The sequence below is a fragment of the Musca autumnalis genome, unplaced genomic scaffold (assembly GCF_047663935.1).
Source record: "Musca autumnalis isolate F117 unplaced genomic scaffold, ASM4766393v1 scaffold_5, whole genome shotgun sequence".
Classification (NCBI taxonomy): Eukaryota; Metazoa; Arthropoda; class Insecta; order Diptera; family Muscidae; genus Musca; species Musca autumnalis.
In genome coordinates, this window is record NW_027412088.1 from 24,486,198 (window position 1) to 24,616,637 (window position 130,440).

At 36.8% G+C, this 130,440-nt stretch overlaps 4 protein-coding genes and 1 long non-coding RNA gene across 11 annotated transcripts; 2 read left to right on the plus strand and 3 right to left on the minus strand.

The window, feature by feature from the left end:
- Nucleotides 1–12,561: 12,561 nt before the first annotated feature.
- vlc (disks large-associated protein 2) lies at nucleotides 12,562–73,704 on the minus strand. Of its 7 annotated transcripts, none has more exons than XM_073992577.1 (7): nucleotides 73,581–73,704; nucleotides 72,529–72,881; nucleotides 40,895–41,214; nucleotides 22,333–24,002; nucleotides 19,724–19,820; nucleotides 19,504–19,658; nucleotides 12,562–13,200 (listed from the first exon to the last, which is right to left on the minus strand). In XM_073992577.1, the coding sequence occupies exons 3-7, from the start codon at nucleotides 40,962–40,964 to the stop codon at nucleotides 12,844–12,846; spliced, it is 2,349 nt and encodes a 782-aa protein (XP_073848678.1). In that variant the 5' UTR covers nucleotides 40,965–41,214; nucleotides 72,529–72,881; nucleotides 73,581–73,704; the 3' UTR covers nucleotides 12,562–12,843. The 7 variants fall into 7 exon arrangements, with proteins under 7 accessions (XP_073848678.1, XP_073848679.1, XP_073848680.1 ...); XM_073992578.1 differs by having other exon boundaries at nucleotides 72,529–72,877; nucleotides 73,581–73,681; XM_073992579.1 differs by lacking the exon at nucleotides 72,529–72,881 and having other exon boundaries at nucleotides 73,581–73,675.
- Nucleotides 66,083–70,600, plus strand: LOC141406687 (uncharacterized). The gene is made up of 3 exons (XR_012413473.1): nucleotides 66,083–66,421; nucleotides 66,482–66,823; nucleotides 66,907–70,600. It is a non-coding gene; the product is annotated as an uncharacterized lncRNA (long non-coding RNA).
- An 18,753-nt stretch (nucleotides 73,705–92,457) lies between the features above and the next one.
- Cndp2 (Cytosolic non-specific dipeptidase 2) lies at nucleotides 92,458–116,590 on the plus strand. The gene is made up of 5 exons (XM_073991543.1): nucleotides 92,458–92,768; nucleotides 112,883–113,651; nucleotides 113,734–113,801; nucleotides 115,766–116,282; nucleotides 116,350–116,590. Exons 1-5 carry the CDS (start codon nucleotides 92,731–92,733, stop codon nucleotides 116,392–116,394), a joined length of 1,437 nt encoding a protein of 478 aa, XP_073847644.1. The 5' UTR covers nucleotides 92,458–92,730; the 3' UTR covers nucleotides 116,395–116,590.
- On the minus strand, nucleotides 116,465–118,490 carry LOC141406292 (OCIA domain-containing protein 1-like). The gene is made up of 4 exons (XM_073991544.1): nucleotides 118,333–118,490; nucleotides 117,662–117,799; nucleotides 116,930–117,293; nucleotides 116,465–116,867 (listed from the first exon to the last, which is right to left on the minus strand). Exons 1-4 carry the CDS (start codon nucleotides 118,387–118,389, stop codon nucleotides 116,617–116,619), a joined length of 810 nt encoding a protein of 269 aa, XP_073847645.1. The 5' UTR covers nucleotides 118,390–118,490; the 3' UTR covers nucleotides 116,465–116,616.
- A 6,511-nt stretch (nucleotides 118,491–125,001) lies between these two features.
- On the minus strand, nucleotides 125,002–126,227 carry LOC141406557 (OCIA domain-containing protein 1-like). Its single transcript, XM_073992217.1, has 3 exons — nucleotides 126,004–126,227; nucleotides 125,549–125,686; nucleotides 125,002–125,489 (listed from the first exon to the last, which is right to left on the minus strand). The coding sequence occupies exons 1-3, from the start codon at nucleotides 126,097–126,099 to the stop codon at nucleotides 125,214–125,216; spliced, it is 510 nt and encodes a 169-aa protein (XP_073848318.1). The 5' UTR covers nucleotides 126,100–126,227; the 3' UTR covers nucleotides 125,002–125,213.
- Nucleotides 126,228–130,440: the final 4,213 nt, after the last annotated feature.

Here is a 130,440-nt window from a genome sequence, read left to right on the forward strand (position 1 = left end):
TACTAACAAGTATCAACAATATTAGGCATATAATATCCCTACTAGGAGGGTTACCATATGGACCAAGGGAGTACCAGGTCATATTACATGTAAACAGGGTCCTATAGGTCTTATACCTGGAATATCTGAAATCTAAGGCGTTTTATGAGTTTTTTAGTTCACCAGGATGGACTGCCATCAATTACAATAAATATTACCTACAGAATAATTAGATCAGAGGGGTTGCCAGATCTACTAAAAGGTGTGAGGTTATAAAAAAGTAAACGAGGCCACCTGGATCCATAACCAGTGCTTAAAATTTGTTTATTTAACTCAAATTGAATTAAGGGATAAGGGAATTCTCCAACATAAACCAAAATATGACATAATAGTACAAAAATCGCTTAGAATTGCGTATATAAGATATTGTCAGGCTATGATGATTTTTAATAGACCTCCGATTTCAACTGTTTATATCCAGTTCAGAGGAATTCTCTAGGTTTTTTTGCTTCCATGCTAACATAACTTCCATGTTAACATAAATTTCCCCTTAAAAATATACTACAGTAGTACTGCAGAGTACGCGAAATGTGTCCAATAGGTCGAAGTACGCATTTCTGAAAATTGTCGAAACCTTTACCCTATGCATTTCTAAGCAATATTGTTCCCCTACTGCGGTATTTCCGATTGTTTAGTGAAATGCCATTATCTCTTAATTAATTTTAAGTAAAAAAAAACAAACTTCGGTGCCCTGTTTTGGGGCCCAGGTGGCCTCGTTAACTGTTTATATAGCCTGGTACCTTTTTAGTCGGTCTGGCAACCCTTCTAATCTAATTATGCTGTAGGTAATATTGATTGAATTTGACGGCAGTCCATCCTCGTGAACTAAAAAACTCATAAAATTCTTAGTTTTCAGATATTCCCGGTTTAAGACCTATAGGACCCTGTTTACATGTACTTTGACCTGGTACTCCTTTGGTTCATATGGTAACCCTCCTAGTAGGGATATTCTATGCCTTATATTGTTGATACTTATTAGTAGTTAACCCTTTTTAAGAATAACATTCATAAAATGTCATGATTTTTAAGAATTTACCAAAAATATGGGATATTTCGGAGCTTCACTACATTTCGAAAACATTTACTTGACAACTTGCATTACATGTAGTTATTGGTTTTCGTCACTTTTTGTTGGACTGCGTGGGTTAATTTTTTATTTATTCATCCTATCTTGTCTTAAATAAGTCGACCAACTATTTTTTGCAAAAAACCCGACATTTTTATCACAATTATCAGTCATTTTTCATAAATTAATACAGAAAAATGTTAGTTTTCTTGTTTCGAAAACAATTACTTGACAAACTGTATTTATTGTGAAATTCTGAGGGATCTTTTGTTTTAAAATCGCTATATTTGAGAAAATTTTCTTGATTGTGCCGTGGTGCACGTAATTTCAAAGAAGGCATGGTACCTCCCGTATTAAGAAAGACGACGGGCCAGCAAAGAGGACCCGGTTCTGCTAGTTACAAATAAATATCAAAGATTTCTTCTCTCTCAAAAATATACATGTACAACCTTTCATCTGTTGGCTGACTCTTGTGCCAGACACTGAAAATAACACATGAAAATATTTTTGCTTTTAGGAGAGAGCGGAGGTGAAGGAGCTCCCTTTCTCCCTTCTTACCCATAAGCTCAAAACATTTTCATGAAAATTTTCATAGTCTGGCATAAGACTAAGCTATAGATGCCTAAATTATTACGAATATAGACGAACGAACAAAAATAAGTTACAAAAACAGGGAGTTAAAGTCGCCTAATGCTCATGACTTCATGGCTGCTGTAGGCACTAAAAAGGTCAACATAATAAAAAAGCTGATTTTAGCAGGAAAATACATTGACAACACTTTTGCTCGTTACCATGTTTGAATTTGCACGCACATCTGAATTTTATTTTGTTGTCAGCTATTGTTATATTTTTTATTAATAATAAATATCAATAATACTCACCTTTATTCATGTTTCTTCATATTCTCAAATGCTTGATGTATTCGCAACTGCTTCAAGTTTGTAGCCCCAAATAATGTTCTCACTTCTTATTTCGCAAAACCGCACAACTATTGTCCTTCACATTATCTCTTAGGGGTAGTTTACACTATATGTAAATGTCATCTGACACGAAATAAAAATATTCCATATCTACCCACGGAGGCAATGTGGAGACGTAGTTTTTTTACATTTCTGCTGGTGTGGACGCACAGAGTAAATCGCGTAAGGAAAATCTCCAATATTGCACATATTGGCGAATATATAACGATGGTAAATTTCATGTCATATGACATTTACATATAGTGTAAACTACCCCTTAAAGGGTATCAAGAAATTCATTAATTTTCTTTCTGTTAACTCTTGCGCCACGCTCCCGAACAATTTTCTTTCACACATTTACGTACGTATTTCGAAACGTTTTATCGCGTAAAAACGAATTAAAACTTCAATAAATGTATAAAGAAATGCAATTTATTCATTTGACTTGTCGTTTGTTTACCTTTTAGTTTGCCACACAAAGGCATTGCCAGATGTTAAGTTTAGGAATGTGTATGAATAGTGTTGCCATAAAAAATTTATAAGTGAAGAGGAACAGTTGGAATGTAACGGATGTTGTGTGTTGAAATGATTGCACTAACGAATCGAAATGAAACGAATAAAGAATTATTGAAATGCTAAATAAAAGAAAGAGTGTTGTCAATAGAATGGAATTTTTTGAATTACAAAATGAAGCGTAATAGAAATTTATTTGCGATTGAAATTATAAAGACTAATAGCCTGTTTATATATAGCTTTTTTGCCGGGTTAACCTTCTTTATGAGGATTTATTTGACATATACACAATGGAATTGACATTTGAAACCCAATCGGTTTATTAAATTCGGTTATATGTAAACGTACTATTATAGAAGAATCGTTTTCTATCTTGTATGAGAATGCACATTTTTGTTGTTTTATAAAACGATTCGTTATGAAGGAGTTCAACTGTATTAATACACTGTGCAACATTGAAAATGCAAACAAATTCTAGTGGGCATTTTCTGAAAGTACATATTGAGACTACGAAACTCCAAGTTGGGTTTCGTGTTTTAGATCGGGTTTGGATTTTATGGCCTCATCTATACCGGGCTAAAACGGCCCTTTTTCATTGATCCGGGATTTATCTCAGAAACTATTGTAGTCCAAAAATAATTGAACTTAAGTGTCAAATAGACGAACTAGGAAAAATCACACCTAGCGCATCAAAATTGATAAAATATAGGAAAGTTTATATAATTTCTGGAATTACGGTCAGTAACAGCAGAAGTTTGTGACAGATAGCTGCGACATGCACGGACGAAGTGAACGTGCTGTCGAATGTTACTCCTAGAATTTTGGGGCAGTTTATGGTCGGAATTCTGATACCATCGACCACGTCATTCAACTCTCTTCTCACCTGCGCAGTCCATGTGGTGAACAGAGTGGCCGTAGATTTAGTGTGCGAATATTTGCACATTCCTCTTGTGGAAAAAGGTGGTATGATCAGTCAAATATGAGTTCAGCCTTTCACAAATGATGTCAGGGAAGGCATCTGACGCCAAGATCGTACTATCATCCGCATACGTTGCGATCTCAATGCCGTCAGTAGGGGGTGTAGTAAAGGAGAGGTAGAGGTTAAACAGTTCCAAAGATATCACTTTTTCACTCTACGGCGCTCGGACTTCTTATTGTTCCTGAATTCCACGTACGACTGAGTCCACACTTATAATTGATTATCGTTTATCGCAACGTTTCAAACTTTGCCGAAGGGTTGTCTACTCGATGTGGACGGCGTGGAATGCTTGACCGTATCAAAGGATTTTGATAAGTCAAGCGCTATCATCACTGTTTCAGCATTACCATGGAGATTGCATCGGGGCCCAATGCTTTGGATGATTTAGCGTTATTCCTGATGACATTCGCAACATCATCTGTTGTAAATTGTGGTGGTTTATCCTCGGCAGGAAGAAGTCCGATGCGACTATTACTACGTCTCTTCGCCCTTTGAGATCGACTTTACGGTTGCCCACAATTCACTTATACCGGCACCAATGTTGCATCTCTTCAGATGATTTAAGCACTTGTTCCGCTTATGCTCCTCGACCAACATGTTAACTTCCAGTGTCAGCTCCCTGACTCTGGGGTCACTGGGGTTGGCTAGACAAAGCTCATCATGCTCTTCTGCTCATCCCGTCGCCTCTGCCGGGAAGTTTGGTCCCACTTCGGGTATTCGACCAGCTGGTATATGGAGAGCGGCTGCAGCAGTGATTTCTCGGAACTTCCATTCTGCTACCCGAACATCAGAAGGATTAGGTAGATCTCTGAAGCGGTGATTAGTGAACTCTCTGAAACTAGGCCAATCAGTTTTTCCATAATTAACGAATGTGCGGCGTTCGAGGTGATGAAATCGGGCGGTCTGCTAATGGAGACAATTAAGGGTAGATGGTCTGATCCAAAAGAAATGACGGGTTGCCAGGTAATGGCGAACTGTGACACTCTCCTATAGTTCTGGTAGGGGCGTCCTTATTGACCTTGCAAAACGTAGAGCTATCAATCTGCTCAGCTAGCACTGTACACCTATGGTCGTTTCCTTGGACCGAATACCACAACTCATGATGCACATTAAAGTCCCCCGAGACCAGGCGGTTATGACCTACCAATACAGCTATTTACCGTTACCATTGTTCCCCTATAAATTTGAAAAGTTTTACAATTTTTTTGTACGAAAATACACACACTATGAAGAGGAGATAAAATAAAAACAAATTTTGTTGTTGATAATGAATAAAAAATAACTTTATTAAATATTAGTTTTTTGTGGATTTGTTGTTTTTATTCCTTCAATTGGTTTTTTGTTCAACTTAAAGCTATATTTAGTATTCTTTTGTTGTTGTTTGTTTCTGTTTGCAAATCAAATTTAATGTAAATAAACTGGTAGATGATTTCTTTTTTAAATTTTAATAAGAAAATTATTTTTTGAATCAAATTCTATAAATGCAACAAGGTTTTTTTTTGTTTTTTTTCTATAATAAGAACAATAAAGAGGGAAGAGGGAGGGTTAAGAGAAGGCCATTATTCAAAGGCGGTTATTAAAGAGTTTGGAGGGAGAGAAAAACAAGACACAAAATGGTAAAAAGTTTTGCTTAGAGGATTTGTCAAATTGTAAACAACAAAAGAAATAAAATTTTGGTAAGTGTAAAAAAGGGGGACGGGAATCAAGATCAAGTGTAATGAAAAAAAAAATAATTTAAAATTTAAGGTTAGGGGGTTTTTGTTGTTATTATTGTATGGTAATATTATTAAATTATTAATTGTATAAAAAATATTTTATGGTAGTTCGTGTTGATATCTCAAACAAAATAACATTTTCTAAATATGTATGCATGTATAAATATGTATGTATGTAAAGGTTATTACGAAAAAAATGTCTTTTGTTTCGCGCAAAAACTATATCGAAAATAAACACATATAAATTACAAAAAAGGTATATTGTTTTAAAATTCTAATTCAAAAAATTAAACAAAATTGTCGATTTTGTTGTTTGCTTTTTTAATTATTTCCTTTAAATGGGATTTATTTTGTTAGAACAGACAATAAACACAAGGACAAAACTGAATCGAGCTATAATTATAAGAAATATAGGTATAGTGGAAATGGAAATGTGTTTTAGAGGTTATGTTTGGAGGAATTGTGGTGGGTGTTAGTAAAAGGAGGAGTTTTGAAAAAATAAAACTAAATACTTTTGTAATGCTTGTACTAGAGTGTAAATAATGAGATAAAGACACTGTGCAACCACAAATTACCCAATAAAATGTTTTAAAAATACAAAAGTAGAAAATTAGATATGGGAATATTTTTGAGCACATTGAAAATTTGAAAATAACAGTTCTGATGAAGTAGTTGTTGTTATTTGCAGTTACTGGTGGTTTGTTAATTGACAGATGTAAGGGATTACTTTCTACGCTAAACGGAAGGAAATCACAAACGGAGCCCTATGTCATAATCTTTCTTCCAAAAGATGTAATTTCATCAAACATTGTGAAAAATCGGAAGATTCAAGTTTTCCAAAATAAACATCTTTTATAAAGGATACTGCAACTTAAATGGCCAAGCAGGGAATCTTGGGGGTTCCTCGAAGAGGACCACGTATAATTTGGAGTGCTGGGTGGAGAGACAAAATGCAATTGGCCCATCGGGCTTTTGTGTTCTCTGCATTTTTTTTCCAATATTCCACCTAGGCCTAGGGAACCAAGGCGGCCAGTAAGTTTCCTGAGCAATGCCATGCTCGAGTCTATCAGGTATGTGATGAATTCCGAATCGATTTGGGATAAAAACGATTTGCACAAAACGAGTGAATCGTATTTAGATGTGACGGAAACCGCATCGAATTTCAATTCCACGTTGTTTCAATTTCATTGAATTCCCCCAAACAAAAAACAGACTAGTGACCCCAAATCCTCAGATGAAAGCGGCATACAATTTTTTTGTTGTGGCGAAAGCAAAAACCGAAATAAATTTACTGAAAAATAAGATAACTGTGTGTTCTTATTTAAATGGGCCTATATGGAAGCTTAGTGAGGGAATTCTTGTGCTATTACATGATGAGAACTACAAACAGTGCATAACAACATATTAAGCGGGTGCCTTCACCAATTTGGAGAAAACACAGATGTTAAAAGTACATTTTTTGTTCTATGCTTTTTTTATCAAAATATCAAAAATTTTCTCAACAAAATATGCCAAGAGTAGGGAAAATAAATAGAAATTTATCTATTCTCTAAACGAGCTTACATTTCAATCCTTTTCTCCTAAAAATCTCTCAAAATTTATTACATCGTTTATAAATCGACCACAAAAATATGACCGTTTTCAAAACGAGAAAAACAAACGATTATCGGATTGCATCACACCCTTTTTTGATCAAATTTCCATAGAACACAATGGAATATGAAACCGATATCGAAAACAATTCGAGATCGAAAAATGTACATGCATCACACCTACAATCGTTTTCGACTCGTTTTGAAATCGAAGTCGATTTTCATCACATACCTGTATATCTTGCTCATAGAACTTAGAATGGAGAGACTATCGATGGTGGGAGCCTTTGACACCTATCGCAATTGAAAGGAAAATAAGGGGAATGCAATATCCCAAAAGGGACATTTTTATTTGTTGACTTTAATCGTATTGAACATTCTTGAAAATTCGAAAATAAAATTTAAAGAATTAAAAAAAAAAACAATTAAAAAACTCGGAAACGAATTTAAAAAATTTAAAAAAGAATTTAAAATATTCCGACAAAAATAAAAAAATTGGACTCTCTTGAAAATTCGAAAATAAAATAAAATTTAAAGAATTAAAAAAAAAAATAAAAAAAATCCGAAAAGAATCTAAAAATTTTCAAAAAGAATTTAAAAAATTCCGACAAAAAAACATTTATAGAAAAACTTTAAAAAATCCTTATTTTTAGAAAAATTCAAAAATAAAAGCATTTTTTTTTATTTTTGCCTTATTAAGGCATTTTTTAATTTGTAAAAACTCATTTTTTTTCTTAATGGGGAATTTTTTCAGAGTTGGAAATTTCGTTTAGATTGATAATTCGATGAAAAATAAAACTATCCTCGAAAATAGGGGTTTTTGTTGTTCTAATGGTTTGGGGTTTCCTGTAGATTTATTTAAAAAATCAAATATACAAATTTCCAAAAAATACAAAAAAAAGTACTTCCTAAAATTGTTCAAAATCCTATATCCTAATTTTCCTTTATGGGGAAATATAGTCAGAAATCAGTCAGATTTCGAAAATTTACAAAGAGTTTATTGGCTTAAATCGTTTTAAAAAATCGAAAAATAAATTTTCAAAATTTTAGAAAATTTCAAAAATAAAAGCATTTTTTGAAAGTGTCCAAAAAATCAAGTTATTTCTTTGTGAGAAATTTTAAACCCGAGTTTGAAAATTGGTTCGTTCGACTGAATTCAAGAAATATAAAAAATATCGAAAATGGGAATTTTTTGTTGTTTCTTGTAGATTTGAAGAAAAATGTAAAAAAATTTCAAAAAAGTGAAACATTCCAAAAATGGGTATTTGCGGAAATTGTTCAAAATCAGACAGATTTTTTTACATTTAGATTGAATTTGATGAAAACTTTTTAAAAAATATGGCTTAAATTTTCAAAAATTTACAAAGAGATTTTTTTTTAAAAATCGAAACAGAAATTTTCAATATTTTATAAAATTTCAAAAATAAAAGCATTTCTTAAAATTGTCCAAAAATCAATATTTTTCCTTATGGGAAATTCTTTTTAGCTCGAGTTTGAAAATTCGTTCGGTTGATTTGGTTTCGATTGAATTCAATGAAAAATAAATATAAGTTTTTAGTTTTTTTGTAGATTTAAAAAAAAATATATAAAACTAAAAAAACTAAAAATTCCAAAAAAGTGTATTTTCTGAAATTGTTCAAAATCCTAAATTTCCTTTAAGGGGAAATATAGTCAGAAATCAGTCAGATTTCGAAAATTTACAAAGGGTTTATTGGCTTAAATCGTTTTAAAAAATCGAAAAAGAAATTTTCAAAATTTTAGAAAATTTCAAAAATAAAAGCATTTCTTGAAAGTGCCCAAAATCAATTTATTTCTTTATACAAAATTTTATTTAAACTCGAATTTGAAAATTCGTTCGTTCGATTGAATTCAATGAAATATAAAAAAACATCCTTGAAAATTTCGAAAACGGGAATGTTTTTGTTGTTTTTAATGGTTTTTAGAAAAATGTAAAAAAATTTCAAAAGAAAAAAATTAAAAAATTCCAAAAAAAGAGTATTTCCTGAAATTGTTCAAAATCCTAAACTTCCTTTATGGGAAATATTGTCAGAAACCAGTCAGATTTTTTTACATTTAGATTGAATTCGTTGAAAACTATTGAAAAAATTTGAAAACTTACAAGGGATTTTTGGCTTAAATCGTTTTAAAAAATCGAAAGAGACATCTTTAAATACTCCCTTATATAAATTCAAAAAATCCTTATTTTTAGAAAATTTCAAAAATAAAAGCATTTCATAAAATTTTTCAAAAATCTGTTTTCTTTATGGCAAATTTTATTTAAGCTCGAGTTTGAAAATTCGGTCGTTTGATTGATTTTGTTTAGGTTGAATTCGATGAAAAATAAAAGTATCATAAAAAAATTTTGAAAATGGGAAATTTTTGTTGTTTTTAATAGTTTTGGGTTTTCTTTTGGATTGGAAAAATTAAATGTAAAAAATTAAAAATTTAAGAAAAGTATTTCCTGAAACTGTTTTCTTTTAAGATTTTTTTTACATTTAGAAATTTTCGAAAATTTTTCCAAAAGTGATTTTTTGGGTTCAAAAAAAAAACGAAAGAAAAATTTTTAAATATTCCCTTATAAAATGTTAAAAAAATCCTCATTTTTAGAAAATTCCAAAAATCAAAGATTTAATAAAATTTTTCAAAAAAAAAAAATATGCGAAATTTTATTTCTGGCCTGTTTCTCCAAGACGATTCTGATTAAAATTCGTTCGAATTACTACCAAACTTGTGTTGTTGTTGGAAATGTTTGTTTGATTGAAAATAAAAACAAGTCAAATATTTTTCAAAAAAACTGAATTTTGGTAGTAATTCGAACGAATTTGTTTGTATTCGAATCGTTTTTCTGAAACAGGCCATTAAGCTTGGAAAAAAAATCATTGAAAATTTTTAAAATTGCAAAATTTTGTTGTTTTAAATGGTTTTTGGTTTTTTTGTAGATTTGAAAAATTAAATGTAAAAAAATTCAAAATTGTATTTCCCGAAACAGTTCAAACCCAAAATTTCCTTTAAGATTTTTTTTTACATTTAGATTTAATTTTAAAAATATGCCATCAAATTTCGAAAATGTTTCTAAGAGGAATTTTTTGGGTTCAATCGTTTTAAAAATCGATAGAAACATTTTTAAATATTCCCTCAAAATCCTTATTTTTAGAAAATTTTGTATTTTTTTATTTATGGCCTGTTTCTCTATGACGATTCGGATTAAAATTCGTTCGAATTACTCCTGTTGTTGTTGTTTGATGTTTGTTTGATTGAAAATAAAAACAATTCAAATATTTAAAAACAGAACTTTTGGTAGTATTTCGAACGAATTTGTATTCGAATCGTTTTAGTAAAACAGTAGAAAAAAAAACGTTCGTTTGGTTGATTTCGTTTCGATTGAATTTGATGAAAATTAAAAAGATCCTGGAAATTTTCGAAAATGGGAATTTTGTTGTTATTTTTAATGATATTAGGATTTTTTGTAGATTTAAAAATCCAAAAAATAAAAAAAAAATATAAAAAAACAATTCCAAAAAAGTATTTCCTGAAATTGTTTAAAAGATGAGGAAATTTTGTCAGAAATATGTCAGAATTTTTCTACATTTAGGGCCTGTTTATGTATGTCGATAAGAAAATGAATGCGTAAGAAAAACTACTAAATTTGAGTGTGTTTTTCAAATTTGTTTTTCCGTTTTGAAGCAAAAGCAATATTTTGAAAACTAAAGTTTGGGTGTGTTTCATGCGCTCACATTTTCGTTTTGAAATACATAAACAGGGAATTAGATCGAATTCAATGAAAATGAAATTTCGAAAATTTCCCAAAAGGGATTTTTTGGCTTAAATCGTTTTAGAAAATCGAAAGAGAAACTTTTAAAAATTCCCAATTTTTACTGCTGGGAAAAATTGGATATTTAATTTTGAATGGCGAAACACCAAAATCCCTAAATAGAATTTCATGAAAATGTTCGAAAACCAAAACTTCCCTTAAGGGTTAAATTTTATTTATGCACGGAGTTGGAAATTTCTTACATGTTTATATTGAATTCTACGAAAATTATTGAAAAACAAAAATATTCATCAAAATTTCGCAAAAGGGGATTTTTAGGCATTAAAATTTTTGTGGAGATTTTAAAAAGAAATTTTTCAAAATTCTCAAATTTTTTTTTCACTGCTGGGTAATTTTGGCTATCTTTAAATTAAACAAAAATCAAAAGGAAAATCTTAAATTTGAAATTCGAAAATCTTTAGGGATGTCTTCCAATTTTAATTTCTATTTATTTATTTATTTTTTTTTTTTTTGGAAATTTAAAATGTTTTTTGGCAATTTCAAAAACCTTTATAAAAAGTTAAGGCTTATATGGCGTTAAGGGGCACCTCTCGGATCTCGGGAAGTATGGACTTCCCCGCGGAAAATTATATATCGTTGCATTCAGGATGCCAAGGACTATCTACTGTAAAAATTTCAGCCCGATCCGAGAGGTGCCCCTAAACAACCTAAAGGTGTGAAAGTGAAATTTCCGAAATGTCAAGACCCATATGTCGGGAAGTATGGACTTCCCCCGGAAAATTATATATCGTTGTATTCAGGATGCCAAGGGCTATCTACTGTAAAAATTTCGGACCGATCCGAGAGGTGACCCTAAACGACAATTGTTCCAAAGTTAATTGTAAAAGGGAATATTTGTTTGATTTTTTTTTTAATGATTTAGATTCTGGCATGAAGTTCTAACATTTAAGCGAAGTAATAACCTACTATCAATTTCCATTTGCAGTATCCTCTACGGAAGTCAATTTCTTCTGTTGCACAGTGTCTTAATAAAATAAAAAATTTGTTGTTTTAAATTCTAAATAAATTGTTTTGTTACTCTTGTTTTTTGTTGGTTTTTAAAAAAGGCATTTCAATATAAGTTCGTTTATGGTTGTTTTTGTTTGTATCGTTCATATTTTCATGTTATTTTCTTGATTATTAATTTGTCATACAACATAATGCTCTTAATTTTTATATTTATGCGTGTGTGTATAATATTTTCTAAATTACAATTGTAACAATTGCTTTTTTGATTTGTTTTCTTCGAAATATTCGTAACAATTTATTTATTTTTTCTAATATTATTTGATCATAGATTTCGTTAGAAGCCTCGATTTTTAAATGTAATTCCAAGAAATAATTAAGGCTTTAAGGTTAATGGTCAACATAACCTCAAACTATTTTATTTGCGAGTATAATAAGTAAGTCAATTCTTATTATACCTACAAAAGAAACATCTAAATTTGTATGAGCTTTTTTAAGCCACTTGGATGTTTTTAAAGACGTTTTCTTTTATAACCTCACTTTCTGAAATTCTCTGAATTACATTTAAAAACAAAGCCATGATAGATAGTGGTATGGTGATAAGTGAATATTAGAATACTATGTGATAATGATAAGGTTTGATAGTTTAGGGGTCATATGCATAAGTTTATGGGGGGCAGGGGGGGTTTGATTGCTTTCTAAGCAGCACGACTCTGTTTTGAACCTGTTGTTCGTTTTATAAATTTTTGTTTCGCCTTGCATTCTTCTAAATTTTGTATTCGTTTTTTAGGGGATTTTTCGCTTTTTAATCCATCTTCCTTTGTTTTAGCCAGCTATATATGTATACTTAAAATTTACTCACAATTAACATAATTTTTAATTTTATTAAACATTTCTTTTTTGCTTTTTTCAATAATTTAGTTTCTTTTTTTGTATAATTTTCTTATTTCCATCCTAGACTAGTTGTAGTAGTAATAGTTGTGTATTAATAATATATTTTAGCAAGATAGAGTATATTTGTTTTTTTGGGTTTAAGGTTTTGAAAAGTTAGTAAACTCTTTTGAAGATTTAGTAATTGTTTTTCCATGAAAATTGTTTAGAGAGTATTTAACTAATCAATTTTGTTTTGCAGCTGCTTTATATCTGTTGAAAGAATAAAGCTTTGCTTACTTAGTTCTTCTTCACCTCTTCATTAAAGCAAAATTAGCTGTCCTGTTTTAGTTCTTGTGGTGCTGGTGGTTGTTCTTGTGTTTGTTGTTTATTGCTATTATTTGCTTCAAGTATCTCAATGCCATCTATTAAAGCTACTCCATCATCATTTGTGGTGGCGACAGGCGATGCGGCAGCTGCAGCCATAGCTTCACGATTACGTCGCTTCATTTCCTGTAGCTTCTTGCGTTGAGCCTCACGTTTTAATGCTGCAGCTGATGGTGTTGCACCACTGCCGGCACCACCACCATTTGCCATTGGCGTATTTGTACGCGATTTAAGAAGAGTCTTGTTGGGTTTGGGTGTCTTTAAGACATTACTACTATTGCTGCTTTGCAGATTTGCTGGTTTCTGAAATAAAAAAAGGTTAAGGATTTTATTAGGAATCTAAATTTTTTGAATTCGAAACTGAAAAAAGACAAGAAAAAAAACAATAACAAAAATTTATAAAAATATCAACGATAATTGCACTCTTTGATTACTGCCAAAAATCTATAAAAATCATAAATTTCTCAGAAAATGTAATGGGCGCCTGCAGTATACAGATGGGCGACCCTGGTATGTAGAAGCACCCTTTCTTTCAGAAAGGGACTATAGAAGCACCCTTTCTTTCAGAAAGGGACTATAGAAGCACCCTTTCTTTCAGAAAGGGACTATAGAAGCACCCTTTCTTTCAGAAAGGGACTATAGAAGCACCCTTTCTTTCAGAAAGGGACTATAGAAGCAACCTTTCTTTCAGAAAGGGAATATAGAAGCAACCTTTCTTTCAGAAAGGGACTATAGAAGCACCCTTTCTTTCAGAAAGGGACTGTAGAAGCACCCTTTCTTTCAGAAAGGGACTATAGAAGCACCCTTTCTTTCAGAAAGGGACTATAGAAGCACCCTTTCTTTCAGAAAGGGACTATAAAAGCACCCTTTCTTTCAGAAAGGGACTATAGAAGCACCCTTTCTTTCAGAAAGGGACTATAAAAGCACCCTTTCTTTCAGAAAGGGACTATAGAAGCACCCTTTCTTTCAGAAAGGGACTATAGAAGCACCATTTCTTTCACAAAGGGACTATAAAAGCACCCTTTCTTTCAGAAAGGGACTATAGAAGCACCCTTTCTTTCAGAAAGGGACTATAAAAGCACCCTTTCTTTCAGAAAGGGACTATAGAAGCACCCTTTCTTTCAGAAAGGGAATCTAGAAGCACCCTTTCTTTCAGAAAGGGACTATAAAAGCACCCTTTCTTTCAGAAAGGGACTATAGAAGCACCCTTTCTTTCAGAAAGGGACTATAGAAGCACCCTTTCTTTCAGAAAGGGACTATAGAAGCACCCTTTCTTTCAGAAAGGGACTATAAAAGCACCCTTTCTTTCAGAAAGGGACTATAAAAGCACCCTTTCTTTCAGAAAGGGACTATAGAAGCACCCTTTCTTTCAGAAAGGGACTATAAAAGCACCCTTTCTTTCAGAAAGGGACTATAGAAGCACCCTTTCTTTCAGAAAGGGACTATAGAAGCACCCTTTCTTTCAGAAAGGGACTATAGAAGCACCCTTTCTTTCAGAAAGGGACTATAGAAGCACCCATTCTTTCAGAAAGGGACTATGGAAACACACTTTCTTTCAGAAAGGGACTATAAAAGCACCCTTTCTTTCAGAAAGGGACTATAAAAGCACCCTTTCTTTCAGAAAGGGACTATAGAAGCACCCTTTCTTTCAGAAAGGGACTATAGAAGCACCCTTTCTTTCAGAAAGGGACTATAGAAGCACCCATTCTTTCAGAAAGGGACTATGGAAACACCCTTTCTTTCAGAAAGGGACTATAGAAGCACCCTTTCTTTCACAAAGGGACTATAAAAGCACCCTTTCTTTCAGAAAGGGACTATAGAAGCACCCTTTCTTTCAGAAAGGGACTATAAAAGCACCCTTTCTTTCAGAAAGGGACTATAGAAGCACCCTTTCTTTCAGAAAGGGAATCTAGAAGCACCCTTTCTTTCAGAAAGGGACTATAAAAGCACCCTTTCTTTCAGAAAGGGACTATAGAAGCACCCTTTCTTTCAGAAAGGGACTATAGAAGCACCCTTTCTTTCAGAAAGGGACTATAGAAGCACCCTTTCTTTCAGAAAGGGACTATAGAAGCACCCTTTCTTTCAGAAAGGGACTATAAAAGCACCCTTTCTTTCAGAAAGGGACTATAAAAGCACCCTTTCTTTCAGAAAGGGACTATAAAAGCACCCTTTCTTTCAGAAAGGGACTATAGAAGCACCCTTTCTTTCAGAAAGGGACTATAAAAGCACCCTTTCTTTCAGAAAGGGACTATAGAAGCACCCTTTCTTTCAGAAAGGGACTATAGAAGCACCCTTTCTTTCAGAAAGGGACTATAGAAGCACCCATTCTTTCAGAAAGGGACTATGGAAACACCCTTTCTTTCAGAAAGGGACTATAGAAGCACCCTTTCTTTCAGAAAGGGACTATAGAAGCACCCTTTCTTTAAGAAAGGGACTATAGAAGCAACCTTTCTTTCAGAAAGGGACTATAGAAGTACTCTTTCTTTCAGAAAGGGACTATAGAAGCACCCTTTCTTTCAGAAAGGGACTATAGAAGCACCCTTTCTTTCAGAAACGGACTATAGAAGCACCCTTTCTTTCAGAAAGGGACTATAGAAGCACCCTTTCTTTCAGAAAGGGACTATAGAAGCACCCTTTCTTTCAGAAAGGGACTATAGAAGCACCCTTTCTTTAAGAAAGGGACTATAGAAGCAACCTTTCTTTCAGAAAGGGACTATAGAGGTACTCTTTCTTTCAGAAAGGGACTATAGAAGCACCCTTTCTTTCAGAAAGGGACTATAGAAGCACCCTTTCTTTCAGAAAGGGACTATAAAAGCACCCTTTCTTTCAGAAAGGGACTATAGAAGCACCCTTTCTTTCAGAAAGGGACTATAGAAGCACCCTTTCTTTCAGAAAGGGACTATAAAAGCACCCTTTCTTTCAGAAAGGGACTATAGAAGCATCCTTTCTTTCAGAAAGGGACTATAGAAGCACCCTTTCTTTCAGAAAGGGGCTATAGAAGCACCCTTTCTTTCAGAAAGGGACTATAAAAGCACCCTTTCTTTCAGAAAGGGACTATAGAAGCACCCTTTCTTTCAGAAAGGGACTATAGAAGCACCCTTTCTTTCAGAAAGGGACTATAGAAGCACCCTTTCTTTCAGAAAGGGACTATAGAAGCACCCTTTCTTTCAGAAAGGGACTATAAAAGCACCCTTTCTTTCAGAAAGGGACTATAAAAGCACCCTTTCTTTCAGAAAGGGACTATAGAAGCACCCTTTCTTTCAGAAAGGGACTATAGAAGCACCATTTCTTTCACAAAGGGACTATAAAAGCACCCTTTCTTTCAGAAAGGGACTATAGAAGCACCCTTTCTTTCAGAAAGGGACTATAAAAGCACCCTTTCTTTCAGAAAGGGACTATAGAAGCACCCTTTCTTTCAGAAAGAGAATCTAGAAGCACCCTTTCTTTCAGAAAGGGACTATAAAAGCACCCTTTCTTTCAGAAAGGGACTATAAAAGCACCCTTTCTTTCAGAAAGGGACTATAAAAGCACCCTTTCTTTCAGAAAGGGACTATAGAAGCACCCTTTCTTTCAGAAAGGGACTATAAAAGCACCCTTTCTTTCAGAAAGGGACTATAGAAGCACCCTTTCTTTCAGAAAGGGACTATAGAAGCACCCTTTCTTTCAGAAAGGGACTATAGAAGCACCCATTCTTTCAGAAAGGGACTATGGAAACACCCTTTCTTTCAGAAAGGGACTATAGAAGCACCCTTTCTTTCAGAAAGGGACTATAGAAGCACCCTTTCTTTAAGAAAGGGACTATAGAAGCAACCTTTCTTTCAGAAAGGGACTATAGAAGTACTCTTTCTTTCAGAAAGGGACTATAGAAGCACCCTTTCTTTCAGAAAGGGACTATAGAAGCACCCTTTCTTTCAGAAACGGACTATAGAAGCACCCTTTCTTTCAGAAAGGGACTATAGAAGCACCCTTTCTTTCAGAAAGGGACTATAGAAGCACCCTTTCTTTCAGAAAGGGACTATAGAAGCACCCTTTCTTTAAGAAAGGGACTATAGAAGCAACCTTTCTTTCAGAAAGGGACTATAGAGGTACTCTTTCTTTCAGAAAGGGACTATAGAAGCACCCTTTCTTTCAGAAAGGGACTATAGAAGCACCCTTTCTTTCAGAAACGGACTATAGAAGCACCCTTTCTTTCAGAAACGGACTATAGAAGCACCCTTTCTTTCAGAAAGGGACTATAGAAGCACATTTTCTTTCAGAAAGGGACTATAGAAGCACCCTTTCTTTCAGAAAGGGACTATAGAAAGGGACTATAGAAAGGGACTATAGAAGCACCCTTTCTTTCAGAAAGGGACTATAGAAAGGGACTATAGAAGCACCCTTTCTTTCAGAAAGGGACTATAGAAGAACCCTTTCTTTCAGAAACGGACTATAGAAGCACCCTTTCTTTCAGAAAGGGACTATAGAAGCACCTTTTCTTTCAGAAAGGGACTATAGAAGCACCCTTTCTTTCAGAAAGGGTCTACAGAAGCACTTTTTCTTTCAGAAAGATTCTATAGAAGCACCCCTTCTTTCAGAAAGGGTCTATAGAAGCGCCTATTGTTTCAGAAAGGGTCTATAGAAGCACCTTTTTTCAGAAAGGGTCTATAGAAGCACCCTTTCCTTAAGTAAGGGTATATAGAAGCACCTTCTTTCAGTACGGTGCTTCTATAAGGGTATATAGAAGCAACTTCTTTCAGAACGGGTATATAGAAGCACCCCTTCTTTCAGAACGGGTATATAGAAGCACCCCTTCTTTCAGAACGGGTATATAGAAGCACCCCATCTTTCAGAACGGGTATATAGAAGCACCCCTTCTTTCAGAACGGGTATATAGAAGCACCCCTTCTTTCAGAAAGGGTCTATAGAACACCATTTCTTTCAGAAAGGGTCGATAGAACACCCTTTCTTTCAGTAAGGGTCTATAGAAGCAATCTTTCTTTCAGTAAGGGTCTATAGAAGCAGCTTTTTTAAGAAAGGTCTATAGAAGCATCCTTTCTTTCAGAAAGTGTCTATAGAAGCACCCTTTCTTTCAGGAAGGGTCTATAGAAGCACCCTTTCCTTCAGAAAGGGTCTATAGAAGCACCCTTTCTTTCAGAAAGGGTATATAAAAAACACCCTTTCTTTCAGTAAGGGTCAATAGAAGGACCCTTTCTTTCAGAAAGGTCAATGGAAGCACCCTTTCTTTCAAAAAGGTCAATAGAAGCACCCTTTTTTCAGAAAGGAATGCCTGCCTTCTTTTGGTCGCTGCCGAGACGGAGGAAAACCCAAGACCAATATTTTGTGCTCGGTTTGTCACATCCGCATCTTCACTCAAACCCAAACTTCGGTGAGGTACAATAGATGTCGGGAGTAGTTTCATCTAAGGGGTTGTTCTGGACTTGTACATGCGAGGGACTACGACAGGGACTATGTTGCTGCATTCTGTGTGAACACAGCTCCCAATGAGTCGTCGTCAGATTACGATTTGCAATTTAAATGCAATGGTCTCCGAGGTAAGATCGAAGAAATAGTGGATTTTATCAGTCGGAAGAATATCAATGATCACGGCGGTGCAGGAAAACAAGCTCAACATTAACTGCAGCTTACAGCGTTGTGATGTTTACAATGTACTGAAGGAGGATCGCACCAGAAGTCGAGGTGGAGGATTAGCTTTCCTATTGCACCAGTCTGTTCAAAACAGACCTATCTCGCTTGAGCCTGGCTCTAATGGATTGTACATGGAATGTATGGGGGTAACAGTCTGGAGTGGAACCGCGGTAGAGTTGCTTAAAATATACATCCCGCGGATAAATAGCTGAACTCGAGGTTATGGACCCAACATTAGCACGCTTTTGGAAGGTCATAACCGTCTGGTCTTGGGAGACTTTAATGCTCATCATGAGCTGTGGCATTCGGTCCTCCGAAACGACCAGAGGGGTATAGTGCTGGCTGAGCAGATTGATAGTTCTATGTTTTGCACGGTCAATGCAGCCGCTCGCCATATACCTACTGGTCGAATACCCGAAGTGAGATCAAACATCCCAACAGAGGCGACGGGATCAGCAAATGAGCGTGATAAGCTTCGACGTGCCAACCCCAGTGACCCCAGAGTCAGGCAGCTGACACTGAAAGTTAACAGGTTGGTCGGTGAGCATAAGAGAACATTGGAGCTGGAATAAGTGAATTGTGGGCAGGGGTTAGTTAAGTCATTTTCGAATCACGTTTGGCGACGTTACGCTGACTAATTCCAAGGTTTGCAAGGGCAATATCAACATCATCCAAGGTAAACTGTGGTGGCACTTCCTTAGCTGGAAGAGTTTTTTAATGTAAAGTGGTAATCGGTAAAATCACTGGAATTAGATTAGGGAATTTTCCATATGTCTCTACTAACATCTAATCCTGAACTTCCAATATGTTTAAGCACCAGTACCGCGCAGCGACCAAGATATTCTTTCACATATAAAGTCGACAATTTCGTTAAGAATGGATTACTCTAAACGATGTCAAACTTGCTTTCATTGATATAAATCATAAGCGATCGATGGTTGGTTTCACTTAGGATTTGTTTCTTTTATCTCTCCAACTTACCTTCCAATCATTGGCTTTTAAGATTTCAACTTCCTTAAATATCGCATCGATATGATCCACTTGTAAATACACCATATCCCAAAAGCCTTGCAAATCATCGACTGTCGTGGGAAATTGGTCTTCTGGTGAGCTATTCAAATTGTTGTGACACAAACCTGGAAAAGAAGAAGAAGAAAGTATAAAAGAGTGCTTTGGTTTTATTATTTCATTTCAAACTCACCTTCAAATTGTTTCATTTTTTGGGATACTAATAAGCGTGCTTTACCAGAAGCTGAACGCAACAGTCCCATTGTATCTTCGGTAATATCGGGATTACTCTGGAAGGTATAGAAAGAACACAAAAATTAGTAAATAAAAGGAAAAGGGCAAGATAGTGTTGCAATAATGCCCACAAGGGTTTTTAAGAGCCTCCATAAAATCGGTCAATGTCCACTTTATTGACCTCTTTGAATAGGAAGTTTCAAAAACTGCAAGTTTATACACCTTCTTAAATAATCTCAAAAGCCTCTTTAAAATCCCACTTTAACAAGCCTCCAAAAAACCTTTGGAATCTGCACGATATGAAGATTTTCTCAAATGTCATTAAAACTCCACGTTTATAAGCCTCTTTAGATCTTTCTGAATGTCTATATCTAAACTGTTATAATAAGTCTTCTTAGATCCGCTTAGAAGTCTTCTAAATATCTACATTCATAAGCATCTTAACATCATCACAGAAGTCTTTAGAAAGGCTCCTAACATTGGTCTCTGAGGACACATTTTTGTATACGAAACAATTCCTCAGGTCCCTGAGGACACTTTTTTCTATAGAAAAAAAATTCCTCAGATCCCTGAGGACACTTTTTTCTATAGAAAAAAATTCCTCAGATCCCTGAGGACACTTTTTTCTATAGAAAAAAATTATAGAAAAAAAATCCTCAGATCTCTGAGGACACTTTTTTCTATAGAAAAAATTCCTCAGTTCCCTGAGGACACTTTTTTCTATAGAAAAAAATTCCTCAGTTCCCTGAGGACACTTTTTTCTATAGAAAAAAATTCCTCAGATCCCAGAGGACACTTTTTTCTATAGAAAAAATTCCTCAGGTCCCTGACGACACTTTTTTCTATAGAAAAAAATTCGTCAGGTCCGTGTGGAAACTTTTTTCTATAGAAAAAAATTCCTCAGGTCCCTGAGGACACTTTTTTCTATAGAAAAAAATTCCTCAGGTCCATGAGGACACTTTTTTCTATAGAAAAAAATTCCTCAGGTCCATGAGGACACTTTTTTCTATAGAAAAAAATTCCTCAGGTCCCTGAGGACACTTTTTTCTATAGAAAAAAATTCCTCAGGTCCCTGAGGACACTTTTTTCTATAGAAAAAAATTCCTCAGGTCCCTGAGGACACTTTTTTCTATAGAAAAAAATTCCTCAGGTCCCTGAGGACACTTTTTTCTATAGAAAAAAATTCCTCAGGTCCCTGAGGACACTTTTTTCTATAGAAAAAAATTCCTCAGGTCCCTGAGGACACTTTTTTCTATAGAAAAAAATTCCTCAGGTCCCTGAGGACACTTTTTTCTATAGAAAAAAATTCCTCAGGTCCCTGAGGACACTTTTTTCTATAGAAAAAAATTCCTCAGGTCCCTGAGGACACTTTTTTCTATAGAAAAAAATTCCTCAGGTCCCTGAGGACACTTTTTTCTATAGAAAAAAATTCCTCAGGTCCCTGAGGACACTTTTTTCTATAGAAAAAAATTCCTCAGGTCCCTGAGGACACTTTTTTCTATAGAAAAAAATTCCTCAGGTCCCTGAGGACACTTTTTTCTATAGAAAAAAATTCCTCAGGTCCCTGAGGACACTTTTTTCTATAGAAAAAAATTCCTCAGGTCCCTGAGGACACTTTTTTCTATAGAAAAAAATTCCTCAGGTCCCTGAGGACACTTTTTTCTATAGAAAAAAATTCCTCAGGTCCCTGAGGACACTTTTTTCTATAGAAAAAAATTCCTCAGGTCCCTGAGGACACTTTTTTCTATAGAAAAAAATTCCTCAGGTACCTGAGGACACTTTTTTCTATAGAAAAAAATTCCTCAGGTCCCTGAGGACACTTTTTTCTATAGAAAAAAATTCCTCAGGTCCCTGAGAACACTTTTTTCTATAGAAAAAAATTCCTCAGGTCCCTGGGGACACTTTTTTCTATAGAAAAAAATTCCTCAGGTCCCTGAGGACACTTTTTTCTATAGAAAAAAGTCCCTCGGTTCCCTGTATGTTATGTCCGAGTTCATAGCCGCGCATAAATCCCAAAATCATTTTGTGATTTATTTCCGGCCACTCTATATTTATTCTATCAGGCCTACGTAGGTCCTCCAAAGAGTCTTTAAAAATTACAAATTATTACGTGTCCTTAGATCCTGTCAGAAGTCTTAAATCTCCACCTTTATAAGCTTCCTTTTAAACTAAGAGAAGTATTTTTAGCTTCTACGGCTAAGAACAACCTCGTTAGTAAGCCTCCATAGATCCTTTAGAAAATCGTTATGAAATTTACGTTCTTCTCCTTTATAAGCCTCATTGGATATTTTATATCGTCCTCTTCCTAAAACTTTTAAACAGTTTTTGGTTTGAATAGACTTGGGACCTCCTAAAATAAAAATCTTCCCATAAAATCTATATGTTTATTGTCCTCTTTGGCTCTTCCAGAACGCCCTTTTAAATCAAAATTAAATGACTGCCCTCTTTAGATCTTGAAAAATCCCCATTTAACTATTTTTTGACCATGTAAAAGCTCTTGTACTGGAAATACAACAAAACAGGAATGATAAAGACTCTTTAAAACAAAAAAAAAAAACTCCTACTTACCGCCAATGCATCCATGTACTTTTCAGCCACTGCTGCCAATTCCAATAGACGATTCTGTTCGCTTTTCAATTGTCTTAGGAAGAAGTGGGCATCTTTGACCGATGAGCCATTACTTGTTGGGGCTTCGACAGATGATGCAGCAGTCTCAATATTGGAAATGTGAGCATTTGGAGTGATTACCAACAACTCTTCTGAAGATTTGACAAACTTTGATGAGGACAAGGGTGGTGGAGTTTGTAACAAATCTGTTGAACTTTCATCCAATTGCACTTTACGATCAACTTCATCACTACCACCCATTGGACCTGCAGCGGTGGATGAGGAATTTAAAATTTGTGACTTTAGAACATCTGGACTACTGTGTAGATGATGATGATTATTGGTGGTGGTGTTGTTGGTGATGATATCAGAATTGCTGGTTGTTGTGGTGCCATTGCTTGTGCTGTAATTTTGTTGTGTTTTTTGATTTGCTTCGGTCATGGTCGATGATGATGTGGAGTTGGAGTTATTGGTGCTGTTCTGGCTGATGAGGGTTTTATTGTTGGCAGATGCTGTTGTTGTTGTTGTCAAATCCCTAGCTGGGGAAGCCCTAGAGAAATTCCGTTTGGGCGATACAATGGGTAATTGGGCCCTAAACTCCTGCGATAAATGTCTCAAACACGGTAAATCGATGTTGTTGTTTTCGGAATTTAAACTGTCTGCAGCTGAGGATGACAAACTGGCAGGTATGGCTGGTTTACCATTCGAGGATAATTTCTCACGAAATTTATTGTAGTCTTTACTGGGTGATAACTCCTGAAATTTGCGTACCAATTCTGAGGTGGCTCCGCCACCGTTTTCACTGTTCAGCGAACGATTAAGGCGTTGTGGTGACTCGCGTATCTTTTTGGGACTATAAAAGCCTTGAGCTAGAGCACCTGGCCCATAGAGTCTTTCCACACGTTGCTGTATAAAACTGCGGGTAACTGTGCTACCACCACCACCAATATCATCTCCAACACTGAGGTTGTGAAGACTGCTATCTGTGCCACCATTCTGTGAATGGTTGTTGTTCTCAATGATGGTGTATTTCGAGCCAATGGTAGTCATAATGGCACCACCACCACCATTTGTGGCCATGTGCGGCAGATGATGGTGGTGGGGTGAAGTTACATTAACATTAGGCATTGCGAACAATACGGGTGGTGCCAGCGAATTGCTCTTCTTGCAATACTGTAAACTAGTCGACGAGGGTCGTATGGGCGAGACTTCGCGTGATTTGTTTATGTCTTGTCGTATTTTCGAATCGTATGTGGTTATATTCGAATAGCCATTAACACAACAGGCCAAATTCAAGTAACTCGGTTTTTTGTCGTATGTATCGGCGGCTATGGGGGTTTGTGACGATGATAAGTGATGATTTGCTGATGCTGCTGCTGTGTTTCTTTTGTTGTGCGTCTCCGCCACCACGGTGTTAATATTATTATTCACTGTGGCTGTCGGTTGTTGTGTCGTGGTCGTCGTATTATTACTGAGGGCAATACACACTTGTCCTGTAACAGGGTCCACATAGGCTGTTGTATTGTTTTTGACAGTTTGTACCGAGCAACGTTCTCGTATGTTGGCGGTAAATTCACGCGTTATATCCTTTATGGAAATGGGTGTGGGAAAATTTAAACTGCCACTGGTATCTGTGGGTGTGGGAAAAAAAGAGTCAAGAGGGGAGAGAAATTAAATGATTAGTATTGATTGGTCTTGTGTTGTTGAAATTGGAAAATTACAAATAAATTGTAGTAATAATAACCGCCGTAGTGTTGTCCCAAAATATTCTAGAAACCAAGAAAAGGAAACCGAAACCATAGAATTTATAAAGTTTGAAAGAAAAGTGTTTTGGCAGAGTGGAATAATGTATCTGTTTTAACCTGATCTAATATAAAATTATAGTTAATAAGACGAATAATTTAAAACCTATGTCTGGTTTAGGGCTCCATTCCAATTTAGTTCGAAATTTCGATTCAACAAAAGCAGACATTGGTAGCAACATATAAAACCATAAGTTGTTGTTGTAACAGATCGGTTGTATTCTAAAGTTATTGGCTGACTGACAGCATCCTGATATCCTCGTAAAGATGAACCACATTTATCTCGGAAAGAACCCGTAGCATTTTCGGCTTTATCTGGCTCTGAATAGTTGAGTAGGTTTCGCAGGGCAATGGAAATGGTGCAAAGAGTAGTGCGGGCCTTTGTAGCCTTATAGCAATTTAGACTGTTGAACCATTCCGAGCGTAGTTCTGTCAAAACTACCATGTTTTGTTGTTGTAGCGTTATAGGATTGAAGCAGGGTCGGCGGCTTCGGGTAAGTCCAGTACCGTGGAATTGACTGGATTTACGTGGAAACTGACGCCCCTCATCTGCGATAGATGGTGAATTTTCTACCAGGGCCGCATTCACATAATACATAGTTATTTATGGCAGCTGCGGCTGCATCCGTGTGGATGCTATTCCATCCTGCTTGATAGGCTTGTTGATATAGGGGTTCCCTCTTGTAACGCTGAACCTCTCTTTCTAGACATCTCTGAACCTCCTTGCTGACATGCCTGGGTGGAGGGGTCTTATTCACCATATGATAACTAGGATGGCTCTCGCGGTAACACCCAAGCTGTACTGGAAGAATCTTTATCACCCCGTGTAGAAGGTACTCTGAAGATATGAGGAAACACCCTGTCGCAATTCTCAGGGCGGCATTTTGACAGGTCTGAATATTTTCCATGGTGTTGAAATTACATTCGCGGACCACAGTGGCGACGCATAGCTTACCACAGGCCGACCTATCGCGTTATATGTAGTCAACAAGGTTTCATTATCTTCACCACAATTGCCTCCCTGCTACAGAAGCCATCTACGGAGATCTTCTATTCTATAGAAGCCTCCTACGGAGGTCTTCTATTCTATAGAAGCCTCCTACGGAGGTCTTCTATTCTATAGAAGCCTCCTACGGAGGTCTTCTATTCTATAGAAGCCTCCTACGGAGGTCTTCTATTCTATAGAAGCCTCCTACGGAGGTCTTCTATTCTATAGAAGCCTCCTACGGAGGTCTTCTATTCTATAGAAGCCTCCTACGGAGGTCTTCTATTCTATAGAAGCCTCCTACGGAGGTCTTCTATTCTATAGAAGCCTCCTACGGAGGTCTTCTATTCTATAGAAGCCTCCTACGGAGGTCTTCTATTCTATAGAAGCCTCCTACGGAGGTCTTCTATTCTATAGAAGCCTCCTACGGAGGTCTTCTATTCTATAGAAGCCTCCTACGGAGGTCTTCTATTCTATAGAAGCCTCCTACGGAGATCTTCTATTCTATAGAAGCCTCCTACGGAGATCTTCTATTCTATAGAAGCCTCCTACGGAGGTCTTCTATTCTATAGAAGCCTCCTACGGAGATCTTCTATTCTATAGAAGCCTCCTACGGAGATCTTCTATTCTATAGAAGCCTCCTACGGAGATCTTCTATTCTATAGAAGCCTCCTACGGAGATCTTCTATTCTATAGAAGCCTCCTACGGAGATCTTCTATTCTATAGAAGCCTCCTACGGAGATCTTCTATTCTATAGAAGCCTCCTACGGAGATCTTCTATTCTATAGAAGCCTCCTACGGAGATCTTCTATTCTATAGAAGCCTCCTACGGAGATCTTCTATTCTATAGAAGCCTCCTACGGAGATCTTCTATTCTATAGAAGCCTCCTACGGAGATCTTCTATTCTATAGAAGCCTCCTACGGAGATCTTCTATTCTATAGAAGCCTCCTACGGAGATCTTCTATTCTATAGAAGCCTCCTACGGAGATCTTCTATTCTATAGAAGCCTCCTACGGAGATCTTCTATTCTATAGAAGCCTCCTACGGAGATCTTCTATTCTATAGTAGCCTCCTACGGAGATCTTCTATTCTATAGAAGCCTCCTACGGAGATCTTCTATTCTATAGAAGCCTCCTACGGAGATCTTCTATTCTATAGAAGCCTCCTACGGAGATCTTCTATTCTATAGAAGCCTCCTACGGAGATCTTCTATTCTATAGAAGCCTCCTACGGAGATCTTCTATTCTATAGAAGCCTCCTACGGAGATCTTCTATTCTATAGAAGCCTCCTACGGAGATCTTCTATCCTATAGAAGCCTCCTACGGAGATCTTCTATTCTATAGAAGCCTCCTACGGAGATCTTCTATTCTATAGAAGCCTCCTACGGAGATCTTCTATTCTATAGAAGCCTCCTACGGAGATCTTCTATTCTATAGAAGCCTCCTACGGAGATCTTCTATTCTATAGAAGCCTCCTACGGAGATCTTCTATTCTATAGAAGCCTCCTACGGAGATCTTCTATTCTATAGAAGCCTCCTACGGAGATCTTCTATTCTATAGAAGCCTCCTACGGAGATCTTCTATTCTATAGAAGCCTCCTACGGAGATCTTCTATTCTATAGAAGCCTCCTACGGAGATCTTCTATTCTATAGAAGCCTCCTACGGAGATCTTCTATTCTATAGAAGCCTCCTACGGAGATCTTCTATTCTATAGAAGCCTCCTACGGAGATCTTCTATTCTATAGAAGCCTCCTACGGAGATCTTCTATTCTTTAGAAGCCTCCTACGGAGATCTTCTATTCTATAGAAGCCTCCTACGGAGATCTTCTATTCTATAGAAGCCTCCTACGGAGATCTTCTATTCTATAGAAGCCTCCTACGGAGATCTTCTATTCTATAGAAGCCTCCTACGGAGATCTTCTATTCTATAGAAGCCTCCTACGGAGATCTTCTATTCTATAGAAGCCTCCTACGGAGATCTTCTATTCTATAGAAGCCTCCTACGGAGATCTTCTATTCTATAGAAGCCTCCTACGGAGATCTTCTATTCTATAGAAGCCTCCTACGGAGATCTTCTATTCTATAGAAGCCTCCTACGGAGATCTTCTATTCTATAGAAGCCTCCTACGGAGATCTTCTATTCTATAGAAGCCTCCTACGGAGATCTTCTATTCTATAGAAGCCTCCTACGGAGATCTTCTATTCTATAGAAGCCTCCTACGGAGATCTTCTATTCTATAGAAGCCTCCTACGGAGATCTTCTATTCTATAGAAGCCTCCTACGGAGATCTTCTATTCTATAGAAGCCTCCTACGGAGATCTTCTATTCTATAGAAGCCTCCTACGGAGATCTTCTATTCTATAGAAGCCTCCTACGGAGATCTTCTATTCTATAGAAGCCTCCTACGGAGATCTTCTATTCTATAGAAGCCTCCTACGGAGATCTTCTATTCTATAGAAGCCTCCTACGGAGATCTTCTATTCTATAGAAGCCTCCTACGGAGATCTTCTATTCTATAGAAGCCTCCTACGGAGATCTTCTATTCTATAGAAGCCTCCTACGGAGATCTTCTATTCTATAGAAGCCTCCTACGGAGATCTTCTATTCTATAGAAGCCTCCTACGGAGATCTTCTATTCTATAGAAGCCTCCTACGGAGATCTTCTATTCTATAGAAGCCTCCTACGGAGATCTTCTATTCTATAGAAGCCTCCTACGGAGATCTTCTATTCTATAGAAGCCTCCTACGGAGATCTTCTATTCTATAGAAGCCTCCTACGGAGATCTTCTATTCTATAGAAGCCTCCTACGGAGATCTTCTATTCTATAGAAGCCTCCTACGGAGATCTTCTATTCTATAGAAGCCTCCTACGGAGATCTTCTATTCTATAGAAGCCTCCTACGGAGATCTTCTATTCTATAGAAGCCTCCTACGGAGATCTTCTATTCTATAGAAGCCTCCTACGGAGATCTTCTATTCTATAGAAGCCTCCTACGGAGATCTTCTATTCTATAGAAGCCTCCTACGGAGATCTTCTATTCTATAGAAGCCTCCTACGGAGATCTTCTATTCTATAGAAGCCTCCTACGGAGATCTTCTATTCTATAGAAGCCTCCTACGGAGATCTTCTATTCTATAGAAGCCTCCTACGGAGATCTTCTATTCTATAGAAGCCTCCTACGGAGATCTTCTATTCTATAGAAGCCTCCTACGGAGATCTTCTATTCTATAGAAGCCTCCTACGGAGATCTTCTATTCTATAGAAGCCTCCTACGGAGATCTTCTATTCTATAGAAGCCTCCTACGGAGATCTTCTATTCTATAGAAGCCTCCTACGGAGATCTTCTATTCTATAGAAGCCTCCTACGGAGATCTTCTATTCTATAGAAGCCTCCTACGGAGGTCTTCTATTCTATAGAAGCCTCCTACGGAGATCTTCTATTCTATAGAAGCCTCCTACGGAGGTCTTCTATTCTATAGAAGCCTCCTACGGAGGTCTTCTATTCTATAGAAGCCTCCTACGGAGGTCTTCTATTCTATAGAAGCCTCCTACGGAGGTCTTCTATTCTATAGAAGCCTCCTACGGAGGTCTTCTATTCTAAAGAAACCTCCTACGGAGGTCTTCTATTCTATAGAAGCCTCCTACGGAGGTCTTCTATTCTAAAGAAACCTCCTACGGAGGTCTTCTATTCTATAGAAGCCTCCTACGGAGGTCTTCTATTCTATAGAAGCCTCCTACGGAGGTCTTCTATTCTAAAGAAACCTCCTACGGAGGTCTTCTATTCTACAGAAGCCTCCTACGGAGGTCTTCTATTCTATAGAAGCCTCCTACGGAGGTCTTCTATTCTAAAGAAACCTCCTACGGAGGTCTTCTATTCTATAGAAGCCTCCTACGGAGGTCTTCTATTCTATAGAAGCCTCCTACGGAGGTCTTCTATTCTATAGAAGCCTCCTACGGAGGTCTTCTATTCTATAGAAGCCTCCTACGGAGGTCTTCTATTCTATAGAAGCCTCCTACGGATTCTATAGAAGCCTCCTACGGAGGTCTTCTATTCTATAGAAGCCTCCTACGGAGGTCTTCTATTCTATAGAAGCCTCCTACGGAGGTCTTCTATTCTATAGAAGCCTCCTACGGAGGTCTTCTATTCTATAGAAGCCTCCTACGGAGGTCTTCTATTCTATAGAAGCCTCCTACGGAGATCTTCTATTCTATAGAAGCCTCCTACGGAGGTCTTCTATTCTATAGAAGCCTCCTACGGAGATCTTCTATTCTATAGAAGCCTCCTACGGAGATCTTCTATTCTATAGAAGCCTCCTACGGAGATCTTCTATTCTATAGAAGCCTCCTACGGAGATCTTCTATTCTATAGAAGCCTCCTACGGAGATCTTCTATTCTATAGAAGCCTCCTACGGAGATCTTCTATTCTATAGAAGCCTCCTACGGAGATCTTCTATTCTATAGAAGCCTCCTACGGAGATCTTCTATTCTATAGAAGCCTCCTACGGAGATCTTCTATTCTATAGAAGCCTCCTACGGAGATCTTCTATTCTATAGAAGCCTCCTACGGAGATCTTCTATTCTATAGAAGCCTCCTACGGAGATCTTCTATTCTATAGAAGCCTCCTACGGAGATCTTCTATTCTATAGAAGCCTCCTACGGAGATCTTCTATTCTATAGAAGCCTCCTACGGAGATCTTCTATTCTATAGAAGCCTCCTACGGAGATCTTCTATTCTATAGAAGCCTCCTACGGAGATCTTCTATTCTATAGAAGCCTCCTACGGAGATCTTCTATTCTATAGAAGCCTCCTACGGAGATCTTCTATTCTATAGAAGCCTCCTACGGAGATCTTCTATTCTATAGAAGCCTCCTACGGAGATCTTCTATTCTATAGAAGCCTCCTACGGAGATCTTCTATTCTATAGAAGCCTCCTACGGAGATCTTCTATTCTATAGAAGCCTCCTACGGAGATCTTCTATTCTATAGAAGCCTCCTACGGAGATCTTCTATTCTATAGAAGCCTCCTACGGAGATCTTCTATTCTATAGAAGCCTCCTACGGAGATCTTCTATTCTATAGAAGCCTCCTACGGAGATCTTCTATTCTATAGAAGCCTCCTACGGAGATCTTCTATTCTATAGAAGCCTCCTACGGAGATCTTCTATTCTATAGAAACCTCCTACGGAGATCTTCTATTCTATAGAAACCTCCTACGGAGATCTTCTATTCTATAGAAGCCTCCTACGGAGATCTTCTATTCTATAGAAGCCTCCTACGGAGATCTTCTATTCTATAGAAGCCTCCTACGGAGGTCTTCTATTCTATAGAAGCCTCCTACGGAGGTCTTCTATTCTATAGAAGCCTCCTACGGAGGTCTTCTATTCTATAGAAGCCTCCTACGGAGGTCTTCTATTCTATAGAAGCCTCCTACGGAGGTCTTCTATTCTAAAGAAACCTCCTACGGAGGTCTTCTATTCTATAGAGGCCTCCTACGGAGGTCTTCTATTCTAAAGAAACCTCCTACGGAGGTCTTCTATTCTATAGAAGCCTCCTACGGAGATCTTCTATTCTATAGAAGCCTCCTACGGAGATCTTCTATTCTATAGAAGCCTCCTACGGAGATCTTCTATTCTATAGAAGCCTCCTACGGAGGTCTTCTATTCTATAGAAGCCTCCTACGGAGATCTTCTATTCTATAGAAGCCTCCTACGGAGGTCTTCTATTCTATAGAAGCCTCCTACGGAGGTCTTCTATTCTATAGAAGCCTCCTACGGAGGTCTTCTATTCTATAGAAGCCTCCTACGGAGGTCTTCTATTCTATAGAAGCCTCCTACGGAGGTCTTCTATTCTATAGAAGCCTCCTACGGAGGTCTTCTATTCTATAGAAGCCTCCTACGGAGGTCTTATATCCTATAGAAAGCATCTACGGAGGTCTTTTATACTACAGAAGACACCTACTGGGGTCTTCTATCTTATAGAAGCCACCTACGGAGGTCTTCCATTATACAGATGCATCCTACTGGAGTCTTCTCTTCTACAGTAGCCTCCTACTGCGGTCTTCTCTTTTATAGAAGTCTGCTACGGAGGTGTCCCAACCCTTCTAAGGAGGTCTTCTATTTTAAAGAATCTTCCTATGGAGGTCTTCTATTCTATAGAAGCCTCCTACGGAGGTCTTCTATTCTATAGAAGCCTCCTACGGAGGTCTTCTATTCTATAGAAGCCTCCTACGGAGGTCTTCTATTCTATAGAAGCCTCCTACGGAGGTCTTCTATTCTATAGAAGCCTCCTACGGAGGTCTTCTATTCTATATAGAAGCCTCCTGCGGAGGTCTTCTATTCTATATAGAAGCCTCCTGCGGAGGTCTTCTATTCTATATAGAAGCCTCCTGCGGAGGTCTTCTATTCTATATAGAAGCCTCCTGCGGAGGTCTTCTATTCTATATAGAAGCCTCCTACGGAGATCTTCTATTCTATAGAAGCCTCATACGGAGGTCTTCTATTCTATAGAAGCCTCATACGGAGGTCTTCTATTCTATAGAAGCCTCCTACGGAGGTCTTCTTTACTATAGAAGCCTCTCACGGAGTTATTCTATCCTATAGAAGCCGCCTACGGAGTTATTCTATCCTATAGAAGCCGCCTAAGGAGGTCTTCTATCCTATTGAAGCCTCCTACGGAGGTCTTCTATCCTATTGAAGCCTCCTACGGAGGTCTTCTATCCTATTGAAGCCTCCTACGGAGGTCTTCTATCCTATTGAAGCCTCCAACGGAGGTTTTCTATCCTATTGAAGCCTCCTACGGAGGTCTTCTATTCTGTAGAAGCCTCCTACGGAGGTGTCCCATCCTATAGAAACCTCCTAAGGAGGTCTTCTATTTTAAAGAATCTTCCTATGGAGGTCTTCTATAGTATAGAAACCTCCTACGGAGGTCTTCTATAGTATAGAAATCTCCTACAAAGGTATTGTATACTATAGCAGCCTCCTTCGCCTCTGGTGAACAGATCGGCCGTAAATTTAATGGCGGATATTTGCATATTCCTCGCGTGGAAAAAGGTGGTAAGATCATTAAAATGGAGTTCAGCCTTTCACAAATTAAATCAGGGAAGGTTTCTGACGGCAAGATCGTACAATCATCCGCTTACGTTACTGCCTCATTGCCGTCTGGAGGGGGGCGGAATACAAGAGAGGTAGCGGTTAAACAGATCCGGGGGATATCACCCCACTTTGTGGAACACCCTGTTTTACTCTACGGGGCTTGGACTTTTTGTTCCTGAATCCCACGTACGACTGGCGTCTACGCATATCATTAATTATCCAAGGTATCAAACTTGGCCGTAGGGCCAAGGGTCAGCTCCCTGACTCTGGGGTCACTGGGGTTGACACGACGAAGCTCATTTTTTTGTCGCCTATGATGGGAAATTTGGTCTCACTTTGGTTATTCGACCAGCAGATATATGGCGAGCGGCTGCAGCAGTAATGGTCTCGAAACGTCCTCTCTGTTACCCGAACATCAGAAGGGTTGGGCAGATTTCTGAAGTGGTGATTAGTGAACTCTCTGAAACTCGGCCAATCAGCTTTCTTATGATTGACGAATGTGCGGCGTTCAGAGGTGACGAAATCGGCCAATCTGCTGATGGAGAAAATCATGGAGAGATGTTCTCACCCAAGATAAACGACGTGTTGCCAGCGGACATTATTTGTCAGACAAGGTAACCCGATGGTTAATTCTGGTAGGGGCGTCCTCCCCATTGATCGCGAAAAACGTAGATATATCAAACTGCTCAGCCAGCACTATACCCCACTCTGGTCGTTTCTGAGGACCGAATGCCACAACTCCCAAGACCAGACGGTAACCTGGAGTACAGGTATTTATCGGCAGGATGTATACGCTCAGTAACTCATCCTCGGCAGTTCCACACCTGTCTACTACCACCATACATTCCATGTACGGATCATTAGAGTCAGGCTCAAGCAAGATAGGTCTGTATTGAACAGACTGGTGCAATAGGAAAGCTAATCCCCCCCTCTCCACTTCTGGTGGGAACCTTCGGCAGTATGTTGTAACCATCACAACCTCTTGATGAGGGCATCTATCTATAGAAGACCTCTTGAAGAGGTCCTCTATAGCTAGAAGACCTCATAAAGAGGGCATCTATCGATAGAAGACCTCTTAAGGAGTTCAATTATATCTAGAAGACCTCTTGAAGAGGTCATATATAGATAGAAACTCCCTTGAATAGGTCATCTATCTGTCGAAGACCTCTTTATAAATATATCTGTAGAAAGAACACCTCCTGAAGTGGTCTTCTATAGAAAGAACACGCCTTGAAATCCCACACGCTGCAGTTGTTGTTGAACTTGGATTCCTGCACCACTATGAAAAATCCACTTTTTACTCGACCTTACCTCGGACGCCACTGCCATTAAATTGGAAAAAGGATGTATTTTCAGGCATTGGAAACACCTAGAACAAAATGCGATGCCGATGATATTTAGCTAATTATCATTTACTTCCAATGTCGGGATCATTTTTCGGATTTTACACTTTTGAATCAGTCAAGGCCGCTAAAAGTCGATTGACGGGTTATATCGAATATTCAACTCAGCGTTCAGTGCAAGAAATCGTAAAAACGTCAAGCTCCTAGTCCGATCGCTCGAATGTTGCGGCTCTTTCAATGATCCAACAATTTTGCTAGTCGCCATTCCAGTTCTCTTCGGTTTGTTGTCTGTTTATCTCAGGATGTTTGGTATCGAGTATTGGTAGTACTGATAGAAGATATTTTAGGCTACCGGAAAAACAGAGGGACTTTTTAGTTATCTGTGAAAACTTGTCAGTTGATTTTCCCCGTGGTGAATAAAAGAAGTTGGATGAGAATATAGTTTTACCATAGGCCAATCAATGTCCCGTTTCTGTACAAATCCATCTAAAACGAGGAGCCACAACAAATCTGCTCACAATTACCGATATACCCAAAGGTGGAGAGAGAATTCATAATAAATGTTGAAGGTCCCTAGCAAAACAATCTTTGATTGTATGTATGTACACTCTAGGCGGGATGTATTAATTTGGCATCTCGACCTCGGTGGTTTATCACTCCTGGAGATGTGGAGATCCCCATAAATTACATTAAAGTTTGTCTAAATGTTGGACAGGAACAGCGTTCGGACTCTGCAATAAGATGAAGGCTCCATTGGTTGAATATGGACCATCCCCCTGGATTTTCGAACGGTAATGTTGGAATATACGTAGAAACAATGCTCCATTAATTCGTTTCCTATTCTCAGTGCTGTATTCTTGGTAGAATATGGACCATCCCCCTTGATTTTCAAATGGGAATGTTGGAATATACGTAGAAACATTTATGTCAAGGCTCCATTGATTCGTTTCTTATTGTCAGTGCTGTATTCTTGAATTTTATACAAAATAAGCCTAAAAGTATGCAATATATATAAATTTTCTCTCTTATTATTTTAAAGAACTTTTAAAAAGGATCCCTGAAGGTAAATTTCACAGCAGACAATATCAAAATGTTGCATTATTGGGACCGTCAATTCAAATCATTACTTCAATGAGAATTATCACTACTCCTTAATAAATTCCCAAACATTTCTTAAATAACTTATTTACCAAAGACACTTTTCTTCTTTTCAAACACCACTTAAGCAGCGGACTATCACCTTTAAAATAAAAAAACAAAACCAAACCAAAAAGCTTATTCTAAGGAACTTAAAATAACCGTGCCGTGTAAAAGGTTATAAAATACGGTAAGTGTAAGAGGGAGGGTGTGTGTGTGTAAGTGCATTTAAAGGACAACATTATTTACTAGGTCAGTTTCAGTGAACTAAAAACCGGTATCCTTCAAAACTTAAAAAGCAGCTATTTATCTATTTCTGGGTTGGTTGGTTGGCGGCTATATTTGGCTTATTATTCACTATATTGTCCATTAGAGTCCATCCATTAGGCTACGAAGAGTGCCCTCTAAACACTACACAGAGTAACGAGTATGTGAAAGTGTGTTTGTGTGTGTATGTGTTTTAAAATAGACCATAAGGTGTACTTATATGGTTGGTACTCCTGCCTCCCAGTGGGGGTTATGTAGGAAATAGACATACAAACATACATTAGTAACACCGAGCGCTCTAATCGGTCATAAAGCGCCAAGTATATGGGATTGTACACACGTTGTTGTTGCCTACACAACACATACAGACGACAGACTAGAATTAGGGTTTTTAAATAATTTTTAAACAAAAAACAAATAATAAACATAAAACAAATACAACAAATTACCAACATCATTGTTGTCACTTCAGAGTTCACATCAGTGGTGGTGGTGGTTAGTGGGAAAGGTAACAAAAAATTGAAAACAAAAACATAACAAAGAAAACAAAAAAAGATAAACATAAATAAACCCCAATAGGATTTTGCACAAAAAGGAAATTGTGGGTGGATGGGTAGGTAGGTAATAAGGAGGAAGGTCCATATGCCACAAGTTTAGACGACTTAGGAAACCCTATAAATACTTGTTGTGTCATTTCGCTTTGTGTTAAAAAAGGGTGCGCTCTCTGTAAAAAATGTATTTTTTCTCAGGAGTGGAGTAAATTTCCCCGCCCAAAAACCAAGCACCAAGGGTTTTGCGCACACGGGGTGTTCTGGCATTTCTGGGTAATACTTTAGTTTGCAGCAACAGCAGTTGACATTTAAATACCGGTAAAAATAAAAACAAAAAAAGTAAGTAAAACAAAACAAAAAATCCATTTGGCAATGTGTTAGTTTAAGTTGTAAAGGTGTGTCAGGTTTGGTGTAGTAAAGAAATTAAACGTGGAACTTTGTATTGTCTCTGTACACATTTTGTTACAAAAACAAATCTCTTATCCGTGTTCTTCTTACATCACAGGGAAACCGGTGTGGTGGTAAAATCAGAATAATTTATTAAAGATAAAAGAAGGGTAATTTATAAAATTGCTGCACGCAATTGTCAGAGGATTTCTTTTAGTACCACCTTAAAGTAGGCACTGTGTATGTGGGAGAGGGGAAGAAGCCTAAAAGTAGGCAATATATTATATGAAATGTAACAAATAGTGGAGTAATTTTGAGACCTATCAAGAGGTTATATAAAATGTCTGGATAGTTAATTTTTAGGTCTTGAATTTGTGAGGATACCATTCACAGTTTGAAGAGCTCTTTAAAAGTCTATAAATAAATGTATAGCCTATTGAAGAGGTCATAAAAGAATTTTTAAAGAGGTCTTTAATAGGTGGAAGACCTCTTCAAGAGGTGAACTATATATCGAAGACCTTTTAAAGAGGTCTATAGATAGAAGGTCTATAGATAGAAGGCCTCTTGAAGAGGTCATATCTATAGATAGAAGTCCCCTTGAAGAAAGAAGACCTCTCGAAGAGGTCCTCTATACAACTATAGAAACAAGCCCTCTTGAAGCAGGCATCTATCATTAGAAGCCCTCTTGAAGAAGTTATCTATAGAAAGAAGACTTCTTGAAGAGGGCACATATCGATGGAATTCCCATAGAAGAGGAATAGATAGAAGACGGCTTGAAGAGGCCATCTGTAGATAGAAGACCTCTTGAAGAGGGCATCTATCGATAGAAGACGGCTTGCAGAGGTCATCTGTAGATAGAAGACCTGTTGAAGAGGTCATATATAGCTAGAAAACCTCTTGAAAAGTTTATAAATAAATTGATAACCTATTAAAGAGGTCATAAAAGAATTTTTAAAGAGGTCATCAATAGGTGGAAGACCTCTTCAAGAGGAGAACTAGATATAGAAGACCTTTTAAAGAGGTCTGTAGATAGAAGGTCTATTGAAGAGGTCATCTCTATAGATAGAAGGCCTCTTGAAGAGGTCATCTCTATAGATAGAAGGCCTCTTGAAGAGGTCATCTCTATAGATAGAAGGCCCCTTGAAGAAAGAAGTCCTCTCGAAGAGGTCCTCTATAGTTAGAAGACCTCTTGAAGGGGTCAACTATAGAAACAAGACCTCTTGAAGCAGGCATCTATCATTAGAAGACCTCTTGAAGAAGATATCTATAGAAAGAAGACTTCTTGAAGAGGGCACATATCGATAGAACTCCTCTAGAAGAGGACATCTATAGATAGAAGACGGCTTGAAGAGGACATCTGTAGGTAGAAGACCTCTTGAAGAAGGCATCTATCGATAGAAGACGGCTTGAGGAGGTCATCTGTATATAGAAGACCGCTTGAAGACCTCTTGAAGAGGTTTTATATAGCTAGAAGACCCCATGAAGAGGGCATCTATCGATAGAAGACCTCTTAAAGAGAGCATCTATCGATAGAAGACCTCTTAAAGAGGTCCTCTATCGATAGAAGGCCTCTTAAAGAGGTCCTTTATAGCTAGAAGACCTCATGAAGAGGGCATCTATCGATAGAAGACATCTTAAAGAGCTCAATTATATCTAGAAGACCTCTTGAAGAGGTCATCTACAGATACAAAATCCCTTGAAGAGGTCATCTATCTTTTGAAGAGTTTATCTAGAGCTGGAAGACCTCTTCAAGAGCTCATTTATAGCTAGAAGACCTCCTAGAGAATTCATCTATACCTAGAAGACCTCTTGAAGATCTTATTAATAGCAAAAAGACCTCTTGAAGAGGTCATCTATAAACAGAACTCCTCTTGAAGATGTCATCTATAGCTAGAAGAACTCTTGAAGAAGTCACCTATTGAAATGACACCCTTTGAAGAGGGCTTCTATCGATAGAAGACCTCTTGAATAGGTCACCTACAAAGAGAAGACCCCTGGAAGAGGTTTATCTATAACTAGAAGACCTCTTAAAGGGGTCATCTATAGCTAGAAGACCTCTTGAAGAGGGCATCTATCCATAAAAGACCTCTTGAAGATGTTATCTAGAGCTGTAAGACCTCTTCAAGAGCTCATTTATACCTAGAAGACCTCTTGAAGAAGTCATCTATAGCTAGAAGATCTCTTGAAGATCTTATTAACAACTAAAAGACCTCTTGAAGAGGTCATCTATAAACATAACTCCTCTTGAAGAGCTCATGTATAGCTGGAAGACCTCTTAAAGAAGTCATCTCTAGAAAGAAGCCCTCTTGAAGAGGTCATGTATAGCTGGAAGAGACCATCTATAGCTAGCTAAAGATGCCATCTGGAGCTAGAAGAACTTTTGAAGAGGTCATCTGTAAAAAAGAAGCCCTCTTGAAGAAGTTATTTATAGAAAGAAGACTTCTTGAAGAGGGCACATATCGATAGAATTCCTCTAGGAGAGGACATCTATAGATAAAAGACGGCTTGAAGAGGTCATTTGTAGATAGAAGACCTCTTGAAGAGGGCATCTATCGATAGAAGACGGCTTGAAGAGGTCATCTGTAGAAAAAAGACCGCTTAAAGAGGTCATATGTAGCTAGAAGACCTCTTAAAGAGGGCATCTATCGATAGAAGACCTGTTGAAGAGGCTATCTATAGATAGAAGACGTCTTGAAGAGGCCATCTATAGATAGAAGACCTGTTGAAGAAGTCCTCTATAGTTAGAAGACATCATGAAGAGGGCATCTATCGATAGAAGACCTCTTCAAGAGGTCTTCGATGGCTAGAAGACCTCATGAAGAGGGTATCTATCGATAGAAGACCTCTTGAAGAGCTCAATTATATCTAGAAGACCTCTTGAAGAGGTCATCTATAGATAGAAAATCCCTTGAAAAGGTTATCTATCTGTCGGAGACCTCTTGATGAATTTATCTGTAGAAAGAACACCTCTTGAAGAGGTCTTCTATAGAAATAACACGTCTTGAAGACCTCTTTCAGAAGTCAGTTATAGCTAAACCTCTTGAAGAGCTCATGTATAGCTGGAAGACCTCTTTAAGAGGCCATCTATAGCTAGAAGAACTTTTGAAGAGGTCATCTGTAAAAAAGAAGACCTCTTGAAGAAGTCATCTGTAGATAGAAGACCGCTTTAAAAGGTCATCTATAGCTAGAAGACCTCTTGAAGAGGGCATCTATCGATATACAAGGTCTCTTGAAGAGGTCCTCTATAACTAGAAGACCTCTTCAAGAGGTTATCTAGAGCTGGAAGACCTCTTCAAGAGCTCATTTATAGCTAGAAGACCTCTTGAAGAAGTCATCTATAGCTAGAAGACCTCTTGAAGATCGTATTAATAGCTAAAAGACCTCTTGAAGAGGTCATCTATAAACAGAACTCCTCTTGAAAAGGTCATCTATAGCTAGAAGACCTCTTGAAGAGGGTATCTATGGATAGAAGACCTCTTGAACAGGTCACTTACAGAAAGAAGACCTCTGGAAGAGGTTTATCTATAGCTAGAAAACCTCTTAAAGGGGTCATCTATAGCTAGAAGACCTCTTGAAGAGGTCATCTATGAATAGAAGAATAGAAAGAATACTTCTTGAAGAGGTCATCTGAAGAAATCTTTTATAGCTAGAAGACATTTTGCAGCGGTAATCCATAGATAGAAGACGTCTTGAAGAGTTTATCTGTTGCTAGAAGACCTCTTGAAGGATCATCAATAGCTAGAAGACCTTTCGAAGAGGTCATCTATAGCTATAAGAATTCTCGAAGAGCTCATTTATGGCTAGAAGAAATCCTGAAGAGGTCATCTGTTAAAAGAAGGCCTCTTGTAGAAGTAATCTGTAGATAGAAGACGGCTTGAAGAGATCATCTATATCTAGAAGACCTCTGGAAGAGGGCATCTATTGATAGAAGACCTCTAGAAGAGGATATCTATCGATAGAAATCCTCTTGAAGAGGTCATTCATAGATAGAAGACGTCTTGAAGAGGTTATCTGTTGCTAGAAGACCTTTCGAAGAGGGCATCCATAGATAGAAGACCTTTTGAAGAGGTTATCTATAGCTAGAAGACCTCTCGAAGAGGTCATCAAATATAGCTAGAAGACCTCTTGAAGAAGTCATATATAGCTATAAAACCTCTTAGAGAGGGCCTCTCGAAGAGGTCATATAAAGATAGAAAATATCTTGAAATGGTCATCTGTAGATTGAAATCCTCTTGAAGAGGCTATCTATAAAAAAATGCATATTTAAGTAGTCATCTGTAGAAAGAAGTCCTCGTGAAGAGGTTATCTGTAGGTATAAAACCTCTTGAAGACCACATTTATAGCTAGATGACCTATAGAAGAGGTCATCTATAGGTAGTAGACCTGTTTGAGGTCACCTATAGCTAGAAGACCTCTTGAAGAACTAATTTATAGCTGGAAGACCTCCTCATCTATAGAAAGAATACCTCTGGAAGGGGGCATCCATCGACAGAAGACCTCTTGAGAAGGTAATTTATAGGTTAAAGGAGCTCTGAACAGGTCATTTATAGATGGAAGAGCTCTGAAGAAATCATCTACAGATAGAATACCTCTTGAGAGGTCATCTATAGCTAGAAAACCTCTTGAAGGGATCATCTATAGATTGAAGTCCTCTTGAAGACGTTGCCTATAGGAAGAAGGCGCCTTGAAGAGATCAGCTATATATAAAATGCATTTTTAACATGTCATATATAGATGGAGGTCCATTAAGTAGACTTTATAAAGTTAAAATTTCTTACTTTTTATCCACCACACAGTTTCCTGCGATATAAGATTCCCTGGAAGTAAATCGAGTTCCATTGATTAGGTATCACACTGTACAAGATTGAGTGGTTGGTTCGATTTGTTGTTGTTGGTTAAAGTTGTTGTTTCATTATAGTTTTGCTTCGGTTTTTTTTTTATTGTGTATACCTGATATATCGGACGATTCAGCATCGACATCTAAAGAACAGCTGCCAATAGAATCCATACTTCGATCCATAACTTCTCACAGGGAGGGTAGGTGCACTATAGCAAAACAATTTGTTGTTGGGAGGGTCGGGTCGTGATGTTTTGAAACACTTTTTTCTTGATTTTCTTTGAGAAAAATACAAGGCAAACAACAAATCTGCTTCTTGATTCTCCTCCTATTCCTCCACCTCCTGCTTCGTTAATATTAGTTGTTCAGAGTGATGGGTGTTGTGTGGGTGGATGATGGTAGGTTGGTTAAGTTGCATAGATTCCGTTCCAAACTGTTAAGAGGCAACCACCAATGTTGAATGATCGTTGCGTTGATAAAATAAAGTTGTGGACAAACAACACAGCAACAACAACAACGATAGTGGAGGAGTAGTTGGTTGGTGTTGGTGGTGGTCGTTTGGTTGGTTGGTTGATTGGAGAATAAAACACAAAAAATATTATCAAAGACACACAAACAGAGACAGACACAAAATAACAATAACAGAAAAAAGATAAAAAATAAAAGATAATAACAATAAAAAATAAACAAAAATTAAGTTTCTCTTTTTAATTACCAAGTAATTGAGAGAGATGGCGTACCATAAATTATATAGTAAACGAAAGGAACGAACGGAAGAGACAAACTCATAAATGCAAGCCAAACAAACAAAAAAACGAAAAAAGATCAAATCAAAAAAATAACAATAAAAGCTAAATGAAGAAATTGAAACGGAAATAAAACAAATTACACGACGCACACAACAAAAGAAAAGAAAACAAATTATCGAAAAACTATTTACAACAATACAAGTAGAAGAAGAAAATTGACAATAAACTATTGTTAGTAAATATAAACAAAACAAAAAAGAGGCAGGCAGGCAAGGCAAGACACATTCATTCATTCATTCGTTTATGATTCTTATCTTTATCAGAGTAAAATACAGCAACAAACTACAGCAGGCAGTAAGGCGGCGTATGAGAAAAATAACAGCAGGCACGAAGTGAAAAAAAGAAACGCATAAAAACTAATTTAAATCAATCATCGTTTACAAAGTTGTTGAACAAAATAACTAATGGAGTTGAGGGATTAATAGCTACAAATCACGATATGATATATTTTGGAACAACTATCACAAAAATAAAGTTTCATGAATAACTGTTTGTGCTTTACGGATTTTGCAGTGATTTTGTAATAAATTAATACATATTTATGAATTATTATTTAATAATAATCTTTTTTGGTTTGGTATGTTGAACTTGGCGCTCGGCGAAGAGTAATGTTCTTGTTCTCTGAAGAGACTTAAACGCATTCTATAGAAAATGGAAAAATGGAGACCAACTCGTCACAATCCACAAATACATTTTATATCATGAAATAATAAGTCATACCAATAACAAAAATTTGCGAATCCCGAATGAGGCTGAGAGATCTTCTGTCGTTAGTTGGCCTCTTAAAGAGGTCTTCTGGCTATAGATGACCTATTGAAGAGGTCTTCTATCTTAAGATACCCCTTTAAAGAGGTGTTCTACGTTCGGATTACCTCTTTAGAAGGTCTCCTAACGATAGATTACATATTTTAAAAGGTCTTATGTATAGACATGCCATCTTCACGAGGATACTTCCATATACAGATGATTCCCTTGAGAGGTCTTCTATTTTTATATGACTTCTTCAAATGATTCTCTTTTTTTAGATGACCTCTTCAAAAGATTCTCTATTTTTAGATGACCTCTTCAAGAGGTCTACTATCGATATATGACCTCTTTAATATATCTTTTATCTATAGATGACCTGTTTAAGAGGTCTTCAAGCCATAGATGACCTCTTCCAGAGACCTTCTAGGTATAGATGACTCCTTTAAGAGGTAATCTATCTACAGAGGACCTCTTCAAGAAATCTTTTGGCTGTAGATGGCGTCTTCAAAAGATATTCTAGACATAGATGATCTTTTTTAAAGGTCTTCTATCCACAGATTACTCTTCAAGAGGTCTTCTAGCTATAGATAACCTCTTAAAACGGTCTTCTAGTTAAAGATTACCACTTTAAAGGGTCTTCTAGCCTCTTCAAAAGGTTTATTTCTACAGATGACCTCTTCAAGAGGTGTACTATCTATAGATGACCTTTTTAAAATGGCTTTTTTCTATAGATAGCCTATTTAAGAGGTCTTCAATATATAGATGACCTGTTTAAGAGATGTTCTAGCCATAGATGACTTCTTCCAGAGACCTTCTAGCTATAGATGACCTCTTTAATCAATCTATAGCGGACCCCTTCAAAAAATCTTTTACCTGTAGATAGTGTCTTCAAAGGGTATTCTAGTCAAAAGGTTTTCTAGTTAAAGATTGCCACTTTAAAGGGTCTTCTAGCCTCTTTAAAAGGTTTATTTCTACAGATGACCTCTTCAAGAGGTGTACTATCTATAGATGACCTTTTTTAAAACGGATTTTATCTATAGATGTCCTGTTTAAGAGGTCTTCAATATATAGATGGCCTGTTTAAGGGATCTTCTAGTCATAGATGACTTCTTCCAGAGACCTTCTAGCTATAGATTATCTCTTTAAGAGGTAATCTATCTATCTATCTATCTATCTATCTATCTATCTATCTATCTATCTATCTATCTATCTATCTATCTATCTATATATCTATCTATCTATCTAGAAGAAGTCGTTTAGCTTTAGATAGCGTCTTTGAAAGGTATTCTAGCCACAGATGACCTCTTCAAAAGGTATTCTAGCTATAGATAACCTCTTCAAGAGATCTAGATATAGACGACTTCTTCAAGAGGTCTAATACTTATAGGCGAACTCTTCAAGAGGTTTTCTATCTATAGATGACCTCTTCAAAAGGTCTTATATCTATCGATAACCTCTTCAAGATGTCTTCTAGCCATATATCACCTCTTTAATAGGTCTTTTATCTATAGATAACCTCTTCAATAGGTCTTCTATCTATAAATGATCTCTTCCAGAAGGCTTTAATCTGTAGAAGACCTTTCAGGAGATCATCTCGCTATAAATGACCTCTTCAAGAGGCCTTCTGTCAATAGATGACCTCTTCAAGATGCACTCTATCGATAGATTACCTATTCAATAGGTCGTTTCTCTATAGAGAGCGTCTTCGAAAGGTACTCTAGCCATAGATGACCTGTTCGAAAGGTCTTCTAGCTATAGATAACCCCTTCAAGAGATCTTCTAGATATAGACGACTTCTTCAGGTGGTCTAATACTTATTGACGACGTTTCAAGAGGTTTTCTATTTATAGATGACCTCTTCAAAAGGTCTTATATCTATCGATAACCTCTTCAAGATGTCTTCTATCCGTAGATCACCTCTTTAATAGGTCTTTTATCTATAGATAACCTCTTCAATAGGTCTTCTATCTATAAATGATCTCTTCCAGAAGGCTTTAATCTGTAGAAGTCCATTCAGGAGATCATCTCGCTATAAATGACCTCTTCAAGAGGCCTTCTGTCAATAGATGACCTCTTCAAGATGCACTCTATCGATAGATTACCTATTCAATAGGTCTTTTCTCTATAGAGAGCGTCTTCGAAAGGTATTCTAGCCATAGATGACCTGTTCAAAAGGTCTTCTAGCTATAGATAACCCCTTCAAGAGATCTTCTAGATATAGACGACTTCTTCAGGTGGTCTAATACTTATTGACGACGTTTCAAGAGGTTTTCTATCTATAGATGACCTCTTCAAAAGGTCTTATATCTATCGATGACCTCTTCAAGATGTCTTCTAGCTATAGATCACCTCTTTAATAGGTCTTTTATCTATAGATAACCTCTTCAATAGGTCTTCTATCTATAAATGATCTCTTCTAGAAGGCTTTAATCTGTAGAAGACCTTTCAGGAGATCATCTCGCTATAAATGACCTCTTCAAGAGGCCTTCTATCAATAGATTACCTGTTCAATATGCACTCTATCTATAGATGACCTCTTCAAGAGGGCCCCTATCTATATATTACCTCTTGAAGAGGTCTTCTTCTATATATGAACTCTTCAAGAGGTATTTTATCGTAAAATGTATTCTTCAAGTGGTCTTATATCTATGGATGACCACTTCAAGAAGTTTTCTATCGTAAGATGGTCATCTGAAGAGGTCTTCCCTCTATAAATGACCTCTTCAAAAGGTATTCTTGCTATAGATACCATATTCAAGAGGTCATGTATCTATTGATGATCTCTTCACAAGGTCTTTTGTATATAGTTGACTTCTTCAATAGACTTTTTATCTATAGATGACCTCTCCAAGAGGTCTTCTATCTACAATTGACCTCTTCAAGAGATATTCTATCTGCATATGACCTCTTAGGTCCACTATCTATAGATGGCGACAGAGTTCTTCTAGCTATATATGACCTCTTTAAAATGTCTCCTACCTATAGATGACAACTTCAAGAGGTATTCTGGTAATAGATGAACTCTTCAAGATGTCTTCTCGCTATGGATGATCTCTTCAAGTGGTTATCTTTAAGAGGTATTCTTTCTATAGATGACCTCTTCAAGAGATCTTCGATCTACAGTTGACCGCTTCAAGAGGTCTTCTCCCAATAGATGACCTCTTCAAGAGATCTCCTATCTACAGTTGACCGTTTCAAGAGGTCCTCTCTCAAAAGATGACCTCTTCAAAAGGTTTTCTATCAATTGTTGATCTCTTCAAGAGGCCTTCAATCGATAGATGACCTCTTCAATAGGTCTTCTATCTATAGAGGACCTTCTATCAAGAGATCCACTGTCTATAGATGATGACTTAAAGCAGTCTTCTAGCTATAGATGGCCTCTTTAAAGGGTCCCCTAGCTATAGATGACCACTTCAAGATGTCTTCTCACTATGGATGATCTCTTCAAGATGTCTTCTCACTATGGATGATCTCTTCAATAGATTTTCTCTCTATAGATGACCTCTTAAAGAAGTATTATTATTTATTATTTCTATAAATGATCCCTTTAAGAGGTCTTCGATCTACAGTTGACCGCTTCAAGAAGTCTTATCTCAATAGATTACCTCTTTAAAAGGTCCTCTATCTATCGTTGACTTCTTCAAGAGGTCTTCAATCAAGGAGTTTTCTATCAATAGATGGCCTCTTTAGGAGGCCTTCAATCTTTAGATGGCTGCTTCAAGAGACCTTCAAGTTGCTTTCAATCTACAGATGACCTCTTCAAGAGGTCTGCTATCTATAGTTGACCTTTTCAGGCGGTCTCTTGTCTATAGGTGACCTCTTCAATAGGCCTCCAATGTATAGATGACTTTTTCAAGAGGTCTTCTATCTGCAAGAAGTAATATCATTAAAAGAATTCGTCAAGGGTCTTTAATATATGTATATATCAAGAGGTTTTCAGCTTGTATATGACCACTTAACTAACAAAGAATTTAAAGAATTTCAAAGAATTGAACTTTAACACTAGCGGCCAGATCGAACAGAGGTTGTCAATTCTTAATTTGTTACCAAATGCGAAAAGCCACAATTATCTCGAATAAAGAAAGGAAATTGACTGAAATATAAGTTTCGAAAGGAAAGAATCCGTTGTGTGTTGTATGTGATATAAAAACCTTTTATCGTTTTTATCGAAATCCCATTTTTGATATCGGTGTTCATTCGATCATCATATATTTTTGTTGATTAATGCGATCCATACACTATGGGCATGCAATGAACCCCTTTCAATCCGATGAATTTTGTTTATTTTCCAAGTAACCAACAAATAATATTTGAAAACAACAAATATTATTTGTGAGGAAATTAAAAATTTGGAAAACTTCAACCCAAAATCGAGTTCTGGAGGAAAATTCTGGAGCAATATTGATTGAAGGAATGCCACACACTATTCAATCACACACTTACACAAGGGTTCATCGGTTGCTGTCCTGCATGCCCATAGTGTATGCCCGGCATAATGTTAAGTACAAATAATGAAAATTATTTTACACAATTTTTTGCAATTTTCTATCTAACAATTCCATGTCTAGATTCCATCTTCCCAAAGTAACAGAGAAAATCTGTCATTATTTTGAATTTGTAATTGAAAAAAATGAAACATTTGTAACATTTGTCTGTTACACTTTTACTTTTATTATTCACGCGATTATATTTCTGGCGTATGTGATGAGTGTGTGAAACAAGTATTTCACGACGACTATAATGTAGACAATGGGATTTTTGCAAGACATATTTTTGTTATTAAGCGGTTTGCTATGAATATACAGAGCGCGGTGGACATACACACATTCATAGTTGTATTGTCTTTATTTATAAACATTTCGTGTAAATATAATACTGTGCATTCACCGCCTGTGGTTCGCCGCCCCCCAACAACACGAATTACTGAATAAAACTGATGACTACCACAACAATGATGACACTGTGGTAATAACGCTTACAAAACCGCAAAATATTGTCGATGATATGTTTGATGTATTTTTATTATTATAAAGAAAAAATATCAAACTTACACATTTCTTTTAAAAAATAAATGAAAATATTTCGCATTAAGTGCAATAAAAAACCATTGTTTAAACAGCTTTTTTTTCTTACAAACAAGGCTAGGATGCTTATAATTAATAATATTTTTTTCTTTAACAATAAATTGTGGTATGGTCATTTATTTAAAGACCTTGTTTATATACATAAATAATGATATTTATGAATATTGTTTCATATATGGGCACGGGGGTTTTTTTAATATATGTATTTGAGGAATTTTCATTCAGACGAATTCACCGCCACTCATACCCAACAATCTCGCGACGACTGGTTCTATGTACCGAATTGACCCGAGGAATCATCTTCTCGGCCAGGGGCCGTCACCTCAGCAACTACTTGTTCGTGTTCGTCTTTATTTTTATTTTGGGAGCGGCATGTCCCGGAATGCCTTCTCCGGATTCTTTTGGTCCGTGCCGGGATTGAAAGTAACCCCGGGCCATGGTTTTGCACCGTTTGTCAACGTCTCATCCACCATAGGACGGTGTCAATGAAATGCAAAGGGTGCCGAGGATGGGTACATTTCAGGAACTGTTCAGGCTTGACCTTCCTGAGGGAGTATTACGACAGGGTTTATATTGCTTCGTACTGCACCAACATGAACCCCAGTGAGTCTTCATCATCAACATAATCGGATTATGAAACTCCCCCGCAATCTCCCCGACAGCAGTATCAGCCGCAGCCATTAACACCGCGTATTGCTGTCCCAGTTCCTGAGGATGTGACATTCCTGCAGTTTAACTGCGATGGTCTTCGAACCAAGATCAATGAGATCGTGAACTTTATGAGTCGGAGAAATATTATGGTCGCGGTGATCCAGGAAACGAAGCTGAGCAATAACAGCAGTCTTCGGAGTTGTGATGGATACAACGTTCTTCGCCAAAATCTTACGAGAAGTGGGGGTGGAGGACTTGCATTCCTACTGCACCAGTCTGTCCCGTACAGACCTATCTCGCCTGAGCTAGATTCTAGGGACCCATACTTGGAGTATATGGGCTGAATGTGTATATCCCGCCGGTCAATAGCTGTGCCCCGCGTTATATGCCTAACATCAAATCTCTGTTGCGCGGTGATAACCGGCTGGTCCTAGGGGACTTCAATTCGCATCATGAGTTATGACATTCAGCTCTATGGAATGACCAGAGAGGTACAGATGTGACTGAGCAAATAGATAGCTCCACATTCTGCACTGCGAACGAGGACGCACCCCCCAGGATTAGAGGAGACTGCCACAGTTCGCTTGACATATCCATCGTGTCACCCGGTATGACGAATGACGTGACATGGCAACCCGTCATTTCCCTTGGGTCGGACCATCTCCCAATCCTCATCTCCATAAACAGATCACCAGACTTCATAACCTCTGAACGCCGCACTTTCATTAATCATGGGAAAGCGGATTGGCAAGGTTTCAGAAAGTGCACTAATCAACGCTTCAGAAAACTGCCCAATCCCTCTGATGTTCGTGTAGCAGAGAGGAAATTCCGAGACATCATCACTGCTGCAGCCTGGTCCGCATATTACGCAGCACCTGTTTAACTGCCCAGCCAACCCGACTAACTTAACTCCACTCTCTCTTTTTGGACTAATCCTATTCAGGTGGCTTCCTTTCTAAACTTGGAGCTGGAGGCAGAGCCGAATCAATAAAATAATGGTTTACATGTACTTGTAGAGGCTGCTACAACAACAACAAAAGATCCCATTACCAAATAACGGTTTTTATACCCTCAGCCTTTACGCTAAGGAGGGTATACACACTTTGATACGATGAAAATGTGCCTCATCGAAATAATGGTTTTAGACCCCAAGTATGTTTGGACGAAATGTGTTTCAGACAATTTGGAGTCGATCTAGCCATGTCCGTCCGTCTGTCCTGCTGGCTGGAGCGCACGATAACTCTCGAACGGATGAACCGATTCGGTTCAAATTTTGGCTATCGTAATATGTTGCCCAAACTTAGTTTAAGTTCGAAGATGAGCAACATCGGTCCACTCCTTCCGGTACCTCCCCCACAAAAGTTCGAAAATGTTCGGAAAATTTGTGCGCACGATAACTCTTAAAGGAAGTAACCGATTTGGTCCATACTTTGCACATCGTGAAATCTCTACTAGACTTAGATGAGGTTACAATATGGACTCAATCGGTCCACCCCTTCGGGTACCTCCCACATAAAATTTCGGAAAAGTTCAGTTTAGGACCTGCTCTCGAATCCCTTTGATTTTTGTTGTAACAACTTGTATTCATTGTCCTCTATACAAAGGTACAAATTTTATAAGGGGTAAGTCCATACTTCCTGAGAAAATAGTGTGTAGTGGTTGGGGCGCACGATAACTCTGGAACGGATTAACCGATTAGGTCCAAAATTTGGCCTTCGTTATATTTTGACCAAAGTTAATTAAAGTTAGAAGATGGGTCATATCGGCCCACTCCTTCAGGTACCTCCCCCACAAAAGTTCAAAAATGTTCGGAAAAATTGTGGGCACGATAAATCTTGCTGGGAATGACCGATTTGGTCCATACTTTGCACATCCTAATATATCTACCAGATATTGATCAGGTTCGAATATGGACTGTATTTGTCCACTCCTTCGGGTACCTCCCACACAAAATTTCGAAAAAGTTCCCTTTGGGACCTGCTCTCGAATCGCTTTGATTTTTGTTGTTACAACTTGTATTCACTGTCCTCTATACGACGGTACAGATTTTATAAGGGGCAAGTCCATACTACCTGAGAGAATAGTGTGTAGTGGTTGGAGCGCACGATAACTCTGGAACGGATTAACCGATTAGGTCCAAAATTCGGCCTTCGTTATATTTTGACCAACCTTAATTAAAGTTAGAAGATGGGTCATATCGGCCCACCACTTCGGGTATCTCCCCCACAAAAGTTCAAAACATTTCGCTATAATGGTGTGAACATTAACTCTTGAAGGCAGTGACCATGCTTTAGACATCGTAATATTTCTGTGAAACATAGATTAGATTTAAATATGGACTATATTGGTCCACTACTTCAGTTACCTCCCACAAAAAATTTGGGAAAAGTGCAGTTTAATGGGCTGTTCACAAATTGGTTTGATTTTTGTTGTAGCAAATTGAAATCGCTGACCCCATCATGACGGTACAAGTTTTTCAGGGGTCCATACTTCCGGAGAAAATGGCCCGAAAGGAGTAAACAGCCCCTATGACAACATATGTAGTGGCTGCAACACCCGATAACTCTCGAACGGATCATCCGATTCGGTCCAAAATTTGACTTTTAAAAAAATTTGTAGTTTATCTTCGAAAATGATTCATATAGGTCTACTACCTAGGATACTTCCCGCACAAAATTGCAACATGTTTAATTAAGTGCAGTTGAGGATCTGTTCGAAGGTCCTTTGGAAAATTATACCGATGCTACTCCTTGTAGTAACGTTTACAGCGATATTATGTTCTTCGTGGGCAAGTATATGCATCCAGGCATTCTGCTACAAAACATCTAAGTTATACGGTTACCAACTGAAATGACTTCTAAAATAAGATCCACTTTCATATTGGAGTATGTCGATCCATACCTTTAGGTACCTCCCCCACAAAAATTGAAAACCTTCCACAAAAATAGTGCGCACGATAGCTTACGGAGTCAGTTACGAAGTCCTTAGGGTACCTACCCCACAAAAGATCACATTTTTATTTAAGTGAAGTTTAGGATCTGTTCGAAGATCCTTTGGAAAATTATACCGATGATACTCCTTGTAGTCCTGTCTAAGCGATATTATGTTCTTCGTGGGCAAGGCCATTCTTCCTGACATAGTGGTCCAAAACCTTTAAGGTATACGGTGACTAACTGAAAGGACTGGTGGGCATAATATCTATAGAAAGTAATGAGTCCCAAAATAAGATACACTTCCATAAGGAACTATGTCGGCCCATTTTTGAAGTACATCCTCCGCAACACTTTTTAGCTTCAAACCAAATATATATTATGTCGGCAAGTTCATACTTCCAAAAAGGGCCACAAAATCTGCGTAGCCGGTATTAGATTCGATATTGTCAACAGATGAAAGTTTCAATTCTCAGAGGCTTAGGGTATATCTCTGTCGGCAAAGGCAACTGATACTTTTTTACTTGTTGTTGCTCTATTTTGCCAATTCGGAATATTGTTCTACATATTTAAAATTCAAAATATGATTTGGACACACTTTTCACAAACACTCGAAATTCCTTTAAAATTTAATCAAACGTGCTGCGAATGATTTATTTAATTAAATTTCTTTTTAAAACAACAGTTTCCAAAATGAAATGTTTGATTTGAGAGATTTCGCCAAAAAAAAGAAAAAAAGAACAGCAATTTTTTTGTTAATTTGTTGCTCTGCTTGGGGTGGCAATTAAACAAAACTACATATTGGTGTTTCTTTTATTTCAAAAGTGAGGTTAATTGCGCATTATTATCAAACAAATGAACGAACGAACATCTGGTGAAAGTGTCTTAACGAGAGACAAGTTTAGAATAAATAAATCTAAACTACAATTAAAAATTCACATTTCAAAACTGGAACATTAAATTGGACTAATATCTAATCCCATGATACTTTATAGAAAGCTTTGCAATTTATCAGTAAAACATTTTTTTTTTTTTGGATTTTTACAGACAGTTAGCCGCCGCCTCTAAATGTTATTAAATGGTGTTTGTTATTGCTATTGCATTTGTTGATATTAGAATTGTTTAGCATTCAAAACAAATATTTTGTAGCTATTTTTATAAAGTGAGGCCAACACATGTTTTGATGAGAAATAATTAAAACTTGTTTTAATAGATCGACTAATTGTGTGTGTTTGTTTGTTGTTTCAAAGTTTAAGTAGTCAAGAATTTGCTACAACATCATCATCATCAGGGTATTAAATTTTAGATAATAATAGAAAAATAATTACAACAAATATTGGTCTATTAACAACAAAACGTTTTATCGTTTAATCCAACTTTTATTGAAATTGTAATTGTGCAATAAACTTTCATAATGTCTCCCTATATCCTCATAACTAAAGTGGTATATCGTCACCTGAAATGCCCAAAGACGTAACCCTCACAAAGGGTTACGTTGAGGGAATTTGGCACTATAAAAGCTTATTCTCGTATGGTTTTGACAAATAAAATGACTTGAAATGCGTATGAGGTTTGATCACTCTATGCATATCGTTATATTTATACCGAGCTTAAATATTCATTCTAAGGAAAGTTTTTTTTTCAGAATTTTTAGCGATCTGGGCAACAATGATATTTTTGATTCAGGAAGTCCACACTTTCCAAGATAAGCATCCACAAATTTGATGCCTATTCATTTGGTAACAAATTGAGAATCAGCATCTGCCCGCGTAGAGTTTACATTTAATAATTTTACTTCCTTGGTGGGCATGCTGGTTGCCCTCCAACCAAACTTAAGACCAGTAGTGGGATTCTGTAACTCATTTTTCGAGTTACCCACAAATATCGGTAAAATTATTAAAATAATTTCGGTAATTAGCGAAAATTTTCGGTAAGTTAACAACCATAATAAAGCTGTTACTAAATCCTACCGATAGCAACAGTGCTGATAACTTTTATTGATACTTTTCATTCAAAATTTTGCTCTTTAATGTTACCGATTTTTGTCCGTAACTGAAAAAATGAGTTACAGAATTCCACTTCCACGTACTTTTGATCGTTTCTACCGCATGTGATACCTAAAGGGTCACAATTAGAACGCTTAATATTTTTTTGGGTCGAAATGCATATTTCCCGAATTAAAGGCTGCGAAATTTTCAAAATAAATCCAAATGTTACAAAAAGGGGTTCTATCAAAAAAAGAGACATGTTGGAATATAGATAGAATACTTTTTGAAAATGGTAGAAGACGTCTGGTAGAGATCATCTAAGCATAAAAGAAAACTGAAGGGTTTTTTTGTAAATAGAAAAGACATCCTGAAGTGGTAATCTATAGATAGAAGGTCTTCTGATCAGGTCATAGAAAGATAGTAGAACTCTTGAAGAGGTCATCTAAAGATAGATGACGAAATGGTCATTTATAAATAGAAGTCCTCTTGAAGAGGACTTCTACAGATAATACATGCCTTAAAGCCAGGTCAGGCAATGTGCGCTTACTGAGAGCAAGTGAGCGAAAACTTCAATGTAAAATGCATTGAAATGTATGCTCACTTGCTCTCAGCAATCGCACATTGCCTATCCATGCCTTAAAGAGGTCAGCCAACGATAAAACATCGCTTGAAGAGATCACCTATAGATAGAAGATCTTTTGAAGAGCTCTGAAGCATCTGAAGATAGAATACCGCTTGGAGAGGTTATCTATAGAAACATTTTGAATAGTTCATCAAGAGCTGGAAGACCTTTTAAAAAGGTCGTCTAATACTAGAAGTCGTCTTTCAGAGGTCATATACAGATAAAAGATCGCTTGAAGGGGTCACCTATAGATAGAAGAAATCTTAAAGAGGCCTGCTATAGTTAAAAGACTTGTTGTAGAAGCGATCTGAAGAGAGTGAAGAAGTCACCTATAGCCAGAAGACCTCTTGATGAGGTCATGTAGACACAAAAGATGTTTTGAGGAGGTGATCTTGAAATAGTATTCTATAGACAGAAGACCTCTTGAAGAGGTCATCTAAAGAGGTTATTACAGATAAAAGATCGGTTAAAGAGGTCATCTATAGATAGGAGACCTCTTGAAGATGTCATCTATAGGTAGAAGACCTCTGGAAGAGGTCATCTGCAGATAGAATACCTCTGGAAGAGGTCATCTATAGATAGAAGACCTCTAGAAGAGGTCATCTATAGATAGAATACCACTTGAAGAATTTTTCTATAGATAGAAGACCTCTTGAAGAGGTCATCTGCGGATAGAATACCTCTGGAAGAGGTCGTCTACAGATAGAAGACGTCTTGAAGAGGTCGCCTAAAGATAAAAGACCTCTTAAAGGGTCATCTATAGATAGAAGACCTCTGGAAGAGGCCGTCTTTAGACAGAAGACCTCTAAAAAAGCTCATCATAGATAGAAGACCTCTTGAAGAGGTCATCTATAGTCAGAAGGCCTCTTGAAGAGGTCATCTATAGTTAGAAGACCCTTGAAGAAATAATATATAGATAGAAGACCTCTTGAAGAGATAATATATAGATACTAGAAAAGGTCTTATATAGATAGGAGGCCTCTTGAAGATGTCATCTATAGGTAGAAGACCTCTTGAAGAGGTCATCTATAGATAGAATACCTCTTAAAGAGATCACCTATAGACAGAAGACCTCTAGAAGAGGTCATCTACAGATAGGAGACCTCTTGAAGAGGTCATCTATAAGTAGAAGACCTCTGAAAGATGTCATATTTGGATAGAATACCTCATCTATAGATATAAGACCTCTGGCAGAGGTCATCTGCGGATAGAATACCTCTCGAAGAGGTCATCTATAGATAGAAGGCCTCTAGAAGAGGTCATCTATAGATAGAATACCACTTGAAAAATTTGTCTATAGATAGAAAACCTCTTGAAGAGGTCATCTATATAAAGAAGACCTCTTGAAGAGGTCATCTATAGTTAGAATACCCCTTGAAGAGGTCATCTATCGTTACAATACCTCTTGAAGAGGTCATCTATAGATAGAATACCTCCTGAAGAGGTCATCTATAGACAAAAGACCTCTAAAAGAGTTCATCTATAGATAGAAGACCTCTTGAAGAGGTCATCTATAGTTAGAAGACCTCTTGAAGAGGTCATCTATAGGTAGAAGACCTCTGAAAGAGGTCATATGTGGATAGAATACCTCATCTATAGATATAAGACCTCTGGCAGAGGTCATCTGCGGATAGAATACCTCTCGAAGAGGTCATCTATAGATAGAAGACCTCTAGAAGAGGTCATCTATAGATGGAATACCACTTGAAGAATTTGTCTATAGATAGAAGACCTCTTGAAGAGGTCATCTATAGAAAAAAGACCTCTTGAAGAGGTCATCTATAGAAAGAAGACCTCTATAGTTAGAAGACCTCTGGAAGAGGCCGTCTATAGACAGAAGACCTCTAAAAGAGCTCATCTTTAGATAGAAGACCTCTTGAAGAGGTCATCTATAGATAGAAGACCCCTTGAAGAGATAATATATAGATAGAAGACTTCTTGAAGAGGTCACCTATAGATAGAATACCTTTTAAAGAGGTCATCTATAGATAGAAGACCTCTAGAAGAGGTCATCTATAGATAGAAGACCTCTGACAGAGGTCATATGTGGATAGAATACCTCATCTATAGATATAAGACCTCTGGCAGAGGTCATATATAGATAGAAGACCTACTGAGGTCGTCATATGAAAATAGAAGACCTCTGGAAGAGGTCATCTGCGGATAGAATACCTCTGGAAGAGGTCATCTGCGGATAGAATACCCCTGGAAGAGGTCATCTATAGATAGAATACCACTTTAAGAATTTGTCTATGGATAGAAGACCTCTTGAAGAGGTCATCTATAGATAGAAGAACCCTAGAAGAGGTCATCTATAGATAGAAGACCTCTGAAAGAGCCGGTCTATAGACAGAAGACATCTAAAAGAGCTCATCTATAGATAGAATACCACTTGAAGAATTTGTCTATAGATAGAAGACCTCTTGAAGAGGTCATCTATAGTAAGAAGACCTCCTGAAGAGGTCATCTATAGTTAGAAGACCTCTTGAAGAGGTGGATAGAATACCTCATCTATAGATATAAGACCTCTGGCAGAGGTCATATATAGATAGAAGACCTACTGAGGTCGTCATATAAAAATAGAAGACCTCTGGAAGAGGTCATCTGCGGATAGAATACCTTTGGAAGAGGTCATCTATAGATAGAAGACCTCTGGAAGAGGTCATCTATAGATAGAATACCACTTGAAGAATTTGTCTATAGATAGAACCCCTCTTGAAGAGGTCATCTATAGTTAGAAGACCTCTTGAAGAGGTCGTCTATAGATAGAATACCTATTGAAGAGGTCATCTATAGACAGAAGACCTCTAAAAGAGCTCATCTATAGACAGAAGACCTCTAAAAGAGCTCATCTATAGATAGAAGACCTCTTGAAGAGGTCATCTATAGTTAGAAGACCCCTTGAAGAGATAATATATAGATAGAAGACCTCTTGAAGACGTCATCTATAGATAGAATACCTTTTGAAGAGGTCATCTATAGACAGATGATCTCTAGAAGAGGTCATCTACAGATAGGAGGCCGCTTGAAGTGGTCACCTATAGCTAGAAGGCTTTTTGGAGAAGTCATCTGAAGATAAAATTCCTCTTGGAGAGATTATCTATAGCTAGAAGAACTTTTGAAAAGGTCATGTAAAGATAGAAGACCTCTTGAAGAAGTCATCTACAGATAAAAAACAGTTTTTAGAAGTAATCTATAAATAGATAATCTATAAATATATAGATGAAGAAGTCATCTATAGATAGCAGACCTCTTGAAGAGGTTATTTGAAAATAGAATACCTCTTGGAGAGATTATCTGTAGCTAGACGACATTTTGAAGAGGTTATGTAAAGATAAAAGACCTTTTGAAGAGGCCATCTGTAGATATATAAGACCTTTTGAAGTGGTCATCTAAAGGCAGAATATCTCTTGAAGAATATATAGAAGACCTATTAAGGATGTGATCGAAAGTTAAAAGACCTCTTGAAGAGGTTGTCTATAGATAAAATGGTGGCCATCTATAAATAAGACCTGTTAAAAGGGTTCTCTATAGATAAAAGACTTCCTGAGGGCCTATTCTGTAACTTTTATCGATTGAAAAGTTGTTAAAATTTCTTTTGTTTTTGTAACAACTACAAAACAAACAAATGAAATTGTTGTAAAATAAACAATGAGTAAAGTTGTTAAAAAGTTACAGAATAGGGGGGCTGAAGGCCTTTTCTGTAACTTTTTAACAACTTTACTCATTGTTTATTTTACAACAATTTCATTTGTTTGTTTTGTAATTGTTACAAAAACAAAAGAAATTTTAACAACTTTTAAATCGACAAAAGTTACAGAATTCCTACACTGGAGAGGTCATCCATAGATAGAAGACCTCTGGAGGAAGTTATCTGTATATAGGATGCCTCTTGAAGACGAATCTAAAAATAGAAAGTTCTTTTTGAAAAGTCATCTATAGATACAAAACATCTTGAAAATTTCATGTACAGCCCCCTATTCTGTAACTTTTTAACAACATTACTCATTGTTTATTTTACAACAATTTCATTTGTTTGTTTTGTAGGTGCTACAAAAATAAAAGAAATTTTAACAACTTTTCAATCGATAAATGTTACAGAAAAGGCCTACTGAAGACCTCTTGAGGAATGAAGCCATTATATCAATGAGACGATACATTTTTGATGGTCACAAAATGTTTTTCCCCTCTATAGACATACCGCCCTCTGATCTTAAGGACTTTTGAGTGCACTGCATTATTGAAAGCCATGTAGGGTATCAAATCATATTTAACACACCTCATTTTCTATTTCCATTTAAATTGTAACACCAATTATAACATCGCTTGCTCTCTCGTCATGTTATGGTCATAGTCTATATATGAAATATAAAACGCAACGATCGTCGTCGTCTCTTTTTTTTAAGCAAATGGAATGTTTGTATTCTTCATCACGCAAATGGTAAAAATGGGAACAGTTGTTGTTGTGTTTTTTACAATTTAATTATATTTTTGCACAATAAGAAAAATGTTTGTATTTTTAATGAGAATTTACGTAATAGCTGTCACTTTTTATGGCGTATATGGAATTTTTAATGGGTTTGAGAGATATGACTTGAGTGTTCCGAGGTCTAATAGACCCGTGTTTAGTTATTAATATCAGAAATGTCTTTCAAAACTACACCTCCGAGTTTTATATGGCAAACCACAATTTCTCAAAACAAAACAGTTACAGTCTAAATCAATGCTAACTAACGGTTACCGTTGACCGTTGTGATTTGTTGGGTTCAAAATTTGAAAATCTTTTCAATTTACTGTTTTGAAAAAAAAACATATCCAAACAATAACATTCTCTTGTCAACAAAGGTTATGACAATTGGCAACGAATTAAAACTGATTTTTATTCGATATTCTGTGGTTATAGAAATTTTTGTTTTAATATTTTAATTTTTGCTGTGTTCCAGAACCTGCAAGAAGCTACTATGTTTTACTACGATAACATTTTTTCCTTTATGTTATCGGAAAAAATAGTAAAAATTAGTAGATTCCTGCAGTTCTGGAACAAACCATTTGTTTACAACCGTTGTTCTCAATAACCATATTTTACTGTTAGCTTTATATTCTTTGAAGTTGTGATTAATTTTTTTCTCATTCACACAAATTATTTAATTATTTATTATTTTTTTCCTAAAGCGCCACGACTGCAAAATCTTCCAAAATCAAAACCAGTCCAAAGCGACAGTCATCAAATCATTTTTCTAAATAACTGCGTTTGGAATAAAGCCAAGCTTTAATTGTGAGCATTCATTCTTACGGAATAAGAAGACCGATCGAGGGCGTGAATCACAACAGTTAGTCGTGTCGGCGTTTCGAGTTTTTAAGGTCACTATTTTGAATTGTTTTTTTGCATGGCACCACCATTTATGTCTGTATGAGAGCCAATAATGCGTTGCGGCGCGCCGAGACACTTATTTGTCAAAGGTATGACGTTTTGTTTTAATTATTAACAATATCTCAATAGTAATAATAATAATAAAATCTTTGGATATTGCGAAATGAAATAAATAATAACAATAGTAACCGGAAACTAACTTTGCATTTTTTTTAATCGCCTTTTCTCTCTCGCTGTGTGTTTATGATATGCCGCGCCGCGTCACACCAATAATAGTCAACTTGATACTGACTTAAGTCTGAGTTGCGGACATTTATTATTGTTGGTGGTGGTGTCGGCAAAAGTGACAAAGAAGCAACAAGTTGAACAACGACGGCAGGGTTTTGTGTTATGGGACAAGTTAAGAGCTTTGAACATTGAATGAAACAAGTATTATAATTTTTTATCTAGGGTCTTTGTTATTTCATTAGGTGCGAAGAAAAAAAGAAATAAACAGCAACTTGTTTATATTTTGTTTTAACTTAATATTTTGAAATAACTTCTAAAGCTTATGAGAAAGTTTAAAAATTAATTTCGAAAACATTTCTTTGAAACCGCCAAAGACAAACCTGCTAAAATTTCTAATGAATTATTTCAAAGAAATGGGTTACAACACCACCTTGTTACCGTTAAAAAGCCTACAATAGTCTGGTGGCTAGTCTGGACGTTGTGAAAGCCCACATAGCAGCTTAACAATTTCAGTTTAATATTTTATGGCAATTTGAACATATTTGAACATAGAAGCAAGTTGCTTCAGTAGTTGTTTTCCAATATAAGTTAACACCAACCAGCTGTCACATTTGGCTAATGCAACGGCCCAACTAGCTGATGAATGAATTAGCTATTAATGGCCTGTTATTACTAAATTATCGTCACATAATTAATTTTATGACAAGGGACTACCAAGAAAACCATAGAAAATACCAAACACGTAAAACAGGAGGAGACCAGTATAAGGTACTTGGAGTACCTCGAGCAAGAGCTCAAAATGTCTATGGATGAACTTCAGCATGTCTATATATAGACTCAAGACTATCATTTATCTATAAAGAACTTTAGAAACTATTATTTCTAAACAAGTAAAAAAGTGTCAGTCGGCTTTGCCGACATATCGCTCATTTACTCAAAAAGTGGCATAACATAAAAAACTGGTTTTTTGAGTTAGCAATTTCTGTTTTTTCTACGACTTCTATTTTATTTTGTGTCAAATTTTCATGTTGATATCTCTAAAACTCAACGAGTTACAGCTTGTTTTCTAGGAGTTTGGCATAAATCAACAACAAAGTTTTTTGAGGTTTGAAGCACTAAAACATTTCGAATCATGCTTAATCTTGCACAAAAATTTAGCACGAATATCTGGCAAGATCTTTACAAAAGTTGATACCAATAGTTATTGTTTTTTTTGTGTAATAACCTTTTTAAGTTGGAAGTCAAATTTCATACCGCAACTTAAAACGCGTTTTTCTCGAAACTTGATTTTTTGAAATGTGTCACTCTTTGAGTAAATGAGCGATATATACCCTCAGCCAATGTGAAGTGAAACTTTCACTTGAATGTATTTTCATTTAAGGTCTCTTCAGAATTTTGTGGCCCTTCTTGGACATTTGAACTTGCCGACAAAAATGTGGATTAGGAATTAACTGCACTAAGACACAAATGTTGAACTTTTGTGGGGCAGGTACCCTTAGGGAGGACCGATGTGGGCCATTTTAGAAGTTGAACTTAAACATGATAAAATAATAGGAGATCCAAAGTTTGGACCAAATTGGTTGCACCATTCAAGTGATATCGTCCTAACATTTTAGTGACATTTTTTAAATATTGGGAAGAAGTACCGAAAGTTGTGGACCGTTACTGCCCATGAAACTAAGTTTGGATATAATATGACGAAGACCAAATGTTGGACCAATCGGTTAAACATTTCTAGAGTTATCGTGCTCTCCGACCGCCACATATGGTGACATAGGGTTTTTTTTAACACTTTTCGGGCTGTTTTCCCAAGAAATATGGACTTGCCCCTGAAAAAACTTTTACCGTCGTAATGGAGGTAGCGAATGCAAATCGCTTCAACAAAAATCAAAGTGATTTGGTCTTAAAGTGAACTTATCCAAAATTTTGTGTGAGAGGTACCAGAAGGAGTAGACAAATATAGTCCATATTCGAACCTGATCTATATGTGGCAGATATATTAAAATGTGCAGAGTATGGATTGCATCGGTCACTCCCTTCAAGAGTTATCGAGCGCAAAATTTTTCCGAACATTTTTGAAGTTTTGTGTGGGAGGTACCTGAAGGAGTGGACCGATATAGCTCATCTTCGAATTTGAACTATGTTTTGATAAAATATTACGAAGGCCAAATTTTGGACCGAATCGGCAGATCCGTTCGAGAGTTATCTTGCGCTCCAACCACTACACAAGGTGTCATAGGGGCTTTTTGCGCCTTTCCGGCCATTTCTCATGAAGTATGGACATTCCCCTGATGAAATTTATACCGTCGTATGGGGGGAAGTAAATACAAGTTGCTGCAACAAAAATCAAAGCGATTCGAGGGCAGGTCCTAAACTGAACTTATCCGATATTTTGTGTGGGAGGTACCCGAAGGAGTGGGCCGATTAAGTCCATATTGGAACCTCATCTAAGTCTGGTAGAAATTTCACGATGTGCAAAGTATGGACCAAATCGGTTACTCCCTTCAAGAGTTATCGTGCCCACAAATTTTCCGAACATTTGGGAACTTTTGTGGGGGAGGTACCGGAAGGAGTGGACCGATATAACTCATCTTCGAACTTAAACTAAGTTTGGACAAAATATTACGAAAGCCAAAATTTGAACCGAATCGGTGTATCCGTTCGAGAATTATCGTGCGCACCAGCCAGCCAGAAAGACAGACGGACGGACATGGCTAAATCAACTCCAAATTGTCTGAAACACATTTCGTCCAAACATACTTGGGGTCTAAAACCATTATTTCGATGAGGCACATTTTGCCCGTATGAAAGTGTATATACCCTCGTTAGCATAAATGCTGAGGGTATAAAAAAGATCATCAGTAGTGCGATTCTCTAACTCATTTTTTGAGTTACCGACAATTGTCGGTAAAATTAAAATGCTTATAACTTCGGTAGTTACCGATGATTTTCGGTAAGTTAGCGGCGAATAAAAAGCATTCGTAAAGTTCTACCGATAGCAAGAGTGTTGTCAACTTTTATTTGAACTTTTCATTCATAATTTTGCTCAAAAAATGAGTTAGAGAATCGCACTACAGATAGGGTTCTTCCTTTAGGAAAGGTCCGGAATGTCTTATATATTTAGGAGAGCTTAAGAAGAACAATTTCAGAAGGTATTCTATTAACACAAAGCTTTAGAACTTATTCTATCTACAGATTACCTCTACAAGTGATCATTTATCCACAGAAGACGTCCTCAAAAGGTCTTGTATCCATACGTTACCTTATCTATCTATAAATGACCTTATGAAACAGTCTTCTATCTATGGATGACATCTTCAAGAAGTAGCTATTGAAAACCTCTGTAAGAGGTCTTCTATCTACAGATGACCTCTTAAAGAGGTCTTCTATCTACAGATGACATCTTCAAGAGGTCTTCTATTTACAGATGACCTCAAGAGGTCTTCTATCTACAGGTGACTTCTTCAAGACATCTCCTGTCTGTAGATGACCTCTTCAAGAGGTCTTCTATCTATAGATGACCTCTTCAAGAGATCTTCTATCTACAGATGACCTCTTCAAGAAGTCTTCTACCTTAAGATAACGTCCCAAGGAGGTCTTCTATGAATACATGACATCCTTAAGAGATCTTCTGTCTGTAGATGACCTATTGAAGAGGTATTCTACCTTTAGATAACGTCCCCAAGAGGTCTTCTATAAATAGATGACCTCTTCAAGTGGTCTTCCAGCTAAAGATTACTTCTTCAAAAGGTCTTGTAGATATAGATAACCTCTCCGCGAGATCTTCTATCTATTGGCGACCTCTTCAAGTGGATTCCCACTATATATTACCTCTTCAAGAGGTCTTCTACCTATAGATGACCTCTTCAAGTTATCTTTTATCTGTATATGTCCTCTTCAAGATGACCTCTTCAAGAGGTCTTCTATCTATAGATGACCTCTTCAAGAGGTCTTCTATCTATGACCTCTTCTAGAAATCTTCTATCTTTGGATAATGTTCTCAAGAGGTCTTCAATCTATAGATGACCTCTTCGAGTTATCTTTTATCTGTATATGTCCTCTTCAAGAGGTCTTCTATCTGTAGATGACCTCTTCGAGAAGCCTTCTGTTTGTAGATGACCTCTTCAAGTGGTATTCTACCTTCGGATAACGACCCCAAGAGGTTTTCTATAAATAGATGAACTCTTCAAGAGGTCTTCTATCTATAGATGACCTGTTTAAGACGTCTTCCGTTTATAGATGAACTCTTCAAGAGATCTTCTATCTTTAGATAACGTCCTCAAGAGGTTTTCTGTCTCGTCTATATTTGGATGACGTCCTCAAGAGGTATTCTATCAATAAGATGACCTCTTCAAGAGGTCTTAGGTAATAGATAACCTTTCCGAGCTGTATTCTATCTTCAGATGACCTCTTCAAGAGGTCTTAGCTATAGATAGCATATCCGAGCAGTATTATTCTTTCTTCAGATGACCTTACTTCTACCTTTAAATGACGTCATCAAGAGGTTTTCTGTCTCGTCTATATTTGGATGACGTCCTCAAGAGGTATTCTATCTATAAGAGGTCTTTGATAATAGATAACCTTTCCGAGCTATATTCTATCTTCAGATGACCTCTTCAAGAGGTCTTTATAGATAACATATCCGAGCAGTATTATTCTTTCTTCAGATGACCTTTCAAGAGGTTTTCTTACCTCTTCAAACGATCTTTTATCTGTAGATGACCTCTTCAAGAGGTCTTCTATCTATAGATGACCCTTTCAAGAGTTCTTCTATCTTTAAATAACGTCCTTAAGAGATTTTCTGTCTGAAGATGACCTCCTCAAGAGGTCTCCTATCTTTGATAACGTCCTCAAGAGGTCTTCTATTTTTAGATGACCTCTTCAAGTGATCTCCTATCTATAAATGACTTCTTCAAGTAATTTTCTATCTGTAGATGACCTCTTCAAGTTATCTTTTTTCTGTAGGTGACCTCTAGAAGAGTTCTTCTATCTTTAGATGACGTCCTCAAAAGGTCTTCTATCTGTAGAAGGTTTAGAAGGTTTAGATCTATAGAAGAGCTTCAAATGCTCAAATGCTTTATAGAAGAGCTCCAAACGGACTTCCATTTATAGAAGATATTCAAAGTCATCTGTCTATAGAAAAGCTTTAGGCCTTCTATCTAAAACAGACATTTACCCCCTGTTTTTGTAACTTTTTTTGTTCGTTCGTCTATTTTCGTAATAATTTAGGCATCCATAGCTCAGCCCACAAATGACATACAGACTTAATTTTTCGTAGATGAGTTCCATATATAGTTAAGAATTCCTCATTTAAAAATCAGCGCTTTTCATTTGCGCTAAGGCGAATAAATCGATCTACAAAATTTGACAATTCGTGTGAGAAGAATAAAAATTTTTATAGAAACTGGGACTTAGGCTTTCTATATATAGATTAGCTGGAGAAGTACTTCTATTTTGGTTTTTGTCGATTTTTTGTCGTTCGGCGATTATAAAATTCGCCATGTTAGTATCACTCTTCACAATATATGACGATGCGTACAAATAACTGTCAAATAAACCAAGAAATTTTGCTCAGAATGGTCGTGATACTTCACAACTCCGTCTTTATTGTCATTTTTTAGTTTTTTTTTTCTAATTTAGCCTTCAAAAAATCGCCATTTTAGCATAAGTGTTCCATGAAATAGCTATTAACGATTCGTAACATCTCAACTGTCAAATTAACCAGGCCATTGTTTTCAAAATAGTTCGCCGGGTTAATAACAGATGTGCTTACAGTGGTCCGATTTCGTGTCTAAAAAACAAAGAGTATAAGTATGTGTTTCCATCACTTTTTGTTTTGATAAACTCCCTTATACTTCTTTTATAATTATCATTCTTTACCTTTTGCTGGACCATGCAAAAAATCGCTTTATTAGCATCACTGTTTCATAACCTTCCCACTGTCAAATTAATCTAACTATTGCTGTCACAAAAGTTGCAATTCAGAGAAGCGAAAAATCGCTATATTAGCATTACTTTCATATGAGATGATGACGATTCGTAACCTTTCAACTGTCAAAGTTACTATCCGTTATTCTCGCAATGGTTGATCGTGTTTACATTCACCCATTCAAAAGACCCCATGTATTCTCTTTTTCCATAATTTTTTTGTGAAAAATATTACATTCTTCTTTTCCTTTGCATTTTCCTTCTTGCTTTTGTTTCTCTATGCAAAAATTACTGTATTACATTTCATAACATCTCAACTTCAAATAAATTATTGCTCTCACAATAGTTACCAGAAAAGCAAAAAAATCGCTATATTAACATCACTGTTACACGACTTTATGACAATTCGTAACTTTTCACATGTGCATTTTTTAAATACAAATCTTCCTTCCTAAGATTCCAAAATTGCTTTCAATAGACCTCTATAAACAATTGGCCTTTGGGAGCAATGTCACCTCCATTCATAAATTAAGCAACCCAAACACAATTTGATCTAAAAAAGTCGTCCTTGCATCAATTGTCAAGATTTGCATTAGAAAAGCCCACATAATCCATAAGTGCCAAATGTGTGACATTACAGCAAATTGCAATACAAATTAGACAGCAACAACAACATCAGTGGGTACTTTATAAAATTAGAATGACGACGTTCGTTGTTGTCGTATTTGAGTTTGTGTGTTTGTGACTTGCTGGCTGCAATGCAAATGCAATGTTTTTTATCCACTTCTTTCTTTATTACATTTTCCGTTTGGGGCTGGGTTTTGGGATTTACAACAAACAAAAGAATGCAGACAAAACGGAAAAGATGAGCAACCATGAAGAGTATAATAATAAAATACAATATAATGATGCGTACGACAGTGGCGGCAGTGGTGGTGGAGACAGTTGGCAGGCCGTAAGTCTTATTGAAAAATAGTTTTATTTTTCTTTTATGCCGCTCCAATGCATTTTTCGGTGGGGACCAATGATGATGATGATGACAACAACGGCAGTAATACAAAAGAACAACAAAAACAATGAATAAAATACTTAACAATTGTCACTAAACAGCAGCACATGGATATTTACATATAAATGACATGCAGCGCGGCATATAGGGAGAAGACTGACAGGCAGGCACGCACAAATAAACAAAACAGGGAACGAGTCACTAAATAAAATAAAAGTCATGCAGGGCGACGCATTACCATAATAACACGATGACGATGGAAAGATGGGAAATGTAAGTATTTTTCCCCATTTTTTGTTGTTGTAAAATGTACCAATTATAGAACACACACAGACCCAAAAATACACACCAAAAACAAAATGAACACAAGAAGTCAGGGAAGAAAGAGTGATGTATGATTGGATTGCTGCTGCTGTTGGTTGGCTCCACTTCTTCTCTATGCAGAGAGGAAGTAAAACGACAAAAAAAAAACAACTGAAACATCATCATCATTATCATCATGCTGCCATGAAGACTGAGGAATCTTTGGTTTTTGTTGGCCACACAACAGCCAGCAAGCAACATCAACGGTGGGTAGGCTAAAAATATAAAGAAATATGGAAAATAGCACGGCGGCTGCCGGTGTCAACGGGGCATAGGATGAATAGATAGACAAGAGCTGTTGCTGATGATTGAGTGAGTAATCATCATTTTAAATTTGGAAAAAACACATGTGTGTGAATTGAATTCAATATAAACTTCTTCTTCACTTTTTACAGTCAATAAATCGATAAACAAAAATGTTATGTATTTTCTTCCATCCAGCGATGCAAATACGAAACGAAACAATGACAGCGACAACATGAACAATTGAGATTGCTGCAACCTTGGACTTTGTTTCGTTTACTTGTTTACTCACTTTTGGCTCCGTACATACATTGCCAAAAGTCGATGACTGACATGCAATTGACAATGACGATGGGTAATTTGGAGAGAAATTGACAACATTACATTTACGTAGGAGTGATGTCAACTTTGAGCACAAAGAAATTTCAGGCGATTTAGTAAAAACCATGCAAAAGTAGGAAAAGCGTTTGGTTAACTTCATATCCGCGGAATGAAAATGATATTTGGGACCAAAGTACTTAGCACATTAAAAATGTTAGATTTTTTAAGTTCCTCTTAACATTGCCAAAGAGAGATAACTAGATAATTGGCAAACAAAACAAACATTGTTCCACAACATCCCATACGGGACAAGAGAGACTTCTCTCATATCAATGAGTGCACCCCGATTCATATTTAGCTCAATGATATGGGACCTACTGTTTATCGCCGAGTCCGAACGGCGTGTCTTATGACACCACTTGTGGAGAAGTTTTTCAAGGCTGAAATACTCAGGAAATGTCGCCAACATTACTGAGGGGTATTTTGCCACCGTTGAAAAATGTTTGATGTTGCCTGGCCGGGGAATCGAACCCCCGACCTTCTGCGTGCAAGGCGGGCGTGCATACCATGTCACCACGGTGGCACCCTAGATAAATGGCATGTAATCATAATTGTTAACGGATTGGAAATGAAAGATACAATCCCACGGCAGCGGGTTCTTTCGTACCGGATTGACCCGGAACAACACACCATCATTGTTCCGGCCAGCGGCTGCCACCTCAGTGTACATATGTTTGTATTTGTTTCGTTTTTCTGTGTTGGGAGCAGCATATCCCGGAATGCCTGCTCCGAATTCTTTTGGTCCGTGCCGGGGGACGGACGAAAACCCATGACCAATATATCTGTGCTCAGTTTGTCACATCCGCATCTTCACCCACATCCAACCTTCGGTGAGATGCAATAGATCTCAGGAGTGGGTGCATCTAAGGGTTTGCTCTGGACTTGTCCACGTGAGGGACTACGACAGGGACCTATGTTGCTGCATGCTGCGTGAACACAGTCCCCAGTGAGTCGTCGTCGGATTACGAAACTCCCTCGTCGTCTGACTACGAAACTCCCCCGCAGTCCATTCGACAACAACCGCACACGCAGCCTTTAACACCAGCCGTTGTTGTCCCAATCCCAGAAAATGCATCCTTTCCTCCGAGGTAACAACTGTAGCTTACAACATTGTGATGGTTACAATGTGCTAAGGAATGATCGCACCAGAAGTGGAGGTGGGGAATTAGCTTTCCTATTGCACCAGTCTGTCCAATACAGACCTATCTCGCTTGAGCCTGTCTCTAATGACCCGTACATGGAATGTATGGGGGTAGCAGTCAGGTGTGGAACTGCCGAGATAGAGTTGCTGAACGTATACTTCCCGCCGAAAAATAGCTGTATCTCAGATTACGTGCCTAACATTAGCCCGCTTTTGGAAGGTCATAATCGTCTGGTCCTGGGGGACTTTAATGCGCATCATGAGATGTGGCATTCGGCCCTCGGAAACGACCAGAGAGGTACAGAGCAGATTGACAGCTCTACGTTTTGCACGGACGCCCCTACCAGAATTAGAGGAGAGCGTCACAGCTCGCCAGACATAACCATCGTGTCACCTGGTCTGACAAATGACGTTAACTGGCAACCCGTCATTTCCCTTGGATCAGACCATCTCCCCATAATTGTCTCCATTAGCAGACCACCCGATTTCATTACCTATGAACGCCGCACATTCGTTAATCATAAGAAAGCTGATTGGCCGAGTTTCAGAGAGTTCACCAATTACCGCTTCAGAGAACTGCCCAATCCTTCTGATGTTTGGGTAGCGGAAAGGACGTTCCGAGACATCATCACTTCTGCAGCGCTCGCCATATCCCTGCTGGTCGAATACACAAAGTAAGACCAAACTTCCCAGCAGAGGCGACGGGATTAGCAAATGAGCGTGATGAGCTTCGCCGAACCAACCCCAATGACCCCAGAGTCAGGGAGCTGACACTGGAAGTTAACAGGCTGGTCGGCGAGCATAAGCGGAACAAGTGGTTAAATCATCTGAAGAGTTGCAACATTGGAGCCGGTATAAATAAATTGTGGGCAACGGTTAAGTCACTCTCGAACCATGGAAAGGAAGAAGATAGGACTTCAGTCACGTTTGGCGACGTTAGGTTGACTGACCCGAAGAGCAGCGCAAGTCATTTCAATCGACAGTTTGTCGAGCATCTCGGGAGTGACAAGGAGATGAGTACTACGTCACATTAGATCTCTTCCTACCAAGGATGTGCCAACACAAATTACAATGAATAGTGTTGCGAATGTCATCAGGACTGTTGCTAAATTATACAAAGCGTTGGACCCTGATGGAATTTCCACGGTAGTGCTGAAACAGCTGGATGCACCGGTAGTCGAATATCTCACCAAAGTTCTGAACCTGTCGCTAGCCACACCCATCGTTCCCGAAGTCTGGAAAATGGGCAGGGTGGTCCCACTACGGAAGCCCGACAAGGATGCCAGCAAAAGTGAATCGCCGATTTCGCTTTTGTCGTCCGTAGGAATGACCCTTGAGGCCTTAGTCCTCCCCAGTATCAGAAATAGCTATCAAGTTGCCGATCATCATCAGCATGTATTCCGTAAGCAGCACAGCACGATAACTGCTCTGCACGCCATTACCACACATATTTGTCAAGGACTCAACCAGAGACGGACGTGCGATAGAACAGTGCTGTTGGCGCATGACTTACCAAAACCCTTTGTTACTATCAAGCACTCCGCGCTGTTAGAGATTATTGAGTAGACAACCCTCCGGCCAAGTTTGAAACGTTGGATAATCAATTATATGTGTGGACGCCAGTCCGTAACAAGGAACTTTGTAACCTCTACCTTTCCTGTATTCCGTCCCCTCCAGACGACATTGAGATCGTAACGTATGCAGACGATTGTACGATCTTGGCGTCACGTACCTTCCCTGATGACATTTGTGAAAGTCTGAAGTCCTATTTGACTTGTTACCTTTTTCCACACGAGGAATATGCAAATATCCGCATCTAATTCTCCGGCCATTCTGTTCACCTTCTCATGTCTTCAGTGTACCATCTACATTGGGTGGCAAAGATTCCTCCAGTACAGCACTCAGGCACATCAAGAAGGATCTTCACGTTATAGAGAGGGAGGTTCAACGATACAGGAGAGAATCTCTAGATCAAGCATGGTTGAAAAGCATATCAAGCATGGTTGAAAAGCATTCACACGGACGCAGTTTGCAAAGGTCATAAGCAACTATAGTGTGAATAAAGTCTTTGGAGCACATCCCCCATCTATCGTAGCTGAGAAGCGTCAGCTGCCACGACAAACCAGAGTAGTTTTGGTGCAAGATCGATTGCACCGTGCAAAACATCTACCCAGCATGCGGCACAGGTCCGTACAACACGCGGCAACTTATCGACTGTCCTGCCAAACCTACTCATCTACAGTGGTGGCCAATAAATTACACGTTTTAGAAAATTGTCTGTAAAATATTTTTTGAAATACAATTTATGAATTTTTTTGCAATTATTTATAGTTCAATAATAGAAAATGAAATGTTTTAAAAAAAAGAAAAGGTTTCAACACAATTGAGTGTGCCATGGTTTTGGCATAACCAGCATATACCTTTTATCGGGGTTTGAATACGAAGAAAGCCTCTTCAAGGTACCGACAGTGGAACAACTCTAGTTTAGTAAAACTCTCCGATTTTTTTGAATTTTTTCCAGAGGTAGATATTGTTGCGCTGATCACGGAAATGTATAATTTTCTTGGACGGACCCGGTTACCCAGTTATTGGACCCGAAATCCCGGGTACAAAACCCGGGTTAGACCCGGCTCTATTGAACCGATTGCTGCAAAATGGGTATCATTGGTATCATATCTCTGAATACAGAGAAGGTATTACAACACATAGCGCCATTTTGGAAAGGTTAAAGTGCGAGCTATAATCTGACATACATTAAGCGGGCGCCCATAATGGACCCATTTTCGACTTTTTGAGGGTTTTATGGAAAAATCCGGGTCCAAAAATCAGTTTTTAGATTATATCATCTGACCACCTGAAGATAATCCCATCATATGACCACTTGTATAGGTATTTCCATAAGCTTTGCAATGATACCCATTATGCAGCAATCGGTTCAGTAGAGCCGGGTCTAACCCGGGTTTTGTACCCGGACTTTCGGGTCCAATAACCGGGTAACCGGGTCCGTACCCCAAGAAAATTATACATTTCCGTGATCAGCGCAAAAATATCTACCTCTGGAAAAAAATTTCAGAAAAATCGAAGAGTTTTTACTAAACTAGAGTTAAGCCCTGACAGTTTATTACGAATTATTGCGGTTTTCGATTTATCGTGATTCGACTGTAGTCACTAAGTCCTACTTTAATTTAAACTTTTCATTCAATTTTGTGTTTTATTTAACGATTTTTGTCGGTAACCAAAAAAAGTTAGCAGAATTTCACTACAAAGAAGAACTTAACACCGAATTCTTTAATCACATATTAATTTACTAATATTATCTCCGATTTGTTTACTTCATTTCACAATTTCTATTAAATAATTCATTGATTTTTGCTCTCTTTCCCAAATCTAATAAGTTTTTTTTCTTTTTCCCATTAACATTCAACGAAAAAAAATCGCAACATTGGCATCACTGCAACTGGAAACGATGACAAACGAACGAACCGACGATCTCTAACCTCTCACATGTCAAATTAGAAATTTGCAATTGTTGATTATGACAATTACATTAATGTCAGAGCGGCGGCGGCACACACAGCTTCTCTGTCCCCGCCAAAGTGCATTGACTGCTGTCACATCAACCATTTGACAATTAACAAAATTTCTTCGTAAAAATGTTTTATTTCTATCCCCCCTTTTTGGTAATGTTGGAGTTGGTGACTGACTTGGTTGGCTCTTAAAAGGCAACCAACAGCATACTCTTAACCTGTGAAGCAAGAAAGAAAATACAGACAAGATAAACTCTTTTTGTTTTCGTTTTTATGGACGGCTTTTGTTAGTTTATTTTTATGGAGACCGAACCGGTAGGCAGACAGACGGGGCTGCGCTTTTATAATAATGCCGCCTCGCGCGATACAACTCTCGAGATGTTCCGCACTGCTTTGTCTATTAAATTTCTATATTGTTTGCCGTTTGGAAGTTCAGAAATAACTGTACAGAAGAAAAGAGTTTTTTATATTCTATTCAACAAAATAGAACAACAAATAACATGAAAATGGAAACACAAGGAAAGAGAGCAAGCAGAAACAAAAAAGCAACCAACAAATGATGAACAAGAACATAATACAAACTACAAAAAATGTTAAGAAAAAATATTACAATAAAATATGACAACTATAAGTAAATAAAGCAACAACAATAAGAACATGAAGAACATGACAAAAACTGCAACAACAACATTAGCATTTTATCATCTACTATTTCGCTTACATACCTTTGCAAAGGAACACACAAAAAGAGTTGGTTGGCTGGGTTGGGGGGAAGCAAGTGCAAACTGCAAAAATTGTTTTGCTATTTGATTTGCTGTTGTTTTGTGTTGCAAAAAACAAAGAAGTAAATTTGTTTGGTTGTTGGGGACCCGTCCGTCACAAGTGTTGGTTTTACGTTCGGTTGGGTTGGACGAGACTATTACACGATAATCACACCACGATAACGTTGACGTCAACGCTGATTTAGCAACAATAATAACAACAAAAACAATGTTTAGATTTCTTTGCTGAATTTACTTGCCGCGCTGTCGTATTTTTTATGTTGCTGCTTCGAATGAACCGCACAAAATCTCACTAACTTCACCATGAAATGAGACACAAGAAGAAGAAAAAAAGAAAAGAAATGACGTTTTAATTAAGTTACGCTTGAAATATTTTCCAACCACTCTTTTTTTATAACCATTAAAGTAAAAGAAGAAATTCTTATGCAGCGTTTTATTTTTCTTAGATTTGTTTTCTTTTTTGGCTTGTTCTATTCTGTTGTTGTTTTCTTTACATGTAGCAATTTCTTTGCTTTTCCTTTTCACATTTTTTGTTTAATAAGTAACAACAAAATCTTGATGCTTTGGTTTTTTTCACCAACAAACACTCACACGCACACACACCAGAGATGACACACAAAAAATTATAAACAATTCTTATATATATAATTATAAACATTGAGTTCATTATTATTCACACAACCTTTACTTTTCATTTGATGATAATTTTTTTCATTTTGCAGTTAATTTAATTCACATTTTATTAAGAGGCGTTGATCGGATTGTTTCATCGGGGGCTTTTTAAAGTGTGTTGGTGTGAAATGGAATCGATCAAGGTTTTTCTTTTTTGTCCGAGATTTTTTAATGCACTTCTTTTCTTCTGTTCGTTTGCATTAAGCCAATCACCACTTCGCTCATTGATATATATGGTCAATAACTTGGTATTTTTCTTATAATACTTTTCAATTCCTATTGTATTCTTTTGTAATTTGCTTTTTACAGCTTCACACAATTACCTAATTTGCCTCTGTTTACTATAAACTCTCGACAACTTCTCACATCCGCAGCAAAAAATATTTAAGAAATAACTTGACTACGAAGTTAACCGACTGGCATCATGAACGGCGGTTAGTAATTATTACTTTGCGACTTTGTGATTGAGAAAGTTTGACGCCGTAGTTCATGTTATCAATTAATGCTGAATTTACAGTGTGAAAACCCAGCAAACAAATGGTCTGTTCCAATACTGCACATTTTCACTATTTTTTGTACTGGAACAGACCAAAAATTGAAAGTCGCGCAATGAGAGTTGTGAAGGCCAGAACAGAATCAATCGTCGCTTGCTTTGCTTGCTTCCCAAATGTCGAGGGCTCTGGCATTCCCCAGCAAAAAGTTTGCATCCGAGGATGCAGTTAAATCACTAGAACAATTGCCGCTGGAGTACATCTTTTCCTATGAATTCACCTATGAATTTTACAAGAGAGCGCGCAGCTAGTATGCACTCCATTTTACTTCCACGGCACGCAGCTAGGATGCACTCCATTTTCGATCCAAATCACAGCCTTTGATGTAGTGTTTTGGATTGAATTTAAATGTAGTCTAAAGATGCTATAAAATGCAAGCCATTGCAAATATCCCAAAATAAATAAAATACATTGCTTATTCGTGTAAACAAGAATATTAACTTTATTACTCTAATACAAATTATAAAAACTGTCCATTAAATTTTATCGCAACTAAGATTACATCCTCTGCTCTGCTTTTTATCACGTCGAAATTGATATTGCTTCATCATCCAAATGATTTTTTCATTTTTAATCCTACTTCAGTTCAGATTTCCAAAAAACTCCAATTCCTCTTCAAAAATAATTTGCGTCTCGTGAATTACAGCAATGTTCATAACTTTAGTTTGTATTTCTATATTTTTATAAAACAAATTCTTAGAATTTTAACACTCTTTCTTGTGTTCAGAAAAAAAGACTGCGACTGTAGGGATCAAAAAATTGGCTTGCTTGGCTAGGGATCTCTAAGCGAGTGCTTCCAAAATGTATCGAGCGCAGTGCATTTTCATAACTCCGTGTGGACTGCATCGAAAGATGTATTGAAATCATAAAGCTGGAAACACATACAACGTTTGGGTAAAGTTTGGGTCGTTTTGGCCGTTTTTACACTGTTGGGCATGATGCCGAAAAATTCAAATTCATTTGAAATATATGCCGACAAACAGATAAACGCTGGACTTTGGTGTCGTCGTCGCCCTGTTGTTGTTGCTTTTTTTCTCGACGCCCAACGCAAAACTTTAATCAAACGTTGTATCTGTTTTCAGCTTTATTGTGCCATAACAAGAACCTATCAATGGTGTAACAACGACCAAACTTATTTTTCGTTTTTTGGTTTAATCAGCTGATTTCCTTAACTTATATTACATTTACATATAACAGGATTTAATAAGCCCACTTGGTCTCAAATGTCTATTCCATGGTACAATAATTCATAGGTAGGCCAGGTATGAGAATCGCCAAAAAAATACAACCCTGTCGCTATGGCTTAAAACGTCAAAATTGTTTTGATGAATGATAACGGATGAGTAAACAAAGAAGAAGAAGAAGAACGAAATTTTGAAATGAAAACAAAACAGAGTTGAATTTTTTGATGAATAATAAATATCAACTCTGCATGTCAACACGGTTTTGACAGATTAAGCCATAACAAAAAAAAATTTGTAATCAGCTGTTAGCTGTGGCCTACCTAAGAATTATTGTACCATGGTCTATTCTATTGCGTATACGTAAAACAAAGAAGGTTAACCCGGCTAAATGCTATAATATAAACAGACTATGGGCCATTATTATATCTTTGACAGTTGAAATCAAGTGGATTTCGTAAATGTAAACCAAGCATAAATTTGCCTTGGTTTAAATGAAGTTTTGTGTCGTTTGTCGGTGTTTAGACGTTCAAAGTTAATGGGAAAGAGAATTGAGTTTATGGGCCAGGGAGTAGAAAGGAATAAGAGGGGGTACACACACACCCCTGTACTCGCAAATTCTGTTTTGTTTCTTTATTCGTTGCAGATTTTTTTGCATTTTCCTTCATTTTATTTTCTCGGTCGATAAATAACCAGCAACGCAGACACTTGAATTAAAAACTTTTGTGAGAAAAAAGGAAATGACCAACAAATTGTCTGTTAAAATTAATAGAAAACACATACATATGTACTTTTAATTTAATTTTTATTAATATTAATTTAATTCCCACAAGCAATATCGCCTTAGTATTGCCTTTAAATGATCAAACGAGGAAATGGGTGTGAAGAAGAATCAGAAAATGTACACAAAAATTTTTGCGTGTCTAAACTGTAATGGGTACTTTACACGATATGTTTTTTACATATGAGCTGTCACTTTGCATATATATGTTGTATGGGAGAAGTGACAACTCATATGTAAAAAACATATCGTGTAAAGCACCCATAAGGAAATTTTTGGTCTGTTCCTTTACTATTGAAAATGGTAAAACCGGCAAGAGTAGTAAAAGTTGTAAACTGCTCCCATAAGAATTGTACGGTGTCAGAAGTAAAGGAACGCTTTTCGAGTAAAAAGTGGTAAAACTTGAAGATTCTTGCACGTAAAGGAACAGAGCTTTTAAAAGAAAAATTTGTCATTCCAATTTGAATGTGTAAACACGGACTTTTAACCGTTTTTACACCGTTGAGCATTAAGTGGCGACGCCCGCAATCAGATGTAATTTGGTGTCGGCGTCACCTTGTTATTTTTTGATGATTTACCCCCTGTTTTTGTAACTATTTTTTGTTCGTTCGCCTATATTCGTAATAATTTGGGCATCCATAACTCTGCCTCTAAATGACATACCTCCATTATTATAAGTATTATAAGTCTTCTTTTGTTATAGTTTGGATTTACCGAACAGATTTATAGCGTTCCGGTTAACTTAAAGTTAAAAGTGATGATTGAATTTCAAGAAGGAGCTTCAAGTCATTAACTTTCAATGTGAAAATTATATTTTTAATACCTCCAAATTAGTTTATTTTGTATTTTCAAATCCATCAGATAGTAAAAGAACACATTTAATAATGGCCCATACAGATCTAATTCTTCGTAAACACGTTCTATATATAGTTAAGAATTCCTCATTCAAAAATCAGCGTTCCACATTTGCGTTAAGGCGAGTAAATCGATCTAAAAAATTTGACAACTCGTGTGAGAACATATGTACATGCTCTTGTTATGTGTGCGTTACCTCGGCGTTCGATTAGGCCAATTGACCGACTACGAGGACTCCTCAGGGCTAGGGAACTCAACCCGCCAACCGAACCCAGCACACTAACGTCGAAAGAGGGGGTACATTCTATTACCTTTTACTTCGTCTTAAAACCATACAAAGGGAAACTTCACGCCGGGATCTTGCTGGACTGATCCCGCACTAGCCCACCCTACCTGGGTCCAGCATGTCCTTACCTTGCTTTCCTTTGGACCCCCACAAACCACACTTCTCCAATCTTTTGATGAAATCGTTGACTCTCAGTTCCCTTGGGTCACCGCTGAAATTTAAACCTAACTTATCAACGCGTATTTTTAATGGTTCATAATTGACAGTTGGCATTGGGAAATTTAAATGGCTATATGGTGGTGTTTGATCGGCACTAGGAGTTTGTCTATATGGCTGTGTGTTTACACTTCGCATCAAATTATCGTTGTTAGCGGATATATCATTAACAACATTGTTGGAATTACTATTTGAAGTATTATTTTTGGACTGTTGCGCTGCCGTTGAGGCATGTACTACAGTGGAGAGTTCTTTCATTCCCTTTGCCAACGACTCGATCATTTTTTTAACATCAGATATTTCAGTTTCGACCATTTTCTTAACTTTATCTTCTAAAGACTTTTGGACAGAGGCGGCTTCATCTTGAACCAGTCCATGCAAATCGGATGTTATTGAACCTGTTGGTTCGTTATTACTTTGATTAACCCCTGTTGCGGATACCTGCCCAGTGTTCTGATCTCGCCTCATTATTGAATCAGCCAGATCGATAAATTGGAACGCATTCATATTATTATTTTCGGTCATTCTTCTTTGTTTTTGAAAACTAGGATAGTAAGTCGATCTATTTAAGTCAAAGGATTCGGGTCTACCTCTCTTATTCTTTTTACTACTGCGGGTATTGTAACTCATGACCTATGTGAACAATAGCCTATTTTGTTACCAGACGAATCTCCCAAAATAGTTCGTAATTTATTTAGAAAAGTATATTGCTCTGTTTTACTTGCACAGTTCAATATGTATAAACATTATTCTACACATTTACTAATGACAAATATTAACACAATTTTATTTTTAAATACGACGATTACAACATAATTTTGTGGGGGATATTGCCTTTTTTCAGAAGCAGTGTGTGTGTGTGGTATTTTATAATTATTTCTAAATAGTGCTCTCTAATGAGACGCATGGAAGTTTCCCGAAACGTTTTGTTCTCGCAAATTAACGATTTGTATATACTAACTTCAGTGACCATGACATGTTTATCATTTTATATTGATTAAAAGCTCATGGCATATTATTCAATACTCTGATTTTTGCAGACTCTAATCATCTGAAACCGCTATTGATTTTAACTGGAAATTTATATTTGCATATGTCTAAAATCGTTTTTAGGCTATTTCTAAAATTACATTGAGAAAAAAAACATAGGCATCTCAATACAAATTCGTTATATTCCAAGTCGGAATTACGAGTTATTGATTTAACCATACTTGGAAATGGAGAAAGTAATTATTTAAATTCCTTAGGTATAATATTGCACTTCGTAACCATCTTTCTAAGTTCAGATGCAATCCTATACCACTGATAATCAAACACAAAACTACTTTCTTTTGTATATTTCAAATCTACTAGCATTCTATGGCTATGTGCGTTGGTGTTATTGCACAGAATCACTTCCCTAACATCACTGTTTACAAAGGCCATTTATAAATCGCCATTTTGTCTAGTGGTACTAGGTAAATTAAACTTTCTTTTCGTTTGGGCGCCATCTCTGTTATGTGTGCGTTACCTCGGCGTTCGATTAGGCCAATTGACCGACTACGAGGACTCCTCAGGGCTAGGGAACTCAACCCGCCAACCGAACCCAGCACACTAACGTCGAAAGAGGGGGTACATTCTATTACCTTTTACTTCGTCTTAAAACCATACAAAGGGAAACTTCACGCCGGGATCTTGCTGGACTGATCCCGCACTAGCCCACCCTACCTGGGTCCAGCATGTCCTTACCTTGCTTTCCTTTGGACCCCCACAAACCACACTTCTCCAATCTTTTGATGAAATCGTTGACTCTCAGTTCCCTTGGGTCACCGCTGAAATTTAAACCTAACTTATCAACGCGTATTTTTAATGGTTCATAATTGACAGTTGGCATTGGGAAATTTAAATGGCTATATGGTGGTGTTTGATCGGCACTAGGAGTTTGTCTATATGGCTGTGTGTTTACACTTCGCATCAAATTATCGTTGTTAGCGGATATATCATTAACAACATTGTTGGAATTACTATTTGAAGTATTATTTTTGGACTGTTGCGCTGCCGTTGAGGCATGTACTACAGTGGAGAGTTCTTTCATTCCCTTTGCCAACGACTCGATCATTTTTTTAACATCAGATATTTCAGTTTCGACCATTTTCTTAACTTTATCTTCTAAAGACTTTTGGACAGAGGCGGCTTCATCTTGAACCAGTCCATGCAAATCGGATGTTATTGAACCTGTTGGTTCGTTATTACTTTGATTAACCCCTGTTGCGGATACCTGCCCAGTGTTCTGATCTCGCCTCATTATTGAATCAGCCAGATCGATAAATTGGAACGCATTCATATTATTATTTTCGGTCATTCTTCTTTGTTTTTGAAAACTAGGATAGTAAGTCGATCTATTTAAGTCAAAGGATTCGGGTCTACCTCTCTTATTCTTTTTACTACTGCGGGTATTGTAACTCATGACCTATGTGAACAATAGCCTATTTTGTTACCAGACGAATCTCCCAAAATAGTTCGTAATTTATTTAGAAAAGTATATTGCTCTGTTTTACTTGCACAGTTCAATATGTATAAACATTATTCTACACATTTACTAATGACAAATATTAACACAATTTTATTTTTAAATACGACGATTACAACATAATTTTGTGGGAGATAATGCGAGCCCAGTATAATATTCCGTGGGCTGAGGTTTTGAGAGATTTCTCTTTCCTAGTTTCAGGTCCGGCGAGAGAATGGTATTGGCTGCATAGACAAAATTCAATATATAATGATTGGGAAGGGTTAAAGGAAGCCCTCCTAAGCCAGTATCAGTCCCCTCAGTCTAAGTTCGATATACTTAGGGATTTGTTGGAACGAAAACAGCGGCATAATGAGAGTGTTAATGCCTATTTTCTTGAGATGGGGATCTTGCGCTCTAGATTGTTACAACCGATTTATGATCATGAGATGGTAAAGATCTTGAGAGGGAATATTCGTGAAGACATCAAAAGGCATGTGTATCAAATGTCGATTTCGACAGTTGAGCAATTGCGAATTGAATGTATAGAAGCGGAGCGTAACTTCCCCAGGCGCGAAAATAGGCCAATGCCCGTTCCACAAAGGCCCATAAGGCAAGTAAATGAGATCTACGAGGAAGTGTATGAAGATCCTACTGAGGTACCAGAGGCAGATGTTGAAGAAAATGTGTCGGCTATACGACTGACAAACCAACCAAGAACTCCCATAATATGTTGGAATTGTCGTGAAAGTGGCCATGTGTTCATGGATTGTCCGGCAGAATTCAGAAAACTTTTCTGCTATAGGTGTGGCAAAGCAGACACCGTCACTCCAAAATGTCCTGTGTGTCAACAGGGAAACTTGAGAAGGGGTGTGGAGAAGACAGGGGAGACACACCCTGCAGCAAACCCTGTGAACCAGCAGAAATAGAACCCAAAATAGTACAAATTAGAAGTAGAAAGAAAAATAATATAGTTAAGGATAGTGTTAAGATAAATATTGAAAATTTTACCGCAGCCCAGAGGCATCAAGTTCCACTCGAACAAAGGCAATTAAATTACGAAAGGGTGAGAGAGAAAATCTTCAACTCAGAGATAAACGTAGTACCCAAGAAAATTGCCAAATTAAGGGAAAAGTCTAAGTTATGGCGACAACAGAAAAGACATTTGATAGATTCGATTTCGAAGGCAACTAAATGTACCACTGATCCGAGAGTTTTTGCTGAAGTCCTCATTCAAGGAAAAGTCATATATGGCCTCCTAGACACCGGTGCATCAGTGAGTATATTGGGTGCAAATTGTCGAGAACTTGTCGAGGAGTTAGATATTCCAGTGATCTCCATGTCTAATAAGGTCACAACCGCTGGGGGTACGCAATACTTTATCGTGGGAAAAATAAAAACAATGATAAAGTATCAGAACCAGGAAAAAGAAATAATTTTGTTTTTATGTCCCCAATTGGAACAGGAACTTTATCTGGGTGTAGACTTTTGGAAACTATTCCAACTGGCCCCAGATGTTCTTGGGGTGGCTGAAATAAATGTGGAACAAGTTATTAACGACTTGGCCGATTCGAGTTCTGAGTATAAACTTAACCCACATACGTTATCCCCAGATGAAGAGAAACGGCTGAAGAAAGTTGTGGATAAATTTATGACCTTCGAAAAGCATGGCTTAGGTTGCACCAGCGTGGAAAAACATTCCATTAAACTTGTAGAGGGTGCTGTGCCGGTAAAAGACCGCCATTACCCGATGTCTCCAGCGGTTCAAGACATCACGTATCAGGAAGTTGACCATATGTTAGCCCTTAAGGTGATTGAAGAGAGTGAGAGCCCGTGGAGCAATCGGACAACGATAGTGAGGAAGCCCGGGAAAAACCGCTTCTGTTTGGATGCCCGAAAGTTAAATAAGCTCACGGTAAAGGACGCGTACCCGCTGCAAAACATCGAGGGAATACTAAGTCGAATAGACGAAACATATTATATAAGCAGCGTGGATCTTAAATACGCGTTCTGGCAGATCGAGATGGACGAAGATAGCAAGTCGTATACCGCTTTTACGGTCCCGGGTCGTCCATTGTACCAATTCCGCGTGATGCCGTTTGGATTGTGCAATGCTGCACAGAGATTATGCCGACTGATGGACAAAGTCATTCCCCAACGACTGAAGGAGAATGTCTTTGTGTACCTGGACGACTTGCTGATCATTTCAAGCGACTTCGACGAGCATCTTCGTCTATTGACTGAGGTGGCCGAATGCCTTAAACGAGCAAATTTAACTATCGGGTTGACAAAATCGAAGTTCTGTTTCCAACAGCTAAAGTATTTAGGGTTTATCATTGGTGGCGGTGTATTGCGGACAGACCCCGACAAGGTCGAAGCAATTAAGAAAATCAGAGTCCCTAAAAATGCCAGAGAAGTCCGGAGTTTTCTTGGTACTGTGGGATGGTACCGAAGATTCATTAAGGACTTCGCGTCTCTTTCGGCTCCCCTCACCGATACCCTCAAGAAATCGCCTAAGTTTCAAATCTCGGAAAAGGCAAAAGAGGCTTTTGAAGACCTGAAGAAGGCCTTGACCTCCGCCCCAGTTCTACGTCACGCTGATTTCTCCAAACCTTTCTTCATCCAATGCGACGCGTCGGAATATGGCATCGGTGCTGTTCTGTTTCAGCTGAATAGCGAAGGACATGAACACCCGATTGCTTTCTACTCCAAGAAATTAAACAAGTGTCAGAGAAATTACAGCGTGACGGAGAAGGAGTGTCTGGCTGCGGTGATGGCAATCCAAAGGTTCCGCCCCTATGTGGAGCTCATGGAGTTTACGGTGATCACTGATCACGCGAGTTTGCAATGGCTGATGAACCTAAAGGATCTTAGTGGTCGTTTAGCTCGGTGGTCATTGCAACTCCAGGGATTTAACTTCAAGATTGAGCACCGCAAAGGGAAGGACAACGTGGTTGCCGACATGCTGTCCCGCTTGCCCACGGTGGAAGAAATAGATGTGGACCAGGTCTTAGAATTTGAGACAACTGAGTTCGAAAGCGAGGCCTATAAAGAGCTTCGAGATACAGTGGCGAAGAATGGAGAAAATCTTCCGGACCTGAAAATAGTGGACAACATGGTGTTTAAGAAGAGTCACACGCCCTATGATCCGGATACCCAAGAGTTCCAGTGGAAATTATGGGTTCCCGAATCATTAACCCATGTTTTGATTGAGCAAGCCCACGATAAGACCACGTCAGCTCATGGGGGAATATCGAAAACCCTATACCGCCTAAGGGAAAAATATTACTGGCCACAGATGGCAACACAGGTCCGAAAATATGTCTCCAATTGTACCGTATGTAAAGAGACCAAGCCCACCAATGAGAGGACACAACCCCTAATAGGAAATGAAGTCGTGACTCTACTTCCATTTCAGAAACTCTACATTGACTTCTTGGGAAAGTATCCGCGCTCGAAAAGTGGCAACGCGTTCATTTTTATAGTTGTTGACCACTTCAGCAAATTTACTTTCCTGAAAGCAATGCGAGAGGCCACTGCGTCAAATGTGGTAAAATTCATGGTTGAGGATATTTTCCGAAAGTTTGGTGTACCCGAGACGATACATTCTGACAACGGGGCACAATTCATATCAAAGACCTTCAAAGATATGATTGAAACGTATGGGATAAATCATATCCAAACTGCTCCATATGCCCCGCAGTCGAATGCATCCGAACGGGTCAACCAGTCATTGTTGTCAGCCATAAGGGCCTATCTGGAGAATGACCACAGGGACTGGGACCTCTACCTCACAGACATTGAGTGCGCCTTGCGAACTTCGATCCATAGTGCAACTGGTGTTACTCCATTTTTCGCCTTATTTGGTCACACCATGTATACCCATGGGGCGGACTATAAGTTAGCCAGAAAGTTGCTTTCCATGACGGACCACGATATTAGGCATGCGGAGCGAAACGACCGAATGGAACTGATTCGTAACAAAATCAGGCAAAATATGCACCAGGCATATGAACAAAGCGCTAAAAGGTATAACGCAAGGGCACGCATGATTACTTTCTCTCCCGGGCAAGAGGTATACAAAAGAAATTATCCCCTCAGTGACTTTGGGAAAAATTATAATGCCAAATTTGCTCGCAAGTTTACCAAGTGCCGTATAGTAAAACCCATAGGAAATAATATGTACTCTCTTGAAGATTTAAATGGGAAGCCTATGGGGGTATGTCACGCAAAAGACCTTAAAAGATGAAAGTTGTACGTATGGTGCCTAGAGTTCTGTGGGAATTTGGAATGGAGTCTAGTTTGAGCAAGATATCTATAGAGAAATAATTTGGAAAATGTGCATCCATTATAGCCTTAATACTGCCGGCCAATTGAAATATTCATAATGAGCAGCACCCCTACTCTATGCACATCAATATTCTGAAGATTTCCTTTGGTAAAGGGCTATTTACGCCGCTACAATTTTCTTTGAAACGATTTATGTATGTTGTATATCGAGTAGGCGATAAAATAACCATACCACCCCAAGGCATATTAAAGAAGTGCGAATTGACAATTAGATGTCGTTTTACATTAGTTGAGGCCAAATCATGTTGGCAAGAACACCCATGATGCAATGAAATAACATTTCAAGTCAACAAAATTATTTCACTACAACTCCTTTATTTGAGTTACGCCAATAAGATTTCATAGTTTGTTACTTTTGTGCATATCTCGCTACAAAAACTTTTGTTATCAGGAGAAGAGTAAGGCCTCAGGGTGCTTACTGGGTAACCGTACTAAATGAAACTTGAGTATACTCATATAAGTATAATAATTCTGAATTGTTTCATAAAAAGCTTTGTTTCACCTAAATTGTGTAGTGGGAAAAACCCGATGTCATTCCTAAATGCTTTATTATTAAGGCCTTATGTAGAAGGGTTTTAAATGTGAATAAGTTGTCCGGAGAAAATGTTTAGCGCACCCTTATTATTCATCATCTTCGCGGACAAATTATTTTTATAAAACAATGTTGGTATGGTGAATTGGTCAGTTGTTTTAATTCATTAATCATATTTTTACACCATGGGATGAATTATCACCTAAAATATGTTTGAATCTTTCTTTCTTTGTAACATACATTTATGTTGAAATGATTTCATTGAGCCGAGAGTATCATAAGGGTGCATAATTTTCTGGGTAATAGTTTTAGACTTGGATTTGTTCTGAACAACAGAGAAAATCTAACACCAAAATTAAGACATGTCCCAACCCGTCATGATAACAATAAACAAATGCAATTCGATAACTTCTTTAACTCATTTATTAAAGCCTACTGTTAACCATTACACTGCAGTTACCCAGGCAAGTCAATCGGTGCCTATTGAGTACATGTATTATACTCGAAAATGTCGTAAAAGTGTTCGACTGGCATATAATACACTAAATTGCATTATAGGTCAGATTTAAAACTCAATTCACAACATATCTTATCTTTTTTACTTCGTTTAAAAAAAAAAATGTTTTCAATCATGAACAGAATGCATCGGGGATTGCCGTCTTTTCAATATGGTATAATTCCAGAGGGGAAATCCTTTGTCTACGTATATGTTCATGAAAAAACATCAAAATTATTTCTTTATTTACCACTAATATATTGCAGCTACCAAGATATATTACTTTTAGTTCATAACCCTTGTGAAAATATGCATTAAATCTTTGCATTCTTAAAAGACACCAAAATTGACATGGATTAAAGGTGGTCTCGGCAACGCTTTTTATTTTCGACATATCACTGGCAGCCAGTTCAAAATTTTGCTGGCATGGAAAACTAATGCCAGTGGAGTCAACAATTCAAAAATGTTTAATGGTGGTATTGAAATATTGTTTATGTATTGAATTTTACGAATTGTCACTGACTTGTGTATACGCTGGGTAAAAATATTTAATGGGACAATGATTTGTCATAGACAACAAAACAACTAAGGCATATTAAAGAAGATTGAAGTGTCAAACAGCTGCCTTATAACTTTTCCGTAAATTAAATTTTCAAAATTTATTATGGTCAACTCATGAAATGTAGAACCGTTCTAAAATACGACAGTTCTAAAATCTTTACGATTGCATTTTGGTCCTAACGGTCTATTGTAGAACACTTCCCAAATATTTCTACGTTTTTCCAAGAATATTCCTCTTTACTACCAGTTTATTCAATATTTTTCTTTGAAAGTTTAATTTAAACAACAACGTTTTTGTTTTGCCTAAAGTTGTGTTGTTCCCCGTAGGGCTTCTTGGTCACGGCATTACCACAGCAAAAAACAAAACGTTTTTTTTTTGGTAAAATTGTTAGTTGTAAGGTATGCATGCAACTACCTTATATAAATATGCCGTGAGAACAACCATAACATTAAGCTCAAAACATATATTTACCACTCAAAAAAAAAAAACACTAGCCGATTTCAAATCAATGTTTTCTTTAATTCATTTATTGAAAACTGGGTCTTTTGAACCATTCGAATCACTAATGTATTGAGAATACAGTATTTGATCGGTCTTGCCTGTCACTGTTTTCCATAATCACAATTATGTAGGACAAAATAAGAATATTTTGCACCTTTCTTTGATATTATGGAATATTTAACATGGACAATTAATCCATGAATGCGAATTAAATATTACATCATTTACACGATTTTGAATTCCCCGGCATGGATATCAATTAATGTGTCCATAAAGGCGTAGAAAACCTTTATGGTACAATTCCCATTTGTTTAGGTTTTCATGAACAGCATAGAAAAATGAAAACACACAAAACACACACACACATTACTAACTGACACCACGGCTACTACGATGGTGTACCTGTCCACGATGACGTACATAATTTGCAGGCAAAATGCCAGTTGTTTTCATTCTGACTCCATAAACATTCTTGAGTTAGCAGCAGGACTTCATAAGCATTCACACCCGGCAACCACCATCAATCACTGGTAACAATTCCAACACCACCTAGTTAGGAAGAAAAAGGTGTTAAATAGATGGCAAAACAAATGAACAACATCAACAAACATACCCTACCATTTTCCGCAATACATACCGAATGCCCGGCATGAGACAATCAGGGAGTGGGAGTTCCCCACGTGTATAGAGTTATGTGGCCATGCACATCAACTTCGTCTCGTTTTCCTTGCCGAATTTGAAGTTTTGTTGCAGGCCAGGTGTCAGCAGCGAACAGCAACAACAAAATTTGGCCGGCCTCATACGGCGTTAACGAGGGTGGAGATTTGTAGGCAGCCGAAAGATTAAATAATTTTTATTTTTTCCCTCCTTTTATTGACCACATATATTATTCGGTCAAAACGCTGGACAAATGTCGGAAAATGTCAACAAAAGTTGAACAGTTTAAATATTTATAGTATTGTAGAAATTGCGTATTGCTGATTGTGATGTAAGTTCTAGTTGTTAGCGTGTTCAGAAATGTGGATATGGTAAGATAGGGATCGCTACGCCGAAATAGGACAACATGCAGGGTTGTTTTTTTGGGAGTAGGAAGTTTTCGGAGTGTAGACAGTAGTGTTGGTAAGCGTGAATTTAGGGAGTAAGGTTGGTGTAAATGCGCTATAAATAAGAAAAATGAACGCACATGTAAACGGTTCTACTTTAACATATAAATAATATGAAATTTGAGGAAAATTGGGAAATAGAATAATACAGTAGTCAGTATCTCAGGCAAAGTGCGGGGAAGGCGATGTTGCCATTAGATTGATAGTAAATGTTCCTTGATGGGAGAACCAAACCTCCGTTTTTATTTTTTGTTGATTTGGGTTTGTGAAAATTAAGAACAATTTTATTGTGGAAATAGCAAGCCTAATTGTATTGCTTTTTGAAGAACAAAGTTGCAAAGTGAAAATCCTTCTTTGGGTCATTTTCATTTTTAATAATATACAACATTTTGATTCCTTTGGTTCCTCCATTGCCGGACAGATTATTCTGTTTACGCAAGTCGGTCGGTTTACTTTTTACCGTTGTCTAGCAAAAGAGAATAGAAACTTCTAACTCTCTGAGAAAGTTCTGGCCGGACAATTCTTGCTGGGAAAGTAACCAGACAAACCTGTTGTCATCTGGTAGGGTATTCACAATAGAGTGATGTCAATTCCGAATGAATAGATGGAAATTGACAGATAAGAAGAACAGCCAGCAAAGAAAATTGAAAAATTATGAAGAAAAATGGTGTTTCATGGAAAATTAGCGTCTGGCGGGAGTTGCTAAATTGAGGGCTATATAAGGAGGTGAACAAAGGAAAACCCAAAATCATAGTTCAGACGTTACCCGAGTGAATATTACGCCCAGACGGCAGTGAATCAAAGATATAAACGTTTAGTTCGTTACTTTTATTTTAAAATATTGTGAGTAGAATTAGTGGTGATGTCACAAATAAATGTGTAAGTGGTGATGTTTGTGTGTTTTAACAGAGATTTTCCGGTGGTTTACCAGTCGTCCAAGAAGACAGCGGAGGCTGGCGCTTTTTGTTCAACACAACGGCAGAAACAAACCTCTTTCCTGGTGGCAGGGTGGAAGGAAGTAATTCATTGGTGCCGGGTAATAATCCAGTAAGAGCGTGGAAACGTTTTAGTTGTGAGACGGGTGCCTGGAGAAGACCTAAGCGTTAAGTCCGTCACTGTGCATCATTATTCGGCTGGACTGGGTCGGTCGTGACTTGTATCCTGGTGCATTTATCGTGTCCTATCCACCGCTGCTGTTGCAAATTAAGACAAGCCAATCACGTAAAGAGTCCAGTGGCATTTGATGATAATTTTGGCGTAGAAGAGTTCGCCTTTCAAAACGTCTTTGAGCTGTAAAGAAAGAAAATTAAACCAATCAATTTGTGGTAACGTCATATACCAGGTAAAAGGTGTCTTACCGTTGTGTTGTTTTTTTGTATATCCAATTTTTGTCTGCATCATTTCGTGTGTGATTTTGGTAACGTCTTGAAGAGAAATCAACCAGAGACCAGCTACAGTATCTGCGGTTCTGAAAGGAAGATAATAGAGAGAATTTTTCCGTTAATATAAAAATCATATAATCAACACTTTTGAGATATAAAATCTAAAAGAAATCATTTTTGAAAATAACTAAATTTGCGTAGTTTTAAGTAAATAAGCATTTGTAAGGGAAAAATACCAGGAGTAGTTTAACAAAAGGCTGAGTGTGTTGCAAGAGGATTATTTCGTGTCCTTGTCGAGTTGTTTTTCGTGCCGATAGGTTTTGGCGGCAAAATACCCAGTTAAGAGAGCTCTTTTAGGTGGTAGAGTAAAGATCTAAAGGCGCGATTTTTGCGCGCGGAAAGACAAGGTAAAGGTTTAATGCTTTTCTTCCACAGAGGATTGAAGCCATTTTTATTTGAGTAGAGAAATCCAGGTATTATTCTTATCTATTATTCTATTTCATATTTTTGTTTGTTATTTTTACGCGATCTTTTAAGAGGAAATTATTAGAAATTTTAAATGTTTAATAGATTTAATTATTTGCCCAATAAATCGATATGTGTTAGTATTTAAATTTTAAATAATAATGTGGTGCTAATTTTGTGTCATTTGGGGGATGTTGGCGTGAAGTAAGAGTGTGATACGAGAAGTGTGGTTTGTGGGGGTCCAGAGGAAAGCAAGGTAAGGACATGCTGGACCCAGGTAGGGTGGGCTAGTGCGGGATCACTCCAGCAAGATCCCGGCGTGAAGTTTCCCTTTGTATGGTTTTAAGACGAAGTAAAAGTAATAGAATGTACCCCCTCTTTCGACGTTAGTGTGCTGGGTTCGGTTGGCGGGTTGAGTTCCCTAGCCCTGAGGAGTCCTCGTAGTCGGTCAATTGGCTTAATCGAACGCCGAGGTAACGCACACATAACACTCTGTTCCTTTACGTGCCAGAGGTTACCATTTCTTACCATTTTTAAACTGCAAAGCGTTCCTTTGCTTTACCCTGCGTTTACAAAAGACAGGACAGTTGACTTCATGTATTGATTGTCAAAAACCCAAAACTTGCCTCTGTGACGTAGGCGTCCAGACAACTGCAAAAACAGTTTTAAAATTATGAATGAAAATCATAGATTTCTTTTTGTTTTCCGTTCACATATTTTGTTTTTGTACCTATTCTTTTGTTTTCAACACATTTAAATTATCATCTCACTTCTTTTTTCACAAAATGTCAAAAATTTGTTAACCCTACTGTCTATGAAAAAATGATGGACAGCCGGGAGACAAACGACAAATGTATGTATGTGTTAGTAAATCAGAGTTGTATTTGAAGACAAACTGTCTGGTGTAAACGCCTAGTTAGAATAAATACAATTTATATGAGAGCAGTTCACCACTTCTACTATTTTTTGCCACTGTTACCATTTTTAAAAGTAAAGGAACAGACCTACAATTTTTTTACAAAAACTGGGGGTTAAGTCCCAATTTACATTGGGCGAGTTTACTTGCGGCAATTGTCATTTTGTAGGAGAGAGAGGTGAGGCATATGGTAACCCTTTGCCTCTCAGCACCCTCTCTCACCTACAAACTGACAATTGCCGCAAGTAAACTTGCCTAATGTAAATTGGGACTTAGCTCTGTTCCTTAGAGGTAGTTTACACTATCTATCAATGTCATATGACACGAAATAAAAGCATTCAATATCTACCCACGCAGGCAATGTGGAGACGTAATTTTATTACAATTTTGCTGGTGTGGACGCACAAAGTAAAGCTTCGTTCCCGTACTTTTTAATAGTAAAACTCGTAAAAGAGAGAAAGAGAGAAAAATTGTTGTCACAAAAACGTTTCTTCAAAAAGTTCGGGAACGGAAAAATGGAAAATACGTCAAAAAAACTGGAACAAATGTCAAAGTCGGCGTATCAGCCAATCAGACGCCGGCAACCATATTACTATTTTTTTACTCGCCCAAATTTGTCGTGTAAAAAGTTTTTAAAGAGAGAATCATTCAGCGCCATTTTTGTTTAATGAGAAGTGAACATTTTACAACTTTTTTGTGTACGGGAACGCTTTTTCGAATAAAATGTGTAAAAGTCGTAAAAATTGTAAAAACTTTTTAGTTCTGGAACACAGCTTAAATTGCGTAAAGAAAATCCCCAATATTGCACATATTAGCGATGGAAAATTTCATGTCATGTGACATTTACATATAGTGTAAACTACCCCTTAATGGGTACTTTACACGATATGTTTCTTACATATGAGTTGTCACTTTGCATATACATTTTGTACGGGAGAAGTGACAATTCATATGTAAAAAACATATCGTGTAAAGTACCCAAATGCGTGGTACACACGATCAGTTTTGACTGTCGATTTTTTGCAAATATCGATAACTATCAAACTGGCCAGCAACCACAAAACATTTTGTGGTTGCCTGATGACTGGCAAAAATGAGCGGCCACACTATCAAGCAACCGATTATTTGAGCAAAGCTGTCAGTCAAAACTGATCGTGTGTACCCCACTTTAATAGTACGTTTATATATAACCGGGTTTAACAAACGCACTGGGTTTCAAATGTCAAGTTCTTTTGCGTATACGTCAAATAAATCCTGATTAACCCTGCGTTTACAAATGCCAGTATTGGCAAGACAATAGCAAAAATACGAACCTTTTTCACAAATACATTTATAAATTTTTAAATATGTATAGAGAAATGTGTGAATGTATTGGTGAAAATCATGGTATAAGTAAAGAGGTAGATTTAAATGAAAAAAATCTATAGAACCCTTGTTTTTCTTGAATTCCTAAAACTTCAAAATAAAAGCAACAAGTGGGTTTGTTTACAATGCATTTTTTGAGCATTTTATAAAAAACGCGAAAAATGAATGAAGAGTTAAGTTTTCTCCACATAATCGAGTTGTGAATATGATAAACTGATTGTTTCAATGCAAATCTCACCAATTTCTTCCATACAAATGGTCTAAAAACAATTTTAAAAATCATTGAATTCGATTGTTTTTAAAATTGTTTGGCATATTTATCAAATACACCACACACACATACACAGTTTGTTTATATTGTTTTGAAGTTTTAGGCATACTCGAATGAAAAAATTTAAATTGACATAAAGCTTTGGCTAACCTTTATTATTAAACCATGGTGAAAATGGTTTGTACCTTTGCTATTGTCTTGCCAATACTGTCTGTGTGTAAACGTCTAGTAAGAAGGTTAGCCCTGCAAAGGCTATAATATAAACATGGTCTTAGGTTCAAGAATCTTCAAGTTTTACCACTTTTTACTCGAAAAGCGTTCCTTTACTTCAGACACCATACAATTCGTGGAGCAGCTTACAACTTTTACTACTTTTGCTGGTTTTACCATTTTCAAAAGTAAAGGAACGGCATTAATATACATATTTAATTACAATAAATTCATGGTTTAATAAGAAAGGTTAGCCAAAGCTTTATGTCAATTTAAATTTTTTCATTCGAGTATGCCTAAAACTTCAAAACAAACTGTGTATGTGTGTGTGGTGTTTGAATAATATGCCAAACAATTTTAAAAACAATCGAATTCAATGATTTTTAAAATTGTTTTTTGACCATTTGTATGGAAGAAATTGGTGAGATTTGCATTGAAACAATCATTTTATTATATTCACAACTCGATTATGTGGAGAAAACTTAACACTTATTCATTTTTCGCGTTTTTAATAAAATGCTCAAAAAAATGCTTTGTAAACAAACCCACTTGTTGCTTTTATTTTGAAGTTTTAGGAATTCAAGAAAAACAAGGGTTCTATAGATTTTTTTAATTTAAATCTACCTCTTTACATATACCATGCAATAAATTATTTACAAGAACGCTTATCGCCAAGCGCTTTCAATTGTGTTTACGCTTATCTCTGGAGACCTCCCCCCATATCCACCCAGCAAGCGACAGCTATTTAAGACGATGCTTTGGCTCTCTTCATTGACATTTATAATAAAATATTTGGGAGGAAAGTGTGTGAGCGCATTTTTGCCGGTATTTTTTGCATTTGTCGTTCCTAATTTGTTGTTGTGATACTAACATCGATATAACGATAAGGTGCTGATTTTTTTTTATTAAAAAACACAAATTAATTTCTAACTGCAAGTGAAAAAAGTATAAAAGAAAACAATATGTCAGAGCTTCCCAGTGTTTTGAACCAGTTATTCAGGTAAGAAAGGAAGGTTTTTGGTGATTGTTTTTCTGTGCAATTTTAATTGTTTTGTTGGTTGAAGGGAGATGATTATTGGAAAAAAATATTGACTATGTTGAGATGTTTTCACCTCTGTTTTTAATAGAATTTGTTAAATATCCAAAGATATTGCGTTAAGTATGTGCCCATTGGAATTTTTCTCATGCATGTCGCGCTACACTTGCTAATGTCCGTCCTCCATGCAAAAACAAAATGAAGAGCAAAAACATCTCTATGAAAAAAAAAAGAAATTAAAACTTTTACCAAAAACACAACTGAACAAACGTACGCGGTTGTACATATTGTGATTGCCTGTGTTTGTGTGTTGTTTGCTGTTTCTTCGTTTAATTGAAAGAAGAATACAAATGTGCATTGGAGAAATTAGAAATGATTGCAATTTTTTTTGTGGGCGACGACTGACTGAATGTTTGCCATCTTATAAAGGCCTTTGTCCCAATCTGCTTGTTGTGTTTTTGTTGTTATTTATTTCCTAAACAAAAAGATTAAATACGTGTAGATTTCATGGCTGGAAATGCCATCATCATGTGAGAATGAAATGAAAACAAGTAAAAAAGTATCAGTCGGCTTTGCCGACAGAGATATACCCTCAGCCTGTGCAAATTGAAACACTTTTTTCACAAAAAACTTATGTAGTTAGGGGGTTTCAAAATTTTGGTCTCGTATGAACCGACAAAAATGTTGATTAGGATTAAAGTTCAAAAATTTTGCTGAAAAGGTACTTAAAGGAATGGACCGACATAGACCATGGGGGTGCCATAGGGGATTTTTACACCCTTCGGGCTGTTTTCTTAAGAAGTATGGACTTGCCCCTGAAACAACTTTTACCATCGTAATTGAGGCAGCGAATGTAAGTTGCTTCAACAAAAATCAAAGTGATTCAATAGCAGGTCTTAAAGTGAACTTATCCAAAATTTTGTGTGGGAGGTACGGGATGGAGTGGACAAATATAGTCAATATTCGAACCTGATCTATATCTGGTAGATGTTATGAGAATGTGTAAAGTATGGACCAAATCGGTTACTCCCATCAAGAGTTATCGTGCCCACAATTTTTTCGAATATTTTTGAACCTTTGTGGGGTAGGTACCTGAAGGAGTGGATCGATATGGCTTATCTACCAACTTAAACTAAGTTTGGAAACAATATTACGAAGGCCAAATTTTGGCCGGAACCGGCATTTCCGTTCGATAATTATCTTGCGCTTCCACCCATAAACATGGTGTCACAGGGTTTGTTTTTCAACTTTCAGGCTATTTTTTCAGGAAGTATGGACTTGCCCCTGAGGAAACTTGTACCTTCGAATAGGGGACAGTAAATACAAGATGGTACAACAAACACCAAGGCGATTCGAAAGCAGGTCCTAAACTGAACTTTTCCGAAATTTTGTGTGGGAGGTACTCGAAGGAGTCTACCGATTGAGTCCATATTGGAACCTCATCTAAGTCTGGTAGAAATTTCATAATGTGCAAAGTATGAACCAAATCGTTTACTCCCTTCACGAGTTATCGTACGCACAAATTTTCCGAACATTTTCGAACTTCTGTGGGGGAGGTACCGGAAGGAGTGGACCGATGTAATCCATCTTTGAACTTGAAATAAGTTTGGACAAAATATTACGAAAGCCAAATTTTGGACCGAATCGGCAGATCCGTTCGAGAGTTATCTTGCGCTCCAACCACTACACACGGTGTCATAGGGTTTTTTGTAACTTTCAGGCTATTTTCTCAGGAAGTATGGACTTGCCCCTAATGAAACTTACAGCGTCGTATAGAGGACAGCGAATACAACTTGCGTAAACAAAAATCAAAGCGATTCGAGACCAGGTCCTAAACTGAACTTTTCCGAAATTTTCTGTGGGAGGTACCCGAAGGAGTGGACCGATTGAGTCCATATTGGAACCTAATCTAAGTTTGGTAGAAATTACACGATGTGCAAAGTATGGACCAAATCGGTTATTCCCTACAAGAGTTATCGTGCGCACAAGTTTTGCGACAATTTTTGAACATTTGTGGGGGAGGTACCTGAAGGAGTGGACCTATATGGCCCATCTTCGAACTTAAATCGAATCTGGACAAAATATTTCGATACCCAAAATTTGAACCGAATCGATTGATCCGTTCGAGAGTTATCGTGCGCACCAGCCAGCCAGACAGACCGACAGACAGACGGACGGACATTGCTAGATCTACTCAAAATTGTGTGAAACGGATATCGTACAAACATACTTGGGGTCTAAAACCATTATTTCGATGAGGCACATTTTTGGTCGTATCAAAGTGTAAATACCCTCTTTAGCCTAAAGGCTGAGGGTATAATTAAGATAATTTTATATTTAAATTGCTTTTAGGGCCTTCTCTCGGATTTGGTTAAAATGTTTACCATATTAGTCCATAGCTTATTATTCCGAACACAGAAATAAAGAAATTGTACCAAAATATGTCGTCCCATTACACTATGGGGCTTATGTCTCGTTTAGGGGCACCTCTCGGATCGGGCTGAAATTTTCACCATTGGTAGTCCTTGGGACCCTGATCACAACTATATATATATATTGTACTATTTTTACTTGGGCAATATGGGTATCATTTTAAAGCTCGTGGTGAGTACTTTTCTTTGCAATTACGACTTCTGATTACAACAATATATAGCTTTTTCGGGAGGAGTCCATGCTTCTCGAGATATGGGTCTTGAGATTTTACTATTTTTACATGGGCAATATGGGTATCATTTTAAAGCTCGTGGTAAGTACTTTTGATTGCGTTTACGACTCTTGCTCCTGTCAAAAGGAGGAAGTCTTGAATCCCGACCGAAGCCCGGCTACTTAAAGAAAACTTATAATTTTGGAAAAACTTTTGTTCGCGAAGCCCACTTTTGCTCCTGTCCATAGGAGAAAGTCTTAAATCCCGGCCGAAGACCGTCTAGAAATAGAAATAGAAATAATAAAATGTCAAGACCCATATCTCGGGAAGTATGTAGTACTTCCCCCGGAAAAGTTATATATCGTTGTGATCAGGGTCCCAAGGACTACCTATGGTGAAAATTTCAGCCAGATCCGAGAGGTGCCCATAAATAAAGTAATGGCGTTAAAGTAGGACTTTCCCGAAATGTCAAGACCCATATCTCGGGAAGTATGGACTTCCCCGGGAAAGATATATATAGTCGTGATCAGGCTCCCAAGGACTACCTATGGTAAAAATTTCAGCCCGATCGGAGAGGTGCCCCTAAACGAGACGTGTTCCAAAAACTTAGTTTGCATATGAATGCTATAGCATTCACGTCATCCTACGTCACCATGAAAATGAATGCTATAGCATTCACGTCCGCGAACGTGTTAAAAATCATTTAAAAATCTATTTTAGGAGCATGTCGAGACTATAAAAATCGTCGATATCGATTTTTTAGTGGTAAATACTATTGAAAGGAATAACTCCCGACACACCGCTAGGACTCTGCGATAGAATGAGTTAACACGACTATACCGATCCTCATTTTGTAGTAGCCCCCAAAAGACTATATTATTTGATCGATCTACCTGTTCCCAATAACAAATTTTCAATATAGATCCATGTTTTGATATAGTCTGAAATATTCTTGGGCAAAGTATTGATATAGTTTAAACTGATAACAGCAATGCAATTTTCTTCTAGATTATTGTACGGTGATCCTAACTAATTACTAATTTCATTAAGGTAATTAGTGTAATTTTTTCTTAACAAATCCATGGCGGAAATATTGAACTGCTTTATTTTTTAAGGTTTTGCGCCACTATATCACGTTTGAGTATGTATTTCAAACGAAGTTAACCCACATAATTATCAACAGAACGTTAGTTAATTGCAGAATGCTAATTACCCGGGAGATATCTGGTAATGTTAATGGCATCGAAAATCATCATACCCATATAAAAACCGCTACAGCCACATACGCACCATAGGTCTGTAGCGATTTTTACCTTAAAACAGTTGAAATTCCTGCTTAAACAGTGGTTTTTGTACGTCAAAAATCACCACAAGTAGCGGGAAACCACTAACTTGGCACCCTTGTCTATATGTACCTAGACTACAATGTTACTACAACCAGAAACTGCACTCAACCAGTTTGTCATTGTTCATATTACAGATGATTAAACAGCAAAACTATAAAATGAAACTATAAATTAAAACTAACCGCTTGGGGAATTACATATTCATCGTCTATAGAAAATATAGATACATTTCCTTTTTTTATCGCAACTACCCCTGACCAGCAATGATCAGCCTCAAACGAAAAAGTATAAACAAAACCACACGTATTTTCTCTTTGTTTTTATCTGCCAGGGCTTATCAAAGAAAAAACTCTATTGGTATTACTAATATTTGGAGCATTCTACTCTAAAAAAAACTAAACAATTCTAAACAAACATTCATCAAAACTATCACAAAACCAAGCTGTGGTTTTTAGATAGTTTAACTTTCCAAGTAAATATATATCGCAGAGCAGTTTTTGTGAATTGACGAATTTTTTTTTTTTTTTTTTTGCTATCATGGTGCACGGAAGAAGGTGATACAGTCTGATGTCTTCATTTACAGTCAAACATTTTTTTTTTTAAGATTCGTGAAGAATATTTTATCGTTTTCCATCTTTGGTGGATTTTTCGCCCAAAAATTTTGACAGCAAATGAAGACTACGGCCTGAATTCGCCTTTTGTATCACCTTTCTAAATTCCCTTGTAACAATCTACAATGTGTGTGTGTGTAGAGTTTAATTAAAAACAATTTTATTATCCATTTCAAATAAACAAAGAATTTTTGTGATAACATTAATTGTTTACTTTCTTATTGACTTCGTAGAGAAACTTTCATTATACATATCTCTGGCTGTCAAATTTGCCTGATTTCTTCTCGAAATATTAATGAGAAGGAGATGCATACTAAAACCAAGTCTCTCTGAGAATATTTGTTGATAACTGTTACTTTCTGTGTTGTCATATATTAAACACAAAGCGGACTAGGCAACTTTTATTATTTCCTCAGAAGTAAACATTTTATCTTTTATTTATATGTACGTTCATATGTACAAAACTATCTACAGTAAATACAATACTGTGCAGGCTTTTATTAAAAACAACTTAATTGTCCCTTGATAAATCCCAAAAAAAAGTTAATTTTAGTGATAATGGAAATGAGTTGTTTTTCTTTGTCACTCCTAGAATTATCGAAGAAACCCAGTGCAGAGTACAACATTCATCTGAGAATATCATTTGTTGTATAGTGGAGAGTAGTAATGCAGACAAATCTCACTGTGGAAGAATGACTGTTACTGACATTTACTTTGTCATATATTTTCCTTAAGAAGAAAGAAAATAAACTTATCTATGTTTTATGGTTATAACACTGACGACACCCATTCATATTAATACCATGCATGGTGTAATAAAAGTAGGCATGACTACAAAATATTTATTTAGTTATCACAAAACCAACCACAGCTTGTATTGGCGTTTTTCCCTTATAGTAACAAAAACAATATGTATGTTTAATAACATGTTATTAATAATCGTGTATTGTGTACTTATCAATAATTTATACTTCAATCCATAAATTTCTCTTCAATCTTTAACTGTTTGCATGTGTGCGGCGATAGGCAGATGTCAGGGGCGTGACGAGGTTCGGGTACGGTAATATATGACTTTTAATATACACTGCATAAGGCATATTTATGCAGTTTCTTTTTTTATACAAATTAAAAAAATGTCTGTTGATGGTCAGCCAACCAACAATAGGATTCGAATTACTCAGCCTTGCAACTTCACATATGTACATATGTAAGTACCTTTCTTTGTGAGTTGAAGTATGACACTCCATAATGTTTTTGACTCAAATGTCATGTTATTCACTTGTTGTGGAATTGATATCTACATAAATTTAGAAGGGCTAGCGCCGCTTGAAAATTGATATCGAATTTGAACCCATATTTTGAATGTTCTACCTTTTAATACGCTCCGAAGAAAATTAGTTGTGATCAGGAGAAAATTCAGAGTAAATTTAGCAGATTTATTTTTTTGGCTTATCTCTCCTTTACCGACCCACCTCAGAAAATTATGAAAAAATTACCACAGATTGTGCTTTTTATCCCGATTCCAACCATATATTGCTTTTGTTGCGGAAATGTATACTTCCCGAGATATGGGCCTCCAAAGTTCCACAAAGGTCCTAGTCTAAAATGTTAGCAAACCACCGCAGAAAATTATTAAAAAATTACCACAAATAGTGATGTTTATACTGATTTCAACGATGTATTATTTTGTTGAAGGGAATGTATACTTCCCGAGATATAGGCCTCCAAAAAAAATAAATTTAAAAGAAAATTTTGTTCCCTTTCCCGAGATTTGCACCTGTCCATAGGAGAATGTCTTAAATCCCGGCCGAAGGCCGACTATTTAGAGAAAAATATTTAATTAAAAGCAAAATTTTGTTCCCGTTCCCGAGATGTGCACATGTCCATTGGAGAAAGTCTTAAAACCCGGTCGAAGGCCGGCTATTTTGAAAAAATAGGTTAGGGCCTTTGTGGATCTTTTGAGGCCCATATCTCGGGAAGTATACATATCCACAACAAAAGCAATACATCATTGGATTCGGTGTAAAAAGCACTATCTGTGGTAATTTTTTCATCATTTTCTGCGTTGGGTCGGTAAAGGAAAGGAGTTCCATTTTTTTTATTATAATAATTGTTCCACAAACATCCCATACGGGACAAGGGAGACTTCCCTTATATTTATAAGTGCATCCCGATTCATATTAGCTCGGGCACCCCCCTCACAAAAGTTCAACATTTTTCTGTAAAATGGTGTGAACGATAACTGTCGAAGAGAGCAATCGATTTGGTCCATACTTTTCACATCGTATTATTCCTTCCAGATATAGATATCGTTAGAATATGAACAATATTGGTTTACTCCTTCAGGTACCTCCCACACAACGGATAAAGTGAACTTTAAGAGCTCCTCTCGGATCGTTTTGAAAATTGTTTCAGTAAGTTGTCCTTACGGCTCCCTTTACGGCCGTACAACCTTTTTCTTGCGCAAGTCCATACTTCCTGAGATATTGGCGTAAAAGCTTCAAGAAACCCTGACGGCACCAACCAAATAATATCTTGCGGATTAATTATAAGATAACTCCTCAACCATTTCTTTCAAACTTAGCTTAACGTAATTTAACATTTCGAGTTCTTTATGAAGAAGTTTGGTTACTAAAAATGTTTGGTATATGTCAATGATTTGGTATAGCCCCACGTTACGGTACCTTCAGATTTTAGAGCAAACAGACGATTTGGAGTCGAGTTAGCAATGTCCGTCCGTCTGTCTGTCTGGCTGGCTGGTGCACACGATAACTTTCGAACGGATGAACCGATCTGGTCCAAAATTTGGCTTTCGCAATATTTTGTCCAAACTTAGTTTAAGTTCGAAGATGGATTATATCGTCCACTCCTTCCGGTACCTCCCCCACAAAAGTTCGAAAATGTTCGGAAAATTTGTGCGCACGATAACTCTTGAAATCGTGAAATTTCTACCAAACTTAGATGAGGTTCCAATATGGACTCAATCGGTCCACGCCTTCGGGTACCTCCCACACAAAATTTGGAAAAAGTTCAGTTTAGGACCTGCTCTCGAATCGTTTTGATTTTTGTTATAGCATCTTGTATTCATACGGCGGTGCGAGTTTCATCAGGGGCAAAACCCTACTTCCTGAGAAATAGACTGAAAGGTTCAAAAAACACGATGTCATAGGGGTTGCAGCGCACGATAACTCTCGAACGGATCTGCCGATTCGATCCAAAATTTGGCCTTCGTCATATTTTGTCCAAACTTAGTTTTAGTTCGAAGATGGCTTATATCGGTCCTCTCCTTAGGATACCTCCCCCACAAAAGTTCAACATTTGTGACCAAGTGCAGTTTAGGGTCTGTTCGGAGATCCTTTGGAAATTTATACCGATGATGTACAGCCATATTATGTTTTCCGTGGACAAGTCCATGCTTCCTGGCATACTGGTCCAACAGGTGTACGATAACCCACTGAAATGACTAGTGGACGCGATACCTATGGAAAAGATATGACTCTCAAAATAAGATCCACTTCCGTAATGCACTATGTCGGTCCATTCCCTCCTTCGCAACACTTTTGAACTTTAATCCCAATCCACATTTTTGTCTATAAGTTCAAATGTTCAAAAAGGCCACAAAATTCTGAAAAGCCCCTAAATACATTCGATCTGTCCGTAGATGAAAGTTTCAATTCACATTGGCTGAGGGTATATCTCTGTCGTCGGCAAAGCCGACTGATACTTTTTTACTTGTTTTGTAACAGGTTGTCCTAGCGGCAGCAATTACGGCGGTATAATTTTTTGGGGGCAAGTCCGTGCGTCCTGCGATAATGACCCAAAATCTGCCGGCAACACTTAAAATAACTGATGAGCAAGATAACTTACTAATCGCGTACCCGATTGGGTCAAACATTGTACATCGTAAAAATCCGTCCTAACGTACATCAATTTCCAAGAAGGACTTTCCCCAAAGTGCAGTATACATAATGGTGATGGAAATACTACGGTGCCCAACTAAAATCGCTGGTCATGGTTCAACCTTTGCACCAAGTAACTTTTTCTCAATCTTAAAACAAGTTCGAAAATGGACTATATCGGACAACACCTTCGGTTAGCTCCTTCACAAAAGTTTCACAAAAATGTTCGCTTAAGTGCAGCTTAACTTAAAGTTCGAAGATGGTCTTTATATAAAAGTTCCGAATTTTCGCTTAAGTGCAGTTCGAGAATCCTTTTAAAATATTTGTGGAGGTAGTCCTTGTATTTGGATTATGATCTAATGTATTTCGTAAGCAAGTCCATGTGAACTAAGAAGGCCGTATGTTCTACGAAGATCTTCTATCACTAGATGAACACTTTAAACAGTTTTTCATCTATACGAGATTCCTTTAGAAAGGTAAAATACCTCATCCTAAGAGGACTTCATAAGGATGCCCTGCATTTACAGAATATCTCGAGAAGTTCTCCTAGGAGTTATATTTCCGTAGAAGACTTAATTAACCTTTCCAGTCAATTTGTCGAATATATTTGTCATTTTGCAATGTTTTTACAAGGGCAGAAATTATTTTTGACACTGAAAGCTTTTACTGTATATGTCGGATTCGGGCTAAGAAAGTTATCAGGATACTTAAATTTATAGCGCATGGTGACATGTTTGCGAATAAAACGTCTAAAGATATTTGGTCCATCTTGAATAAAAGTGGTTTGGGAGATGAGGATAGTGAAGTTGATTGTGTAGATGTTGAACAGTTGAATTATAATTTTGTGTCTAATCAAACGGTGAATGAATTTGATGTTTCTTGTATTCCTGATAGTGTTTATGATGGTTTTTCGTTTCGTGCTGTTGATTTGGCTGAAATTGTAAATGCGTTTTATAAGATTAAATCTAAAGCAGTTGGTTATGATGGTTTTCAGCTTAAATTTCTGAGACTTGTGTTCCCTTTAATTGGACGTCATTTGGTGTATATTGTTAATACGATGTTAACTGTGTCTACGTTCCGCGCAGGTTGGAAAATTTCTAAAGTAGTGCCTATACGGAAAAGTAATGATTCTCGGGATTATAGACCTATATCAATTATGCCGATAATCTCAAAGATGGTTGAGCATATATTGAAAGATCAAATGCTGAGTTACATCAATGAGCTATCACTGTTGCATGATAGCCAGTATGGATTTAGATGTAACCGTAGTACAACGTCCCTCCTTGTTGGATTGACTGACAATGTGAGGAAGACTGTTGGTGGGGGTGGTTGTTGTGTTCTGTTGTCTTTGGACCTGGAAAAGGCCTTTGACAAAATTAATCACTTCATTTTGATTAAGAAGTTGCATCGTTTTTTTAATTTTTCGTCTTCAGCGTGTAAGCTTATCTTTTCGTATTTGTTCCGGAGGTTGCAATATGTGAGTTGTAAAAATTGTGTTTCGAGTATGTTACCTGTGAGTAGTGGTGTGCCCCAAGGTTCTGTCCTTGGGCCTTTGTTGTTTATAATGAATATTAATGATTTGTTTGGTTGTATTAATAGTAGAAATTGTATGTCATTTGCCTTTGCTGATGATATACAGGTTTTGTTTAAAGGGGAATATGTTTTTATGGATGTTTTGCAGTCTTCTATTGATTTTAATATTAATATGTTAGTCACGTGGTTGTCCAACAATGGGCTCTCAATAAATACTAGTAAGACTAAGGCTATGTTTTTTGGCAACTTCCAAGAGAGTTCTATAAATGTTTCCATCTATAGGGAGTCTATAGATGTTGTAAGCTCGATGAAGTGTCTTGGTTTGTTGCTTGATAGTGGTTTGGAGTTTGATCTGCATGTTAATTGTTTAGTTTCCAAGGTAAACTTTATTTTAAGAAAGTTGTACTGTTTGGATATTGTCCTACCTAAGAAAATTAGGATACAGGTAGTACATGCATTGATAATGCCGCATTTTTTGTATTGTATTGAGGTTGTTGGTGGAAGTTGTGGCTATGTTTTGCGTAAGCTTAAGCTATTGTTTAATAGGGTCATGCGCTATGTTTTTGTGCTTAAACGTCGTGATCATATTTCTTCGTATGTAGAAGAATTTCTTGGTAGTTCGTTTGATGCTTTTCTGAATATTAGGTGCATGTTGTTTTTCTTTAAGGTGATACAAATCCAAGCCCCTTCCTCTGTTTTAGAGTTATTTGTTTTTAGTAGATCGGAGAGGAATAAACAAATTCATATACCGCGTTTGACCCCTTTTTTGGAAAAATCCTTTTTGGTACGGGTTGCCCGTGTGTTCAATGGTTTACCGCAAGATCTTAAGACATTCAGTGGCTCCTTAATCTGTTATTAAAGGAAGTTATTTGAATATTTCAATCGGAGTGATTTTGAAGATTAATAAATTTTCGACTAGTACAAATTTTTGTTATGATTGTTTATGTTCCTTATTTTTAATATTGAGATCTTCATATTTTCTTTAATTACATCCTGTTAATGAATTTTAAGACTATTAAATTTAATGTATTGTTAGTTTTAAGCTTTTGGAGTAGTGTATGTTTTGTAGCTTTTGGAACCGCTCTTGGCCCTATGGGCTAGGTTCCCATTTATGAAAATAAATTGAATTGAAAGGGTTAAGATGAATAAAACATCTATATGTGGAAACCCCTGTTTGGGAGGATTTCTTTTTTTAGAAGGTCTTTTTGGGTGTTTTTTATAAATAGAATACTACTTTTGAAGATCTTTTGTATATAAAATTCGTGCTGAGAGATCTTATAATTAATTAAAATAACTTTGGAGATTGTAAAATTGTAAAATACCGACTTTGGAGAAGAAAAATCCCTTTTTTAAGGGCTTTAATTCAAAGATGACCTTGTTTGGAGTCTTTTATCTATAGAAGGTCCTATAAGGATGTCTTCCATCCACAGAATATTCCTAGAAGAGTTTGTTCTATATAAGACCTATTTAAATGATACATCATGAAATTTTGTTTAGGGTATAGAAGATTTTAGATCTGTTATCTACAGAATACCCATCAGGATGTATTATATCTTTCGAATATACCTTTAGTAGGCCTTCTATCTATAAAATCTGGCAACGCTATGCCTGAATAGACGTGTGTAAAATTGCAGCTAATCAAATTGTCTTAATTTTCGCGCTTTAATCTGTATTTGATCAATAAATTTGGCAGAACGTATACATTTTGATGGACTGAGTTTTCAACAAATGAAGATTTTTGAAAATAATCAATAAATTGAATGTTAAACTTGGTTTAATTTTGTAGCTGAAAAGACTTCTTAAAGGCTGCGTTGTTGTAATTACAAGAAAGAAAAACTAAAAGAAATTGCAAAATATTCCTATAACTGTTTATGCATTGTTGCTGTTGTCTGCTGTTGTTTGGTTTGTTTACATTTTGAGAATGCCTTCTACTGCCAAACTAACTTGTGAAATTTGTAAGCAGAATCTTGGGAAAAGTGGCAGCCTTAAATGCAGATTATGTTCCAAGTGGTTCCATGCATCCTGTGCAAATGTTTCGGAAAGTGAACTTAATGCACTTAAAGCAATAAAAAAGCCGTTGTTTATTTGTGCAGAATGTGAGAATAACCTAAATAACAATTCTGGTCAAGCTGGTGTTGCTAATGAAGTACGCTCGCTGAACAAGAAATTTGATGATTTTATTGAACAAAATCAAACAGAACAAACCACGATAAAAAAGGCGCTGGATGAAATAAAAGTGGAAATGAGCTCTTGTTTGAGTGAAATGAAAAAAGACATTCAGACATGTAATGAGCGTGTTGATAAGTTTAATTCTTCTTGTTCTTCAAAGATAATGGCGTTGGAATTTGAGAATAATATATTGCACCGGAGACTTAATAGAAGCGACATTTTGGTTAGCGGTTTACCCGGGAATATCACTGATATTGTTGATGTTGCTTTGAAGTTGGGTGGAATTTACGGTATTACGTTGTCCAGGAATGAAATAAGTCATGCTTGTTACATGCACAATCGCAGTATGATTCTTATTAAATTTAATTCGGTTCACGTTCGAGATGCTATTATGAAAGAATATTTTCGAACACGTAATCTACAAATTGCTGATCTTTTAAGTGGTCAAGGTTCTGATATAAACCCAGCAAAATTTTATGGAAGTGGTTCCATGAGATGCCATGATTTCACTGGATCTTTTGCATTGGTTCAAATGAAGTCGTGAGAGATCCGATCTTTTCATCAGCATTTGAACCCATTCGAAGGAAGTCGTGAAAGATCCGATCGTTTCATCAGCATTTGAACCAATTCAAAGGAAGTCGTGATAGATCCGATCTTTTCCTTAGCATTTGAACCCATTCCAAAGATCCAATAGAGATGAATTTTGTGTTTTTATTTTTACACATGTATATATTCTTTTATTTATGTAAATATGTACGTTTAAAGCAACCCAGCAAAATTTGACGGAAGGGGTTCTTTTCGATGACGTGATTTCATGTCATCTTTTGCATTGGTTCAAAGGAAGTCGTGAAAGATCCGATCTTTTCATCAGCATTTGTACCCATTCCATCGATCCAATAGAGATGCTGTTTGTGTTTTTATTTACACACCTGTTTATTTTCACTTTGGTATGTTCCAGTACTGCAAAAATCTACTAATTTTTACTATTTTTTCCGATAATATAAAGGAAAAATTGTTATCGTAGTAAAAGTAAGTAGATTCTTGCAGTTTCTGGAACAGACCAAATTTGTTAGAACTGTCGTCGTGATGTTGTCTTACATTTCCTGCATATCAAACAACTAAAACTTCTAAACAATTGGTATTATATGAAGTCCCAACCATCGAGCTAAAAATAGAATCGGACTGCACACATTGCTATTTGAAAAGTTCCCTTGTCTGTTCTAAATCTGACATAGAATGAAATCAATCAAATCTCGCTTCTTGGAATTTGAAAAAAAGGTCCGAAACGAAAAGGAACAAGAATCTGAAAATAAAGAAGAAATTACTTTTGGAAAGAAACAATTAAAAATAAATTAATTAAACATAAATGGTATTTTCCATAAAAAGTCTCTCCTCCCCGTTCGTTACATTTTGTTCTTAGAGATCCCTAAAGCAAGCCGGGTTGTAGATCCCTACATATTTCCGTCACTAAACAAAAGAGTATAAATTACCAAAATGTTGTTATAAAATAACAAAATTATAAAATAAAAGCAATTTACGAAATAAAAATACTTAAAGGAGTGCATTTGGAGTCCATGTTGAAATCTGAACTGGTGATGGGAAGATAATTGAAAAAACCTTTTGTAAGATGAAAGAATATCAGTTGCGGAGAACGGAGGAAGTAATCTTTTGCGTTGCAGCGGTGGTGATTACATTGCAATTTTGGATGTAAACTTTTGAAAAACTAAACTGATAAATTAATTGTAGCTATTTCATGAATTCGTTTGAATTAATAAAGAGTTTTGTTTTTCATGAAAACCATATTTCAATACATTTCCATTTTCCAAACAAGACATGAAAATTTCATGCCAAGGGGTTGGTGAAAATGACATGCCAAAGCATTGGTTAAAATGACATGCTTAGGATCCAGAAAAGAACGTCATCTTTTGGGGTCCACGCTCATATAAAATTCATCGATGAAGATGCTAAAAAGATGACATGCTAGATCACTTGCACCCATGATTGAATGTCATCTTTGGCATCGAACATTTTGCTGGGAATGTAAGATTTATTATGCTAGGAAGTCCCAATCATTGAGCTAAAAGTAAAGTCGGACTGCACTCTTTGGTATTAGTCGTGTTCCTTTACGTGCCTGAGGTTACCAGTTTTTACCCGCAAAGTGTTTCCTTACTTTTAAAAGCATACAATTTATATGGGAGCAGTTCACCACTTTTACCATTTTTGCAACAATTACCATTTTTAAAAGTAAAGGAACAGGCCAATTATAAAAGTTTCCTTGCCTGCACTAGAGAACCCCGCTCAACAAGTCGATTTGTAGACCCCTACAAAACAACAAACATTTCCAAAACGTTGTAAAATAAAATTCACGAAATAGTAATCTGCAGTTGGAGTCAATGTCGAAATCTGCACTGCACTGATTGGAAGTAAAATCCTTTTGTAAGATGAATCAAAACCTGTTGCGGAGGAAGTAAACTCTGTTGCATGCAGCGGCGGTCTTTAGACTGCAACAGCTGGGACGGCCGGAAGTCAAGTTTCTCACTTAAATTTACAACCTGTCGCTTGCCAAACACATCGTTCCCGAAGTCTTGAAAATAGGCCAGCTACTGAAGCCCCAAAAGTATGCCAGCAAAGGTGAATCTTACAAACCGATTTCGCTGTTGTCGCCCGTAGCAAGGACCCTTGTGGCTATAGTTCTTCCAGCATCAGAAATAACTTTCCAGTTGCCGATCAATAGCGTAGGATCCGTAAGCAGCACAACAACTGCGCTGAAGGCCATCTCCATATTAGCAGAAGACTCACTCAGAGCAAGCCGTGCTCATAATCTGGAAAGAGAAGTCTAACGCTACAAGAGAGAACCTCTAGATCAACAAGCCTTTCAACCAGGTTTAAGTAGCATTCACACGAATGCAGTCGCAGATGCAGTAAACAGTTATCGTGTGAATTCGGTCCTTGGAGAACATCCACCATCTATCGCAGGTGAGAAGCGCCAGCTGTCAGGACAAACCAGAGTAGTTTTGGGTCAATACGCTCGGGATGGTGCAGCCGTCAAAATTCCTATAGAGCAAGTACTGATGACACCGTGGAAAACATCCGCCCAGCATACAGCACAGGCCCCCACGACACACTGCTCCTTTTCAATTGCCCTACCAATCCTGCTAAGAAACTTAAGTTTGCAGCGATAGACCCAGATTCAGATTAAGCAGAAAAATGAGAATACAAACATATTAACTAATGTTACAACAATTAGAACAAACTGCAATTATAGATGTAAACTTTATGATGATAAATAAATTATAGTTATTTCATTAATTCCTTTGAATTAATATAATAAAAAAAAAAAAATGAAAATCATTTTTCAATACAGCATATTCCATTTTCCGAACAAGACGTGAAAATTACATGCCAATGGTTTGGTGAAAATGACATGCCAAAGATTAGTGAAAATGCTATTCTTTGGAATTGGTTAAGATGGCATGCCAAAGGATTGGTATAGATGCCATGCCAAAGAATTGTTGAAGATGCCATTCCATCGAGTTAGTAAAGATGGCATGCTTAGGATCTGAAAATGAATTGCATCTTTTGGGGGTCACGCTCTTGTAAAAAGAATGAGTGAAGATGCTGAAAAAATGACATTCCATTTCACTTGCACCCATTCTTGAATAGCATCTTTGGCATCGAAGATTTTGCTGGGAATAGACGTGTGTACTTAAATGACCATTATTCCCCAGCCGCTGCAAAATTAAATTCCACCTGTAGAAAACTACTTCGCAAGGAAATTATTACTAAATTCAAAGTACTAAATTTAGATAATCTAAAAGCTAAATTAGTTTTCCCTGACGGAACGAGTGATATTCGCAACTTGGAGCAGTGTAACAACTTACTTCTTAGCACTGAAGCTTCTGCCTTGGACTAGCCTGTACCTATGAATTAAATCAATTGTTGAGACGGTCCAAATTCTACATCGTTTTCCTTTTTTTTTTGGTTTTGCCCTACACCGTCATGGTGGTAAGTCCGTCTGTCCGTCTCTCTGTTTACCATTTAGAACTTTTGGATGTTACTGTACCTGCTTTATTCAGAAATCGATAGTATAAATTTTTCCATTTTTATTACACTATCATCACTTTTTATTTGAACAATTAAATACTACCATGCGATGTAGGGTATGCTTATGTCGGTGACCCGACTTAAATTATGTAATGTTTATATTATCATAATCTCTCAATTTTTATATAAAAAATACAAATATTTGTTTTAAACAAAATTTGATTAGCTGTAATTTGGAATGTTAATGAATTATTGTTGTAATATGTTGATTGTTAGTTGGTTCCCCACTTTATTTATATCTTTAATATTTGATGTCTTCTGACTTGAATCTTGGTCCTGCAGTTGGCAGCAGCAGATACTTTAAGTCTATTCTGAAACCCCTGGACAGTAAACTTAATATAGCTCATATTAATTGTCAAAGTATGAGACCCTCTACTAACTCCATTAAGTTTAATGATTTGAAGTCTATATTTTGTGGGTCGCTCTTTGATATTATAGGAGTTTCAGAAACGTGGTTGAAATCGGAAGTTTCTACTTCGGCCGTGAATATGCCAGGCTACAAATTTTATAGAAATGATCGTAGGTATTCCAGAGGTGGTGGCGTTGGGGCTTATGTACTTAAAACACTCAAACATAAACTTGTCTTTAAATCATCGGTTGCTGGGAAATGTGAGTCAATTTTCATAGAACTTTATTCTGGTTCAACTAAAATTCTGTTTGGTGTCGCTTATTTACCGCCTGTGGGAGATATTTTTAAATTTGAAGAGGTACATCGTGACTTATTTTTGAGCTACACTAATATAATAGTAGTTGGAGACTTTAACTGTGATTTATTTAATATTTCACGTGCTTCTATAATGCGTTCTACGTGTCTTAGACTGAATTTAAGTGTTTTACATAACTCAAAGCCAACTCACTTTGATGTGGCTCACGGGAGTTCATCTCTAATTGATTATATGCTTTTAAGTAATATTGCAATGGTTAATTATTCGAGTCAAGTGCAATGTCCCTCCATTTCACATCATGCACTAATCTTTTCATGTTTTGACATTGATGTTAACAAGACTGAAGATATTTTAGAGTTTCATGATTTAAGAAATATTAATTGGAATGGTGTTTTTCAATGTATGTCGGATTTTGACTATACAAATTTCTATTTGACTCATGATGTTAATGATAAATGCTCAATTTTATCTAAACTTATTGATGACATGTATATGAATGTTCCTGTGATTCGAAGACGCGTTAAGTTGCAGGATGATGATTGGATGAAGTCTAGTAACATCTTAATTGCCAAAAATTTAAGAGAGTTGTCATATAAAGCTTATTTGGAAGACCGGACGCAGTATAACTGGACTATATTCTGTAAATATCGCAATAAGGCCAAAAATTTAATTCGCAAGGAGAGGCGTAAATATTACATGAGGAGTTTTCGTACCTTAGACTCTAAAAGTTTATGGAGAGTTCTTCGGTGCCATGGGTGTGTTGGAGACGATGATGTCCCGAATAACCTTAGTGCTGACGCTGTTAATAATTATTTTGCATCAACCACGTTGTTTAACAATAATGTTGATTGGAATTGGGAATCGTTTAATGATAATGACCATTCATTTTCTTTTTCGTGTATTAATCTTGATGACATTGCTATTGCTCTAGGTAAGATCAAATCCAAGTCGGTGGGAGTGGACAAAATATCGGTAAATTTTTTGAAACTGATCTTTCCCTATGTGTCAAACATTATTTTGGATTTGGTCAATACTATTTTAACTAAGTCTGTTTTCCCTTTGGCTTGGAAAATTGCCCGAATTGTGCCCATTCCCAAGGTTTCCTATGTTCGTGATCCGGATGATTTGCGACCAATTTCAATACTTCCAGTTCTTTCCAAATTATGTGAACATGTAATGAAAAACCAAATACTTTCTAGAGTTAGTAGTAATTTGATTAATGAACAGTATGCTTTTCGTGCGGGTCATAGCACGACATCATTGCTTTTACACTTAACGGAATCTATTAGGTGTCACAGTAATTTAAACCGAATTTCTGCGTTGGTATCTCTTGATCTGTCAAAAGCATTCAATTCAATTCATTACGAGTTGCTGATCTATAAACTTAAAGAAAAATTCAATTTTTCTTTTTCAGCATGTAAATTGATAATGTCATATGTTTGTGATCGAACTCAGTTTGTTGAATTGAACGGCACGTCGTCTAGCATTATATCATTAACATCTGGAGTTCCCCAAGGATCAGTATTAGGGCCGTTACTTTTCATAATCTATATGAATGATTTGCTTGAATATTTGGATCTTAATTCATGTTCATTGCATATATTTGCAGACGATGTATTCCTCTTGTTTGATTCATGTAGTGATGATTCTAATGATCTAGAGAGAAAAATTAATACGTGTTTGGAAAGGGCATTAAGTTGGACTGTGGATAATGGTCTTCATATTAACCCAGCTAAGACAAAGGCAATCCTGTTTGGAACTCATTTGCCTAGTATCAACATTTTTATTGGTCAATGTGCTGTTGATATACTTGATAAGTATAAATGCTTAGGAGTAATGTTAGATAACAGGCTAAGCTTTGACTCTCACATTGATTTCGTTCAATCTAAAATATACTATATTCTACGCAAGTTGTATTCTGTGAGCATGTTTTTACCGAGGTGGGTTAAAGTCAGAATGGCTCATGCTCTTTTAATGCCACATCTTTTATATGCCCTGGAAGTTGTATCTGGCACACCTGAGTATAACATTACGAAATTACAACTAATTATGAATATGATTGTCAGATTTGTGTACAATATTCGAATACGTGACCATATTTCCAGTTTTGTAAAAAGTTTTTTAGGTTGTTCGTTCCAAAATTATATTAATTTGCGCAATTTACTGCACTTTTATAAAGTTATTAAAACTGGTTTCCCTAAGCATTTGCGTAACCTTTTCGTTTTTTCGCGCTTCAGAAGAAATATCCAGATAAGAATACCGCTTATACATAATTCTTTATTTGAGAATTGTTTCCTTGTCCGAGTTGCTAGATGCTGGAACTTTTTGCCTGTTGAACTACGAATCTTCTCACACTCTAACAATGCGTTTCGTTTGAAACTTATAAGGCATTTCACTCGTAGAATTGTGAACTAGAACTTGTTTGTGTATGTTTTAATGACTCTAATTTACATTATGATTTGATGGTAATGTTTCTGCCAATGGACCTTCATATTGTACATTTAATCGAGTAGCTTGAGGTAAATAAAGGCTGGGGAGCCAACAATAGGAACATGTTAAATTTATGATTTCAGGTTTATATGCTATGTAATATATTTTTTGGCCATGAAGGCTTTGATATTACTGAAGAATAAATAAATAAATAAAATAAAAATATCAACTTTGGAGGTGTTATATGTTAAAAAGATACATTTAGGAAGTGTTTAAACGACAGAACTCGTTACGAGACCTTTTATCTGCTGAAGGTCCTTTAGTATATCTTCTATACATGCAGCATGTCCAGAAGACCTGCTTAGGATTTGTTCTTCCTATAAAAACCTCCTTAAATTCCATGTTTAGAAAAAGTGTTTTTTTCTTCTTTTTTTAATTAGAAGAATTATTTTAGAAGGAATTATTATTTATTTTTTTTTTTTTTTTTCTAAAAATGCACAGCCTTTCTAATCTTTAAATGACATTTATAGCCTTCTATGTAGAAGACCTCCTAAGAAATGTTCCTGTCTAGGAGCTCTTTTATCTATAGAAGAGTTCTTTAGAAGATGCCCCTAGATTTGATACTTACTTTAATTGAAAAAAAATTATCAACTCTTTTTTTTTCTTTTTTCTTACAGCTTCGTCGATGAGAACAAAGACAAATACATTGATGTCCTTAAAACTGCTGTTGCCATACAATCCGTCTCAGCATGGCCCGACAAACGTGGTGAAATTCAACGTATGGTTGAATGGACTGCTGACAAGCTAAAAGCTTTGGGTGCTGAAGTTGAATTGGCCGATATTGGTGAACAAGAATTGGTGGGAGGTAAAAAGATTCCCCTACCCAATGTTATTCTAGCCGATTTGGGTAAAGATCCCAAAAAGAAAACCGTCCTAGTTTATGGTCATTTAGATGTACAACCCGCCTTGAAAGAAGATGGTTGGAATACCGAACCTTTCGAATTGACCGAAGTTGATGGGAAGCTGTTTGGTCGTGGTGCATCCGATGACAAAGGTCCAGTTCTATGCTGGATTCATGCCATTGAAGCTTTCCAAAAGCTCGGCATTGAATTGCCTGTCAATGTGAAATTTGTATTTGAGGGTATGGAGGAAAGTGGTAGTGAAAATTTGGATGAACTTTTGATGGCACGTAAAAATGACTTCCTCGCCAACACGGATTTCGTTTGCATTTCGGATAACTATTGGTTGGGCAAGAAACGTCCCTGCCTGACATATGGTCTACGTGGTTTGGTCTATTATACCGTTGAAGTGGAATGTGCCCGCAAAGATTTGCACAGTGGTGTATTTGGTGGTACCGTACATGAGGCTATGCCTGATTTATGCTGGTTGCTAAGCACTTTGGTTGATAAAGATACGAAAATTCTTGTACCCGGCATTGAAAGAGACGTAAGTGAGACGACGACATTAGATTAGCAGCAATTGGATTTGAGTTATTTATGTGTCTTGTTTTTCTTTTTTTCCCTTTCAGATTGCTCCTTTGCTGCATAACGAAAATGAAATCTATCAAAATATTGATTATGAAGTTGAAGATTACAAGTAAGATAACGTTTGCGATATTTGTGGGTTGGTTATTTAGTTAAGAAGAATGGGAAAGTTTGATAAGGCAATTCATTACCTTTTTATATATGTGGGACAGTGGGTCATGTTTGGTATTTTAGTCTAAAGTAAAGTTGATGGATTGATGTGGAATTGTTACAGATTTCGGAAATCTATACAACCTCCTTAGGTACGTCCATTGTCTTTACAAGACCTGAATAAAAAGTCAAGAAGTCTTCTATCTATTGATAACCCAAGAGGTCTTCTATCTATAGATTACCTCAAGATGTCTTCTTTCTATAGAATACCTCAAGAGGTATTCTGTCTATAGAAGACCTCAAGAGGTCTTCAGTCTATAAAAGACCTCAAGAGGTCTTCTGTCTATAGCAGACCTCGAGAGGTCTTCTGTCTATGGAAGATCTCAAGAGGTCTTCTGTCTACAGACGACCTCAAGAGGTCTTTTGTCTATAGAAGACCTCAAGAGGTCTTCTGTCTATAAAAGACCTCAAGAGGTCTTCTGTCTATGGAAGACCTCAAGAGGTCTCTGTCTATGGAAAACCTCAAGAGGCCTTCTGTCTATAGAAGACCTCAAGAGGTCTCCTGTCTATAGAAGACCTCAAGAGGTCTCCTGTCTATAGAAGACCTCAAGAGGTCTCCTGTCTATAGAAGACCTCAAGAGATCTTCTGTCTATAGAAGACCTCAAGAGGTCTTCTGTCTATAGAAGACCTCAAGAGGTCTTCTGTCTATAGAAGACCTCAAGAGGTCTTCTGTCTATAGAAGACCTCAAGAGTTCTTCTGTCTATAGATGACCTCAAGAGTTCTTCTGTCTATAGAAGACCTCAAGAGGTCTTCTGTCTATAAAAGACCTCAAGAGGTCTTCTGTCTATAGAAGACCTCATGAGGTCTTCTGTCTATAGAAGACCTCAAGAGGTCTTCTGTCTATAGAAGACCTCAAGAGGTCTTCTGTCTATAGAAGACCTCAAGAGGTCTTCTGTCTATAGAAGACCTCAAGAGGTCTTCTGTCTATAGAAGACCTCAAGAGGTCTTCTGTCTATAGAAGACCTCAAGAGGTCTTCTGTCTATAGAAGACCTCAAGAGGTCTTCTGTCTATAGAAGACCTCAAGAGGTCTTCTGTCTATAGAAGACCTCAAGAGGTCTTCTGTCTATAGAAGACCTCAAGAGGTCTTCTGTCTATAGAAGACCTCAAGAGGTCTTCTGTTTATAGGAGACCTCAAGAGGTCTTCTGTCTATTGAATACGTCAAGAGGTCTTCTGTTTATAGAAGACCTCAAGAGGTCTTATTTCTATGGAAGACCTCAAGAGGTATTCTGTCTATAGAAGACCTCCTCAAGAGGTCTTCTATTTGTAGATCACCTCAAGAGGTCTACTGTCTACCTATAGAAGACCTCAAGAAGTCTTCTGTCTGTCTATAGAAGACCTCAAGAGGTCTTCTGTCTACCTATAGAAGACCTCAAGAAGTCTTCTGTCTGTCTATAGAAGACCTCAAGAGGTCTTCTTTCTATTGAAGTCCTCAAGAGGTCTTCAGTGTGCCTCTTGATGTCTTCTGTCTGCCTATAGAAAACCTCAAGAGGTCTTCTGTCTGCCAATAGAAGACCTCAAGAAGTCTTCTGTCTGTCTATAGAAGACCTCAAGAGGTCTTCTGTCTACCTATAGAAGACCTCAAGAGGACTTCTGTCTATAGAAGATCTCAAGAAGTCTTCTGTCTATAAAAACCTCCTCAAAAGGTATTCTGTCTATAGAAGACATCCTCAAGAAGTCTTCTATCTACAGCAGACCTCCTCAAGAGGTCCTCTATTTGTATATCACCTCAAGAGGTCATACATTTCCAACGTTTAGGACTTAGTTCAACTTATCATAGGAGAAAACCCACCCATTTCTTTTTTTTTTTTTTTGAAAATACTTTCCAAGCCTAACCTTTTTCCTCATTTCCTTTCTCCTCTTAGAAACGATGTTGGCACCACCAGATTACCCCACAATGAAGACAAAACCCGCCTATTAATGGCCAGATGGCGTTATCCCTCCTTGTCCATACACGGCATTGAAGGTGCCTTCTATGAGCCTGGTGCCAAGACTGTTATCCCAGCCAAGGTTATTGGTAAATTCTCTATTCGTTTGGTACCCAATCAAGATCCTGAACACATTACCGAATGTGTTACCAAATATTTGAATGAAAAATGGGCTGAACGTGGTTCACCCAATAAAATGAAAGTTTCATTGGTGTCAGCTGGTAAGCCCTGGACCGAAGATCCCAATCATCCCCATTATGAGGCAGCCAAGACAGCCATTAAACATGTTTTCAAGGTTGAACCCGATATGACGCGTGAGGGTGGCTCGATTCCCGTTACATTGACATTGCAAGAAGCCACTGGTAAGAATGTTATCCTTGTGCCTGTGGGAGCTTGTGATGATGGTGCCCATTCACAAAATGAAAAGATTGATATTTACAATTATATTGAGGGAGTAAGTATTTATTAATCTTTTGCGATGTAAATTATTTCTAATCATTTCTCTCTCTCCCTCTCTTTAGACAAAACTATTGGGCGCCTATTTGTACGAAGTCGGTAAATTGTAAATCAACTTGACAGTATTGATTGGCCTTTTCCATCACTTAGCAAGGAATAATGAATGAATAACATCACATGTTCGAGAGAAGCCGGGCTTCTGGAATTGTTTTCCAAACATTTTTTAATACTTTTATATATTATTTAATAATAAAAAAGCATAACAAAGAAAAGGAAAAAATAAAAACACTTTTTCTACAACCTTAAGCCGTTCTGCTTATGTATTGTTAAATTTATTCCGACCAGGCATCTCCATATTTATTGGTTTGCATATTTTTGGTAGATCTATCATCGCTAACACTGGGTGGTCTTTGAGGTGTTGCTCGCATAACAACCGGAGCCTCTGGCGGCAATGGTTGTGAATATGGATTTTGTTGTTTCTTCATGTATTCCTCACGATTACGTTTACGTAATTCATCATAAGTCATACCAGGTTTGACAGGTTCCAAGGGAATATCAGGATCCACATGGGTGGTGGAGGGACCTATAAAATAAAAAATATATAATTAGGATCATATTGAAACCACTCTCTCCTTCTCTACTTACTATCCAAATTTGGTCTATAAATATCATCTAGACCAGCAAATTGTGGCCTTGCTTCCGCGTCCAAATTAAGGGCACTACTCCTGCCCGCATCCGGGTGCAAATGTTCATCACTATAAACATCTGTGCTATTGGGGCTACTAAATTGACCCAAAGTCATACCCATGCCAATACTTTGATCGGGATTCAAGAAACCCGAACCACCACCTCTTTGACTCTGGCGTTGCCTTAGGATTTCAGCAAGTCGAGAATTTGGCAAAGCCATTATTTTTTCCGCACATCTTTGCTGATAACTAAATTTTCCCAAGAAGTAACCAACAATAACTCCCAATATTACTTTGGGAACTGGTCCATAACGTATATTTGGCTGAAAATTTGTAAATGTGTTTTTTTTTATAAATTAGATGGTTTATGGGCCGATTCCGTACAGCGAGGCGAGTCGTGTCGCGTTGCCAGTAGCAATTTTTCCATTACGTATGGCAAAAGTCGCACGACGACGTCAAATTTTGTCGCCGTAATGTTCATTTTCCGGCGACAACAAATTAGCTGTCGCCGTTCATTTTTACTAACGAATAAAAATAAAATAAAAAAAAAAATAAAAATAACTTGTTATCGACGATTATTTTCTATCGCTGTACGTAGTGCATTTTTTAAATTTTGTCACAGAGACGATAGACGACGCGACATGACTCGCCTCGCTGTACGGAATCGGCCCATTAATGGCCAACAACTTACCGCCAGAAAACCTTGTTTTACACCCAAAAATGCAGCAACGCCAAACGTGGTTCCCAAAGGAAGAGAACGTTGAAAAAAAGATTCGGTATTACATTCCCGAAAGACGCGTAGCTCATCCGATGTGAACTGGTAATTGGCCTAAAAGGATTAAATATAAAAAATGGGAAATTAGAATAAAAAAAATCACTACGTATTTAAGAAAATGTTCACAACACGGAACAAGTTGAGTTTAAGCATTAAGCTCAGTTCGGGTCCAAAGCTTTCCACAGTTAGGTCTCGTAACCCTGAATCACAAATATATGAATTAAATCCATATTTCCCAATATATGAGCCTCCGAAGTTCCGAACATTCCTTTGCATATAACTTCGCTATTTTTGAGCAGATAATTATATGTGTACCATTGTAAAGCTTATGGAATAATAGCATATTTTTCTTTATGTAAACGGCTTTCGACCGTGGATTTAAAACTTTCGACATAAGATGAATGTAGTGGCTGGCCTCAGAAAGTTTTGAAATTATGTCCACAGGTAGGTCTTGGAATGCTGATTACGCCAATATATGTATATATCATGCTATATCATGTATTTCCCGAGACATAGACTTCCATATAAACCATATGAATTTTGACAAAAAAATTATTTTGAAATAATTATTGATCCTTCCTACTTACCAATGGATGTTGAGGCCTTTGATCTGGTGGATTCATGGGATTCAATGGAGGATTCATTTCAATGAAATCTGGAAAATAGTTGTAATTGTATTGCTGTAATTTTTTAACTGTTGATGAAATTAAGAGAAAGATAAAAAAAACAAAATTATACAACTACCGGCAACAGCTGTTTTCTGGGCACTATTGTGTAAAATCGGCTTTTAAAACAATAGCTTTGTTCCAAAGCATATTTATATAAGGTAAATGCATGAATTACAACTAATAAATTCACAAAAACAACATTGTTGTTATAGAAAATTTAATGTCAAAGAAAATATTGAATAATGGGGTCGTTCTTAAAAAATTCTCAGAAAAACATAAATACATTTTGATAATCCTCTAAAATAGAACAAATTTGAATCAAAATGTAAACATAAAGCACTCAGAACTGTCGTAGGTCATTTTTATTAAACGTTTAGGATGAAAAGCAATATTTTATGGTAGCAAATATCGTTTCAAATTTCATAAGTAGACCACACTATTAAGCTGAAAACACATACAACGTTTGGGTAAGTTTTGTGTCGTTTTGGCCGTTTTTTATACTGTTGGGCATGATGCCGAAAAATTCAAATTCATTTGAAATATATGCCGGCAAACACATCAACGCCGGACTTTGATGTCGGCGTCGCCCTGTTGTTGTTTTTTTTGTCAACGCCCAACGCGAAACTTTACTCAAACGTTGTATGTGCTTTCAGCTATACATTTTGAAAACTAAATTTACAAAAAAGTAAAAATACAGGTGATTGTCACTTCTACCTTATATAAATATGCCTTGCTTAGTTCCTTTACGTTTTTAATGGTAAAACAGTTTTATCAGAAAAGTAAAGGATCGAAAAAATGGTAGATGTGGTAGCAACGTCAAAAAGAAACAAACTTTCAATTTTCTTCTTTCATTTAATAGTTTTTATTTTTGTTTTGTCAGCGTTAGTCTTTTTTCTGTTTTTGTTCATTTTTTTCTTCATTGTGAAATAATCGTCAAACAAATGTCGAAAAATCAGTTCTACCATTTTTTTACCTGAAAAAAATTGTCTGGTAGCCTATGGTAGAAGAGAAAGGCATTTTTGCTCTCTCTCTTTCTCCTACTCTCTAAAAAATTGTTTGTTCATGTTCTTTTGTTTTCAACACATTTCAATTGTTATATCACATAATTTTACACAAAATTTCAAAAAAATTTTAGCCCGGCTGTCTGTGAAAAAAAATTATGGACAGCTAGGAGACAGCCGACAAATGTATTGGTCTGTTCCTTTACCTTTAAAAATGGTAAAACCGGCAAAAGTAGTAAAAGTTGTAAACTGCTCCCATATGAATTGTATGGTGTCTGAAGTAAAGGAACGCTTTTCGAGTAAAAAGTGGTAAAACTTGAAGATTCTTGCACGTAAAGGAACAGAGCTTATATGTATGTGTTAGTAAATCAGAGTTGTATTTGAAGACAAACTGTCTGGTGTAAACGCCTAATTAAATGTGGTAAAGTTGAAAACAGATACAACGTTTGATTAATGTTTTGTGTCGTTTTGGTCGTTTTACACTGGTGGGCATGATGCCGAAAAATTCAAATTCATTTGAAATATATGCCGACAAACAGATAAACGCTGGACATTGGTATCGTCGTCGCCCTGTTGTTGTTGTTTTTTTCTCGACGCAAAACGCAAAACTTTATTCAAACGTTGTATCTGTTTTTAGCTTTACCCAAACGTTGTATGTGTTTTCAGCTTAACAGTGGCAAAAAATGGTGAAAGTGGTCAACTGGGGCTCAATTCTTGTTCTATGAAAATTTGAAATGAAAACTCTTATAAAGGGCATAATACCCCGGTTACACTATTGAAGGTTAACCCACTGGGTTTAATAGATCCAGTGGGTTAATCTTTGCTGGTTACACTTAGCTTTTCGAGGATATAAACTGTCAGCTGATATTTGTTTACGTATACATACAAAATAACTAATAAAGTCGTGTTTCACACTTTTGCAATTTCTCGTATGACAATTTCTCATATTGGTATATTTTACACACAGGGATACATTTTTGTATCATGGTATCAAGCGTACTTTTTGTTTAAAAAAGTGTCTAAAGTAAAAAAAAATAAATAATTTTATGATTTTCAAATAACTTTAGATTTATTAACTCCATAAAATCTCATGCGACCAATCGTAAACGTGTAAAACACGACTAACTCTGTTGCAAAAACAGTTGCAACTTTTGGTACTTTTTGAGTAGAGTTGGATTTTTTTGCACAAATACCGAATACAACACTGTATTTTTGGTGGATTTGTGCCGGATTTAAAATAAACCCAGTCGTGAGAGGATTTAATTTTTGTATGGCAAATCTGGTCAGATTTGACCAGATTAAGCAATAAATCCTCATAAAGTGGGTTAACCCGGCAAAAAACTGTAGTGTAACCGCACTATAAATGAAAAATTTCATAAAAAAAATTTTAGTCTTATGCCAGACTATGAAAATTTTCATTGAAAATGTTTTGTCATTTTCTTCCAAAATTTTCATTGACATCTACACACATATATGAAATCATATGAAAATTTTCATATTTTCATTGCTTTACATTGGTTTGAGAGTTACGAATTTAAACACAAAGAATAATTTCAGATTACAGAACCTTGTGTACAAAGTTTCACTCCCTTCACACCTCTTACCTATAAACCCATTTTCATGTTAATGAAAATTTTCATAGTCTGGCATAAGACTAAATTTCAAATTTTCATAGAGCAAGAATCCAGCCCCTGGTCTCATATAAATTGTATGCTTTTTAAAGAAAAGGAATGCTTTGCAGGTTAAAAATGATATGAAATGATCACCTCAGGCACGTATATGAACAGTATGCTTTAAAAAATAATAACAAATAAACAAAATAAATTTCAGGGTTTTTTTATTTTACTGGATTATATTTTTTATTTTGCCTTTTTTTTCTTTGATAGTGCGCGTTGTTTAAATGCCAAATCAGCAAACAAGATTAATTTACTAGCCCAGGAAACCAAATGTCGGATGTCCGATACATCTGAACAATTTCGGAAGCAAAATCGTTCAGATTTCGTTTCTATTTCTATACGATTTTTCGTAGGGGATTTCGTTCCGATTTCGGAGACAATAGGGCTGTATGGTTACTTTCCCAGCAAGAATTGTCCAGCAAGAACTTTCTCAGAGAGTAAGGAGTTTTTATTCTCTTTAGCAAAAAATTTGTAAAAAGTAAACAGACACCTTCCCAGCAAACAATCAGCTGACTTGCCAAAACAGAACAATTTGTCCGCCAATGAAGGAACCAAAGGCAGCAAAAAATGTTGTATTTTATTAAAAATAAAAAAAGAAAACAAGATCTATTTAACAGGTCACATAAGTAGCACAACAACAACTCTATTTTGGCCGAAAACTCTTCAATATGTCAAAATGTTTGTTTACGTTTCCATACAATTTATTCACAATAACAAACTATTTGACAGATTGAAACCAATCAGCTGGCCGTTTTACGCCACCTTATAATTTCATCATGAAAGAAAATGACCCAAAAAAATAAATTTCCCATTTTGCAACTTTGTTCTCCAAAAAACAAAACATTTGACTTGTTTATTTAAACAATAAAGTTGTTTTCAATTTGCACAAACATAAATCAACGAAAAATTAAAAACAGGTGATTGATTGTTTTAAGGAAGAAGAAGAGTTACAAGTGCATGCTAGAAAAAATTTGTACAGCAAGAATTTGCAAACTCTCAGTAAAAGAACTGTCAAAATTTCTCTCTCGAATCGCTCTCTTTTGTTGACCTTTTGTGTTTACAGATGACTTCCAGCAACAATTGGTACAAATTGTTACCTAATCATGGTGGAATAATAAGGTGTAAAACACCTGATCTTCATACCAGTTGTCAAAATGCGTTATTGTGAATAAAATCACATACAAAATGTAAACAAGCAATTCACAGTAATGCGTTATTGTGAGCAAATTTGACGTTTGACATGATTTGATATAACACTTCCTTCCAAAGGCAAAAGAGTGTATGAAATAGTAGCTTTGTTCCTTTACTTTTTTATAAGTAAAAGTAGCAAAAGAGCGAACTGTCAAAATTGCTTTAACGTAACAAGTTTTGCACAAATGTAAAGGAACGGAAAAGTTGTACATAGATCTAGCAGCAATGTAAAAAACAAACATGGCTGCTTTAAAAAATAACAACAAATAAACAAAATAAATTTCAGTGTTTTTTTATTTTACTGGTTTATTTTTTTTTCGCTGTTTCTTTTTACTCTTTAACAGTGCGCGTTTTTTCTTTTGCCTTAATTGTAAAATAAGCAGTTTGACAGATTTTCCACTTTTTTCACCACGAAACAAGATCTACATATTTACTAGGTCACGTAAGTAGCATAAATACAACTCTATTCTGGCCGAAAATTCTTCAAAATGTTTTTTTACGTTTTCATACATTTTTTTCATAATAACAAAAAGTTATGCTTGGTTTACATTTACGAAATCCACTCGATTTCAACTATCAAATCCATAGGTTAAACGTCAAATGAAATCCAGATGAAATTTCATTTGACGTTTGAGCTATGGAATTGACAGTTTAAATCGAGTGGATTTCGTAAATGTAAACTTAGCATTAGCCATGTTTTCAGCAAACAATTGTTTTTGAGATCAGAGTTACCAGTGTAATGCATTAAAATCATGATATAATTAATTTTACTTTTTCGTTCAAAGGAAGTAGCCCAACAACAACTCATTTTTGGCGGAAAATTCTTCAATATGTCAAAATGCTTGTTTACGTTTTCATACAATTTATTCACAATAACAAACAAATTGACAGATTGACGATTGGACGATTTACGCCACCTTATTATTTCATCATGGTTCAAAATATATATTTTTTTATTTTTAAAGAATAATAATTAGTATTGTTTAGGTTCTACCATATGATGGGAGCATTTTGACATTAAATGACATCTTTTTTATTACTGCGTTGGCAACTCTAATGACAAAAACACCCTCTCTGGCTAATTCGCTGCGACGAATGGTCAGCCGACTGCTAAATATGTAACGTGGTTGTCGATTATGCCTAACTAAAAAAGATAAGGCGTAAAAAACGAAATAAGCGAAAATGTACAAAAATAAATATGCGTTCGGTTGCTTATTTAGCCGTGTGTGTGAATATTGTGTAGCAGTTGAAGTGTACAGCTAATGCCCGTAATTTCTAGCCCTAGGTAACCGGGTAGGTTGCTACCTATTAGTTATCTTTACCTACGCGTTTGGTAATTTCTACGTTCCATTTACCGAGGCGTGTAAATTTTGAAAACATGTGGTAACATGGGTGATTTTCATTCATGATTTCGTAAAAACATTGCCACATATAAGTGTTTTACAATTTTTAACACATTGGCAACGATCAACCAGGCAAAATCCTTGGTGCAAGCAACACGGCCGTTTTCGACCCGGTAACGTTACCTAGTCCCGGTCCACACTAGAGTGATTTCATTGAAAAAATTGCATGAAATTATGCGTCTCTAGATCGACCTCCATGGTAGAGCAAAATCATAAAATTGCTGTAGTGGGGAATTCGATTTAAGAACACCTAATTTCATGAAATTTTTTAATGAAATTCACGCTAGTGTGGACCGGGACCTATGGATTGAAATTATGAAATTTTGCTTACACGGGGGATATCTATGAACTCATAGATAACTACGCGTAGAAATTACGGGCATAATACTAATGTTTTTAGATGCTGGCTTTTAAACCCTGATGCCTTTGAATCCAATCCAAAGCACCTCACCTGTTGATACCAAGTGGACTGCATACTAAACGCGTGCTTCGAAGGCATAATGGAATGCTTCCTAGGCGAGCGCTCTCTCTTGAATTAGTGAATTCATAGAAAAAAGTAGTGCGGCGGCACCTGTACTAGTGATTAAACTGGAAACTTTTTGCTGGGTTGTTGTGTGCTTCAGCATGATAATTAAAATAATTTGCCTTTTTGACATCAACTCCCAGTGTAAGAACAACCAAAACGTTCATTGTGTTTTCGGCTTTATGTTCTCAGCTTAACGCAAAACTTTATCAAACTTTTTGTGTTTTCAGATAAATACCCCGGTTACACTATTGAAGGGGTATTTATCGCCCCCTCTTTTCTCATATTGGTATATTTTGTATCATGGTATTAATCGTACTTTTTGTTAAAAAAGTGTCTAATGGAAAAAAATAAATAATTTTATGATTTCCAACCAAATAACTTTAGATTTATTAACTCCATAAATTCTCATGCGACCAATCGTAAACGTGTAAAACACGACAAACTCAGTTGCAAAAACATTTGCAACTTTTTGTACTTTTTTGGGAAGAGTTGGATTTTTTTTGCACAAATACCGAATACAAAACTGTATTTTTGGTGGATCTGTGCCGGATTTAAAATAAACCCAGCCATGAGAAGATTTAATTTTTGTATGGCAAATCTGGTCAAATTTGAGCAGATTAAGCAAATAAATCCTCATGAAGTGGGTTAACCCGGCAAAAAGTTGTAGTGTAACCGTGCTATAAGTTTTGCAATTTTAATAAAAAGCTATGCCAAATGTATTTAATAATTTTCTTTTTTATTAATTTATAAATCGATTATATATTGAAGTTTTATTTAAAAATTTTGAAAACTTTTATAACAATACAATTTGTTCGCAATTTATTTCTCATTTCGAGGAACTTTAAGCCATACAAAAATAAAAAATGCCAACCATAAAAAATAACAAATATAAAATACAAATTAAAACATAACATTACATACATTACATTAAAAACAATCATTTATATAGATGTTTTGTAAATACTTAAATTAAATTCCTATTTATAAGGTTTTTCAAAATGAATTATTGCTTATCATTAGTTGTATCAGTATTAATCTTTTGTTCATTAGAGTTATTCATATTTTTGGGCGCTGGAAAGGATGTTGAAGGACACATAACAGCCGGAGTGAAATACCAAGAATGTTGATCTTGGCGTTGTTTTATCATTGCGCCAATTTTCGAATCGGGTAGAGCCATTAGTTTTTCAGCACATTTTTGTTTGTAACTCCACTTGCCAATAATATAACCAGCTATGACACCCAAAAGAACTTTGGGTACAGCGCCAAATTTAGCATTAGGCTAAAAGTGCACAGAGATAAGTCAATAAAAAATATTTTATTAAATCCTTTAAAACTTACCTTTAATAAACCATTCTTCACACCCAAATAGGCGGCACCGCCAAACGTTAATCCCAATGGTAGGGCACGCTGATAGAAAGATTCGTCTTTACACTCACGTAATACACGCAATTCTTCTGAAGTAAAATGGGGACGCCTCTGAAAATAATAAAATTAAAAAATATGTCTATTCAATTAAAAAAAACAACATATTTCAGAAGCCCATCAAACCAATAATTTTAACCGACAAGACCGGTTTGATTTTAATATTTGTTAGTAAAGTTAATTTAATTAACCTAAATAAAAACATGCAATTTAGACAAAGAACAAATTGCGTTGCAATGTAGAATTTTTGGATTATCGTTTTTTTATACTATTTCAACAAATTTACATAGCCACACATAGCATGACATCACATTTCTCCATATTGTATCAATGGATAATTTATGTTTTTTTTTTACTTTGCTTCAACTTACCCAATGATGGCCTTTTTTACAGTTTTCCTTAGGCTTTTCCGGTGCATTAACATTTTTAGCACTGTTTTCTTGCAATTGAGGTTCTTGTGGATTCATTTTTGTTTAATTTATTTTCTTAAGAAATTAAATTTTTAAATATTTATGTATGTATATGGAGCCTCTGGAGTTCCAGAATCTACTGTTTTGCTATTAAGCGATTCTTTCTCAATCTGTTGGTGTTGAACGACTGTTTTGTTTATCTGTTATTAGCTATTATATACATAAATATGTACAATATCCCAGCAAAATGTTCGATGCCAAAGATGCCATTCAATCATGGGTGCAAGTGATCTGGCATGTCATCTTTTTAGCATCTTCATCGATGAATTTTATATGAACGTGGACCCCAAAAGATGACGTTCTTTTTCGGATCCTAAGAATGCCATTTTAACCAATGCTTTGACATGTCATTTTCACCAATGCTTTGGCTTGTCATTTCCACCAATGCTTTGGCATGTCATTTTCACCAACCCTTTGCAATGACATTATCATTACGACGAGAGTTTTAACAACGTTGGTTGTGATTTCGAGTAGCCGACAACATCAAGCCTATTGTAAATAATTAATCTTATATATTAAGAAAAGTGTGTATAAATAAAAATACAAAATTCATCTCTATTGGATCGATGGAATAGGTTCAAATGCTGATGAAAAGATCGGATCTTTCACGACTTCCTTTGCATGGGTTCAAATGCTGATGAAAAGATCCGATCTTTCACGACTTCATTTGCATTGGTTCAAATGCTAATGAAAAGATCGGATCTTTCACGACTTCGTTTGAACCAGTGCAAAAGATGCCATGAAATCACGTCACCGCATGGAACCCCTTCCTTCAAATTTTGCTGGGATCCCAGCAAAATGTTCGATGCCAAAGATGACATTCAATCATGGGTGCAAGTGATCTAGCATGTCATCTTTTTAGCATCTTCATCGATGAATTTTATATGAGCGTGGACCCCAAAAGATGACGTTCTTTTCTGGATCCTAAGCATGTCATTTCCACCAATGATTTGACATGTCATTTTCACCAATGCTTTGACACGTCATTTTCACCCATGCTTTGACATGTCATTCTAACCAATGCTTTGGCATGTCATTTTCACCAACCCCTTGGCATGAAATTTTCATATTGTTTGGAAAATGGAAATGCTGTATTGAAATATGGTTTTCATGAAAAACAAAACTCTTTATTAATTCAAACGAATTCATGAAATAACTATAATTAATTTATCAGTTTAGTTTTTCAAAAGTTTACATCCAAAATTGCAATGTAATCACCACCACTGCAACGCAAAAGATTACTTCCTCCGTTCTCCGCAACTGATATTCTTTCATCTTACTAAAGGTTTTTTCAATTATCTTCCCATCACCAGTTCAGATTTCGACATGGACTCCAAATGCACTCCTTTAAGTATTTTCATTTTGTAAATTACTTTTATTTTATAATTTTATTTTATAACAACATTTTGGTAATTTATACTCTTTTGTTTAGTGACGGAAATATGTAGGGATCTACAACCCGGCTTGCTTTAGGGATCTCTAAGAACAAAATGTAACGAACGGGGAGGAGAGACTTTTTATGGAAAATACCATTTATGTTTAATTAATTTATTTTTAATTGTTTCTTTCCAAAAGTAGTTTCTTCTTTATTTTCAGATTCTTGTTCCTTTTCGTTTCGGATTTTTTTTTCAAATTCCAAGAAGCGAGATTTGATTGATTTCATTCTATGTCAGATTTAGAACAGACAAGGGAACTTTTAAAATAGCAATGTGTGCAGTCCGATACTATTTTTAGCTCGATGTTTGGGACTTCATATAATACCAATTGTTTAGAAGTTTTAGTTGTTTGATATGCAGGAAATGTAAGACAACATCACGACGACAGTTCTAACAAATTTGGTCTGTTTCAGAAACTGCAAGAATCTACTTATTTTTACTACGATAACAATTTTTCCTTTATATTATCGGAAAAAATAGTAAAAATTAGTAGATTTTTGCAGTACTGGAACATACCAAAGTGAAAATAAACAGGTGTGTAAATAAAACACAAACAGCATCTCTATTGGATCGATGGAATGGGTACAAATGCTGATGAAAAGATCGGATCTTTCACGACTTCCTTTGAACCAATACAAAAGATGACATGAAATCACGTCATCGAAAAGAACCCCTTCCGTCAAATTTTGCTGGGATATGTTTAGCCGTTTGGAATTTCGGGAACAACTTGATCAATGTATTGGTTAGATATCATTCGGTGCATGTTCCGAATGTATTAGTTGATGGTATATCAACATTTGTTGATAAACAAATTCTGATGACGAAATAAAGTTTTAGTTTTATGCAATTTTTTGCAAAATCATAAACGTTATTAATAAGTGCTATCAACTTGTTTGACAGCAGATAAAAGTGTAGATTGAAATTTCCCAACGTATTATCAATATTTTTGATAAGCTTTTTTTATTAACTATAATTATTACATATTAACTTTAAATAAAATATTCCCAGCAAAAAGTTTGCCTCCAAAGAGGCAGTTAAATGTTATGTACAAGTGATCTGGAAGTGCATCAAATTATGCATTTTCACTCATGATTTTTACAAGAGCGTGACTACGGAAAGAGGCACTCCATTGCACTGCATTTTAACTGACCCTTTGGCACTGCATTTTAACTGACCCTCTGGCACTGCATTTTAACTGACCCTTTGGCATTGCATTTTAACTAACCCTTTGGGGTAGAATAGGAGGCAGTCCAAAGCACGTGTTTTGATACAGGCATTCTGCGGAAATTGAGCAAGCCATTACAAAATATGCCAGAACAAATAAAATGCATTATTTGATTTGTGTAAAACAAAAATATTAAGAACTTTATTACATTAACACAAATTAAGAACATTCTCCATTGAATTCAATCGCAAATATGCGTGTTTCCTCGGCTCTCCATTTGTTCCAAGCTGAACTGCTTTTGCTTCATTTGCTAAATGGGTTGTCTTCCCATCACCAGTTAAGATTTCGACATGTACTCCAACAGCACTCCATTCGGAAATTTTCTTCTCTTGAGTTACCGGAAAAATGTTCACAAATTAAATATTATTTAGTTTGTATTAACAAATGTTTGAAAATAGGTGTGTACGATAACCCAATAATTTGTACAAATTCGTACAAATTTTTGCTGAATGCTGTTCGATAACAAAATTATCCAGCAAAAGAGAGCGAGTTTTGAGAGATTTTTGGAGAGTTTTGTGACTGAGAACTTGCAAATTTTTGCTGGGAAAATTTGTCCCGCAAAAATTTGCAAGACTGATCAGCTGATTTGAAAACATTTGTTTTGTTTTATTTTTTATTCTTGTTTGGCGAAAACATAAATAAACATTAAAATATCAAAAAATTAAACAATAAAAGCTGAAAAATATAAAAAAAATCATGGAAAACAAAAACTTCAAATTGATGCAAAAACTTTTCTTCTTCTTCTTCTTTTTCAAAACAGTTGATTCCTTGCAAGTTTTTACAAATTGTTGTTCGATAACTTTCTGCAATTTTTCTTGCTTGAGAGAGTAAAATTCACTGAGAGAGGTTGCTGGAATTGACTGAGTAATTTTTGCTGGGAAAGTTATCGTGCACTCCTAATGTTAACACGCTTATCTCCTATTGGAAAATGTATGCCGCTGCCTGTAGAGATGTACAAACTGATTTATGTACATGTAGGGATCTCTAACAACTGCTAATAATATGTAGCGAACGGAGTGCCTTTTTCACGACTCCGTTTGGACTGCATCCGGATGCTGTTAAATTGTGAGGAATTGGAGTGCCTTTTTCACGACTCCGCTGAACTGCATCCGGATGTTGTTAAAATGTGACAAGTGGATGTGATTCTTTGGATTGCATCCAAATGCAGTTAAAATGTGAGGACTGGAGTGCCTTTTTCACGACTCCGTTTAAACTGCATCAAAACATGCCGTGACAGAACTAGTCCACATTGCACTACTTCCAATTTATTTTGCTGGGTTTCCAATTTAGGAGCAGGCAGAATCGACGTTTAGGACGTTGTTACATATTGCTGTTATCTAAAAGGACAATAACGTGTACATTGAAGCTTTGGTAATAGTGTGGATTTAATTTAGCGCCAAATGATACAATGGTACAATTGATATGAACAGCATGATGCAATTAATTGGTCTGATCCCTTACTTTTGAAAATGTTAAAACCGAATAAAGTAGTAAAAGTTGTAAACTACTCCCATATGAATTATTGAATTGTATGGTGTCTGAAGTAAAGGAACGCTTTTCGAGTAAAAAGAGATAAAACTTGAAGATTATTGCACGTAAAGCAACAGAGCTTATAAGGTGAACCAGAAACAAAAAGACTATTTTGATTGAAAGCTTGCTTTAATTAAAAAGGTTAGT

Excerpts from the sequence above, each read along its gene's own strand:
- Cndp2 (XM_073991543.1), top strand. The coding sequence starts at position 92,731 with ATGTCAGAGCTTCCCAGTGTTTTGAACCAGTTATTCAG. Across the intron at positions 113,802-115,765 it reads TATGAAGTTGAAGATTACAA|AAACGATGTTGGCACCACCA; the intron begins GTAAGATAACGT and ends TTCTCCTCTTAG. Across the intron at positions 116,283-116,349 it reads TTTACAATTATATTGAGGGA|ACAAAACTATTGGGCGCCTA; the intron begins GTAAGTATTTAT and ends CCCTCTCTTTAG.
- LOC141406557 (XM_073992217.1), bottom strand. The coding sequence starts at position 126,099 with ATGAATCCACAAGAACCTCAATTGCAAGAAAACAGTGCTAAAAATGTT. Across the intron at positions 125,687-126,003 it reads GTAAAAAAGGCCATCATTGG|AGGCGTCCCCATTTTACTTC; the intron begins GTAAGTTGAAGC and ends TATTATTTTCAG. Across the intron at positions 125,490-125,548 it reads TGAAGAATGGTTTATTAAAG|CCTAATGCTAAATTTGGCGC; the intron begins GTAAGTTTTAAA and ends GTGCACTTTTAG.
- vlc (XM_073992577.1), bottom strand. The coding sequence starts at position 40,964 with ATGGATCGAAGTATGGATTCTATTGGCAGCTGTTCTTTAGATGTCGAT. Across the intron at positions 19,659-19,723 it reads AAAAATGAAACAATTTGAAG|GTTTGTGTCACAACAATTTG; the intron begins GTGAGTTTGAAA and ends CTTCTTTTCCAG. Across the intron at positions 13,201-19,503 it reads TAAAAGCCAATGATTGGAAG|AAACCAGCAAATCTGCAAAG; the intron begins GTAAGTTGGAGA and ends TTTTTATTTCAG.
- LOC141406292 (XM_073991544.1), bottom strand. The coding sequence starts at position 118,389 with ATGAATCCTCCATTGAATCCCATGAATCCACCAGATCAAAGGCCTCAA. Across the intron at positions 117,294-117,661 it reads TAAAACAAGGTTTTCTGGCG|CCAAATATACGTTATGGACC; the intron begins GTAAGTTGTTGG and ends ACAAATTTTCAG. Across the intron at positions 116,868-116,929 it reads TTATAGACCAAATTTGGATA|GTCCCTCCACCACCCATGTG; the intron begins GTAAGTAGAGAA and ends TTTATTTTATAG.